The sequence below is a fragment of the Drosophila persimilis genome, unplaced genomic scaffold (assembly GCF_003286085.1).
Source record: "Drosophila persimilis strain 14011-0111.01,24,50 unplaced genomic scaffold, DperRS2 tig00000124-arrow-pilon, whole genome shotgun sequence".
Taxonomy (NCBI): Eukaryota; Metazoa; Arthropoda; class Insecta; order Diptera; family Drosophilidae; genus Drosophila; species Drosophila persimilis.
Window position 1 is genome coordinate 8,285,273 of NW_020825294.1, and position 132,703 is coordinate 8,417,975.

General features: G+C 44.5%; 28 protein-coding genes, 1 long non-coding RNA gene and 1 pseudogene across 37 annotated transcripts; 14 read left to right on the forward strand and 16 right to left on the reverse strand.

Annotated features, from left to right (window-relative positions):
• Positions 1–276: 276 nt before the first annotated feature.
• On the forward strand, positions 277–11,003 carry LOC6596371 (ATP-binding cassette sub-family G member 1). The gene is made up of 11 exons (XM_002021520.2): positions 277–630; positions 7,332–7,555; positions 8,343–8,632; positions 8,694–8,839; positions 8,967–9,205; positions 9,273–9,568; positions 9,629–9,797; positions 9,856–9,956; positions 10,021–10,176; positions 10,248–10,456; positions 10,519–11,003. Exons 2-11 carry the CDS (start codon positions 7,465–7,467, stop codon positions 10,655–10,657), a joined length of 1,836 nt encoding a protein of 611 aa, XP_002021556.1. The 5' UTR covers positions 277–630; positions 7,332–7,464; the 3' UTR covers positions 10,658–11,003.
• Positions 11,004–13,703: 2,700 nt separating this feature from the next.
• Positions 13,704–17,464, forward strand: LOC6596372 (hepatocyte growth factor-regulated tyrosine kinase substrate). Of its 3 annotated transcripts, none has more exons than XM_026987913.1 (5): positions 13,704–13,722; positions 14,619–14,703; positions 14,771–15,035; positions 15,327–15,722; positions 15,781–17,464. In XM_026987913.1, exons 1-5 carry the CDS (start codon positions 13,719–13,721, stop codon positions 17,272–17,274), a joined length of 2,244 nt encoding a protein of 747 aa, XP_026843714.1. In that variant the 5' UTR covers positions 13,704–13,718; the 3' UTR covers positions 17,275–17,464. The 3 variants fall into 3 exon arrangements, with proteins under 3 accessions (XP_026843714.1, XP_026843713.1, XP_026843712.1); XM_026987912.1 differs by lacking the exon at positions 13,704–13,722 and adding an exon at positions 14,362–14,441 and having other exon boundaries at positions 15,327–15,716; XM_026987911.1 differs by lacking the exon at positions 13,704–13,722 and adding an exon at positions 14,363–14,441.
• A 52-nt stretch (positions 17,465–17,516) lies between these two features.
• LOC6596373 (phosphoglycerate kinase) lies at positions 17,517–19,449 on the reverse strand. Its single transcript, XM_002021522.2, has 5 exons — positions 19,399–19,449; positions 19,240–19,329; positions 19,031–19,167; positions 18,867–18,975; positions 17,517–18,801 (listed from the first exon to the last, which is right to left on the reverse strand). The coding sequence occupies exons 1-5, from the start codon at positions 19,447–19,449 to the stop codon at positions 17,722–17,724; spliced, it is 1,467 nt and encodes a 488-aa protein (XP_002021558.2). The 3' UTR covers positions 17,517–17,721.
• Positions 19,450–20,247: 798 nt separating this feature from the next.
• LOC113565440 (pre-mRNA-splicing factor CWC25 homolog) lies at positions 20,248–22,020 on the forward strand. The gene is made up of 3 exons (XM_026987406.1): positions 20,248–20,265; positions 20,321–20,543; positions 20,606–22,020. The coding sequence occupies exons 1-3, from the start codon at positions 20,248–20,250 to the stop codon at positions 21,898–21,900; spliced, it is 1,536 nt and encodes a 511-aa protein (XP_026843207.1). The 3' UTR covers positions 21,901–22,020.
• On the reverse strand, positions 21,913–23,488 carry LOC6596374 (phosphoglycerate kinase). Its single transcript, XM_002021523.2, has 3 exons — positions 23,363–23,488; positions 22,344–23,288; positions 21,913–22,287 (listed from the first exon to the last, which is right to left on the reverse strand). Exons 1-3 carry the CDS (start codon positions 23,422–23,424, stop codon positions 22,047–22,049), a joined length of 1,248 nt encoding a protein of 415 aa, XP_002021559.1. The 5' UTR covers positions 23,425–23,488; the 3' UTR covers positions 21,913–22,046.
• Positions 23,489–28,060: 4,572 nt separating this feature from the next.
• LOC6596375 (bacchus) lies at positions 28,061–31,554 on the forward strand. The gene is made up of 3 exons (XM_002021524.2): positions 28,061–28,515; positions 31,228–31,384; positions 31,454–31,554. The coding sequence occupies exons 1-3, from the start codon at positions 28,270–28,272 to the stop codon at positions 31,501–31,503; spliced, it is 453 nt and encodes a 150-aa protein (XP_002021560.1). The 5' UTR covers positions 28,061–28,269; the 3' UTR covers positions 31,504–31,554.
• A 4,855-nt stretch (positions 31,555–36,409) lies between these two features.
• Positions 36,410–37,932, forward strand: LOC6596376. The gene is made up of 7 exons (XM_026987407.1): positions 36,410–36,446; positions 36,787–36,857; positions 36,947–36,982; positions 37,045–37,256; positions 37,431–37,584; positions 37,644–37,750; positions 37,843–37,932. Exons 1-7 carry the CDS (start codon positions 36,430–36,432, stop codon positions 37,930–37,932), a joined length of 687 nt encoding a protein of 228 aa, XP_026843208.1. The 5' UTR covers positions 36,410–36,429.
• A 329-nt stretch (positions 37,933–38,261) lies between these two features.
• On the reverse strand, positions 38,262–38,991 carry LOC6596377 (methyltransferase N6AMT1). Its single transcript, XM_002021526.2, has one exon. It carries the CDS (start codon positions 38,978–38,980, stop codon positions 38,300–38,302), a length of 681 nt encoding a protein of 226 aa, XP_002021562.1. The 5' UTR covers positions 38,981–38,991; the 3' UTR covers positions 38,262–38,299.
• LOC6596378 (SNAPIN protein homolog) lies at positions 38,972–39,429 on the reverse strand. The gene has a single exon (XM_002021527.2). The coding sequence runs from the start codon at positions 39,396–39,398 to the stop codon at positions 38,988–38,990; it is 411 nt and encodes a 136-aa protein (XP_002021563.1). The 5' UTR covers positions 39,399–39,429; the 3' UTR covers positions 38,972–38,987.
• Positions 39,430–39,694: 265 nt separating this feature from the next.
• Positions 39,695–43,210, forward strand: LOC6596490 (transportin-3). The gene is made up of 5 exons (XM_002021528.2): positions 39,695–39,882; positions 39,955–41,046; positions 41,119–41,285; positions 41,351–42,712; positions 42,768–43,210. The coding sequence occupies exons 1-5, from the start codon at positions 39,769–39,771 to the stop codon at positions 42,826–42,828; spliced, it is 2,796 nt and encodes a 931-aa protein (XP_002021564.1). The 5' UTR covers positions 39,695–39,768; the 3' UTR covers positions 42,829–43,210.
• A 10-nt stretch (positions 43,211–43,220) lies between these two features.
• Positions 43,221–44,976, reverse strand: LOC6596491 (sorting nexin-21). Its single transcript, XM_002021529.2, has 4 exons — positions 44,845–44,976; positions 44,637–44,777; positions 43,880–44,573; positions 43,221–43,820 (listed from the first exon to the last, which is right to left on the reverse strand). Coding segments are annotated over exons 1-4 (972 nt in total). The 5' UTR covers positions 44,846–44,976; the 3' UTR covers positions 43,221–43,684.
• Positions 44,977–45,344: 368 nt separating this feature from the next.
• LOC6596492 (gamma-secretase subunit Aph-1) lies at positions 45,345–46,329 on the forward strand. The gene is made up of 2 exons (XM_002021530.2): positions 45,345–45,831; positions 45,900–46,329. The coding sequence occupies exons 1-2, from the start codon at positions 45,436–45,438 to the stop codon at positions 46,221–46,223; spliced, it is 720 nt and encodes a 239-aa protein (XP_002021566.1). The 5' UTR covers positions 45,345–45,435; the 3' UTR covers positions 46,224–46,329.
• Positions 46,253–46,865, reverse strand: LOC6596493 (transcription initiation factor TFIID subunit 10b). The gene is made up of 2 exons (XM_002021531.2): positions 46,500–46,865; positions 46,253–46,445 (listed from the first exon to the last, which is right to left on the reverse strand). The coding sequence occupies exons 1-2, from the start codon at positions 46,863–46,865 to the stop codon at positions 46,350–46,352; spliced, it is 462 nt and encodes a 153-aa protein (XP_002021567.1). The 3' UTR covers positions 46,253–46,349.
• Positions 46,866–47,242: 377 nt separating this feature from the next.
• On the forward strand, positions 47,243–47,961 carry LOC6596494 (transcription initiation factor TFIID subunit 10). The gene is made up of 2 exons (XM_002021532.2): positions 47,243–47,514; positions 47,574–47,961. Exons 1-2 carry the CDS (start codon positions 47,272–47,274, stop codon positions 47,829–47,831), a joined length of 501 nt encoding a protein of 166 aa, XP_002021568.1. The 5' UTR covers positions 47,243–47,271; the 3' UTR covers positions 47,832–47,961.
• Positions 47,954–48,835, reverse strand: LOC6596495 (zinc finger protein 865). The gene is made up of 2 exons (XM_026987408.1): positions 48,479–48,835; positions 47,954–48,391 (listed from the first exon to the last, which is right to left on the reverse strand). Exons 1-2 carry the CDS (start codon positions 48,833–48,835, stop codon positions 47,954–47,956), a joined length of 795 nt encoding a protein of 264 aa, XP_026843209.1.
• A 671-nt stretch (positions 48,836–49,506) lies between these two features.
• LOC6596496 (HSPB1-associated protein 1) lies at positions 49,507–50,097 on the reverse strand. Its single transcript, XM_002021534.1, has 2 exons — positions 49,769–50,097; positions 49,507–49,735 (listed from the first exon to the last, which is right to left on the reverse strand). Exons 1-2 carry the CDS (start codon positions 50,095–50,097, stop codon positions 49,507–49,509), a joined length of 558 nt encoding a protein of 185 aa, XP_002021570.1.
• Positions 50,098–52,439: 2,342 nt separating this feature from the next.
• On the reverse strand, positions 52,440–53,064 carry LOC6596498 (annotated as a pseudogene).
• A 425-nt stretch (positions 53,065–53,489) lies between these two features.
• LOC6596499 (histidine triad nucleotide-binding protein 1) lies at positions 53,490–54,014 on the forward strand. Its single transcript, XM_002021537.2, has 2 exons — positions 53,490–53,656; positions 53,745–54,014. The coding sequence occupies exons 1-2, from the start codon at positions 53,546–53,548 to the stop codon at positions 54,012–54,014; spliced, it is 381 nt and encodes a 126-aa protein (XP_002021573.2). The 5' UTR covers positions 53,490–53,545.
• Positions 54,015–54,069: 55 nt separating this feature from the next.
• On the reverse strand, positions 54,070–54,910 carry LOC6596500 (rab-like protein 3). The gene is made up of 2 exons (XM_002021538.2): positions 54,802–54,910; positions 54,070–54,741 (listed from the first exon to the last, which is right to left on the reverse strand). The coding sequence occupies exons 1-2, from the start codon at positions 54,887–54,889 to the stop codon at positions 54,092–54,094; spliced, it is 738 nt and encodes a 245-aa protein (XP_002021574.2). The 5' UTR covers positions 54,890–54,910; the 3' UTR covers positions 54,070–54,091.
• Positions 54,911–55,858: 948 nt separating this feature from the next.
• LOC113565374 lies at positions 55,859–57,698 on the reverse strand. Its single transcript, XR_003408566.1, has 2 exons — positions 57,183–57,698; positions 55,859–57,123 (listed from the first exon to the last, which is right to left on the reverse strand). It is a non-coding gene; the product is annotated as an uncharacterized LOC113565374 (long non-coding RNA).
• Positions 57,699–58,673: 975 nt separating this feature from the next.
• Positions 58,674–78,768, reverse strand: LOC6596501 (synaptotagmin 1). 7 transcript variants are annotated; one of them, XR_003408564.1, is made up of 12 exons: positions 78,632–78,766; positions 77,212–77,529; positions 71,035–71,295; positions 70,710–70,969; positions 70,560–70,652; positions 69,920–70,114; positions 69,690–69,866; positions 64,369–64,477; positions 62,870–63,003; positions 60,209–60,446; positions 59,820–60,091; positions 58,674–59,756 (listed from the first exon to the last, which is right to left on the reverse strand). XR_003408564.1 is itself a non-coding variant. In XM_002021539.2 (11 exons), the coding sequence occupies exons 3-10, from the start codon at positions 71,273–71,275 to the stop codon at positions 60,240–60,242; spliced, it is 1,422 nt and encodes a 473-aa protein (XP_002021575.1). In that variant the 5' UTR covers positions 71,276–71,295; positions 77,212–77,529; positions 78,632–78,766; the 3' UTR covers positions 59,773–60,091; positions 60,209–60,239. The 7 variants fall into 7 exon arrangements, 1 of the variants encoding a protein (XP_002021575.1); XR_003408561.1 differs by having other exon boundaries at positions 58,675–59,756; positions 64,369–64,483; positions 78,735–78,768; XR_003408562.1 differs by having other exon boundaries at positions 58,675–59,756; positions 64,369–64,483; positions 71,035–71,292.
• Positions 78,769–96,961: 18,193 nt separating this feature from the next.
• On the reverse strand, positions 96,962–99,454 carry LOC6596503. The gene is made up of 3 exons (XM_002021541.2): positions 99,170–99,454; positions 99,005–99,107; positions 96,962–98,945 (listed from the first exon to the last, which is right to left on the reverse strand). Exons 1-3 carry the CDS (start codon positions 99,349–99,351, stop codon positions 97,599–97,601), a joined length of 1,632 nt encoding a protein of 543 aa, XP_002021577.1. The 5' UTR covers positions 99,352–99,454; the 3' UTR covers positions 96,962–97,598.
• Positions 99,455–100,302: 848 nt separating this feature from the next.
• On the reverse strand, positions 100,303–101,261 carry LOC6596504 (seminal metalloprotease 1). The gene is made up of 2 exons (XM_002021542.2): positions 101,027–101,261; positions 100,303–100,965 (listed from the first exon to the last, which is right to left on the reverse strand). Exons 1-2 carry the CDS (start codon positions 101,259–101,261, stop codon positions 100,418–100,420), a joined length of 783 nt encoding a protein of 260 aa, XP_002021578.1. The 3' UTR covers positions 100,303–100,417.
• A 1,229-nt stretch (positions 101,262–102,490) lies between these two features.
• Positions 102,491–103,396, reverse strand: LOC6596505 (seminal metalloprotease 1). The gene is made up of 2 exons (XM_002021543.2): positions 103,192–103,396; positions 102,491–103,127 (listed from the first exon to the last, which is right to left on the reverse strand). Exons 1-2 carry the CDS (start codon positions 103,394–103,396, stop codon positions 102,580–102,582), a joined length of 753 nt encoding a protein of 250 aa, XP_002021579.1. The 3' UTR covers positions 102,491–102,579.
• Positions 103,397–109,948: 6,552 nt separating this feature from the next.
• On the forward strand, positions 109,949–111,364 carry LOC6596506 (odorant receptor 35a). The gene is made up of 4 exons (XM_002021544.1): positions 109,949–110,830; positions 110,886–110,981; positions 111,049–111,231; positions 111,296–111,364. Exons 1-4 carry the CDS (start codon positions 109,949–109,951, stop codon positions 111,362–111,364), a joined length of 1,230 nt encoding a protein of 409 aa, XP_002021580.1.
• A 5,555-nt stretch (positions 111,365–116,919) lies between these two features.
• On the reverse strand, positions 116,920–117,864 carry LOC6596507 (nematocyst expressed protein 6). The gene is made up of 2 exons (XM_002021545.2): positions 117,663–117,864; positions 116,920–117,608 (listed from the first exon to the last, which is right to left on the reverse strand). The coding sequence occupies exons 1-2, from the start codon at positions 117,862–117,864 to the stop codon at positions 117,076–117,078; spliced, it is 735 nt and encodes a 244-aa protein (XP_002021581.1). The 3' UTR covers positions 116,920–117,075.
• A 1,162-nt stretch (positions 117,865–119,026) lies between these two features.
• LOC6596397 (seminal metalloprotease 1) lies at positions 119,027–119,941 on the forward strand. Its single transcript, XM_002021546.2, has 2 exons — positions 119,027–119,243; positions 119,301–119,941. Exons 1-2 carry the CDS (start codon positions 119,033–119,035, stop codon positions 119,840–119,842), a joined length of 753 nt encoding a protein of 250 aa, XP_002021582.1. The 5' UTR covers positions 119,027–119,032; the 3' UTR covers positions 119,843–119,941.
• Positions 119,942–120,927: 986 nt separating this feature from the next.
• On the forward strand, positions 120,928–121,805 carry LOC6596398 (seminal metalloprotease 1). Its single transcript, XM_002021547.2, has 2 exons — positions 120,928–121,141; positions 121,205–121,805. The coding sequence occupies exons 1-2, from the start codon at positions 120,928–120,930 to the stop codon at positions 121,750–121,752; spliced, it is 762 nt and encodes a 253-aa protein (XP_002021583.1). The 3' UTR covers positions 121,753–121,805.
• An 859-nt stretch (positions 121,806–122,664) lies between these two features.
• LOC6596399 (seminal metalloprotease 1) lies at positions 122,665–124,098 on the forward strand. The gene is made up of 2 exons (XM_002021548.2): positions 122,665–122,902; positions 122,952–124,098. Exons 1-2 carry the CDS (start codon positions 122,680–122,682, stop codon positions 123,572–123,574), a joined length of 846 nt encoding a protein of 281 aa, XP_002021584.1. The 5' UTR covers positions 122,665–122,679; the 3' UTR covers positions 123,575–124,098.
• Positions 124,099–126,098: 2,000 nt separating this feature from the next.
• On the forward strand, positions 126,099–126,973 carry LOC6596401 (seminal metalloprotease 1). Its single transcript, XM_002021550.2, has one exon. The coding sequence runs from the start codon at positions 126,117–126,119 to the stop codon at positions 126,903–126,905; it is 789 nt and encodes a 262-aa protein (XP_002021586.2). The 5' UTR covers positions 126,099–126,116; the 3' UTR covers positions 126,906–126,973.
• The last annotated feature ends 5,730 nt before the right edge of the window (positions 126,974–132,703 follow it).

Sequence of the window (132,703 nt, forward strand, 5' to 3'; positions counted from 1 at the left end):
ACATCTGTCTGCTCGAAGACCCTCTCGGCTTCTCGGAGACTGATTTTATTAATAAAATTAGATACAGTGGGCCCTACGAGCGGTCGCCCGGTCTCGGTCTCGGTGTCGTTCTCGGTCGCGTCGCTTGTCGGGGCCGTTTCCCGTTCCGTAGTCGTCGGTCGGCCGCTCTCCAATGCGATATATCTACGGTGGGGCTGGCACAAATGCTTTTCAAAAAATAAACTATTCGAGCGCTCTGCGCTGTACTTAGCCAGTCGCTGTCTGAAAGTCGCCTCAGTCTCGCGTCGCAATTCGAGCGATTCGGAAGCGTTTTCCCCCACGTCCAAGCAAAAGAAATACACAATATATGCTAGCACAAGCATATATATACAATCCCCGTATTTAAAATCAGAAACAAATGTATAAATTTGGTTCACAGACGCGCGTGTTGCAAATCAAAAATTGTGCATATTCCCAGAAATTATAAATAAATCTGAGTTTTTTTGTGGGAAACAATTAAGTGCCAACTGTGCGTTCCGTTGGCTGTGTTCTGGGAGTGTGGAAATCTTAAAAACAAAACAAAATAAAACGAAAAATCTTCAAATAAAAGATTGCTGAATTCGGTTTTATTCACGATCAAGTGCAAGTTGTGTGAGTCAGCGGAAAAAGCGGAACAAATTAACCACAAATCGCAAACGCAATTGCAATCGAGGCGATTCGAATCGAATCCAATCGAAGCAAGAAACCTATCGAATCGAAACCATTACAGAATTCAACACCGAATGCAAAATGCAAAATGCAAACCGATCCGAACCGAACTGAACTCTGATATAGTTTGATTTAATTTGTGTTCCAGCTGTGTTCTATTTTCCCTCTGTGTGTTTTTTGGCACGTTCCCTGGCTCTGCTCTGTTTTTCGGGGCCAGTTTCTGGGTCTGGTCTGTGTTTATTGTAATGAAATCATACAGAAAATAGAGCACGCACACACTGCTGCAGACATGTATTGTATTGTGTGGTGGGGGTACGAGTACATTAACAAATTCAGAAGAACACAATTTATTCTCGGCAGAGTCTTATAGATCAAAGTTCGGTTGAAGATTATTTTGGTGGATGATGCTCTTGCGAGTATCTGTATGGGATATATGGAAAACCTCACCGCGAACACACGAAATTTTCCCCATTGCGCATACGGCCTGTGTACTCCGAGATGGACTATCGCGGAGGGCAAATATTTGCCACATATTCGGAATGGTGTTCGTGGCCTTTTCCCTGGCGCCGTGATCAAATAAACTGGAGTATTTATTTACATTTTATTAGTCAGCGATTATGCCTTGCCAAATTGTGATGATATCACCCATCACCGCCCACCAGCGGGGACCACCACTGTTATTGTCACTCTTATGGCCAGAACGGGGCCAGAACTCGGACCACTTGGCCCTCGAAGTGGGTGTGCAAAAGTAACCATTTGTAATGCAATACCCTCCGCGGCCCAATCTAAGGCAAATACAAACGGAGCCAGTGACAGTGCCAGTGACAGTGCCAGTGCCAGTCCGGGAGCACTGGGTGCGGCTGGGCCAAAGCTCCAGTCTGACCCGCCTTATCATCTATTGGGGCATACAAATGACTTATCGGACCCATTATAATCGCTGGGGGAATGGGAGTGCATTAGAACCAAAAATTTACATGAGACGAACACGCTATCGTCTCAGTTTTCGGTTCGTTCGGCCTTGAGCTCCGAATATTCTAATCAGTGACATAGATGATCACAAATCACGAGTCACGAGCGAGCTCTAAACATAATTTGATTCCGTCCGACCTTGCCTCCACTTTACCCATCATGATATCTCTCGTCGGCGACTGAGCGCCTGTGACTGTGTTCGAGGGGCGGTGGGGGGGCACACGTTTTGATATCTTTAGTTCGGCAATAGGAGAATTCTATTTGTGGACCATAAAAGCATGAATGAGTGTCACTCAGAAACTGGCAATTGTCTAGAATTGCATACAAATTCGCCGTTCTATCTGGTCTCGGAAATAAAAGTTTTCTTTTTCAAAAGACTTATCAGAGTGTGACCCGCTTTGTCTATTTACGCCTTCCCTTTGTGTATGGTGACAAATGTGAAATTTTTTTCGATCTGGATTAACTGTGGAAAAGTTTTTATTGATGTACTTAGGCTATGGCGATTGCAGATTATAGAACTTTTTCTGACGCACTAAATTTCTGGACTTGGCTATCATTACATCGTAAATCAGCAAATCCTCCCACAAATTAATTATTTTCGTCAGAGAATTTATTGCCTAGTGCGAAAACACATTATATTAGAATATTTCAGTTACTATGCAAACTGCTATAGCCATACTCCTACGAATTTTATTGCCCATTCCGAATTCCGAAATTCGTTTTGAGAATTCCCGCAGTGCTCTAGCCATAATTATCTTATGTTCACATTCCGCCTTTACATACGTTCAGGAAGCGATTCGTAAATCCATTCTAAGAACTTGTTATTTCAGCTTAATTGTACGTCAACAAGCAGCAAGGTAGGGGAAAACGTCAGTGGGGACCGATAGCTCGAATACCCTGACAGTTTCAGAAACAAACCGCACGTGTTCCCCCTGCGATCAACATACTTCATGTATTCTGCTGCCGGCAGAAAGATTGTGAAGGGTTCATTGCCCATACTCTCGGCAATTTTGCAAGCTTTCAAGAAAACTGAAGAAAATAAGAATCGGATATTATATTATGCTGACAGAATCGGAGAGAACCTGACACTTCCTGACGCGTTGACAGGTGATAATTGCAGTGCCTTAGCGTCTTCTTAATGCAAACGTCCAACGTCGTGTCAAGACCGTTGGATGAATGAGCTAATACACATACATATACGGTTATGTTATGCAACCCGCTAATGGAATGCAAATCTTGGATGCTAAATCACTAAGGGGTTGATGGATAAATTTGTGCACGGCTATGGCATCAGACCTATGCGATTAATTATGTCTTTTTACAGCGTCCAGTGCCCAGTGCCCAGTGCCCAGTGGCAGTCCCCAGTGCCCACTGCAGTCGCAGTGCCCCAACAATATTAGACAATTGATCGCGTACACGTGCATCGGGTTCAGGAACTTTTTCCTATCTGCTCGTAAAACGTTCAATTCCATTCCCTTAGGCTATAAAGTGATTGACGAGCTATACATTTCTCCTGCTGGAAATGTATAAACATGTGCGAGACCGAGTTTGTTTATACGATTCGTATTGTTTATGCAAGACTGAGATTAGAGCGGACTACGACTGGAATTTGTTTACTCCTCCTAAAACGCAAGCTGTAGTATGTTTATTGTGTTAGATACTCGTATGACTTTTGAAATGTGGTTCTAAAAACAACTTTCCTTCAAGGACTGCAAGAAGTTTATTGTAGGATCCAAACCGCACGTGTATGTCCACATTTGGATCTAGAAAACCTCCGACGTAGGGAAACCTTGACAGTGATTAACATAATTGAATGTGTTAGATTATCATTACCTAATGACACACATTTCCAGTAATTTCCTCTAAAGATTAAATCAGTCAGGTTGTCGAGTTTTGCATTACTTACCCGTGTACGGTTGAGAGCGTGTCTTATCAGTTGAGTATTCTGTTTTTAATTAAATTATAATGTACATACATATAAATGTATTGGGATTATCAGACAGACTAGTACATTACTCATCCATTCCTCGTGGAACCAAAATCGCAACGAATTATGTGTTGAGACTCTGAGCGTGAACCATTCTACCCCATGGTGTCATACATACGCGTACATATGTGGATCCCATAGGTTCTACAGAATGGAATATATTTATTCTTGATACTGATGAAAAGTGGGCCACTGCGCGCACCTGCTTCTTCAAGGGAACAACTTGTGACGTAACTCAACAAGTACATGCACAAATGTTTGTACAAATATTCGAAAATTTGTTCAAAAAGTATACCCCAGAAAGATTCGTCAAGAGAAGTGACTCGATTCAGATGGGGAAAAGTCAAAGGCAATGCTATTACAATTTATTTTAATTGATAGCAAGTGGCATTCCAGAGTTCTGAGTTCCGAGCACAAGTGCTTGCTTTCCCAAGATACGAAAACACTTCACAATGTTGTTGTTGTTGTTGTCTGGTACGAGTATTTGGTATTTGTTATTGCTGTTTGTTGGATAGTCGGTTGCATTTGTAATTCATCGTCGAACCCGCAGGTCAGGCTTTGTGGGTCTTTGGCTCTTTGGCTCTTTGGCTCTCTGTGTAAAGGTAGCCGCAGACTTAATTGACATTATTTACAAAGCGGCGAAAGATAGCTGTGGGAACTCTGACAAGCCGCTCAATGGCCGGCAGCATATCGTTATAATGATAACCTCGGTCATAGAACTGTATAGAATGTGTATGAAATATTTATTCACCTCTTCCAATACCCTTTCAATCACAGAAAGTGTGCTTTTATTATGGAAGCTACTATTCTTTGTGTGCAGAATAGATCTTTCAGAGAGAGTTTTGAGGCCCCTAGATCAGCTCTCTCATGTCTCTTGTATCTATGGCCATGCCTTATAGTATTATATCATTCCACTCCTCTAGAATAGGATAGTCGCATAGTCGTACAGCCAACTTCTATACAAAAATCTTAAGCCCTTAATTCACGTAATCCTACTCGAATTCTAAAGCCCATTCAGTCGCGTAGGGAACCTGAGCCTGGCTCGGCCTCTGTCTCGGGAAGGAACTAACTGTATGTACGAGTACATTACGCAAGCGACGTGTAATGAGAGAATTAAAAACACAGAAAAGAGAAGTAAATGCATTGCCGCTCTGCCCATTCTGTCCGCCAGAAGCTATCCACTCTCCCTACCCCCTCCACCGCACTCCTCTTCAACACTCTATTCAGATTCGCTTTTTGCTGCCGATGCCAGCGCGATGGTGACGGCCGCGACCGACTCTCATTAAGCGCCGTTGAGCGCTGTTTACGCAGCTGCAGTACAGTGGATCCTATCAAAAAATCACCTAGCCTTTTCAAAGACATTACGGATATATGTTTGAGCGGAATTTGAAAATTCGAGTGATCTATTCCTTCAGTAGTGACTTTTAAAAGAATTTTCAGAGCCCGCTACAAACGGGGAATCTAAAGGAAAACTTGTGACAAATCTAGAATACCAACATCCTTAAGAGATATCCTTACTCTTACATAGAAAGTTCTTTTATTTAACAAATATATTTGGTCAAGTGAGGTTCGACTTTGAGAATTTTGACTGTAATGGTTCTTGTTTGCGTTGGTTCTATACAGTGACCACCGAAACGTTCTCTTTTTTTTTTGCCGTTTTCAGCTGTTTTTCTATGTTGCAATTTGTATGTTGCAATATTTTCCCCCCAGCGGATACCGCCTTTTCGGCCACACGGTCTGTTCTCAATCTCGACTACTTTTTGTTCTGTAGGTTTATTGGAGTATGTAGATTTTATCCCCTCGCGTGCTCTTGGAAAGTGTAGGGGGGCTGATTGGGCGGGAGTGTTTGATGAATCAGCCTGGCTAGGGAATTACTGGTCCATGAATGAATACAAAATTTCACTCTAACATTACGTGCATACTAAAAATTACAAAATTTCCCTGCGAATCTGCCTGCTTACTGATTTGATTTACATTCGAATCAGCTTGAAGGCAAAAAACGATCCCATCATTCTAAGAACTAACTTTGAGACACATACAACATCGACGATACAAATGATAATCACGCTGAAATATTTATTAGTTCTGTAATTATTTTAAAGATTGTTTTATGGCAGAATACTAATTAGTGGGTGAATGTTTAGAGATGACTGCGTTTTTCTTTCGTAGCTGACATTGTACTACGCATACTAATATTTATGTTACTTATTCAACAAATTTCCCCAAGAATATCCGAGATAATTACATTCTACTCAACCACAAATGTGTTACCAACTGACGAAATTGAGCATCACCTGTGCAACTGTTTTCCCTAGAAATGACTAATGGAAGATCTCTAAAACTTTATGGGAAAAATTCAAATTACTTAGAAATCGGGGAGATATTGAACCATGGAAAATGTACAGCGGAATTGCGACGAATGATAGGTATTTTCCGCTCGATCATGATCTTCTTAAAACATTTTCATCCATTATTTTGATGTGTGTTTTGTCTTGGCTGTCCTCGATATGGTCAAGGTCGTTGTTGGTCAACGCATATGGGTCGCACACTTTATGGCTTTTATTTAATAATTATTTGGATATCAATTCTTTGTTATTTTCGAAATATTTAATTGGCTGCCCCAAAAGAGCACGGCTCTGTTGCAGAATACCTTTATTACCGACGGTTCTTATTGACGCTTCAGGGGGTTCATCCGATTTACACGAAAAAACAGTTTCTTTTTAATATTTGTTTCAAGACGATACCGAATGAAGGTGGGACTGGACAGAGTTCTGTGGACTACCATCGGTAGAAAACGTTCCGTTTAATAGCACCTTCGGAGACGTCAATTAATTAGCGTGACTTAAACTTGAACTCGAACGCCGCTCCGTCGGTCGGCCGGTCGGTCGGCCGGTCGGTCCGTCGGTCAGCTCCGAGTGTTGACTCCGAAGCGGTGTACATTGCCAAATTTTACGAGTATTTGATATGCGAATGCGTATGATTTCTGTTGTTGCTTCTCAATATAATTCATTGTATGTGTGTGTGTGTGTGGTGTGCTATCGACGCCGCGGCGACGCCGACGCTCGTTTGTCTACTTAGCCAGAACCAAGCGGCCGCCTGCGGATTCTTCCGCAGTCATCAGTTGGCGGCTTGGGCGAGCGTCGGCGCAAGCGCATTGGCTAATTTGCAGATTGAAAACAGGACCCGGCCATTAAGCGATGTGACTAAAAAGAAATGCTCGAACATCTATTATAGAATGAAAATAAAAGCGAACGCAGAGTACTCTAGTGAAACGAGAAGGCGAGAAGTAGTATGTAGTGCCGGTTTAGTGACGCAGTTCTGTTTTGCTTTCAGCTTCGTCGCGCAGTTCCGTTTCGGGCTTTGCATTCGCAACTCGATTTCTTGTGCAAGAAGCTCATCTCGGCTCGGTTCGGTTCGGTTCGCTTCGGTTCAAGACGCGGTCTAATTGTGACTTTTGCAATCCCATGGAGTGCTGTGATTAAAGTCATTTTAATTTTAATACCCCCTTCCAATTAAACATTTAACTATTTGCCTTGAAACACACAAATTACGCTCCTGACCCCAGGCGCTTATACAAACATAAACCGAACCCCTGTTTGAAATGATATTTTTGTAATCCCTCACATGTGTACTAAGTGCAGACCGTCCTCGTAAAGTCTTAATGAATATCTTTTTCCATATCACACAGGTATTTGAAACTCTCCTCTGGGTTCGATACGAGCAAATGATGAGCCAAAACTGGCACAAAACAAGTCTATAATCTGAGCAAATCAACAAGGAACGTTCGTCAACAGGAAGCGGTATAAAGTAAAACATTCAAAATGGATAGCAGCAAATTGTTGAAGAACGTCTACGGCATCGACATTCGATTCGAAGATCTCGTCTACCAGGTCAACGTACCCAGACAGCACGGTAAGCATGCTCCTCCAAAAACGCACTACAATTGGAATTCGCATTGTGCCGGAGGGCCCTGCCCTCCTGGGAGCCACAGGTGTCGCAGCAGGTGCTGAGTCAAGTGGAGCCTTTTGTTTTATTATTCCCAGTCGTGCGTGTCGTATTCAAGACAATAAGTGCCGCACTGCGATCTCTTCGGTGATTGTGTCGGATTCCTGCTTTATTATAAGCATGTGCTTAGCTATGGTGTCATTTAATTGAGTTAATGATAACTGCGCGTTATATGGAATTTTCATGTGTTTAAGGTTTTATTTGTTCACTTTTCGTAACTTCTAGCCTGCTGACCTCGAAAGACATAACTTACTTGACTTACTTAACTGAATATTACTCGGTTTAAACGAGATTCATTTACATAAAATATGTAAGAATGGGTCCGACGATCTTACGCAAAGTTCAGCAGTTCAAAGAAGTTTAACCGCGGAATGCGTAGTTGTGTTGTGGAGTAAAAGTTCAAAGGTCTAGATGGGGGAAACGAACGTATGCAAATTTTGGTTATAGGTCTATAGGTGCAAAGGTCTAACGGAGAATGAATGATGGGTCAAGAAACAAGTCTAAGAAATATAGGCAGTAGAATTCCGAGTTTTAAAACCTACAGGGGCAAACTTCTCAAGACCTGCTCTTTGTAAGATGAGTGAAATGATTAAATACCTTTTTTGCCGCTTAGCTAGATCACGATAGGTTTCCCTTCAGTTTACTTTTCATGTAATTGTGTATATGTTGATTCCTCTTCTATTTGAATTTGCAGAAAAGAAGTCTGTACTGAAGGGCATAACAGGTACATTCAAATCTGGCGAGCTGACAGCCATCATGGGTCCCTCGGGGGCCGGAAAATCTAGTCTAATGAACATCCTGACGGGCCTAACAAAGTCCGGCGTCAGTGGGAAGATAGAGATCGGCAAGGCCCGGAAGCTGTGCGGCTACATAATGCAGGATGATCACTTCTTTCCCTACTTCACCGTTGAGGAGACGATGCTCATGGCGGCCACACTTAAAATCTCTAACAAATGCGTCAGTATGAAGGAGAAGCGGACACTGGTGAGTGGAACGACAATCGAGTGGGAGTTGATCTATTGACTAATCATCCGTTGATTTGCAGATTGATTATTTGCTAAACTCGCTGAAGCTGACAAAAACGAGGCAAACAAAGTGCTCCAATCTGAGTGGCGGCCAGAAGAAGCGTCTATCAATTGCCCTGGAGCTTATAGACAATCCAGCTGTTCTATTTTTAGACGAGCCCACAACGTAAGTATCGAACGAGTGAGAGGACCAGACCAGAGGCAGCATCTGCGATGCGGTCGAAAAGAGAAGAGAAACCAGAGAGCTAAACCAGTTGCTGACTGACATTCCACAACCTTGAACCATCCCACAGAGGCCTGGATAGTTCATCGTCCTTCGACACGATCCAACTGCTGCGAGGCCTGGCGAACGAGGGGCGCACCATTGTGTGCACGATCCACCAGCCTTCGACGAACATCTACAATCTGTTCAACCTGATCTACGTGCTCAGCGCCGGTCGATGCACCTACCAGGGCACGCCCCAGAACACCGTCATGTTTCTGAGCAGCGTAGGACTGGAGTGCCCGCCCTACCACAATCCCGCCGACTTCCGTGAGTGGCCAGTCCCAGTTCCCCCTTTCACCAATTAACACAACTCATTCATTTTGTCATATTCCAGTGCTGGAATGCGTCAATGGGGACTACGATGATCACACCGAGGATCTGGCGGAAAGCGCCAAGGACACCCGTTGGCGCTACGATCAGCAGCTGATGCAGGGCGAAACTGCGGAGCCGCCCAGCGAGTCACAACTGGCCAAGTTCAATGAGTCACAGTCGCCCGGGCATGTGCAGAAGGTCGAGATACAGAGCATGGACTCCTCCAAGGAGCTCACGCGCCACACATACCCGCCCGCGGAGTGGATGCGGCTGTGGCTGCTCATTGGACGCTGCCATCTGCAGTTCTTCAGGGATTGGGTAAGTTCACACTTCGAAGAGAGCTTTTGAGCCAATAAGTTTTATCTTCATTCCTTCCAGACTCTCACCTATCTGAAACTTGGGGTGCACATAATCTGCGCCGTATTGATCGGCTTATTCTTCGGCGACTCTGGCAGCAATGCCACCAAGCAAATCTCAAATGTGGGCATGATTATGATCCACTGCGTCTATCTCTGGTACACCACCATTATGCCGGGCATATTGAGATGTAAGTAGACTCAAAGTACGATCAATATTCGACTAACCGATTCGGCAAAACCCTCCAGATCCCTCCGAGATAGAGATCATCAAGAAGGAAACATTTAATAACTGGTACAAACTGCGAACCTATTACCTGGCCACCATTATCACTTCCACTCCAGTGCATGTAAGTTTTCAGATAGTACAATATACATTCTTTGTTCCAATATACAAACATTTTATGTTTTCAGATTATCTTTTCGACGGTATATATCACGATAGGATACCTCATGACAGAACAGCCCGTTGAGATGGATCGATTTGTTAAATATCTGCTCTCAGCCGTGGTGGTTACCATTTGCGCCGATGGCTTGGGCGTGTTCCTGGGCACGGTTCTGAATCCAGTTGTAAGTTGGGCAATCGAACCTTTAGGGGCACGAGTCACTCTTTTCAATGGGGATGTTTCAATGTTTTCCAGAATGGAACTTTCGTGGGTGCCGTGTCGACGTGCTTTATGCTGATGTTCTCCGGATTCCTCATTCTGCTGAACCACATTCCGGCAGCGATGCGGATCGTCGCTTCACTGTCGCCGCTACGGTATGCCTTGGAGAATATGGTCATCTCCCTTTATGGCAACCATCGGGAACAGTTGATCTGCCCACCCACGGAGTTCTACTGCCACTTCAAGTATGTCCAAATAAAATAAATTTATATGTTTATCAAATTTCAATGTAATCTTCTCCCTTCAGAAACGCCGTGACTGTGCTGCGCCAGTTTGGAATGGAGCAGGGCGACTTTGGCTACAACATCATGATGATTCTTGGCCAAATAACGCTGTTCAAGGTGTTGGCCTACTTCACGCTGAAGCACAAAATCAAAAGGATTTGAAGAATTTGAACTAGGAATTAATGTATGCTTGTAGTATTGGGCTGAATATGAATCGAATGTGATTTTACGTTACTTATCGCTTAGTTGCAAGTAAACCCAACCAACTCTCTTATATCGGCGTGTGATACTTTAACAAATGCAACGAACCCATTGCAATGCTAATGCTAACTGTTGCTGCAAACCCCCTAATCATAGCGAAGCATAGTTTTTATACTGTTTATGTATGTATGGCTTAACCACATCTGTATGTATGCATCTATCTTTATGTAAATGTAATTATCTGTCTAGTTAACCTAGATTTAAGCGAGACCTGTGTGAACAAACGAAATATATTGTACGAAAACGATTCCTCTCCTCTCCCAAAGTTCACTTATTTAAATAGGAAAGGAACAATCTATTTATTCTACAATGGGTAGATTGGTTCAATATGCGGGCCTATGCTAAAAAAACACAATACATACAACAAAAATCTGACGGTGGAACGCGATCTATCAAGAATTTACGTGAAACTATTTGACGGTACGACATGGTTTTCTTTAATGGAATTTTAGAGATTCATTTCCGCCCATACAAAATGTATGAATAAAATGTCCAAATTGACACAAATTGACAGGGGCCTAGGGAACATGTATCGAACATTTAAATTATTGATTAGTTAGGAACCAATTCGGAAAACACTTTCAGAGGCTGTAGGCTGCAGTCCTTTAGTCCTAAGTAGCCTTTCAAGGTTCAATATATTCAAATGAATATATAATGTGGCAGTCATAAAATTGCTGCAGAGTGCCTTTCGTGACAAAGATTTTGAATATGCCGCAAATTGCGCATATCGATTGTTCGATATTTATATAATCGATAGTTGGAAAACAATTAAATATTTTCCAGTCTAGTCTAATATCCCTCTAGTACCAGGCAACTAGTTCCGCACTGGTGCCGCACTAGCTACCATTCTCACCTCCCTGGTTCCAGATCGATTACCCGCAATGTATTTCAGCGGAGAATTTAACACATGCATGTCCTAGGGCGGAACCACCCCTGGTTCCCGCTCGATTACCCTTCGATTACCCGTAGCTAGTTGCTCAGGAGGTAGTTCCGAACTAGTTACCAGTAGAAAGCCAGCAACTAGTTCCCCACTCGACTACCCTTCGATTACCCGTAGCTAGTTGCTCAGGAGGTAGTTCCGAACTAGTTACCAGTAGAAAGCCAGCAACTAGTTCCCCACTCGACTACCCTTCGATTACCTGTAGCTAGCTCTGACCTAGTTACCAGTAACGAGTTCCGAACTGACTACTGGTAGTAGTCAATCTGGCAGTCTGGAATAATACAAAAATACAAACACAATGTCTTTCATTAAAACGAATAATTTTTAATTATATGATGCTTAGCCTACTCCTGGTTTTTGGCAAGACACTTCTTCTTAAACACCCTTTTCTTCATCAATTGCATTGCCTTCCGCACAGTGTTTTCGGGAGGCTCATCGCCAGGCGGAATACATTCTGTAATTAATATTTGTATTAATTTATATGAAAAATTTTTAAATCTCTAGAAGTGTAAATTGTATTTTACCTAGCAAAGCTGCAATTCTTTGTGGGTCCTAAGGCCTTCTTCCCTTGAACCCCATCGACGTTATAGGCTAGAACAATTTCCTCATTCAAAATAAAGTTTAAGCCGGTCAAAACGCCAGCTGGCTGGAGAATTGATTTCATTGCTGTTATCTGTAAGTGAAACATTAAAATATAAAGATAAGACAGAGAAAAAAGTCATAAAATGTATAGTTTAGATATACTTACATAAATGTCCCTATTTAATTTTTTTTTTCTTCCAGTTCTATAAGTTCTTCCTCACGTTTTATAGGGAACTGTCCCCGAATGGGATTCAATTCCCCCTTCTCCTTTACCAGCTGCTTTATTAAAACAGTTTGATCCGCTAAAATTTGGACCACTGCATTCAATTGATCTAAAAACAATGTTGTTAATTAATTTGATTATACAAATATTTTTCTGTTAATCTTTATTAGTCTTACCACGAATAACTGCATTCTCCTGTTTTAGAGTTTCTAAAAGTATTTGCACTTACCTGTTTATATTAATTTGATTTATTTATTAATTCTTTTCCACTTTTTTAATAAATGTTCACACAAAAGACTCTTCCAGCGATTAGATCTTGTACAGAAGTGAACAAAATCAATGCATAAAGCAAACGAGGAAAACAAATGCATTTTGTTTGTGTAAATTCTTGTCTCTTTCATTCCACGATCGCAACTACAGTAAAATATCACGATTAACTTACCATTTCGGTGCTCATTACATGTCGTGGCTCGGTAAAAACTAGCTGAGTGGGCACTGTAACTTCACGGAATTGCGGTTATTTGCCGCCTTCAAAAACAAACCGAAGGCGGCTTCGTTTTTCGGTTCTTTTTCGACTGGTCCGCGTTCGCTTCCCGCGTAACTAGTTGCAGAACTAGTACAGTGTAGTCGACGAAGACCTGGTCCGCGTTCGCTTCCCGCGTAACTAGTTGCGTAGCTAGTTGCGCGGTAAACAGCGCAGAACTAGTTCGAGAGGGGTCAATTGACCCCTTTGGTTCTACAGGGTATATATTGATATATCTATATATATTTATATTTGTGACCAACAAACAATGTTGCCATTTACTATGTATGTATTATACACTGCTCAGAATATTTTGACGTCGAAATCGAGTTGAAGGTATATTGACGGTAAATCGGTATAGAATGGTATATTTAGTCAATTTCATCAACCTATTAAATTAAATTTTTAAATCTCAATTTTCTCTATCTCAAATCGCTTGCAAAGATTATGTAAGCGATTTAATCCATAAATTACCTAAAATCTGCGTAGGCTTAGTATCAAATTTGTTTAGTTATAGAAAACTATATTTTGTTTGATTCTATCATTGAAATTCTCTGTGTTTTTGCGATTCCGCATATTTTATAGATCAAGAATTATTTGGATACTAGGTAATATTCGTATAATATTAAGAGAACTTTATGCGCGACTTATTTTAATTGGGCAACTCTTCCGATGTCGGGCCGAGCATGAGGAGATGGGTGAGCACAAGAATTGCATTCAACTTTTATGATTGCCTTGGGGACCACAGTAGTTGATAGAGACGTTTCTTTTATATACATTTTCGGTACAAAGAAATACACGTTTGAGATTTAAATTAAAATTTTCATTAGACTTAGTTTGCGGCCAGTTGAGATAATATACTGCTAATACATTAGATTTACTTTGAATATTTTGAATGCGTTGACTATGACATATAGCTTCACAAAATGTCTGATAGTAGAAAAAACACAGATAATAGGTAACATAGGGCTTCAATCTCTCGATTCTTCCTTCCCTGCATCATTTATTTCACTGTAATGCATTCATATCCTTGTCGAGAAATAAGATTTCTGGTCTTGGAAACAGAACTATTAAGCCATTGTAGACAAGGGGATATCAATATAGTCACCATCTCAGTAGAAAGATATCGTGAGCTTTTTTTAAGTACAGAGGAACTTACAACTTGTTTAAGAATAGGGGTTTCAGTGGGCTAATTTAGTTTTTTTCAACGGTATATTTTGAATATGAGACAGTATATTTCGGTATATTCCTGAGGGTCAGACCGTATATATGGACCGTATCCACTGTCAACAACAAAATATATAAAAAAACATAAAGATCGAGCCATTAAATAATAGGAAACACACAAGAAAAAGGAAAAGAAAAAGAAAATAAAGCACAAAAATCATGTTTCGATCGAGCTTTGAAAAGAATCTAGGTAAAAGGGAAAATAAAAGTAAAAAACGAGTTGAATAAAACCAGTAAAAATGACTCATCAGAAAAGCAAGAAAAGAAACAAAATTAACAATAAAAGGGAATGACCTAGCAGCGCAATTCAATTGTGACGATTGTGGGGCTAAGTGCGCAACGCCTGATATTTCTTTTTATGTTCCAGAGAGCGCCACGAGTCATCTGCGATTGGAGCCAGACTGGCCCTCCATCCTCCTCATCTGCGATGAAATCAACCAGAAGGATATCACGTATGCTGACACTACCATTGATATCGAGCTCTATATCTAGTCCTAATTGAGATTTCTCCTACTGCAGACCGAAGAATGCCTTCGCCGCGATCAAGAAGAAAATGAACTCTCCCAATCCGCACTCGGCCTGCTATTCGCTCCTGGTGCTGGAGAGCATTGTGAAGAACTGTGGCGCCCCCGTGCACGAGGAGGTGTTTACCAAGGAGAACTGCGAGATGTTCAGTAGCTTCCTGGAGACCACGCCCCACGAGAACGTGCGTCAGAAAATGCTGGAGCTGGTGCAGACCTGGGCCAATGCCTTCCGCTCGTCGGACAAATATCAATCCATCAAGGTACGACCGCGTCGGATGACTCATATCTTATCTTATCCGTTCACTTGATTTGCTTATACATGCGAAAACCAACCCAGAAGAGTGTCGAAACGTCGACTTGCAAGACTCTTCTTTTGTCCGATTCTTATAATTTAATTAGTGAGTAGCCTCTGTTAGTTGTTGCTTAAACGCAGTACAAAGTGGTCTGTCAATTCAAAATGAGCTGCGAGGAGGAACTTAGCTTGGAGGAAGAATCCGTAGTAGGCTCTTGAGCAGTTGAATCCCTCGCCAATAATAATTCTGACCTTGCAGGACACCATGACCATCCTAAAGGCCAAGGGCCACACGTTTCCCGAGATGAAGGAAGCCGATGCCATGTTCACGGCCGACACGGCGCCCAACTGGTCCGACGGCAAGGTCTGCCACCGATGCCGCGTAGAGTTTACCTTCACCAACCGCAAGCACCACTGCCGTAACTGCGGCCAGGTGTTTTGTGGCCAGTGCACGGCCAAGCAGTGCCCCCTGCCGAAGTACGGCATTGAGAAGGAGGTTCGTGTGTGCGATGGCTGCTTTGCGGCACTCCTGCGCCCAGCTGGGAGCGGCAGTGGTGGAGTTGGCGTTGCCGGTAGCAGCAAGCCTGGAGCACGTCCAGCGGATAGCGATTTGCCGGCGGAGTATTTGAACAGTTCCTTGTCGCAGCAGGTGCAGGTTTGTCAATCGAACAAATTGCACACAAAATATTCATGAAATAGCCTTTATCTTCCAGACGCCTGCTCGCAAAACCGAACAGGAGCTCAAGGAGGAGGAGGAGCTACAACTGGCCCTGGCCCTCAGCCAGTCCGAGGCCGAGCAACAGAAGCCGAAACAAACGACCCTGACATCAGCGGCAGCCGCTTACCGAATGCAACAACACTCGCCCAGTCCAGAGGCGCCGCCGGCCCCCAAGGAGTACCAACAGGAGGAGGCGTCAAACCCGGAATTAGCCAAATACTTGAACCGGAGCTACTGGGAGCAGCGTAAAATCAGCGAGTCCTCCTCCATGGCCAGCCCATCGGCTCCCAGTCCCATGCCTCCCACGCCACAGCCACAGCAGACTTTGCCCGTGCAGCCCAAGACCGCCGATGAGGTGCAGATCGATGAGTTTGCCGCCAATATGCGCACCCAGGTGGAGATCTTCGTAAACCGCATGAAGTCGAACTCGAGCCGTGGTCGCAGCATTTCGAACGACTCCTCTGTGCAGACCCTGTTCATGACTCTGACATCGCTGCACTCCCAGCAGCTGTCGTACATCAAGGAGAAGGACGACAAACGCATGTGGTACGAGCAGCTGCAGGATAAGCTGGCTCAGATCAAGGACTCGCGTGCCGCCTTGGACGTGCTGCGCCAGGAGCACGTGGAGAAGCTTCGGCGCATCGCCGAGGAGCAGGAGCGCCAGCGTCAGATGCAAATGGCTCAGAAGCTGGAGATTATGCGCAAGAAGAAGCAAGAATACCTTCAGTACCAACGCCAGTTGGCACTCCAACGCATTCAGGAGCAGGAGCGTGAGATGCAGCTGCGCCAAGAACAGCAAAAGGCCCAGTATCTCATGGGACAATCGGCCCCATTCCCATACCTCCCTGCATCCGGCGTAGCCCCGCATGGCTCCCCATCGCATCAACCGAACAGCGTCTATAATCCGTATGTAACTGCAGCTCCTGGCTATCCAGCTCCTGCACCCAATGGCCACGGACAGTTCCAGGGCATTCCGCCGGGCATGTACAACCCGGCCATTGCCCAGCCACCGACAAATGCAGCCCCAGGAATGATGATGCCTCCGCATCTGCAGCAGGCGATGCATCAGCCACAGCCAGCCAATGCCCAGCTCCACCATCCGGCCCCCCAACCTCAACAGCCTCAAATTGGCCACGTGATGCTCCAGCAGCAACAGTTAGTTCAGTCTCATCCACCGCTGGCCAATCAGGCTCCGCCCCAGGTACTACCCCAAGCACCGCCCCAGGCACAACATCAAGCACCGCCCCAGGCACAACATCAAGCACCGCCCCCGGCACAACATCAAGCACCGACACAGGCACTTCCCCAAGCTCCTCCCCAAGCACAAAATCAAGCACCTTCGCAGCCACTTCCTCAAGTCCCACCAGTCGCCGAGATCGCCAACAAACAAATTCAGGCCATTGCTGCTGCACCGGCTCCGCCACAGACTGAGCCGAAGCCTGTCAAAGCAGACGAGCCAGCCACAGCAGAGCTGATTAGCTTTGACTAAAACGGGAAAGCTTATCGTTTTGTATTATCCTCCAGAGTTGAACGAAATATACACCATATGGATCCTAAACCGATTGAATACTGGTCCAAATTTTACGAATACTGGTAGGCAATCCTATACGAGATCGAAAACTCATTTACCTAATTTTAACCCACTCATGTTATTCCAAAATAAACCGCACTGTATTGTAGCAGCCAGTTGTCTCTCAGTCCTGCGGGTGGACATCCATGCCACTCCATTTTACAGTTAACATTTAATAACAAAATAATTGGAAATTGAATACCAATTCTACAGAAAATCCACACAAATTACGTTGGCAAGAAAAAGCAACTGGGGGATCGCAAAAACAAAGTACGTACAGCCGGGAAAAAATAATATCAAATGCCGAACAGGCAGGTCAAAATAGATTGAGCCTGTTGTTACTGGTCATAGCTTCTGTCCTGCATTTTAGGCATCGGAGAGGGCTGCTACGCCAGGAAGAACCTTTCCCTCGAGCAGCTCGAGGGAAGCCCCACCACCCGTGGAGACGTGCGACACTTTGTCGGCCCCACCGAACTGCTTGCAGGCCGTGGCCGTATCTCCGCCGCCGACGATGGTGGTGGCTCCCCGTGTCGTGGCCCCGATGACCGCCTCCAACATGGCTCTGGTGCCATTGGCGAAGCGTTCATTCTCGAATAGGCCCGGTGGACCGTTCCAAACAATCGTCTTCGAAGCGCAAATGGCTCCGGCAAATATTTCAATGGATATCTTGCCAACATCAAGACCCATCATCTCCTTGGGAATACCCTGTTTTGCATCCACGGACTCGACTCTCTCCGGGTTCTTATCGATTTTGTTGGCGCACACAAAGTCCACGGGTAGGATTATATTGACCTTTTTCTCCTGCGCTTTTGCCATTATTTCGGGCACCATGGCGGCACCTTTCTCGTCGAACAACGACTTGCCAATCTCCATGGAGTTGAGGACTTTGAGAAATGTAAAGGACATCCCACCTGCCACAATCATGACAGAAACATTATTCAGTAGGTTGGTTATCAGGGGGATTTTGTCGGCGATCTTTGCGCCCCCCAGAATGGCCAGGAACGGCTTGACTGGTTCTTGAAGCGCCTTGGCAAAATATTCTAGCTCCTTGTCCATCAAAAACCCGGCGGCTCGCACTTTGTAGCCCTCGCCCATCATAGAACTGTGAGCCCGGTGAGCAGTGCCGAACGCATCGTTGACATAGATCTCGCCCAGCTTCGCCAACTTGGTCCGAAACTGCCTAACCTTCTCGGGATCAGTCTTGATCTTCTTTTTGTTCTTATCCTTGCTGCTGCCCGTCTCCTCGGCGTAAAAGCGAAGATTCTCCAGCAGCAGGACGCTACCCTCAGGAGGATTCTTCACCGCATCTAGGGTATTCTCCCCCACGCAGTCATCGAGAAAGCACACCGGCCTTCCCAACACCTTCTGCAGCTCCTTGGCCACCGGCTCGAGTGTGAATTTTTTGTTCTTTTTCCCATCCGGTCTACCCAAATGCGAAGCCAATACCTAATTTGGGTAATTGGAATCTCTAATGGACGAGCACAGGAGTGCATAGATGGAGATCTACTTACCAGACACTTGCACTTGTTGTCCAGGGCATATTTGATGCTGGGCAGAGCCGCGACTATGCGCTGATTGTTGGTTATTTTTCCATCCTTCATGGGAACATTAAAGTCCACCCTGTAACAGAGACCCCAGGTCATGAATGTGGGCATTTACTCTTTAGAATCCTTACCTCATGAAGACACGTTTGCCTGCCACATCAACGTTCTTCAGGCTCAACTTCTTTGCAGGTTTTCCAGCGTCTCCGCATTTTTGATTGCTGCCAAAAAGTCGACCAGATGCAAATTTAAGAAGACTGGCGGCTCTAACCTGACGTCCAAAACCAAACATTTTCTTGTTAATGTACTTTGAAATAAAACGAAAAGTATTCTATTGACTTACTTGACAGTAAAGGAGCCGAGCATCTCCAAAGTGGTATAGAAGTTGAATGGAATACAGACAGGCGGTCCAATCAGGATTGCCCCAATCCGCCTACGCCTAGCATTCGAGCACTGCTGTTGCCCAGACTGGCCAAACTCCCTGGTGATCCATCTCTTCCACCGACCTCTGCTCCTTCGATCTCATCTCCATGCGTGGAGCTCTTGGCCACATTTAGATTCTCATGGTTTGGACTATGCCGCTTATCGAATTGGCAGTCGAAGTCTTAGCTGTGCCAGTCAGCAAGGTAAGGGCGTGTTTGAATATACATAGAAGCATCGCCGCAACGCAATTTAAAAACACGAAATATTTCCACAAAGCAGAGGACTTATTCCAAGTTTTGGATAAGGGACTTCAGGAATTTGGGTTCAGCATGGAGAACATTATAGGATTTGCAGCATAGTGTCCAAGATTAAAAGTGCAAATGATTCGGTTCTTTTTGTAAAGTGTGTTTGCCACTCAGTAGCTCTCGCTTCAAGTTATGCATGTAAAATGCTACCAAGAAGTCTAGAGCAAACGATTAAGGATACATTCAATTACTTTTCTAAGAGCTCGAAGCGGCATAGAAAATTTAAGGCATTTCAAAAATTTCTAAATTCTCCCGAGCATCAAATACTCAATCACTATGACCTAAAACCTCTTTTTACGCAAAGTGCAATAAAAGCAAGTATTTAAAATAAGCCAATTAAGTAGAAAAATTATTCATGAATCGTATAAAACTATGTGGGCATGGCTAAATATGCTATATAGCAAAAAATATTCCACGGAATATCAAAAACGAGGAATATGTAAAAGTGGACTTGAATTCGCCAGTATATTTACGGTATGTTTTGAAAATGAGGCGGTATGTTTTGGTATATTTCTGACGGTCGGACGGTATATTTTATTGATAAATCCGCGGTCACACAGAGGGAAACACAACAATAGCTAAATTTTTTTTGTTTGCAGTAAAAACACAGATTCATTACAAAAATGGGTGGTGGTGATCTGGTAAGTAGTGCCCCTCTGTATGGAGCCTTCAAGAATAATCGGAATTCTCGCACAGAACTTGAAGAAATCATGGCATCCGCACACGATGAAAAACCAGGAGCGGGTTTGGAAAGCAGAGGAGCAGGCCAAGATGGAAGAGAGGAAGTTACAAGACCTACGGAAGGAAATCCACGAGGAGCGGGATCGGGAAGATCTTAGGCGCCTGGGCGAGAGTTCTGGTGTGCTGGCCAGCAGTGGAGGAGCCGCCGGCGAGGCAAAGCTAGAATGGATGTATAAAAGTGAGTTTGGGTTGCTGTCACATGAAAAGTAGCATCATTTATAGCCCTATACAACGTTACAGACAGCACGGAGCTAATCAACCGTGAAGAGTACCTGCTCGGCCGCAAGATCGACAAATCCTTTGAGACGCTGCAAGCCGAGGAGCGGCGGCAGGAACACGGCACTGTGGGCCTCAAACAGTCCATCAATCATGTCGAGCACGACTGTGTTCCTTTCTCCATACGGGCGTACCGCAACCTGCAATCCACAGAGCAAGTAGACATGCAGCGCAAGACTATGGAGGACCCACTGATGCTCATCAAGCAGCGCGAAATGGAATCGCGACGAAAGCTTCTGGAGAATCCAGTCAAATTGAAGGAAATCCATCGTATTCTTAAGACTGAGCAAGATCTGAAAGCCGCTAAGGAAAAGAAATCCAAAAAGAGTAAAAAATCAAAAAAGAAGAAACATAGCAAGAGGTCCAGCAACGAATCGAGCAGCAGCGAAAGCGACGAGGACTTGGACAGAAAGCTGGCACGTCAAGTCAGCAAGCTGAAGGGAGACGCTGGAAATGAGGACTTGAAACTAGACAAGCTATTGGACGCAAAGTATCGGACCATATCCAAGCAGTTGGACATTGCATCCAAGAGGAAGAAGAGCAAAAAGTCGAGACGCAAAAGCAGCGACAGTAGCAACGAAAGCAGCACCGATGAGAGGGCACGAAGAAGAGAGTCAGAGCACAGGAGAAGAGATGACCGCAATGGAAGCTCAAGGCTCAGGGAAAACCGCAGAGGCAACAGTCCAGAGGAACCGAGAGCAAATCGTGGTGGCAGCAGCAGCCACAGCTCGCGACGACAGCATCAGACAGAACGTCGAAGAAGCCCGGAAAGAGGGCCTCCACGTAGGGAACGAGATCAAAGAGACCGCAGCAGAGGACGCTCAGATCACAGCAGGAATCACACAGGTCGAAGAGATCGCAGCACGGATCACACAGGTCGAAGAGAACGCAGCAGGGACCGAAGTCCAATCCGTCGCCGCCACAGCCCCAGCCCGCCGCCGAAACGACCGTCACCCCCTAAGCGCAACGTCGGCAAGCCCAAGCTGAGCGAAGCCGACCGCGAGGCTCGTCTGCGAGAGATGATGGACAACGCCACATGGCGAGAGGCCGACCGCACCCAAGCCGTGCGGAAGCACCGCGAGGCATATGCCCGGGAAGAAGCGCAGAACAGGGAGCGTGACTTTGACAAGGAGTTCATCAACAAGGAGGTGAAGAAGGCCATTTCTAATCACAACTCGATTGGCGATCGCATACGGGCCAATCTCAACAACATACAGCGCACCTCCTCCGCCATGGATACGAACTTTGCACGAAAGTAGAAGCCACGGCCGTAAGCTAAATAGTATTCCTTTATTTCATGTGCATTTAGTTCTGCAACAAAATGATTCAACTTTGTGTCTGTGGGGCTTACAAGATAAACGACGCGATTAACATACATATTTCGGAGAGTGTGTTCCATTTGAGTTTAGGCGTTGGAGAGAGCGGCAACGCCGGGCAGTGTCTTGCCCTCCAGCAGCTCCAGGGAGGCACCGCCACCGGTGGAGACGTGCGAGACGAGAGCTTCAGTGTTCCATTTGGCGCAGCACGAGGCTGTGTCGCCGCCACCAATGATGGAGATCGTGCCGTTCTTAGTGGCGGCCACAACACCGTCCATGATGCCCTTGGTGCCATTGGCGAAGTTGGGGAACTCGAACACGCCGGGAGGTCTGTTTCACAGGTTTAAATTGGAACAGAGAACTGACACGATAACAGAAAAACTTACCCGTTCCAGACAATCAGCTTGGCGCGTGCCACAGGTGCCGCAAAGAGCTCACGAGTCTTGGGTCCCACATCCAGACCCATGTGTCCATCGGGAATGCCACTCTCAACGGTGGCCTCGCTAACGACTGCGTTCTCAGCGAACTTATCACCACAGACAAAGTCCACGGGCAAGTGCAGCTTGACGTTGTTCTTCTTGGCCTTTTCCACTAGGTTCTGGACTATCTTGGAACCCTCCTCGTCGAACAGGGAGCCGCCGATCTTCATGTTGTTGAGGACCTTAAGGAAGGTGAACGCCATTCCGCCGCCAATGATCATCTCATTGACTTTGTCGAGCAAGTTCTCGATCAGCTGGATCTTGTCGGCAACCTTGGCGCCACCTAGGATAGCCAGGAAGGGATTTGGGGGGTTGTCCAGGGCCTGAGAAAAGTACTTGAGCTCCTTGTTGAGCAACAAGCCAGCAGCACGCTTTTCGAAGCCATCGCCCATCATGGAGCTATGGGCACGATGGGCAGTGCCGAAAGCATCATTGACGTAGACATCGCCCAGCTTGGCCAGGCTGCTACGGAACTCTTTGACCTTAGCGGGATCGGCCTTTACCTTTCCGCCGCTGGCGTCCAGGCCCTTGCCCTCCTCCTCCACGTAGAAGCGCACGTTCTCGAGCAGAATGACAGAACCCGGCGCGGGGTCCTTGCAAGCGGCCTCCACCTCACTGCCCACACAGTCGCTGAGGAATTTAACATCCTGCCCGAGCAGCTTCTTCAGCTCGTCGGCCACGGGGGCCAGCGTGTACTTGATGTTCTTGTTGCCATCGGGACGACCCAGGTGGGACATCAGCACCACGGACTTGGCCTTCTTGGACAGGGCCAGCTTTACGCTGTCCAGAGCAGCCACAATGCGCTGGTTGCTCGTGATCTTTCCATCCTTGATGGGCACATTGAAGTCCACTCTGCAGGGGAAGAGAACGAAACGGAGGTTTATGCAACCCAGTTGCCAGACACAACACCATAGCTCCACAATTACCGCATCAACACCCGCTTGCCCTCCAAGTCCAGGTTCTCAATGCTCAGCTTATTAAAGGCCATTTTAATAATTTTTATGGTGTGTGCGAACAACTCCAACAAATTTTTTACCACTGGCCTGGCGAATGTTCTTCATTCACAGCTGCTGTGCGGCAATGTCAGAGCAAGGTCATTAGTGGGTCGGTTGATTAGGGTTGCATGTTGTGCCTGTAACGGCTCCATATCAGTCAGCTTTGCGCCGCAACAAAGGCTGCGCATGGCAAAGATACAGATACACTAATCAGAACGGTAAATTCATATATTCTTGTTAGACTAGGTTGTATCTGAATAGATAAAACAAATTCGTACTGAAATGCAGCTCTGACAAGTGGCGCCAATTGGTGCTGCAAAATGGTTTCCAACCAGTGCTGTAAATGAGCCTATTTCAAAGCTTCGAAAAATTTACTGGCTAGTAGAAATAAAGGCAGTGGGGAGCCAGTCTAAATCTAAATACATTACAAAGGAATGTGTATATTTACTGCAGCTGCTAATGCAGATCGTAAAAAGTGCAAATGTACATAAATCTGTGAAAATGCAACTCTGCCGTTTGGCTGCACAGTGTTGAGAAACACAACGGTTTTAGCGGCTAAATTTAAAAGAAGCTAAAGTCTATTTTTTGTATAATCTCCAAAGTTAAATTACAAATAATTGTAACGTCCATTTTATGACATGTGAAAAGTAGTAAAATATTCATCGCTGAATTTTATAATCTCATTATGCCTTGGTTGGGAATACCAATGTGTCCCAGAAAGATGAGCGTACATATGTAATTATTGTATAAATAAATGATTTTCACCCAAGCCCAGTAACGAATTCGAGCATCCATGAGAGTGTATTGTATGTACATTCATACATAAATGAATGGATTTGTGCTCTGGGCGATTGGCCATACAGTTTTATTTCGGCTGTTCAGAGACCGCAGCCATGTACAAACAGATGCCCCGGCGCGCACAGGCACGCTAACACACTCGCACAAACTGCCAATGATTCCAACATGGCTCTTCCCCAAATGATTCATTCATGCGCCGCTCACTCGCTGACACTCTCTGCCGCCGGTCTCTTCGGCGGACAGTTCAAGCAACAACCACCACGAGACATCACATCACCCACCGCCTCCTGCAAGACCACCACCAACACCCACCGAACATACACAGTGCAGCAAAATGCATGACGCAGATGGCAGCAACGGCGATGGGGTAAGAGAGTGGATGAGATAAAGAGGGGAGGACAGAAGAGGAAAGCATGGCGTGGGCCTATTCAAAGCATTTCAACCACAGCACTGCACCATCGGTGGAAGAATGTGCACGACGGGATGATATACCCTCTTGTTTCCCCATCAACCCATAAAAACGTCATAAGTGCAAGCCCACCACAGAGGACACTCTCACAATGGGCAGTGCGTCGTCCCCGACATTTCCCGTCCAGCTCCAGCCCCATCCTCAGGTACGAGTACGAGCAATATTGGAAATCGAAGACAATGTCACTGGTAAATTTAACTTTAATAATTGCGTGTGAAGTGCCCGTTGACGTAGGACAGCTGGGTATCGTACTAGTCGTCGCACTCGTGTGGAAACATTAGCACAAGCCAGCCAAACGCGACCCGAGACCGGAGATGAATGTCTCCCAGACCCGGCTCGGGCAACTCGGCCAAGCGAATCGCCTATCTATCATTCTAACAGCCGCTCAAAGCGAATTGTAAACCTGTTCCATGCTGTTCTCCAGAACGATTTCAGTTACCTAAAGTAAACGTTCATGACTCTTAGAGACTAGAACGACAATCGCTATGCGGTACAGTATGACCTACAAGTATGATATGATTCAGGTTCAAAAGCACGCACGATTATACCAATGTATGGATTGTAGTAAGTATCTTGGTATCTTGGATCCATTACAGACTATTAGCAGCCCAAGTTAAAAAAAAACTTCGTGCCATGGTACATGCTAGGGTGTCACTGGTGTACCAGCATGTACGAGTACGTATGCATGTACATATGTATCTAGATACACATGAGTGGTCAGGTATCGATTGTTTGCATTAAGATTTGTTCACACCTCTTTGCTACGGAAACTTTACGACGCATGTGTATGTACTTTTTATGAAGGAGATTCTGAACTAAGCAGGAATCTTGGGGTAGGTTATGGACGAACTTTGAGGCAACGGGATTTTTTATAACGAACACCGAATGGCAGATGTTGGCCTTCCTGGAAATAGGACCTTTCTAGAAAGGTCTATAATCAACTTCCTGCATGCCTTTCCATCCGCGATTAGCACCTGTGTTATCGCGAATGATCCTCCATTTTGAATCACGGACTAACCTTGGCATATTACCGGTCAAACAGTGCCCGTATCTTTACGGGATCCTCTTGAATCTAGATACAACAGCTTGTTGACCGCATGTACGAATGCGGCCCGCTTTTGTCCGTCAAAGGCCCCATCGCGGCTGATGAGAGCCACCGACTCATATGGTAACAATGCGCGAATGCTGCACGAACGGGGGAACAACGAACGCCATGCCGTGCCACTCCAATGGGGACTACTCGTAAGAGTTCAGGCCGCGGAGAGAAGAAAGCCTAACCGCACCGCGTGGCGGCTTGCAAAACGAAGACGCAAATCGGCTTATCGTCAGCATTCAGTCCTAAAGGCAGCCAAGAGTCAGAGCTGTTTGTCGCGGCTGCTGGCGGCGCTGCTGCTCAAATATGATAACTCAATGATGTCCCACGATTACAGGTGTTTACCACGAATGCCTTCAACGTGAGCGGGCGAACAGGTTCGCCGCTTTTAATTAGCGAGCTGACGGACGGCTGCTCTGCCGTCTCCCGTATTATTCAGATTACGAACTATAGCTACATACATATGTACACACATACATGTGTATTTATTGTTGCTTATGCACGAAAATAGCTGACAAACAAGAATGTTTCAAGCGAGAGCCCCGACTACCTGCTACTCAGTATACGTTTTTAAAAGTAATTCAGCAGAGAATAGGTTACATTTTACACCATTATCGGCGACAAATTGTGTTTGAATTCAATGGAAAATTACTTAAATGTTTTAAATCAATACTTACTTAATATATGTATGCCTTTGCCTTCAATCCCCATATACATACATAGATATGTATGTATGTTTCTAAACAAACGCAATATACCCTTGTTTTGTTTGGATATCAGGTGTAATGGCTGAGACACGGCAAATCGTACGGACCGAAATAAGAACGACTACAATGCCAATAGCTCATCAGCCAATTCCTGAACCAACATGGTTCGTGTAACGAACAGAGCCAGCAAATTGTCGAACCACAAATGCGGGATCAACGGGAGAAACGGCACATAAGAACAAACTAAGGGTGGACCATGTTCGAACATAAGCTGATAAGCGATGATGGGTTCAATGTAGCCATTTGAACCCAGAAAGTTATTGTGGTTATCCCACTACTCGCTGTGTAACGATCCCAGACTCTTCTCCAGCCAAGTCGTTGGTATACCCTGAGGTGGACGAATTAATAGGCCTAAAAAATAGACGTCTCCCTGAGCACCTTCTTCCTCCACTCACATTGCTAATCAATTGACCCCAATACGCGAGCATATTCCGGCCCACGCTGGTCCACTCTATAAATACAAGCACTGCTATCCGCCCAGTAGAAGGCGCTCTACACACATCTGCATCAACAGCACTGCAGCAACACTTCCCATGAGCAACAACAAGAAAGGGGAGCGACGGACAAACTGTCGGGCTCACGCACGCGTCGACTGGTGATTCCAACAGAACGTCGAAGCAACGGAACGACTGCACCACACCCCCAATCCATGCCGCCCTAGAGTTCGCCAACTACATCGGCCGGCAAATTTTCAAATTTAGCGCCAAACGTGCCGGCGACTGTACTCACGGAACCCAAGCAGATTTTGTATGGAATTAATCAAGAAACCCACTCATTTTGTCAATTCCGGATATAGTTTTGATCGTATCGACTTCGAAAAAATACCAAAATTAAGGGGACCATTAGCAGTATCCCCTCGATCTGTTTCAGATCCGATCTGAATAAAGGAATCTGAGAAATGGGCGAAAATATCGGGGCGCAACTTTTTGTGAAGAAGAAGCTGGCGGCAATTTGTAAACGCTGCCGCGCGAGCATGTTCATTCTTGTTCGAGCCTTCAACGGGTACATATCGTGGTCAGCAAAACAGAAAATACCCAGCAGTTAGCAGTAGTATCCTTCTTCCATGCAAGATAAATACTATCTGTTTTTCACAGTGGCCTCTGACTGATTTCCTCCTGCACTGCAAATACTCTATATAATACTTGATCCAAAATTATTGCAAAATATTTCAAAAATCTCTCGATTGCTTGGACGCAAACTCTGTTGTTGTTGCCTTCTCTCTACTTTGCTGCCGACTGCGGCTGTACAGATGCCGCAGAGGTTTTTCTTCAGTGTATTCCGAGGGAGAGAGGCAACACCAACCGACCGTGTGATAAGCCGGCCAGAAAGAAAGCAAGCGAGAGAGGACTAGAGAAAACGAGAGCGAGAGTGCCTAAGTGTGTGTGTGTGTGCGTGTGCGTGTGCGATTTGTATCTGTGTCGTGTCAACGCTTCTCTTCCGCTGCTTAAATACACTGGACGTACCACAAATCCAAACACTGTGTTTGTGTTCTCGTGCGGTGCGGTTCTCGTTTTCTCCCCTGACTATTTTGCGCTAATTTTTGTCAACAACCCACATTTTCCGAATACAGCAATAAAAAGAAATAAACGGAGTATACATACAAGGAGCATCAATCATTCAAATCATCCAGCTAAAGCCCATATAACCGTTAAGCGTTATATAAATTAAACAAATAAGTTTAAAAAAAAACTACAAAAAAACCAGAAACAAAATGTCTGCAGCCACAGAACAACAGAATAACGGTGATGTTGCCGTCGAGAAGGTGGCCGTCAAGGACGACGTCGCCGCGGTGAAGGACGATCTCAAAGCCAAGGCAGCCAGCGAGGATAAGGCAGCAGCAGATGCCGCTGGCGACGCGGTCGCCGATAACGGTACGGCAAAGGACGGCGAGGATGCTGCCGATGCCGCTGCCGCGCCCGCTAAGGAATCAGTGAAAGGCACCAAGAGGCCAGCAGAAGTAAGTACCCCTGTCCACCAGTGCGCTCCAGTTGCGGTGGGAAGAGGAAAAGAGGCGATCATCTTCATTGTACAGTTTCACGTTTTTGGTTTGTGCGTTTCCCAACACTTCTCCCCTCCTGTCGGTATCGCTATCGATCGCCTTATCGATTGATGTGATTTTTGTTTACGCGCTCGAATTCCTCGGTACAAAGTGATTCATTCGAACTCGTAAGTTCCACTTTTCGAATATTACAAAACGACGAAAAATTCTGGAAATAGATATACACACGTTTTCCGATTTCAAATGCTGCTTCTGAGAGCGGGATTGTTACGCTCAGAGAGCCTGTTCGCAAGCGCTTATATACCAACAAGGGAGAGAATACATGTATAGAGAGAGAGAGAGAGAGAGAGAGAGAGACAGTTGTTTACGATTAACCAAGATGATTGTCGGTCGGTAATCAAGAATTATTGTTGTTGGGTTCAAATCGAGGTTAGAGGGCCCATCCACACCACTCGACAACGCTATTGATGATGCAGTTGCGGTACAGTTCTGTTCTGGCTCAGATAGAGAAGTCCCGCTCCCGAGCGAGAGCGTGCGCTAATGTATTTTTAATAAACTTAACCAAATCAGATGAATACTAGAACAGGTCATTAACATTGACGTGGGCAAAGGAAAGACGCAAAAAGCTTAACCGAGAAAGAGAGCAGAGCAAAGATACATAGAGTAAGAGAGGTGTGTACATAGATAGCTTGTAAGCGGCCTTGCAACACCTACACTGCCTGTGAGTGTTTCTCTGCTGGGTTCAGAACAATAGATGCAATAACACTTCATTATTTGCATACTTGGCCTTATTTATCATCGGGGAAACTGCATTTCACTATTGCGTTTGCAAAAAATGTTGGCAACGCCGCAACAACAATAACAGTACTCTCTCTGTCTCTCTCTCAGCGAAAACATTGCCGGCCGGCGACTGTGTGCGCGCGGTATTCAAACTTCTTTTGTATCGTCTGTCACATTCCATTCTGTCATTCCCCCATTTGGGGCCATAATCGAAAAGCACATTTCTGATAAAAATAAAAGCCATGAGGTAGCACGCTAGTGAGAACTATAAATTGGCAAATGAAACGATTTGACTCGAACTCGAAACGAAAATGTACAGTAACGGGTTCTCTCTCGCTCTCTCATCGTTTATGCGTCTCGCTCTTTATCCACCGCTCTCTCGTAATTGGTTATGTATACACACATACACTCCCATGTGTAGGATGTTTGTGTTTGCGCTTACATTTATCTTTCACTTTTTCCCCTCTCCCTTTTATGCGTATTTATTTTGGTACATGGCGATGCGTACATAAAACAAGGCCTGTACAGGGTGTCAAACTGCCCTTTTGAGGTTATGTAATGGAGGTACACGGTGTTTGTTGGTTTCCTCTGAGGTTAGGTCTTTGCTGGGCAATACTCTCCTTTTAAATTAGTCATTACAGGGTATTACTAATTGCAATTTGGGCTTACCTAAATACAGATTAGAGTGACGTGCTTTGTTTTGGTAGAAGAATGTTAGACACGAGAATGGAAAACTATACAGGTAGAAACTGTCAATAAACACCATCAACAGTCAGTGGAAAATAATTTCCCACCAAATCCCTTTGAACTTACCCCCTCTACTTATATCCTTGATGACCCTGTTTTATTTCTTTTGTATTGCACATTTCTCAAGAGCTCAGTCTCGTGACTTATGTATGTTGTCCTTTCAAGAGTGGGAGGGGGGCTCATATTTTGCACACTTTTCCGCAGCTATCTTGTTTTCACATGTAACAGTCGGCTTCGCCTAGTAAATATACATATATACTACGGGTTTTTTTTTTAGATGGGTACCTCTTATGTACCGCTTATGGCCGCTTGTTGTTGGTTGGCTGCTGCTTAACAAACGTGAACCCACGCATACGACGCTGACAGAGACGCAGACGCAGGCGGCGACGCTAGCGCACTCTGCTTCAGCAGCTGTGGGTGTGTGTGTGTACGAGAGGCATTCATTCATGCAACTATGTCGTGACGCGTTCTCAGGTACAGTTCTGTCTCGTCAGCGCTCTCTCTGGCGGTCTTTCTCTCCCTCGCTCTCTCTGGCGGTCTTTTTCTCTCTCGCTCTCTCTCTCCCTCTCCTTTCTGTCCCTCACAGCTGCTGTGTGTCGAGCACACGCTTGGCTTGGCAGTCGTATCCCACGGATATGGATATGGATACATATGCTTATTGCCTTATTGTTTTTTTTTATGTATTACACACGCACGCACACCACAGAGAGAGGAGGAAGATACATACGAGTATGTAAAAGAGAGTGCACTTGTAATTTCATGCTCTTTTACTCGTTGCTCTGTCTCTCTCTCCCCTTTTTTCTCTCTCTCTCTCTATATATATGTATATATAACTTGCTTTGCCGTGTGCGTGCTTGCAGCGAATTACATTGGCGCGCGCATTTTTCAAATGTTTTTTACGGCGAAAATAACGATTTTCCCGCTGCTCTGCCAAAAGACTACAAAAATGAGAAGGGGAGCGAAGTGGTTTCCCGTTTTGTGGGCTGAAAATATACTTTTTATGGCCATGTATAGTGTGTGAAGGGGGAATTAGATGGAGCTTTTGCTTTGCCCTTGATCAAGGAGATGTGTGGGTTTGAGTTGGGCGCACAGGACCAGAATCCGATTCGGAATCGTTATGCTCATTTCTCTCTATTTTTCCAGGCCAAATCCGCCGAATCAAAGAAGGCCAAGAAGGCCGCCGACGGCGATTCCGACGAGGAGGAAGCTCTGGAAGAAATTATCGAGGGCGACAGTGAAATCGAGAGCGACGAATACGACATACCCTATGATGGTGAGGAGGATGACATTGAATGTGATGGTAGGTGTATATATAGACGGGATTTTTCCTCCGAATATTCGAACTAATCTTAAATTTCTTTTCGAACAGACGATGATGATGATAACGACGATGGCTCCGGCTCGGACGATCAGGCGTAATAATAATGTAGTCAAAAATACAACAAAACAAACAAACAATTTAAATTAATAATAAATAAAAGTTACAAGCAAAAACAAATAAGAAAGCAACCAGAAAATAAACAACAACAACCAACAAAGGAAAAAACACAAAAAAATTGAAAAAGTATATAATTTTTATGTTTAAGGAATAATTTTTATTTCTTACCTTATTTTAATTGTATTTTATGTGTACTTTTTTTATAAAAAAATACAAAACCACAAAAATTGTAATTGAGAAAGGTTCGTATATGTCGATCTATACGAAAAGAACGAAATGAAACGTAATCATCCCCACTATTTACAAATACGACACGAAATCCACAAAAAAAAAACTAAACCAAAATCTTTCTTTCCTTTATGTATAAGTCCTAATTTATAGAAGTTTATGCTTAAAAACAAATATACAAAGATTGAGCATGAAGAAGCGTAAATCTATACAGACACATACACACCCACACACAAACAAACAAAAACCACATAATAAAAAAAACTCATTATTAAAATTAGACGTTACATTTATGAAAGAATGAAAGAGACAAAAATACAAAATTGAAGAAACAGCAAATGCAATTAAATACAAAACAAATAAACATACAAATTGTATTTGAATAAATCGAGGCACTATTGAAAGCATATTTCGACACACTTCGACACTCAAGTTTTACGTATGGTTTCAAAATTTTTGCGCCCTCTGTGGCCCCTACATCATCCACACTTACACCGACATCGACGCAGCCCCCCACCCACAAGGGGGAGTGACGCGACTCGACTCGACTGTGTGGGTTTTTCGTTCTAGGGCGCGTTCGAGCAACGGGAAGATTGAGTTCTGTTCGGGGTCCCCAACCAAGGGAGCCTCGGAGAGGCTTCTTTTGTTTCGTTTCAGCATTTAGCTCTAAGCCATGACTAATCTTAAGTATTTATGTCAGTATTAAACGAGGGTTTACATTTTGTTGAGCAAATCGAATAATAACGATAAACCCAATTCATTTGTAAATTGTATAAACAAACTCGAGAATCGAAATATGGACAAGAATAAACTTTTAATGTTACATATACTCGTACGTATATCAATTAGTGAGGGCAGGCCAGCGCCTACCCAAGATACAATATATAAATGCAATAATACCAAGTTCTGAAAATATAACGACTGATATTTGACAAAGCAGTGCGCAGAGTTGGTCAATCAGAGTATGTACTCGTACTTATATGCCGCCAATACGATTCGACCCTCAACATACCCAACCAACCACCTACAAACACCCACTTTCCCCTAATAAAACCGACACAGACACCCACTGACCCAATTCCCACAGCGAGAGGCATTTGAGGGCTTTAAGCTTAAGTTGCGTACAACAGTTGAATTGAATATACAGAGGAATCAAACATATGCCGCTGAATACAATACCGATACCAATTTGATACCGATACCGATACCACAGACAATGAATATTGAAGAATCAAGCGTTTTTGTAAATACTTATTATATACCTACATAAACACATACCTATGTATCTGCATTAGATCTGAAAAAGCGAACATCAAGAATAAAATCAACAAGCAACCAGTAGTAGTGAAAGGCAGACAACAGAACCACTCAAAAAGGAAGAGAAGAAGAAGAATATAAAGCATTTTTGAACGATGAAATAAATTATTGTAATTACGTAAAAGAGAAAACCATATTCAAGCTTGTGCATCCCTCTATTGGCATTTCTCAGATGGCAATAAAAAGTTTGTTTCAATTGGGCAGGCGGATGGAAAAGAACCCCCTGTGGGTGTGCGGAAAAGAACCCCTAACTGGTATGTGTAGGGGTCGTTTGGGTAGGGACCGCTCATGGGTACATAATTCATTGATTCTGTCTTTACTCTCTCCTGGTGCACATGTGCGACCGATGGTGATTCTCATTCCTCTCATTTCCCTGGATTGCATACAGAGGGTTGACAATACTGGTTATCAAACCCTTTCCACATGCGGTGGCGGTGATATATGCAAGGGAAACAAATTTCTGCTGTTTCCGTGTAACAGATATTTTTGGTGCCAGCCTTAGATGTACAGATGTACATATGTAAGGCGAGGCCTTGTTTCGGACTTCACGTACATAAATCTATTACGTTATCTGCGATTATTGCAAAATTGTTAGCAGCCAATATTACGAGCTCTTGATAACTTACCGAGGATGTATTTGCGAATCCGACTTTCAAATTCTTGAGGCGTAGGAGAATGTGTTGGCTGAGAACGCATTGTGCAGAAAAAATGTTCCAGGTGGTCCAGCGACAACCGGCTAGTTATCACGTATTCCATGTCATACTTTTCTGCCACATAACATCTCAAAAAATCTAGCGACGAATTGCTAATCAAAATGCCCTCTTGGAAGGGCCAACGCTCTTCTTTCGACCCAGGTTTAATAGGGGTGGCCATCCAAGCCGACATTTGCTGTAGAACACTACACAGCATCCAGCTTGAGGTGGGTAATTTTGAGTTGAAGAGATCGAACCAGCTTTCCACCATCGTAACAAACTCTGCTGTTTCCTCGCCATTACCCACATGTAGGCCAAGTTCTAAGCAGCGCGTGATTACAACAGCAGTGGAGTTGGACAGAAGCTGTGTGGCCAATTCAATATTCTTTCTTTCTGGGCCGCTGACAATCAGGTGCTCCCGTGCCACCTTCCAAGTTAATGAAAGATCCGAATGAGAAAAATGATCCAGCGTTTCCTCAATGGCATTGGCACCAATTACTTTCTCGCCCCACATAAGTCCACAGTCGAGAAAGTGATATCTTAAGTCCTTTATGAGGTGGGGCACATCTGCAAACACGAAAACGTTCATATCTGATTGAACTGGATGCGGGAACCACGACTTCTCTAAAAGAAAAAAGGGAAACATCAGTACAAGTGTCTCACAAACCTTTCTTTTGGAATCTTACCAGGAGAGATCTTAAGCTCTGACCAGAGCTTACAGTTTTTTGGTCCCACGTCACACACCAATGCCACTACAGTGTATCCTGCTATGTATATCTTTCGGATGAGGACATTTATCATTTCTGCGGTCATGGACGTATTGTAATCAAAGTAGATTGGTTGCTTCCATGATTTTTTCAGGCCCTGTACCATCGCCACTTGGACATAGTTTTCTGGTGGCGGAACAGATCTTTCTGTCGACGTCGATTCGCGATCTGAAGCAACTTTCATCTTGTCAAAAGAGAGGACGCAAAGTTTATCCTTATCATCTATGTCCACAGAATTGGACAGAAGGTTGAGCACGAAATCCATTGTACCAGGCTGAATTTTAACTGTTTGCGAATAGTTTCTTAAAGTGCGCTCGTGGGGGAAAGGAAATCCCTTCTTGCAGAGGTGGCGATATGCTCGAGGTCCCACTGTGTGGAGGCAAACGGCGTAGGCAATGTCCTCCGGATTCCAACAGACTCGCTTGCCATCGTTCCGAAGCTGCCTGAGTTGCGAAGTCGTGAATAGTTTATCGAGGGACTTCATCATTGTATGCATTTGATGTACCTCCTGAGTGAGTCGTTTGTTTTCCCGCTGCAATTCTGTCACTTGCAATTTCAACCGTAAATTTTCTAGCATGATGCCGGATTCTATGACTTCTTTCCTACAAATTAATGGATTTTTAAATGGTAAACCAGTTATTCCCAGTACTTACTCTGTCTGAGAACTGAAATCTGTAGCATTGGATGCCGAAGAAGAGTTTACGTGCTCCGTGAATATGCCAACAAATTTTTCTGGAATGGCTTTGGCATTCAACCGGACACGTTTATTGCCGTTGTCACTCTCACTGGGATAATGAAAGTCACTGTCTTTGAAATGCTTTTCGCAGATCCTTGATGAATCAGATAGTACAACTCCAAGAGATTGTGTCCATTGTTTACGTTTGGTTTCATTTTTTGGCAATTTAAAAATTTTTTTGTTCGTCTTGGTTCGACAGATCCCGCAGTAGCCTGACATTTTTCGGTAGTCTAAAAAATGAACAAGAATGAAAATCTTAAGATACAACCGAATATCACAATCAAAGTGGTGTATTTATATGTTAGAAGGAAAGTCAACCAACGTCCCGTGGTGTTAAGAATTTGCAAACTAACCATCTCTGCTTTCCAGTTGCGCAGGGACCATTGCAGGCGGCAGATTATCGATTGTTTACTAGATAACATCACATAATTGTTAAGTCCTTGCTTTCCGAACCTAGTACGAGTCGTCTTACCTGAACACCTCCGATGATGGTAAAACTCGGAACACTTCCGAACAAGGATGTTTCAGTAGACTAAGTCATTGATACCATCACATATTGCACCGTTTCGATGGCAGCTATATAAATAGTTCGCCCGATTTGAATGCACTTTAGCTAAGCTATGAATAAACATGTAGCTACAGAAAGTTAAGTTTTGATCGAATTTGTTTGCAAACAATTCCCCCAATATAATAAAATCAAAATTTAAATATGAAATTAAATGAAGATTGATAACCTACTTCATGGGTACCCATTTCACTAGCTACTACATGTGTACCCATTTCACTAGCTACTACATGGGTACTCATTTCACTAGCTACTAGACGAGTACCCATATCACTAGTTCGGGGGTAAACGAAGTGGTGTCGCTGGTCCCCATGTCGTAGGACATTGCGGGTAAAAATGGAAATGATGAAAAGCATTGCTAAGGGTTAGTAAAGAAAGTACCCCTGGTCTGTTAGGGAGTGGTGATATCACCACCTCCGAACTAGTTCCCAGTACTGCTGGGAATGTTTTGGGCTCGCGCCCGAAAATTACACAGCTGTTCGATTGAATTATCGGTGTCGTCTACCAACACTAATTTATCGGTGCAACTCTTTGAAGTGTAGATTTTCAGTGAAGTCTAGTGCAATACCTTCTAATTTTTGGCGCAAACGGTCTCGAATAATATGTCAACAAACGATGGGTAAGCGGGATAGATAGCGCATACATTGTATGTATGTATGTAAATATGGTGAGAATTCACTTGTGACACTTTTCATGACTAAACTCATGACTCAGCTGACGCCGACGTCGGCAGAACCAAGTGAAAAAAATGCACAATATTGTTGACACTTGTAAGGAGGAAAGGTCAGCTTTGTTTATGTTTCGTGTTTTAATAATTAATTACAATTGTTCTTTGCAGGTTAGTGCTTAAATTGTTTAAACTAAAGTGAAATCAGGGCACGTTCTAGAGGGTAAACTATCCGGGAAATAAATTGAACGTACCAAAATGTCAGATCTGAAAGTAAAGAATATATTTTTAGGCGAGACCAGGCGATGGCTGAAGAAGAACCGCCTTTTAAAATCGGATGCATAAAGTTTGAAGCAGAGGATGGTAAGTAAAACTTGCGTATTAATGTAAATAATATATAATCATTTTTTAAGTGTAACTGCGCTATTGATAGAAATATATTTGTATTACAGACTCGACTGAAGAACGGATTATCAATGTTCTTAAAGGTAGGTAATCATACATATTTTATAGCTTGAAATTCGTATTCCTTACTAATATATTTATGTAGAAATTTCCGAAGAGAATAAAGAACTACGCGATCAAGTTGAGGTCCTGTCTAAAAAGCTCGATGTGATGGCGGACAAGCTGGCGGAGGCAACTGCTTTAATGAAGAACCATGTTCCAAATGAGACTGATGATATAAAATTCCCATTAAAATCAGTGATGGAGCTGGAGAGCCTCGACTCCATAATAACAACTACGGAGCTGTCGGATATGTATGTAAGTGGTAATCAAAAAAGAAAGGAATCTAGCTTTGATAACTCCCTGAAGTCATTTTATATGTAAGTCCGATCCGTACGGTTTCTAAGCTTGATCTTGTGTGGGTAAAAAATTAGAATATTGTAAAAGTTGTATGTATATTTCTTTTCACCTGAGCGACTTATATATTCACAGATCAGAAAGATATGGAGCTTAATTGCAAATGGGCCATTATCAAAAAGTATAAAAAACGTGATGGACGAGGGACTGATTTTTGTTTTTAATTTGGACGGAACAGCGGGCAAGATGGCCCTAAAGGGATATAACAGGTTTTACAGTGTCTTGGAAAGTAAGTCTAAGCTAACGCACAAAAAGGATTTATAACTTAATCCATATATTTAAATTCAGTGGCGACGCGGATGAAGAGCCCCGGCGACTGCCCCAAAAAGGCTCTACGAAAAGCAATACAAAATGTTAAAAATAATAGTATAAAAAAAAATTCTAGAGCCAGAAAGGTACACAAATTAAAATAAAACTAAAATAAAATAAAATTATTTTTTCAAAAAATTGGGATGATATAAAATTCATATTAAATTCAGTGATGGAGCTGGAGAACCTCGACTCCATAATAGCAACTACGGAGCTGTCGGAGCTGATGTCACTGATAAGCACGCCATTCTTGAACCATGAGAAGTAGGACTGAGGTCGCCAGGTAGATATGATTCCTGATACTTACTGCAGATGTACATAGATCGATCTCTCGCCAAACCATTCGCTTTGAGAGTGGAAAAACTAAGCGCGGCTGTGTCTGTCAATTATCTTAACATTGGATTTCCGTTCAGTCTGGTCTCCACAGCCATTCCAGAGAAATCGACTCTAGATGCCATTACATTTTGCAGAAGAGATTTCATCATCTGAATCATACCAGGATCATTTACTGTTGAAGTTGCCAGTGGAAATCTTTGCAGTCGTATCTTGTACAGCTACACCATAAATGGTTCTCAATAAAAACAGAACGAAAATGCAAACCTTTGAAGAACGAGAAAAATCGTTTATTGCTAAAGTCATGATGGCAACCTGGTTACTTTCAGTATGTACAGATATTCGCCGGGAATGCGTCGTTCCATGAACTTAACAGCCTTAAAACGCAGACTATCCAATCGTTTGATAATTTCGTTCGGTTTGTTCTCCCGCAGCAGCAGCAAATAGAGGACGCCAAGCGGCGAGAGAATGTCATCGAGTTGCTGTATTAGAGTGTCGGTAACACGACGGCCATCCTTGCCGCCGGCCCACGAGTAAACTAGATTGCGCTCCGTCGAAAGGTTGCTTTCTCCTGCCGACCCAGGCCCGAACATCTGACACTGCAACTCATCGTCGCTGGTCACAACGTAGGGAGGATTGAAAAGCAGCACGTCCACTAAACGCTTGCGAAGAACATCGGCCAAATTGCAGTTTACGCTGTCAACGCGTCCTCCATTGTGCCTTGCAGTGCGTCTGGTGGCGTCACAGGCCTTCGGATTTATGTCCGTGGCCAGGCAAAGGGAGGTGTTGGCGAGCTGCTTGGATAGGGCAGTAATGATGATCCCCGAGCCTGATCCAATCTCAACGCAAAGACGTGGCTGCAACCCATTCAAGAACGGCAAATCGGCTTCCAAGGCGTCGAGCAACAAAAACGAATCTTCGGCCGGCTCGTAGACGTGCTCGTAGTCCTGCGAGGTAAGATGGTCGAAGTGTGGCGTTTCCATGTCTTGCCTACGATATGTTGGTACTAAGCGCCGAGTCTAGAAGGGCCTGACGCCTCCGCTGCTCCTTCTCTATGAGCTTGTGCAGCCCCGTCAGCCGCTCTTGGCTCGTGCTCAGCACGTTGCTGATGATGGTCACCTTGTGCTTCACGTTGAGCAGCTCCTTCACCTTGTCTGCGAATTCGGGAATTTGATGCTGGGCTTTCTCGATGTCCCGCAGTTGGGCGGCGAGGGCGGCCAGCTGGCCACGCAGCTCCGTCTGCAGTTGTATGGTGGAAGCAACGCGTTCGTCCAACTTCTCGATGGTGGGCTTAAAGAGGTTGGTGATGCCCTCGGCCAAGATGTCGCGGGTGGGATTGGTGCAGAAGTTTTCTGTGTTCTCGTCCAAAGATGTTACAGTGCTATCAGAGTCTTTGTCCATGGCAAAATCTAATCGAGTTAAACAGGAAAGTCTTGCACTGGGGACAAATCTGGTGCAGTGTTGCAAAACGTCAAAGGCCTCTTGGAGGGTTGAAATAAACACGAAAAAGAATCAAATATTCAATAGCAGTCAAATACATTAGCTAATATCAACAGTAATATATTTTGTTATCATCTTGTAAATAAAATTCAATCTCGATACAGAAAATAGTAACACTAGACCAGTCAGAGCTTAGACTAACTTAGAAGAGACAGGACTCATGCACATCTCTAGCCAGCGATGTCGTTTCGATATATGGGTGCATCCCAGCCATCCATCGCTAATAAGTTATAATAATAGCAAAATATCACCGATTACAACAGCCGGTGAAATGGATACATACTCAGTGGACGTAGTATATCAAGCAATCAGTGCACTCTTTCAAGGCAATAACCCCAAGGAGCAGGAGAAGGCCAACAAATGGCTGCAGGAGTTCCAGAAGTCGGTGAGTGTCGGGCTGAGCCCCGATAGTGCCCGTGTCCAATGCGTTTAATTGATCTGGTATTTCCCTCTGAAGATATACTCGTGGACGATTGCGGACGAGTTGCTGCACCAGAAGCGGGATCTGCATGCCAACTACTTCGCGGCCCAGACGATGCGGAACAAGATACAGAACTCCTTCAGTGAGTTGCCTCCGCACACACACGAGTCCCTGCGGGACTCGCTGATCACCCACATCGGACAGATCGACGCGCAGACGGACATTGTAATTGTGACGCAGCTGAGTCTGGCTGTGGCCGACCTGGCCCTACTGATGGCCTCCTGGCAGGAGCCGATAAACGATCTACTAACGACACTGGCCCCGCATCCGGCGGCCATATGGCCACTCTTGGAGGTACTCAAGGTGCTGCCCGAGGAGATCGACTCACGCTATCTGCGCCTGGGCGCCAACCGCCGGGAGGAGGTCCACAAACAGCTAGATGCCAGTGCAGAGTGTGTTTTAAAGTTTTTGTGCATGTGCCTGCAACGAGACGACCTAGACCAGCAGCGCGTATGGAACGCAGCTCTGCGGACCTACAGTGCCTGGATGGTGATTCACGTCTTCCCCTTCTCCCACATCTGCAATAACACTCTAACCCAGCTTGCCTTTCGACTGCTCAACCAGCCCGAGACGGCTGGCAAGCTCCACGACAATGCCACGGAGTGCGTTTGTGCCCTGCTCTCCTGCATGACCACGCGCCATGATAGGGACAACGCAAACGACGCGCCCGTGGAGGCTCAAGTCTTCAGTGCCGTGTGCATGTTGGAGACCCCCTATCACCTGAGTGTGGCGCACGAGGACACGGACAAAACTATTAACTTCTGTCGCATCTTCACTTCACTCTGCGATGCCTTCTTCTATAAGATGCTGTCGGACCAGCAGACGCCGCACTACTCCATGAAAGGCTTAGATCTGGTGCTGCTATGTGTCGGACATTTCGACTACGAGGTGGCGGAGATCACCTTTCATTTGTGGTACAAGCTTAGCGAGGACCTTTTTCAGCGCTACGATGACAAGTTGACTGCGAAATTCAGGCCGCACATCGAGCGACTGATCAGCGCTCTCTACCGTCATTCGCAGATGGAAAGTGACCACGAAGGGCTCATCGAAGAGAACAATAATTTCTATGTGAGCTTAAAGAAGCATTCCTTATTCGCTTATACTGTTCAAATATCAATGCATATTTCTCTTCTCTTCCAGGACTTTCGGCGGAAGGTTTCAGACCTGATCAAGGATGTGGCTTTTATAGTTGGTTCAGGAGCGTGCTTCAAGCAAATGTTTATGATCCTCCAAGCGCCAGAAACGACTTGGGAGTCCACCGAAGCGGCGCTTTTCGTCATGCTGAATGTGGCCAAAAACATATTACCGTAAATTTTAACTCTCTTTAAACTCGTATTGTGTCCAGCTATCATTTGATAAACTTCCATTGCAGAGACGAGAACGATGTAATACCCAAGGTGGTGGAAGCAATCCTTAATATGTCGGAACAAACGCATATAGCAGTGCGTTACACAGCCATTCTCCTGATTGGAGAGCTTTGCGACTGGATTGAGAATCATTCGGAATCTCTGGAGGCAGTACTCAACTTTTTACTTTACGCGTTGCAGCAGAAGAATGGCTTGGCACCAGCGGCGGCTATAGCTTTGACCTCGATCTGTACCGCCTGCAGGCATAAGATGGTGTGCCACATCAGTGGCTTGGTGGAGATTGCTCGCAGCTTGGACAGCTTTCAGATCAACAACGATGTGGCCATTGGACTGCTTAAGGGTATTTCATTGATCTTGACGCAGCTGACGCGGGAACAGCTTCAATCTGCACTGAGAGAGATTGTGGGCTTTCAGCTGCAGCCGCTCGCACAGCTGCTGGAGTCCAGCACCGGAAGCGTGCAGAAGGGAGAGCGTGAGGATCCAGTGTATTGGATAGACAGAGCCTGTGCCATCATACGGCATACAAACCCCGATGTCCCTGACAATGTGGAGCACCCGACGGTGGCCATACTCAACGACGCCTGGCCGCTGATATCGCAGGTGATGAACAAGTTTCAAAATGACTTGCGCATCATGGAGAGAACCTGTCGGCTAATCCGCTATGGCATCAGGATGGTCAGAAAGCAGGCTATGCAGCTGGTGGAGCCGCTAATCAAGCAAATGGTTGTCCTCTATGCTGTACAACACCACAGCTGTTTCCTTTACGTAGGCTCCATACTAGTCGACGAGTTTGCCAAGTCGAGTGAGTGCATTACCGGCTTGTTGGAGATGCTACAGGCTTTCATCGAGCCCACCTTTGGTCTGCTGCAGATGGAGAATGGACTACGCAATAATCCCGACACTGTAGACGACTTCTTCCGTCTGGCCTCGCGCTACCTCGACTGCTGCCCGCTGCAGCTCATACAAAGCAGTCTCATCACCCCGATCTTCCAGTGTGCCCTGATCGCCTGCTCCCTGGACCACCGCGAGGCGAACTCCTCAGTGATGAAGTTTTTCATCAATCTACTCATCTGGGGACGCACCACGCACAGCAGGCATGCGGAGTGTCGACCCCTGGTCGTTGATCTGGCCAACCAACACGGGGGCGCCCTGGTCATGAACCTCATCCAGGCTTCCGTCTTCCAGCTGCATTCGTACATGCTGGCCGATGTCGCCGAGGTGCTCAATGAGCTGAAACAGGTGGTCACCAACGAGCAGATGCAGCCGTTCCTGGCCAACGCCCTGGAAGCTTTACCCAAGAAGAACAGTGGCGGCTATGTGACGGTCACGCAACAGCAATTGGATGAGTTCAGCAACACGGTCCTGAGGTGAGTCCACTTCCATTGATTCTCCAAACCAGTCCTAAAATATATTCTCTCAAAGGGCGGACACCACAAAGGCCATCTCCCAGGCGCTGAAAACATTTACGCGACTCTTTCGTTGAAACGAACCCAGAAACGAATCCAAAATGGGATCCGGGCTGTAGGAAAGCAATGGCAATGATGGTAATGAAGTGTACATTTCAAATGATGTATGTATATTAGGATGGGCGGTAGCGCAGTGCCAACTGCTGCAAACAATTTGTTGAAAACGCACTTACCCTTCTATCTTTATTATAGTTGAATCAATTATTTGACGTCTTAAGTTATAATTTATAAACTTTTAAAACAAAATTTGATAATTCTGAGTGCGGTCACGAGATCCTCACAACCCCTAGAATTAAGCATATTACTAATTAGTGCACTCTTAGAATTAAAGTTCTGCCCCCAATGACTCTAAAACTCTAAAACTCTAAAAACAAAGAAAAACCAACCGTAAAATACAAACCAAGCAAAGTTCAATGACAAAACGGTTGAGTATGGTATTTATTCACAATTCATTAAGGCTAGGCCAACGGCACAAACAAATAAATAATTATGGGAGCTGTGCGTTAAATGACATACATAGATATGATATTGTAATCGTTCGTATGAGGTGATACGAACGCGATATTCTGATACGAGGCCACCAGACTGGAAATGTCTCCTTCTACGGGTCACCAACATTTGGACGCCATTACAATTCCGATCTAGTGGTTAAACGGACTTGAAGCTCACACAACTCCTCTTGGGACAAAACAACAAAGATGGATGCACAAATACATATGTATGTACGTATATAAGACATTGACGTGCGAAAACTACGTTTTAGCGAATCATTTTACGCTTAACACTATTTGCACAAGTTGCCTAATTGCACTTTTCGCTTAGCAGATACGCTACGGAATGCCGATCATAATTTGGGCATAATCTAGTGGAGATTTAAATGGTTTCGGTTCGCGGATCGATCTTGTGTATAGCCTGCATGAGGCTGGCGGTTTGAGCCGTGTTGATGCCCTGCTTGGACATGTCCGTTAGCCGGTCGGTGATGGGTTTTTGGTCCTGCCCGCGCTGCCACCTGCAACGAGAAGTACAGTTTAGAGTGGGGCATATGATTTCGCAGCTTCTGGCACTTACCACAGATGAGCACAGGTGTGGAGCAGGGGAATATAGAGCGGCAGTAGATCAATATCGCTTACAGTCTCAAAGCGACCCAGGGCCAATAGAGCCCAGCGCTCGGCGGAGTGGTGGGGCACTGGAGAAGACGTGCAGGCTGCCACCAGGCGGCAGAGTATCAGAAGTACTGGGCGTGCGCGATTCATGTAGATCTTGTTCAGCAGACGAAAACAGTTCTCGAGTATGGGAATGGCGTTCTCGTGGCGACGCTCGTCCAAGAACTGGCATGCACGGGACAGCTCGTCGTTCTGCAGAAAGTGCAGAAAGTCGTCCGAATCGCGCAGTTTGGAGTGGCTGGCCACGAACGTAAGGAACTGCTCAAAGGCAGCGCTGCGTTCACCAATCAACTCGGACTTGAAGTTGCCCATGAGCACTTTGTTGGGGAAGTACATGTTCGCCATCTCAGCGGGGTGCTGGCGCTTCAGGCAAAGATACAGCTCACGAAAATCCGTATAGCGACGCTCGATCTTTGCTGGCTGGGCGTCTTCTTCGGTGCCGTCTTGGCGCACGGTGACCTCGTAGACCACATAACGCTTGATTTTCACATCCTCCCCGTCTGGGGGCATGATGTGGGCGAGCAGAATGTCAAACCGCAGCACAGTTCCTTCGCTGGGTGGCTCATACGTGGTGGACGATGTGGGGCGCTCCCAGAAACCTGCGGAAAACTTCATTTGTCAGACCGGACCCACTGCTTAGTGTGCACCAATTAGCGTCAAACCTTTTTGAAGTGTCCTATCTGTTACTTGCGACGGAATGTCTAGGGCCGCCGCCTCTATGGCTGGGCTGTCGAGCTCATCGGGACCAGGCCCCTCGAACGAGGGTTCATGGGGGAGAAGACGTTTCGCCATCACAGCATGCACTGAAGAAAGAAATCAAAGGTGAGCTCTCGTCTGCTACAGTTGTCTGCCAATTGCAGTTTTGCTTACTCTCAGAAATGGGAACAGAAGAGTATTGCCCGCAGCTGTGCTGGTGCGAATCGCTTCTGGTTATGGAATATTACTTAGACTGCATAGTGTGTGCGGGAGAATGCAGCTGTGATGATTGACTCAATATTGCAATGACTAATCCCGCCCCAAACAAAATGCTGGCAGAGAGCGGAGCGGAAAGTGGGCCGCCTTTGTCTTAGTGCCAGAGAAACGCTCATAGTCGACTACGAACGCACTCTAGGGCGTGGGAGGTTTGGTCAGAATGAGCTTAGGTCAGATCTTCTGTTTATGAAGCGCACCGAATGAGCTGCATATATTTGCAGGCATTACTTAATGATACATCATCATCAATCATCAAGCAATCGTTTTTTAGGATTCCTGAACATAATTCATCTAAAGTCGTATCAACCGTCATTGTGTAGGGTATGATAATATTACAGGCAGTCAAGTCCGGCAACCTCGGACGCAGTCTAGCCCTCTGGCAGCGCTTGGGAATAGTCTGTCTCTGCTTCCTCTTGCTGCCAAAAACCAAAACACCCACAGACGGGGAGAAAAATATTCAATACACACAAGTAAAGCAAATCAGAAAAGATGACTCTGCCCGAGTTCTTCGGCTGCACTTTTATTGCATTTGGTCCTCCATTCGCGCTGTTCGTCTTCACCATCGCCAATGATCCGCTGCGCATCATCATACTTATTGCAGCGGCATTTTTCTGGCTGCTGTCCCTGTTGCTCTCGTCGCTGCTGTGGTTTGCCATGATTCCGCTGCGCGATGTCCTGGCATTCGGGGTGTTCTTCTCGGTGGTCTTTCAGGAATGCTTCCGGTATATCATTTATCGCATTTTACGCAGCACGGAACAGGGCTTGCAAGCCGTGGCCGAGGACACCAGAGTGACGGACAACAAGCATATTCTGTCGTATGTCTCCGGCCTAGGATTCGGAATCATATCCGGAATGTTTGCGCTGGTCAATGTTCTGGCTGATATGGTGAGTATGACTGAGGTTTGCCCAAGAGACGGTGGCTTTAGTTTGCTAATGAACCTATATTTGAACAGAGCGGACCCGGAACCATGGGCCTCCAGAGTGGCACTGAGTTATTCTTTGTCACCTCAGCAGCTCAGGCACTGTCCATCATACTGCTGCACACCTTCTGGAGCGTGATCTTTTTCAACGCCTGCGACACGAACAACTATCTGCACATTGCCTACGTAGTGGGCAGCCATCTGTTCGTATCTCTCCTGACCCTCCTCAATGCCAGTGAGTTATACACGGCTACTTTGCTGACCAACTATATAATCACCATTCTCACGGGACTTCTGGCATTCCGAGTGGCGGGCGGAACCTCGCGCAGTTTCAAGAAATTCGTAACATGCCAATGAACAAAATTTTAGTATTAACCACTTAGATGTTAGTGTCTGGATATTTATAATTGAACAATAATCGTTTTGCCCGACTTTTGAATAAACTAAAAACTAGATGAGAGAATTTACAGAGTGTGCAGAGATCTACTGGCTATAGTCCATTTTGCGAACATTGATTCCGTAGTCGGCCAGCGCTGGTTGCAGATCTTCCATGGTCAATGTAAACTTGCGATCCTTGGCCTGTAAGGGACGGATATGTTTTAACTCAGTTCGTTAGAAAATTTCATCCGTTACCTTTGATCCGCCAGGTGTGTTGGTGGTTTGCAAATGCGTACGCGCTTTGGAGTGCTGCAGAGCATCGTCCATGATCTCCGACATGTATTTCTGAGCTGCAATGCTAATGAGACGCACAATCCGTTTGTCGTCCGCCTGGAATCCACCTAAATTCAAATAATGCGCTGTCACGGCATCGGGAATCAACGGCGTGTAGTCTTCCAGCTGCAACATGAAGTCGCTGAGATGGGCCGCGGTAGTAAGGCGGTCGCGGTCTGCGCTTCCTCCACCAGCAGCCATGCCTGCTCCGCCCTGTCCAGCTGAGGAGGCTCCTTGGTTTGAAGGGCCCGTCAGGCCGTAGATTATACCAAAATTGGATCCGACCATTATCAAGAAAAATATGTAAAAACAACACAAAACAACAGTGTGACTGACTCAATAGAAATATACCGAAACATACTGTCTCATTTAAAAAATATACCGTAAATATACTGACGAATTCAAGTTCATATTCCTCGTTTTTGATATTCCGTGGAATATTCTCTGCTATATAGCATATTTAGCCATGCCCACATAGTTTTATACGATTCATTAATAATTTTTCTACTTAATTGGCTTACTTTAAATAATTGCTTTTATTGGATTTCTAATAGATATGCCGAATATCAAGATCGAAGAATGTCAACGCAGTCACGGATGGTGGCGCTGCGGGTCTCGTTGTTTCACTCGTTTCTTCCACTCGGTTGTTCCAGCAGCAGCTGTTATTGTTACACACAAAAAATATCAACTTATTATGGCTTCAGATGGAGAGGATGTGAATCTAACACCTACAGAGTCCCTGGCAACCGACACGGAGGATGAGGAGCACCCGTTAAGCCCTCAGCAGCACTCTGATCAGGAAACGGATGAGGAAGACTTGGAAGTGGAGGAGGCGCCAGCCTCGTCCGAAGATGCTGATGTGGATGAGCTTCTCCGACAGCTAGAGGATTACACTCCTACGCTACCCGACGCCCTAACGGTCAACATACTCAAATCTGTACGTATTGAATGAAGGGTGCACTATACTATTTCTTGACCCTATTTTTGTGACTGCAGGCTGGGTTCTCAAAGGTGGACCCAGAGATTGTGCGTTTGGTGTCTGTATCGGCGCAAAAGTTCATATCGGATATCGCCAATGATGCACTGCAGCACTGCAAGACCCGCACCACCAACATTCAGCACTCCAGTGGACACAGCTCCAGCAAGGACAAGAAGAACCCCAAGGATCGCAAATACACATTGGCCATGGAAGATTTGGTTCCAGCTCTGGCTGACCACGGCATAACCATGCGGAAGCCCCAATACTTTGTTTAGTTTATTGTTCAAGCATTAAGCGAAGAGTTGTACTTTAATATATACTATCTACATTGAACCATTGGTTTCTTAGGAATAAGACGTACAAATACATACATACTAATAAATTCCCAACATTTTGATTAATATATATGAAAATGACGTTTCATATGCCGCTCCAGACTGGTGTTGTTGGCAAACACATTGAAGCACACGATGCAGGTGAACATGGGGCCACCGATGTGGATCTTCCCATGGCGTGTCAGGTCCTGCGACGTGGTGAAACCCTGTCCGCACACCTGACACATGAACGGCTTGCGTTCGCTGTGGTAGCGACGGTGCACGATCAGCTGATACCGAAACTGGAACATCTTGCCAAAAATGTCGCACACATGGGTCCCCGTCGCAATGGGCGTCCCGTCTGGGGCCAGCGCCACGGTCGACTGCCCGTCCACGCCATGAATGCCGCCCTCCATTTTAGGCATAAGCAACTCACCCGCCGTGGTTGTGGTGCCCCCGCTACCGCTGTTGCCGCTGCCACTGCTCGCCGTCGAACTGGTCGTGGTCACCGTAGCGCTGCCCTGCTGGCCGCCGGAGCTCGTCGCCACCGGCAGGCCGTTGCCTCCCGCCGCCGCTGCTGCTGCAGCAGCATTCGCTGATGCCATTACAGCCGCCACAGCGGCATTATTGGTGGATGCTGCAGCCGCTGCTGCCGCTGCACTCACGGCATGCGTCTGCGGTGGCAGGGGTGGTGGCGGCGGCAGTTGCCCGCCATGCGCCGCCGCCAGCTGATGATTGACCACATCGCCGTGGATCTTTCCAAAGACCTCGTGGTATGTAAACAGCTGGGAGATATCCTCAATGTTAGCCTTGTACATTTCTATGCCGTGCGGCGGTTTGCCATCCTCTTTGTTCTCAGATTTAGGCAAGGGCGGCGGTCCGCCGAGGGTGATGGTGGTTCCACCAGTGGTCACGACCGGGGCTACAACTGATGGCACCGAGCTGGCAGCGCTCACGTGCTGCATGCTTGTCCGGGACTCCGATGTTGAAAATCCTTCTCTTTGCTCCTCCTCCGTGTGGTATATTTTGTATTAAACAGTGTGTTCTTATAGTTGTGGATGGGACGGTGCTACTGGTTCTTGAATCTTTCTTGAATTGAGTTCTGTTGTTGTTGTTGCCTCCACCTCGGGTAGTGGCAGCGGTAGGTACAGTCATTCCCTAACAAAGTTTGATAATACATAATTTTGTTTTTTCGCCCCCATCCGCCAGACATTCCATCCAATCCAGCTGGCTCTGCTCCCAGCGCACCGGCTGCGGCAGCTGCTGCCAATATGCCGTATCCAGGCGAATGCTTTTCATTTGCAGATTGTCAGTATAGCCCCCCGCTATCCACAAGGACCACCACCTGGGCACTATGGCACCTATCCTGGCAGTTATGCTCCCCAACAGCAAGGCGGCTATCCCAACCAGAAGCCACCAGGATGGTAAACCGCATCCCACCCGTATTTATACCCACACTGTGGTTTAACCAAGGCCTCTTCGTTGAGTTCCGGATCGTAGAGAAGCGGCGATTGGTGGTCATGGCATTTAATGCTCTGTGTTTTGTTTCTGTTCCGGCTTTCGTTCGTTTGCTTACAATTGTATCATACATGTTGATGGCTTCTTGGATTTTAATCTCATATATGCAACAAAAATATCACGTATATAGTCTCCGAAAGAACTCTCGTTTCATGCCCGCAATGGTGCGTGGGGCACACATACTGCTGATGAGCAGTTCCAATGTGGAGCTGATCGGCAAACTCTCAGTAGCAGTTCTCGTCTCTGTTTGCAGCCGCTTCGAGTTGAACTCCAGCAAGAGCTTGTATTCCTCCTTGGGCATCACCTCCAGGTGCCGAACGGTGAGACGCACTCTAGCAAGGAGCTCCCTAAATTTGGATTGAGTCAAGTAATCGGTTTACCACAGCTTCCGTTTGTGCTCCTCGCTCTCGGCATTCTGTACGGCCTGCTGGAACTGGGCAAACAGTTCGCTGGGCGTCGAGGATATGTCCTCCAGTTGATTGGGATTCAGTAGATACTGCTTCGTCTGTTCACTTTCGCCCTTGACAAAGCTCTCGACAATGTGGTTGACCAGAAACTCGTCCAGGGCCAGGTCCATGTCGTCCTTGAGAGGCACCCAGTAGTTGAGACTGAGCGATGTCTCCGTCGCCTCCACATAGTGCCACCAGTGACGGGGCACGATGATCGCTATACTCCAGCAAGCGCGGCAGCTTATCCCGCGCAGGGGCATAGAAGTTGTCCAGACAGTATACGCTAGACTCCCCGCAGCCAAAAGAGATATGTAGACCTTGCAATGAGTACCTGCCACTAACTAAGGGGCACTGCACAGGCAAAAAAGCAGCCAGAATACGCATTGCCATTGCTGGGGGACCATATCCCCTCACATTGAACTATGAAAATCAGGACACTACGGCGATATACATATATATTTTAGGAATTTTGTAAGTTGAAAATAAAAAGTCTTATGTTGATAGAAATATTAATGAAATTAAACGAGGATTCTTCAGAAAAATCCATTTTTTTGGTTCTACTCCGTATTGTCTGGCACGTCGTCAAATTCAACCGGCAGTGTCTGGGACCATGAGGCCACCGATGTCTCCGGCGAAAATGGTTCATTGGTCGTTGGGGTCCAGATGAGCTTACGTCGTACATTAGCATGGTGCTTTTCTAGACGCTTCCTGTTGTTGTACCTGACATACATTCGGCTCCGATCGCTCACTTTGTAGTCGCTTTCCTGATCCCCGGGAAAAAGACTCAAGAGTTCTCTATCCAAATTCCGGCTTTTGCTTATCGACAGTGGAAATTCTTTCTTAACGAAATAGTCGGCGATGGTATTTATGGCAATTCTTCTTAGATTCGGAGTCAGAGGCTCCGGTCGGCCCACGCGCTTCAGCAGCGCCGTCGCCCCAACTTCCCTTAAAATGACGGCAGCCGTGTTGGTCGCAAAGGGCTGATTCACTTCATACACTGCACTGTAGCGGTTGGAGGAAGGTGCCGCCGTTATAGCCCCAAATACGCTGCTGGGCGCAAACGAGGGGGTATGCGCCTGGATTGGCCGGCACCCCACGGGCATCTTTGGCTTCCCAGTGTTTTCAGTCGGTGGAAAGGCGCAAAAGCTGAAAAGCGACGAAGTCGGAGCCGGTGCATCCTCACTAGGGGCATACTCCCAAGGTGCATCCTCACTAGGGGCATACTCCCAAGGTGCATCCTCATTAGGGGCATACTCCCAAAGTGCATCCTCATTAGGGGCATCCTCCGAAGGTGCATCCTCATTAGGGGCATCCTCATTAGGGGCATACTCCCAAAGTGCATCCTCATTAGGGGCATACTCCCAAAGTGCATCCTCATTAGGGGCATCCTCATTAGGGGCATCCTCCGAAGGTGCATCCTCATTAGGTCCATCCTCATTAGGGGCATCCTCACTGAAGGCATATCCATGGGGGGCATCCTCCACGACACTGCCTGCATTTGACGGCGTCTTCTGCTCCACTTTTGTCCCATTCACCATTGCGGCGTTCCCAGCTTGCTGCGCAGCCGACGAGGGCGACGAGGACGCCTTTCGCCTTGACCGTTTTCGGCCCACTGTGAGCCGCCTCGGGATTTGACCAGACGAACACCTACACTTTGACTGTCGCCATTTCCAACTAGACTGCGACCGCGTTCACTTAAGTCGGGTGTAAAATGAACTTGGAAGAGGTTTTCATACGCCACCCGCTGTTGGCTGCCCGTGGACGCGATGTGCGGCGAGCCATCAGATACGTGGAGCGGCAGTCCCACTTGATAGAGCTGAACTGTGGGCTTATCAACATGGTGTCAAACTTGCAATTTTTCGGGGAGCAGCCTTTTGTCCTCATTTTCGATGAGTTTCATTTCAGGCACGTACCCAACGTAAGTTCCCTTTTAACCGTCTCTTTATATCATATTAAGTAGTATATTTACAGGTGCTCCTCAGCCGCTGGAAGTCTTTGGCCATTGCAGCTGCAAATATGGACGGCACAAGATTCAAGTTTCTGTACCTGCAGGTGGTCCCTACAGACGTGCACGTTTTGGGCAGCAATGAGATATATGAAGGACTAAAAGTCGTAGTCACTTCAATTCTCAACCTGGGCTTGGCCCAAAATGTGTGCGGCGTAATATCGGACAGGTGCAGGGCCAATTTGAAGTCGCTGCAGTATGTCGCAAACTATTTCCCGGTCCTGTGGGACGAGGTCCATATGAAGAAGAAATTGGTCACGCGGTATAAAGATACGGTGGATAGATTAGGCAAAATCTACGGAAGCACCTTTGACCGAAACACATGGAAACAGAAGTTTTCAGAAATAACCAGCAGCACGCCCAATGAACTAGAGGAGTTTAATTCAAACGAAGTTTTAAACTTAAAAAAGCTATTGGCGCTGAACTTCGCGAAATCGTCTACACCTCTTAACTTGAGCAGAGTCAATAGCTCCGATCTCGAGCTGCGTGGATTCATCCTCACCTCCCATGTGTACGATATTCTTAAATTTATCCACGTTACAGATGCGGATAAATTCACCGACGTACGGGCTGCAATACAATATTTTTCCCGCGTGGTAGGCATTGTAACCGTTATATATAATTAGATATACATATATATATATAAATCAGGTGATTTTAAATACTAATGATGGGCGGACTATCCGAATCTTAAGGCTAATGTCCCTGTCCAGGACAGGGTTCTCGTCCCCGTTCTCGTCCGAAGGAAGCCTGGCCAGCCAGGGCATTGTAGTGCCGGCACGCAGGCAACCGACAATTTAGTTGGCATAGTCCAGATCCTTGGTGAAGAGAGCGGCGGCAAGGTCGTACTCCGAGTTGTTGGCACGTTCGATGACCCCGTCGAGCTTCTTGAATCGAATCAGCTGCTTGACGGGCCCGAATATCTTCTCGCGGGCAAAGTAGCCGGGAAGGCATTCGAGACGGCTACCGCCGGCCACCAGATTGGCGCCCTGCTGGATCATGCCAAGGATCTTATCCATCTGCTCCTGGTTGATCTGGGGATCCTCCACAAAGGTGCGAGAGCCGGCACAGCAGCACTGGCCCATGTTGAAGAAGAGGCCGAAATGGGCTGTCTCCACGGCGTAGTCCGGTCCGTGTCAGAGAGGATAATGTTGGGCGACTTGCCGCCCAACTCCAGGGTCGGATGCCAGTTGGATGAGCCACATTGACTGCTCAGCTGGCTTTAGGAAGATTGCCGGTGTTGCCGGTAGCCAGTGTGGGTCTTCTCTGTGGTCGGACTGTTGCTCCGGGTGGTCTGGGGGGGCCACAAAAGCGCCAACGGGCGCCGCTGGCCGTCCACGGGAAAATCTCCCCCCCCCACAAATCCAATTGAGATGGCACTGCTTCGATAGTCGCGACAGCTGATCGCTGGTGGTGGCAGTTTCTCAATATCGATTACGTTATTGATTAAAAAATTAATACCGATGGTTTTATATCGATGGTTTACACCGATGATTATAAATCTATCGATATATCAATATATCGATATATCGAGCAAATTGCACCAAAAAATCCCTAGTGCGTTGGTAATTGCCACCAGTTGGCAGTCCACAAAAAATCCCTAGTGCGTTGGTAATTGCCACCAGTTGGCAGTCCGCCCTTTGATGAATTTTGTTCGTGTTTTAAGTTGCAGTTCCCGGTCTTTTGCTACAACTTTCGCTAGAATGGCGAGCGAGGTAGATAAGGCGCAAACGGCTGCTCCAGGCGAAGACACAATTTTTGGCAAGATTTTACGAAAGGAGATACCATGCAACTTTATCCACGAGGATGACAAGGTAAGTTTGGGGACAAAGTTCAGACCTATTCCTATTCCTCTTACATAAATAATAATCGGCATTCATACATACACATGTACGTCCCTAGTGCGTGGCTTTCCATGATGTGGCTCCCCAGGCTCCCACTCATTTTCTTGTGATTCCAAGAAAACCAATTGCCCAGCTCTCCCTGGCGGAAGATGGCGATGGTGAACTGCTTGGTCACCTCATGCTCGTGGGCCGCAAGGTGGCCAAAGACCTCGGCCTGGAGAAGGGCTATCGCGTGGTCATCAACAATGGCCAACATGGAGCGCAGTCGGTGTACCATTTGCACTTGCATTTCCTCGGCGGTCGTCAATTGCAGTGGCCCCCTGGCTAAGAACCTCTCCCCATAGGCGATAAAATCTTCCAAATATATATATATATATTATGGCATACATATTTGACGTAAAGTATTCATTTGGAGTTACACATCTTAAAGTCGACGGCTCTGTTCAAGAATTGGCACACTTTTCCGTAGTTGCGGGTTTTTTCAGCCATTAAGTCTGGATTCAGGCAATTAAGGAATATCTCCTCAGCCCCCAATTGATGAGCAATGGTTCCAAAGCGTCGTAGTGGGCGCGTGCGCAGCGTATCCAACATGGTGCCCACGACTAGGATGGGCACATGATGACGGTCTAATATACGTTTGCGTTTTTTGTGCCGGTGCTGGCTTATCTCGATTAGTGGGCCGTATATCCAGTCGTGCAAATGATCCTGGGATTCCATGTCCTTCATATTATAAACCAAGACGATTCCGTCCATATTCTTGTACAAGGGATGTCTGTCCACTCGACTCTTGCTGACTGAGCTGTTCTTATCGTAGAACTCTACGAAATATATCACACTAGAAGCTGGTGGCGGTTCTCTGGGGAACATCCATTGGTTTGAGCGCTCCGAAGAGGAGGGCGACGTCCACTCTGGAGTGAGTGGCAGATGTCCCATGATGGGGTACTCGTGCAGACGCGCTTGGACGGTCCATTCTCTGTTGGCAACGGTTCTGGAGGAGCGTGTTGGCGTGATCGCGCTGCTAGCCAGTAAGTTGGTCAAACATGACTTTCCAACTCCTACAGATTTGTTTAACTGTTAAGCTGCTGTTATATGTATCTCAATTCATCGACTCTCACCTGGGTCACCCAGTATTAAAATGCGGACTGTACGCACTTCTGCCTCAAGCCGTTGCAATTCCTGCTCACAATTCTGGAATCGTGTCATTGTAGTCCAGTTTTATTTTTGTTTTAGCACGAGCTGTAATTGTGTCGTGAATGTATGGATCTGAAGTGCCGACCAGGAATTAAATAGTGCCCTGACCTACTTCGATTTCACTTAGCCAATGCATTTCTCAAAATGACACTTCACTGAATACTGCTCAGAGCCTGAATACTTATGAACGTACATATGCACATTCCCGAACGAAAGGGATTCCACTGGGATGCTAATGGAAGGGAACGGAAGGAAGCTCACTTCAAACAAAATGAAACACATTAAAATAAATTCCAGAGGAAATTATTTATGAAACAAAAAAGGGAACAATTAGAAAAACATTTTTGATATATGCACTTTCAAATCAGCTACGAGTTAGGGTCCTGTTTCGTACAAGTACACACAGACCACTGTTTAGTTCTTTAGTGGAATACCATACTAAAATCGCTCGAGGCGTCGCCGTTCGTGTGACTTCGAATCTCATTACTATAATATACGATATGCGAAGGGCTCTACTTATCAAAGACACATATTCCGGGTAGCACACAGACGGCTTCTAATAAGTCTTATTTATCATCGTCAGCATAAGCCGCATAGATAATAAGGATGTGTACGTGAGCTGTGGTTTTCCATCACAAGATTTGTCGATAAGAGGAGCGAAGAGGTATAGTAATCCTAATCCCATAACTAAATGTATTAGGTTTACCAAAGTATTGATTTGATAAGCCAAAAATGAAGCTGTAATATATTTCCCGAAGATTTTGTTGGCTTAATTTTCTCGCTCTATGACCGATTCCTTTGGCTTAAGCCTATGCACTGACTCCCAGAATGGGGGGCCCAATATACAGCTGTCCAGTGCGACGCGTTTTATAGCTAATGTGTCAGCAAAAAAAGACTGCAAGATCGGGAATGTAACCAGATACGATACCGAAGAGCTGAGAAAAGCTGGTGAAACGAAGTGGAATTAAAGGCCACTGTTAATAGTTTTCAAACATTTGTTTATTGTTTATAAACATTCCTCGTTTCATTTCACATATGTTAGTTCTTGAGTTTCGTGTGTGTGGGTTACATTGGTATTTGCAATGGATCGTGACACGGCGCGACTGCTGGAACCGTGTGTGATCGATCAGTCGATCTGCCGCTTACCGCTTACCCTATATAGGAGTGTGTGTATCTATATGGGGGGTGTGTCTGGGGGGGGCGTGTTGGCCTGTGTTAAATTCATTTGCCTTTGAAATAAAATGATATACTTGTCTTGCAATACAGTTGCATTATCGTATGTTTATATATGCAGTTTATTCAGTAATATTCATTCGTTCGACGCTTCCCGCAAAGCCTCAATTCAAGATTCGTTTGTATTAGCATTTAAAACATACATACATACATTACTATCATATATGGCTTCGCACGCATATGGTTTTGTTTTTGTTTTTATTTTTGTTTAGGTATTAGGTATTATTTGCCTTTGCCATATAGTAAATATAATTTATTTAAAATTCAAAAACATCTATAAACAGTTTATCATAAACAACAAAACTCCGGAAAGAGTCATAAAATGATATCCGCGAGTGGTATGGTGCTGAGTGAGTGTAGGTATTGTAGATTCTGAACTGAGAGATGGCTACTCCATCGCTACTCCCAGATGGAGTATGGATGCCGTTCGTATGCATGTATATTGTTTATTTATGTAATTATTTATATATCGTATGGTATCTTCATACTATGCGGTGCTCTTGATGGTTATGTATAAATGTCTAGGGTACTTCCCAGCTCGCCTAGGATACCGGGCATACCGGGCATACCGGGCATACCGGGCATACCTGGCATATAAAATGATTCTGCTCCTGGGATTGTACTCGAGTTGTATGTATGTATATGTATGTATACTCGTATATGCATATAATGCGCACGCTATGTGGCCAGATTAACTCATATCAACATCAAACATTGTCCTATATTTTAGGTGGCTTGTACCTTTAACGCATATTTCTATATCTTGTATTTGTCGCTATTCATTTCTCTACACAGACACCGACTGTCCAGAACCTCTCGATCGTGCGCCCTACACACATACATATACACATATGTATACGCATGCATAACACTATAGTGAATACCCTTTGTGATGACATCGATCTCTTCCAATCAAGATTTGTTTCAGGTTTCCGCCGTTTCAAATCTCGCACTGCTATACTGGTAGATCGGTTGTTCGGATGCTCTTCTCTGGTTTCTAAATGCATTTATGCCTGATTTATCGATAGAAATTACATACATACATATCTATAAAATAAAGATACATACATACATGGACTGCTACATTATCTTTATGGCTTCATCTTGCTTCCATCGTCTTTATGTTATTGTTACCTATTTAATATTATTTTTTGTTTTTGTTTTGTTTTGTTTGGCGTCATTTCGCCTTTCCTACTGATTTGTGCTTTTCGTGATGGCTTTGCGCTGCTTTTGAATGCTGCTTTGAAAACGTATCTTTCGAATATCTCTGCTTTCGACTTTAGGAAATAATAGTACAAGTACATATACATATACAGATACAGATATTGTTGTATAACTAACTTTATAATACATTTAAGTGTACGACTTGCTTTTTGGTCAGTTCGTGTGGTCAGTTTTACTGTGTGTCTGTGTGTGTATCTGTGTTTGCGTCTGTGTCTCTGTGTATGTATGTATGTATGTATGTACATCCGGATTTTAGAGGGGCTCACACTTACATTCTTCTCTCAAGGGGGTTCTGTGTGTGGCCCAGTGTAACGCTGTTTAACTAAAGATACTGAAACTGAAGGAAAACACAAATGAACTTTTCTGCTTTTGTCTGGTTTAATATTATATATATGTATGTATATATATATATATATATATATATAGGTGTATATATAATTTGTTTTATTCACTTTCTCAGTTTAAATTTAAATCAATAATCAACATCATTTCATATAATTTCATATAATTTGTTTAAATACGCAAGTATATATAGTTTGTTTCTCTTTGTTGTTGTTGTTGTTGTTGTTGTCTTTGTTTTTGTGATTAGGTTATGTTAATTTGTTGTTATTTAAGATTTATTTCGTGTCTTTGTGTCTTTGTTCTTGGGTTTTGAGATAATTTACAGTAACTATTTGGAAAAGCAAAGTACTTTATTTTGTTTAATTTTTGTATTGAAGAATGCTCGTAATTTCTTATAGATCTGTTTTTCCTGTCTTCCATCGAGCTTTGTCCCCCATTTCGAGTTCTTTTTCGACTTGTTTTTTTTTTGTTTTGTTTTTTTTTTTTTAATTTAGATGAATTATATTACATAAATATTTGTTATTTGCATTTGCATCTTGTGTGCACTCATATTTTGTATGCATCTCTGGCTGTTTCGGTGAACATAACTACAACTGTGTAGGTGTGTGTACAGGGGATACACCGATCCCTAACTACGCATTATCATTACCATTACATAATATACCATTTACAGGACAAAAAACATCTAATTTATTAGTGGAATTTCATTACTTTCAATATGGAAAAAATCAGAAAATTATGGCTCATCCTATTCTCTTTTCTCACTTTTAATTTTTCAATTTATACCCGACTTTCCCCTTGGAAACGCGCTGCCCTTGCCTCCTATTCAACTCTGAGACTGTTTCTATAGGAAGATAGAAGTTCTTTTTGCGGGCCATATTAAAAGATCCGATTTCTTAGTAGGCTTGTGCAGCAAGAGCACTATGTTATATAAGTATATATAAATGTATATTGTTTAGATGTCGTATATATATACTTGAATATAATATAAATAGTAATAACTATTATTGTTCTTAATATTTCTTTTTCTGTTTTAACATTTTGCCATAATCATTTAGTTAGTATGTATATTTTCATTAGGTCCTATAATGATTTCTAAATTATTGAGTGTGGTAGAGTCCAAAACGAAGAAATGTAGAAACCTCAAGACTTGAGTCGAAGGAGCAACAAAGGGATAGATTCTAGTCGAAAATAAATGAAGATTTTAATCAGGAGATCCACAAATAAAAAAGGTTAAAAGTTCGCGTTAGAAAATGAGTTTTCCCTAAAAAAAAACTGAGCCGTAATATAGTACTTCTTCTTACCTAACATTCTTTAATATAAATAAACACAAAACAAAGATTCCAATCTGATCCACGGTGCAAAATGTTCGATATTTTGTAAAGATTAAACTGATGATATATTCCATTGAAATCACGCTTTAAAGTTTAACTTTTGTTATTTGCTTTTGGTTTTGGGGCTTCCTCTCTACTTACGAATATACGTCTGATTTTGTTAGGTCTTCAAAACTCAGATCTGTGTATACATACATAACATTAGTCTATGCAAGGGTTACATAATATTTATATATGTATAATATATATAATTTATGATTCTGCTTTCCTTCCTCTGTTTCTGTTTCATATGTCTGTCATGTGTTGCTTCTTTGTCTATTATCCATATATGTTGATTTATACTTACACAGTTAAGTACATTCTCATAATTTAAACATAATAAATAATTTACATAACAGTTGTGATGCCTTTGTTTATGTTCATTAGTAATATTATTCGCTAGTAATCCTTCAACAGTTGAAAAGCAAAGTGAAAACTGGTTAGATTCCGACACTTTGTCGCTGGACTAATTTAAAATCGAATGAAACTTAACTTTTAAAATGATACCCCACAACTTCCGTTTTGTTTAATTAATTTATCCATACGTCCATACGCTGAGTATGTAGAACATTTCTGTATTCATTTTAGCGTTAATTTATTTGGAAAAATCGCAATCAGTGACAACAATAAGGTCCTGCGAGTAGTAGATCTGGAAATGAACACTCGCACGAATATATAACTGTGTCCAAGCCAAATCATTTCGGTTACTGGAAACATTTCATTAGTTTTATGTTTTCATTTCATTTTCCTGTTCAACCAATGAGATATACCTTATATTCCTAAAGTTATCATTAAATCGGCTTTGATTCCTGTGTGTATGTGTGTGTGTTGTTTTTTTTTTTGTATGTGTGGGTTAACTGCATAGATGAACAATTTGCTTTAACTACGATATTTCATTTGATTGTTGTTTGTCGTTCCGGGTGAGGATCAGGAGGATCTGTTAGATCAGTTAGAGCTGATGATGCATCGATTTCTATGCTTGACGGCTTTCTTATGTGGTTTCTTTGGTTATTTTCATACGTTTGATAGATGTGCTGTAAGTCTTTAATTGGAAAAAGTAGCTGTTCATTCTGATCAAGAGTAAATACTTTATGGGATTGGCAGCCCCTTTGGGCTGCCCTTTGTACAATGTTGTGTACAATGTGAATAGTCAGCCCACCTGCATTTGTCAGCCATGGCCATGTAGCGCTTTACTTCATGTTCTTCAGTATCTCGTCGGTCTCCTCGGGGTCCTTGAGTGTGTGCCACTGGGCAATGGGTCGACGCGGGGAGGCCAACATGTCCGACCAGTGGCGCAGCTCAGTTCCGGTTCCCATACAGCCGAGTATGCAGCGTCCTATGGGCTCAGAGGTACCAATACGATCGTAGTCCACAACGGTCACAACGAGACAGATTTTCTATATTCAAGTGTTAGCGGAAAGTGTTCAAGGGGAAAGTGTTCGCATTAGTATTGAGTAATTGGCTTTGAGCTGCTTCAACGGTCTCTTTTTCTGAGTGGGGTGGGGTTTTCGCTTTTGATTAGAAGAACTTTTTGTTATTTTCGATATACGTGTTCTGTTTGGTTTTGGTTGGTTGGGGCTGGGCTGGACTGGGGAGCAGTGGGATCTGTTGTTTGGTTAACAGGCAGACACTACAAAATGCTGTTTTGGGAAGCTATAGAAGTTATAGACAAAGGTCTTATCTACGTGGAGTATTGCTTGGCGGTTGAGTGCTGTATATTGTATATATAAGATATGGTGCAGGCTACTTCAGACTTTCAGAAGTTCTCTTGGGATCGTTGAGATCATTCGGTGGGCGATGCGATTCATCTTCGATCTTCATTCGATGACCTTGGGCTTGCACAAGCTTTGGGTTCTTTGGTTATTTTGTTTGTAAACACATCTAAAGGCTTTCAAGCATTACAAAAAGCTCCTTGAAACGGAAATGTTTGCTGTGGAGTATATACGAGTATTTTTTGTATATTTTCTTGTATGGTATTTTGGTGGGATGGTGAGGTATCAAGCAGAACATGCAAATGTCTAAAGCTAGGGATGAGCAGCATAAAACAACAAACAATTTGAAAACTCAAAACTAATTCCTAAAAGCTTTCGATCAGCGTAAGGTGAGAAGCAAATGAATCGGTTGTTTTGTCGATGATGATATCTGTTGGCAGATAAGAGTATACATATATCTCTTCTCTTTTCTTAAACCTCGGCGGGGACTAATGAACAAATTACTTTTCTTGAAACTCGATAGCATTTCATTAAAGCTGTGGCAAAAAGAAAAATGTTCATTAAATACGTGTAAACGAAAATGTATAATATTCAATCCCATTCGTCGTAGTTTTTCTTTTGTCAGCATGGGGGGTCCTACTTATAGAGGGGGAGATTTGATATTCTTGCACAAGCACACGTAACCGAAACAGAGTTCTCCCTCTTGACTTTGCTGTTCGATCGTTCCAAATTGTTTGGCAAGATGTGGTTTATGGTGGTATTTATTATGTTTTTTCTTTGGTTTTTATGGTGATGGATACGCTATACTTCTCTGTGGTGGCATTTGGTATTTATTGTGTATTCTGTATTTGTACTGTAGCTGTTGTGGTGCGATTGGTATTCGATATTCAAATCAGAAGACAGTGTCAAAATAATGTACCCACTTCGCTTCGTGTTTTCGTGGTGCATTATTGACGCCGCTGAGTTAGGGAGTTTGCGATAGTTTGTATTATGGAAAGAGTAGTTTAAGTAAGTATTCTTGTTTCTTGTTGTTCTTGGAGTGAGCGTAGTGTGTGGGTGGGCACGTGCACATTCTTGCTTGGCTGCTTGACTGCTTGAATGCTTAACTGCTAGACTGCTTGAATGCTTTACTGCTTAAAATGCTCGGCTGCTTGGCTGAGGGCGGCTCTGCACGAGTCGTGAGACCGAAGCGGGCACACTACTGCTTGCTCTCCATTCAACTGGACTGTGTGTCTAGGACTGTGTGTACGAGTTGGGCTGGGCGTCTATAATGCTTTTTTTTTGGAACAGACCTAGACCTAGGGCATGCCTGTATTTGCTATTATAATTATCCTTTACCAGATTGTCTTTCAAATACACATTTATCAACTAAAACAGAAACCCAATCGGCTGGTCTAAGCACATATCGAGGCTGATACAAATCTAACAAAAAAGTTGCTTTTTTTTTTAAATCATTTTACCAAACTACTCAAATTAAAGCATAACAACAAATTTTCAACCGGCTTCTTCTATTTTTTGTTGCTGGATTGATAATAATTTTGTTTTTTGTTTTTGTAATATTTACAACCGTAAGAAAAGCGTTTAAAAAATAAAAAAGCTTAGTAAATTTTGGTTTAAATTTTAAATTACAACATTGAACATTGAGTACGTTTTTGATAGGTCTTATAGAACACAAGGTTTTGGTTTGGTTTGGTTAAGTTTGTTTTGGGGGGAGTTTATAGATATCTTTATGGGTAATACGAAAGAATTGGCACTAAACGTGTTCGGTTTGTTTGTTTAGAGTTGGTGTTGTTGTCTTTTGGAATACAAGTATTCAATATATGGATATATCGTATATATATATATATATATAGTATATATAGTATAGGTAACAACAACGATTGCACGTAAGAGGCTAGTGTGTGTTGAGAGGGAGGTTGGGTTCTCAAAACTCGGTTGGTTTGGTTTGTATGATAGATAGTTCAGAAGAGGACAGCAGTAACAGTATAAGTAGTAGTAGTAGTAGGTAAGTTTGTATAGGTAGTTGTAGTAGAGTAGTAGTAGTAGTAGTAGTAGTAGTAGTAGTAGTTGTGGTTTTTTATAGGATAGTATAATACATTCTCGCATACTTGTATTTGTTCAAATGGTACTTCAAATGAGAACGACTCATTATAGTAAGGGTTGAGGGTGCATTTTTTGATACTTGTCTTCTTCTTTTTCAAACGTTTGCCATTTTGCATGATTGCAATTTTCACATATGGATCTATAATATAGGAAAGAATTGAAAGAAAGAAAAAGAAAACATTTTTTCGTTTTTATAACAAAGTAAAATTTTTGCAACAATTTGAGGAACACATTTTCTTGATTTCTTTATGGTTTTTGCTTTACACACACATATAAGAAATTTACGCAAAAAACTTGGGTTAATTATAATTATATACGTGTTATATATAGAATAGGTTTTTGGCAAATTTTTACTTTGCAAACACAAAACAAACATAAAACTAAAACGATAATACGAACTCGTACGAGAGGAACGAACCAAAGTAAAAACCCGTACACTATTCAGATTTCATAAACGATAATTGCTCGTCTCGTTGGATTGCAATTATAGTAGTAGAAGAATAATAACAGTTTTCCTTTCGTTCGTTCTCTTTGGAAATTAATTCACAAATTTAAAATCATTTACATACTGTATACTGTATACTGGTTTTTGTTTTTGAAACAGTAACTCTTGGAACTCAAGGCATACAAATGTGTTTAATTGTAAATTATATAAAAAGAATATTTGCTCTTTGAAAAATTTTGTTAGTAAGAATTTTGTTTGGAATCCGAATAATGTTCGAGCATTTGAAAACATACTGGAAAATGTTCTGTTGTTTGTAAAAGCCTAGAAGAACTTTAATTGTTTGGATATATTCAGCGGCAACGTTTTGTTTCTTCGGTGTGGAACCGAAACGGTGTCGAGTGTTAGGTTGAAAATATTGAATTCAAATTGTTAGATTACATGCAAAAGTGAAGCTAAAAGCAAGCGAGATTTTGACAGGTCTTTTCGGTTCGGAAAGAGCTTTAGTTGATTCGATTTTGGGTTCTATTTCGGTTTGCCAGGCATACAAGTAAGTAAAAACTGTGCGAGATTTCGGTATGGAAACGTTGCCGGGCGAAAATATATCCATTTGTATTGGTTTTTTGTATTGATTTGAGAGTAAATGAATTTAGTTGAATTTTAGCGTACGCGATTCAAGACAAATACGGGAAAATATGCAAGTCGAGAAAGTTGGCGCTATTTGATAGTTGAAAAGTTGACAAAATATTAGTTGGATTGGAATAAAATTGGTTGGACTCGGCTCTCAGAGCACTTTTTCTTTTTTCTTTTTTGTTTTTTTTTGTTGTTTTTTTTTTCTGCGAGCAAACGTTGCCTTGGCGTTTGCATTGCCTTGGACGTTTGAAAATCAAAGGAAAATGATTCAACTCAAAAGGAAAACCAAACGAGGTACAACTCCACACATCTAAGTAATTACACAAACAGATAACAACAAAAACGCTGCCAGAACCGCCGGGAGCCCAACAAAAACATCTTTGGCCCTGGCCCCAGTCCTGACAGCGCATCGGTAGCACTCCATATTACCAGACAGTCCGCCCACGTCCATCTTCTTCAGGTTCTTGGCCTCCAGTATGACGACGGTTAGCTTGCCAGCAGTCGGGACGTAGCGCAGCGAGAAGCAGATGTCTCCCAGCTTTTCCTGTTTGGCGAGATCCGAAGAAGAGTTAGGAGAAACGAGAGTGGGGTTGTGATTAGTAGGTTTCGCTACGGGGCCGGTACGGTTTGCAACAAGCAACATGTCACATAAAGACTAGAGGTACAGTTAAATACATATCCACACAAAAGTATAGTTTATATATAAGTTATATATGCGTTTCTATATTCGTTTGGGTCGGCACTATGGCAGGGTTCAAACAGAGGGTACTGCAGCTCTTAGATATTCTGCACTTAAAAGATTAAACTCATTTTAGATCCGTTTAGGATCGTAATACTTGGGTATTTGGATATACCCATGGAATATAGGAAGCATTGAAATTGTTGAGATATACACTTCGGAGTATACCAAAAAATATAAAATAGATTTATACAGTTACACAATATCAATATCAATTTATATATGTAATAACAACCAAGGATATCAGGTACAAAACATTAAGACAGTTCATAAACAAGAAAATCAGGATAAATCAAACACACTTCGGATTTGGGGGCGGGGTGAACAGTACAGTACAGTATATTATATTATATTATATTATATTATATTATATCATATTTATTTGATTGATTGGTAAGCAATTTGTACGTAAGGTTTACGAATAGTTCATGGTTATATCGACACAAAACGAAAACGCCACAAAAAATTACATTTAAAACATTTACTGCACGTCATAGTCATAGAGCTTCGATTCTGGTAAGTGTAAACGTAAACATATATCTATATACACGCGTGTACGAGTATACAGGGGTATCGAGAGAAGAGTATCGAGTATTGTATTGTATTGTATATCCAAAGGAAGAGTTAAGGAACCAAGGAAAATAATTCAACTGAAAGAAAACTAATTGATATTGTTCAAATGTTGAAGTTTCCTGTATTCTGGGTACCGAGTGTATTATGTATTGTTTATTTATAATCATACCAAAACTTACAGCTTTACTTTGAGTTATAGTCTAGTCAAGATCTAATCTTGGGGTTCTGGGTTCTTGAGTTTCGTATGTCGTTGTTCTCGTTTACGGTATTCGTCTAATAACACCCAGCTCAAAACCGACTGCACAAAATGCAAAAATATTTGGTTTCAAAAATGGTTTCTTAGACATTATTGGTATTAGATTAGGAGAAGATAGATAGAGAAGATAAAATAGTTTGAAGTCAAGCATAGTTGAACCGATCTTGTATGTACAATAGAAACTAATTTGAGGGGTTCTAATGGACCCGTTTCGGAGGCATATCCAAAAAAAGAGTGTAAATATATAGATATGTATATATTGTATGTATATAGAGAAATAGAGATGTGGATTCTTATGTACATGAAGGGGCATACCATACTCGCATATCGTACAAATGAAAGTTCTAGCTAGATTAGATTCAGAGTTCTACGAGTACGAGTATATAAACATAGTATGTATGACCATAGGCTGGTTCGAGCCGCTTGCAGTAGTGGTTCATGGTATTCATAATTTGGACTTTCGAAACACAAGCCAATGCCAATCGGATCTGCCAATTCCTCGTTCACCTCTCCAAGGGCCCAACTAGCCCGGGCAATGAAAATTCTAGTTGCTGGACTATATTAGGTATTTGTTTAGTTAGTTGTTTTAAGCTATACGGTAGTATATGTGGTTGTGTGTTTTATTTAAAAAAGTTTCAAGACAGAGACAGAAACAGAGAGCGAGCGAGCGAGACAGACAGAGAGCGAGCGAGCGAGCGTTATTGTGAAGTTATAGATTTTAGATCGGAGTCACTTACCGCAACTGTTTTAAATAGTTTGAGTCTTGGAATTGGAGTCATATTCTGATTATTATTCTTTTTTATTTTTGACTTGATCTGATTTAATTTGCTTTGGTATCTGGCATTTTCTCCAAATACGAGATACGAGTTGTTTAATTGTTGACTGTTGGGTGAATGTTCAATGGAAACGAAAATACGTATGTAATCAAAAATCGAAAGAAACCAAAAAGTACAACTGGAAAAACATTGTCGAGCATTTGTTGTTGAGGTATTTGACTGTCGAAGATCGAAGCTCTGCTTAAACATTACAGCACACAAACAAGTCAATACGAGTATGCAACCGAAAAAGATAATTTTGTTTTAATAATAATTACATTATACACATATCGGGCGAGACAGTGACAGAGAGCTAAGCACAAGAGTTTAAGGTTCAAAGAAGCGTATTATATGCATATTTTTGTTTTTTTATTGTCCTTCCTCAGAGGGAGCAATCAGCAATCAGCATTCAGGATCCTGATTCGATTTTGCTGGTCGAGTCGAACAGAATTTGAACACAAACACAACGAACAGAACTGGGAACACATTTATGACGACAACAACCAAAGCAAATAACGATAATAATGAGTTTTCTTCTCTCCATTCGTATACTTACATGTTTCAGGCCGATTCAGGTTTCGGATTGATTTGTCCATGGCATGAGTCAAAAATTTCGAGTTCAAGTTCGAGTTCGAGTACAGTTTGGAAATTTTCAAGTAATTTCAAATCGAATTTTGTGATAACAGGTTTTTTGATTTGGTTTTGTTTTTGGTTTGTTTGGTTTTTAGCGATACGTTCAAAAATAATTAAAGAGAAAAATGAAGAGCATATTAAAAATTTTTGAATTCCATATCCATCATAATTTTGATAAGTACGAGTAGTATTTCTTGTGGTATAAAAGTAAATGTTTTTCTTTTTTTTGTTTTTTTTGTATTTTCTGTAACCAATTGCTGGTCGCGTGTCCGTGTTCTGGGTTTGTATGTGTGTGTCTGGAGTATTCGATTCTAATACTTAGTGTGAATCATATAGTATATAAGTATTTAGTATTTAGTCGTAAGCAAAAGGAAAACATGCAGTAGGGTAGTAAATGGTTCAATAGGTATTTTGCAGTGTTGCTAAACTATTGTTGTACTGTTTTATATTTTATTAGATATATAGAGAAAAAGTTATAATTGCTGTCTCTGGGCAGTAAAGCTGGGGATTGTTTTCCTTGCACCGAGAATCGACTTTATGCGACAGTTTTCTATACACTTGCTGGATTTGTACACATTTTCGAACAAGATTAGCTTAAGAGCTAAAGAGTAATCCAGTAAGAGTATAGGCATGTCGGCTATCTTCGTTTTCTTATGAATTTTATTTTCCAGTCTGGCATTCACAGGCGAAAACTTTAAGCTTTTGCTGAAACTGTATCTGTGTTTCTGTGTTTGTGTGTGTGTGTGTGTATTATGTATCTGTATTTGCATTTGTGTGGGAGTGTATCTGTGTCCGATCTTTTCAAAGCATTCATATCATCACTATACCAATTCAATGAAATCAATGCAAATATTTTACAACATTTTAATTTAATTATTTATTTCGAAGATTCTTTTGTGCGTGTCTGTGTCTGCGTGTTAGATAGAGAAATAGAGGGTGTCTGAGTGAGTGTATTATGTTTGTATCTATGTAATAAAAGTTTGACGGACTTTATGCAAAGAACGGGGGGTGCAATAGTTGGTACTACTTTAAGAAAGATATGCAAAAGTTTCCAGTATTTTCGGCGTTAAATTGTTCCAATTAAAGTGCAAACAAAAATTAGTGTGTGATTAGTGTTTCAGAGATACTTTTTGAGATAGTTGGGCAGCGTGGCAATGGGCCCCGACAAAGGCAATAACATTTGGAAGAATGAAGGAAGATTGAGGGGGTTTCTGGTGGAGAAGAAGCCACGCTGATTTTTGCGTTTGTTTTTTTTTCTTATGCCACAGATTTTCTCAGCAAAATAATATTGCAGTGTGATTATTTGCATATATGGAAATGTGAAAACATTTATCAGAAAATGCCTTTCTATTCGTTAGTATTTCGTTGCAAACAAGACAGCTCAAACATAGACAAAATTGCTTATATCAATACAAAAATTCAACTACAATATTAATGATGCGAGAAAGAATGCAGACATAACAATATATCAGGATATATAAGTATGTATTGAATGTATATATATAGAGAGAGAGTTAGAGAGAGAGAGAAGAAGAACAATCGCTCAAGACGAAAGTGATTGATTAGGATGATCAGACAAAGAAGTTTGGAAGATATGCAGTAGTATTGTTAGAGTTTGCTTTGGATACAATGATTATTATAGACAGATTTCATGTACAAGAGCGACAGTTCAGAGAGCAGGTTATACAGAGGTTAGAGGGTTAGAGGGTTAGAGGGTTAGAGGTTGGAGGGTACAAATGATAAACTCAAATCAAGTATGCAAAAGTGTAACAGAGTTCTCTTTGGTTTGTTGTAAGATTTGTAATTATTGTATGTTTCGTATTTACCTTCTACAAAAGTTCAAGAAAACAAGAGATTATATGTTTCGAAAACAATTTTTGTTTTTTTGTTTTTTGTTTTGGATGGGGGATTGGAGAAAGAGAAATTTAGAGTTTTATTTTTTGCTGTAGTTGTAGAGTAGAGTAGAGTACAGAGTAGAGAGGGAAATCATAATGCTGTCAAAGAGTTGGTGGTTGGGGGGTTGGGGGGGTGGGTAGGGGAGGAGCAAATTCAGTTGTGATTTCCGAATTGGATTCTCCCCGTCTGTTTTCTGTGGATTTTTTGTTGTTGCATCGTTATATTATTCGTTTTTGATTCATGTTTTTATATTTGCATTTTGAACTGGGTGTGTTTCATGGGAGTTTCATAGGAGATTCGATAAACTTTTGCTTGTCTGTTCCGCGAAGAAGGAGTTTTCATTGTTTTGTTGATATTGTTTCTGTTCTGGAGAGTTTTCTTTGTAATTGTTTTTGTTCCATGTACTTTAACGAGGACGGGGGTCGGTTTGGAAATACTTGGATCGTCTTGGAGCGATTGATTGCTTTCTGCTGTACGAGTATTTATCGACTTATCGATTGTCGACTTCCGATTGAAATTGCAATGCAAATACGTATACACACAAAACACAATCGTCTTAAGAACAGAAGACTGCACTGCTTGCTCAGTCGTCGGTTTGGAGAGGACTTGCATAACTTAGAGAAAACAAATAACAGACCCAATAAATCATAAGACACAGATAACGGTTAACTTCGTTCTTTGGTTGGACAAAATCAAAAAAAAAACTTAGAGGCACACCGAGTGTTATACATAGACAGAGAGAGAGAGAGTTACAGATATTCTGGACAGATGTACGAGACGTGGCCTAGCCCCTCGACCTCGACTGCCCCGGCCTTGTGGCGGGCCCAGCTCTACATACCTGTCCGCCTTCACCCTCAACGCTGACGAGGTCGCGCCACTCCTCGATGGTCTGCGCCAGATCGATCGTGCACAGAGGGACCTTCACCTCGCCGATCTGGTCGTGCTTGGAGAAGCGATCGAAGTCGAAAATGGCAAACACGAGCGTTTTGTTCATGGCATCGGCGTAGGGTAAACTCTGGAATCGACCATTAAATACCATAGCCAAGAGTGGATGTGCTCCTTCCTTACCTTAAAGGTGAACGTCTCATTGAAGACCGGACTCAGCGTTTTGCGATGCACTTTGGTCTCGAACTTCTTCTTCTTGTCCGGCAGCAGGTAGACCTTGACATAGGGATCCGAAGTGCCGCCCATGTCCAGGGCGGGCAGCTCCTCGGCCTGTATGACCGTAACGGCCAAGCTATTCGAATTGAAGTCGTATTCCAGCTGCAAGATACAAAATCGAACAAAGGGGGCCACAACAGGGGATATTCGGATTTTGAGAGAGGAAGAACGAGATTATGTTAGTTCAAGATATTGGAATTTCGTGTTTATATATTTTGTACGAGTATGTGCAGTTTCAGTTTCAGATTTAGGCTTGTTCGCACTGAGAGATATATCCCAGATCGGAAATACATCTAACAGCTGCCAACAACTAACTAATTTTGGTCTAATCTAATGTTGTTCAGTGGGTGAGTTCGAGTGTGATTGAAACATAAGGGTATACTTGTGGGAAGCAAGAGTTATAAGAGTGAGTAGTGGTCCTTGTTCTTTGTGTGTGTTTCCCTGTGCACACATCTTACACCTATCTGAGTTTGGCTTTGGTTAGTTCTGTATTCTTTGGGATTAGTTAAGAGTGGTGTGCTCTGGGGGAATGAGCGGTAGGACCCACCTTGAAGTTGAGACGCCCCAGCTTCTGTTCGCTCTGCTTGTCCTCCTCGTCCTCTTCGGCATTTTCGGCGAGTTCCTCCATATCAGGCTGAACCTATGGCATACCAGAACCCAATAACTACTAATATTTGATGGCGGCTCAGATACTTACTTTCTCCTTGTAGGCCGATCCCAACAACTGTACCGATTTCATATCGACACCCTTCTTACCCTTACCATCTTTGGTTCTTCGCTTCTTCAGGAACCTCCGCACACAGAAGAATATAATACCAAAGACGACGAGGAATACGAGTATTATGATGGCCACCACGCCCCATGTCGGCAGGCCCGTGCGCTCCGCAATCGCCTCGGTGACCACTTCGCCGGCATGCTCAATCTTTTTGATGACCGGCAAGGAGGTGGTAGTTGATTCTGCAACACCACAACACAGTCCATATATGTATATCTCTGGCTCCTTTCGTTTCTCTGGTACTCACCCTGAGCCTCTGTGGTTGCGCTCCTTGTTGTTGTCTCCACCTGTGCGATTCGTTGACTTTCGGCGGCCGCTGCCGCTGCCTCTTCGGCGGCCGACTCCTGTTCCTGCTTCTCCAGCTCGCGGAACCGGGAGTGATGTGTTTCTTCCAGCTTCTGGTCCACGGAATCTAGTTCTGTTGCCGACTCGGGCGCTGGCTCTGCGTCCGGCTTGGCGTCCGCTTCCGATTTTGCATTTGGCGGCATTTTGTTGTGTTGTGATTCTGCTGGAAAAACAAACAAAAAATACAATATAATACCTATAATAATCTAGCCAGTAAATCCATATATTTCCTTTCCTTTCCAAGTATCTTCTGTGCCTCATACCACACTTAGACTCTTCGATCTTGCTTCTAATTTTATAATTACCTAATTTAAGGAGCCTAGACCATTTTTATTTAAATTCTTCTTACTTTAACCATCATTTGTTTAATGTGCGGTCAATTTCCATATTGTGCGAGCATCCGTTTTAAAAATAGCCGGAATGCCGACGATTTTGCCACAAAGAAATCCCACAAAAGTCATTACAAACTTTTCCTACACTGGCGGTGTCCTTGAAACACTAGAAATGCGCTGACGGCGTCTACGCGGTGCGGTGCGGTGGGGTGGGAGAAAGCTGGGATAGAACGCACCCAGCAAAAGTGCTTATCCCCAGCATGCCAAGGGCACGCACTCTGTCACACACAGCGATAAATGTATATGTATATATATATGTATCCGCAATAGCAACCCACATAAAAAGCTTACACTCGCGGGGGTCCTTATACACTTTGCTCTTATTTCTTTCTCTTTTTCCTTTGCTTGTTCCTTTCTAATTTTCCCGCCTTCTTTTCTAATTGAATTCATTAATATTAATCTGCCTTGTAGTCCCTCGTTTTGAATTTTTTCATATTTTATTCCTCGGTTCTTTGCTCCTTTTGGCCTTTCACTTACTTTAACAATTTGAGCCTACTTATGGATAAAGCGAATCTGCTTGAGTCGGGTCCTTTGCTATTGTTGTCTGACGTCCTTTGACCCTGAACTGCCATTGTTAGGGAGCTAAGCCGCGGACCCTCGGGTATTTGTGTTTCCACTTATTAAAAAATATACTCATATTTTCTTGATTGACAATAAGCTGTCACTGGTCTGGCTGCGCGAAATTGAGACTTTTGCTGACCCCTCGTACTCGCAAGTTGAATGACACTCGTCCTGGTCCTTGGGGGTTTGATGAACCCCATTAAAAATGTATGCAAAACCGCACTTTGTGCTTTTAGAATGGTTTTTTCTTCATAAAACGAATAGTTATGAATGTACGTAAAAGAAAAGATATTCGAATAGCTGGGATTCAGTATTAGGATCGATATAAAACAAGATATATGTATGGCAGTGGTGGAATGGAGAGGATACACTGGGACTGGGGGGAACTGGAGAATCTACAAATTTATATGTGTATGTAACTGAAGAGGGGAAAATGTATAGAATTACATCACTTAAGAACGGCTGGACAGGTTTGGACAATTTTGGGAATTTTATTTACTTCTCTTATGAAAAAAATCTCAATTAATATAGAGTTATTTGCTTGATTAATGCCTGCTTTTAGAAGACCTTAACATGGACAGTTAATATTGAGTTATTTGCTTGATTAATGCCTGCTTTTAGACGACCAAACCTTGGACGACGTGTCGACATAAATAGTTAGGATTTCCATTATAATCGAACGCATGAGGTAAATTAAAGAAGACTAGTCGGAAATGAAGACTTGAATGCTTTCGATTGAGATTCCGCAATCGCCTAGAGAGATCTGTAGTATGCCAACATTGCAATGGATTGAAGTTTCAATCGGAATCTATTCGTTTCTCTATGGAAATACAACGAGCGAAGGAACGAAAATCAGAATTTCCTTCAGATCTGTTTCGTTGGTGACGTGAAATGAGAGAACAACTGCAAAATCTTCTTCATGAGCATTATTAATATTGGATGCAATGCAAAATCCTTGTCAGAGCAGACAAAAGACCCTCTGGAATACAGTCGCAGTGATAATTGTGGGCGAGAATGTGGCATCACGCGATAGTGCTCTAGGGCCTCGGGATGGTGGACACTTGCAACGCGTGTACGAGACCCATCGGTCATGTGATGCACCCATTGGCGGGATGTCGTGGAGAATGATGGCTTCACTTCGATATTAAGATACGCAAACCAACGATAGTCATTAATTCTTTCATTCCAATACTATTTCAGGAGTCAATCAAACGAATATGAAGGTCAGTTCAATGAATTTGTATGTGCATCGATTGATTTAACAGTACTGCGTCGGACAAATCAGTCGAAGTTACGATCAGACGAATGATTGAAGGGAACATGGCAAACATCGGTTGTTTAATCATTCTCCCAGCTACTTATGCAGCTCTCGCCAGATGAATGAGTACGCTCAAGATGCGATGACGTACGTGCGAAGTTACGGACAATCCGGATTCATTTATCATTTATCATTCAGCCATCCGAAATGGTCCATACAGATAAAATCATATGTCAGTGTCTAATTATCACTCTATGGTTTATCTGAAGGTGTTACAACGTTCGCAGGGTCCGCTAGTATCGCTAACGATATAATACAATACTCAAAATTATGTTTCAAGCAATTGGATAAGGTTTAGATCCATCAAAGGTTAAACTGAAGACATGCAGTCTGTCAAAAAGAATTAGACCTTAAACTAACTAAAGAATGGCTCCGATATAACGTTTTTCGAGTAGTTAAGACGTCACCGATAATATAAAAAAAGTATAATAGGAAAATAAGCAACTTTTCTGCAGATTGTCCTCCTCGTAATCCTACTACCCGCACCTATTTCTGCCGGAACCTATGCACACCATTTTCCATCAAAGGATGCTGCTGTATTTTGAATAAATCACAAGACCTCGAGATGAATTATAATAGGCACTGCTGGAGGCTGCTGCGTCCACTGCACCTACATATTTTATTTTCTAGGAAAAGCAGCTTTAGTTTCCCCTAGAGCTCCTTGCGCCAGAGATAAATTATAATGGCCACCCACTTAGCCCCCCACTGGGAGAATAAAAGAGGAAGCCAACAACAAACTGGGATAAGAGCAATTTAGGAGCAAAGTGACTTCAAATTGCTGGCAACCGCGTGGCTGCTGCCTGTCGCCTGCTGCCGTTGCCCGACAATTGTTTACTTGGCAAATGACGTCAAAGGACACACATATACGAGTATATACCCTTGCTAAAGTCCCGTCACACACACACACACAGACAGCTGCACGTACTATACGAGATGAGAAAAACTCCGAGAGAGCTTCTTAAATGGAAAGGCCCGAGGACATCTTTGCCCATCCGACCCCATAAATACGCTTAAAATTCAACCACGGGTCCAAAAGTTGTGTTTATTTAACAAGAACTGCCCTCGAAGGCGCCGATATGGGCGCGACTAAACGCAATTTGCATAGAAAATATGCGAAATTATGCTGTTTGCGCTTGTTATATAATTTATGAAAATGTACTCTGAAGGGGGGCCCCAAGCAGGCTGCTCGAAAGAGATCCTGACCACGCCTTCAAGCAGTTCGCTTTTCCACAAATCAATACATTTAAAAGCAGCTTAAAGAAGTTTTCTCATGGGAATGCCGACTGGAAATCAAATAAGAGGAGGGAATGACAGCTGGGAGACTAGAAAGATTCACGGTGTCTGAAAATCGCACCAAGAAATGAACTTTAGATTCACTAAATGGCATTTTGTTCTGGAAAAACCCCTGAAAAGTGAAAGCCGGTGCACCAAAAATCTCAAGCTAAATAATGTCCTGCCATTAACCCAAATTTGCATGTTAATAAGCGCCAAAAGCCTATGTCGAGGAGCGGAAAAGAAGGCCAGCACTATCCCGGAACCAGCTCTGCGGAACAGGCCAGAAATTCTGTCAGTCTGCCAGTTCTCGTTCCACTCGCTGCCCACAGGTCAAATAGGTGTATAGTATATGAGTATGTATTATTTTTTGGTGCCAATTTGTCTGGGGCCCAAGCGGAAAACTACGCAGTCCAAGCGCCTCGTACGAGAGTCTCTTTTAGGGCCCCAACAGCTGCCTCTCGTCTCGCTCTTTGATGGTGTTGTAAGTCCTCGTTATGAGGACCTGTAAAAGAGCTTAAATATGCACTGAGAACTGATGGGCAAACATTTCCCATTTCGAAATTGGGTCATCAAAGCCAACCATTAAATGTGCAGTAGGCATAGGGAATTCTTATACAGACGAGTGTGTAGTACATATCTTACAGATGATGGGCCTTACAAGTCTTTTTTGATGGGGATGTTCTCAGAGGTAGAAGACGAGGATTTGCCTGCCAAGGAGCGCCATCTCAATCAATAGTTCAATCAAGGGGTCCAATGCGGTTTTAAATCGATTGGTTACAACTTTTTTTATTCTTTTCAAATTTGATGATCCCTGGAGGTAAGGTATCCAATCGTACCTCCCATAGCATGGTATATATGTCGTTATCCCAGCCAATTATTATATAGATTTTTTTTCTATTACTATGCATAATAATTTCTGCGCTTTGACCTTTCGCGGTTGTCTATAAATAGAATAGCTGTCTGCTCCAGCGATAGTGGGTGGAACAGACTCATGATAGATGGGAGAGAGGGTGATAGGGTTGTGGCAGTGAAAAAAGGAAAATATCAACAATTGTCTGTTCATTTACGAGTAGATTAGGGGCAAATTCGTTTAGCGATAAGATAATTTTTGCATCATCAAACATTCAGTAGATAAACGAGGCCAAAAGCCCATCAGATCGAAACACGGAAAGAGAGAGAGAGATACGTACAGGACATACGTAAATGCCAAGAGCTGACAATCAAGCTGTCAAAACAAATTAGAGAGCACTGACAGGCCAGCCATTACCTGCAATGGATAAACAAAAACAGGGAAGACCGCCCCCCCCACATGGAAAAAGGATTCAGATCTACTGGTAACATCTGTGGAACACACGCACAAAAGGCCAAAATGAACCAGAATCAAGCGGAAGGGGGCCCATGTTTCACGGCCCACGTCGCACGTCCCACGGCCCACGGCCCGAGCTTCTCTCGCCGTCGTTTGGATGAGCTTCGGAGCAGGAATCGGTTAAACTTTTTTGGCGAGAGAGCTCTCTCTTTGCCGCTTTCTCCGCCTCTCTTTGCCCTCTACTGCGCACATAACCCAGAGAAGGCAACAAAATAAAAACTCTGCACAAAAAATAGGGGAAAAAAATAGGAAGAAACCGAAACGAGACGGCGAAGAAGGACAAGACTGTGGCTGAGACATGAAGAATGCCCGAGGAGAAAAACCAATTTTCCACATCATTATGCTTTTCGCTTTCATTGAACAAACGCTTTTCCATTGATTGACCAAAAATTGCTTTCCAAAATTATATATTATAAGAGTATCAAAAACAGTACTCACTGCACTCACGGGGGAATATCTATGCAAGGGGTCAAAAGACTGGTAGGTGTCCCACTATGTCTGTCTTGGAGGGGGGGCTGGGGGCCCAACTTGATTATTGGCTATTATGTGCGGTTTCCATACTTCGCAGGAGCCTTTTTACCCCCCATGGCCTCCTCCATCTACATATCTGAAATTCCTGCTTCCTCTCCTTCCGTCTGTCTGTCTGTCTTTCAAAGCTAATTAGCCAAAGAGATGCTTAATCAAGTTTAGCCGGCATTAGACATAGATAAGAGGAACGTAATGAATAAGATACGAGTATCTTGTGTGGGCTTGAACGTGGGCAGAGGCTTTGGGCGGCAGGGGAAATGAATCTTCCATGGAAAATTCCCAACGCCAAGTACAAGAAGACAACTTGTTCATTATAATGTATACGGAATGTGGTCTTACATTTAATCTAGTTTTTCTACGGAAACCACTAATATCCAGCCATGTTGTTTTCATACAAATCCTAGGCTAATCTTGCCTGAAAAAACCACAAGGCCTAATCAAATTCAAGATAATACAATAAATCCAACACGAATGTGCATTTTCTTGGTTTAACTTTCTGTAAAATAGTAATTCCTCCTAGGGATATATGTAACTGCAGTCCTTACTCTCCTGTGAGTGGCAATCTACCAATTGCCAGATCTGCCCCCTCTGTATTATAGCTCTTACCCAATCCTTTCTTGTTTAATTTATTCGACCTACCTCCTAGTCAGACAGTGTTGCCGCTCTTTCCGATGATGCCTCTCCCCAATCAAAGTCTGGGCCTGCCTGCGCTTTGCCTTGGACTTAATGTGCCTGTTTATAGTCAGTTTTACTGGTTAGATGATGGGTTTTGAGCAGTGTCTAACGAAGTGTGACTCCGGGGCAAGGGCGGCAGCAGTGGCGACGACTGGGCAGGAAAGATGATGATGATGCGGGTCCTTCGGTGTGTGTGAGTTGCTCCTGCTGCTGCTCCTTGGTACGTGGCTAGCTTTGGCTAGGGGCCGCGGCTCGCTGGTCTCACATGAATTTTGTATAAGTCTGATTTGTATTTATCACGATTTGCATTGAATTTGCGAGTTTAATTTGTTAATTTATGACAATTTCGTGTATTTTGCACCAAACATTGCGAGAGCACCGGACCGAACAGTGAGCGAGAGCGAGAGAGCGAGATAAGGGAGAAATAGAGAGAGAGAGAGAGAGAGAGAAAGAGAGACAAAGTAAGTACGAGTGCGGGAGAGTAACGGTGCGAATACGTAATATCAAAATACAATGGTATGCGTAAATATTGATAGAGCGAATCTCGTATGCGACTGTGTGTGAGTGTGTGTGTGTGTGGGTGTGTGGGCGGGTGTGTATTTTGTCTCTTTGCTTAAAAGGTTACGTGTGTGGGTGCGTGTGCATGTAGGGGCAAAGAGAGAGCGAGAGAGAGCGAGGTTAAGTTGGCAAATACGCTTTTCCTTCAAAGACGACGTTGAAAGCAAATTCAGGATAGAGATTTTCTTAGAGCCGTAACGCCTGAGCTTTCCTCTTTTCTTTTTCTCTCGCACAGTCACACACACACACACACACACACACTTGAAATGGATAAAGAACGCTCTTCCTTTTCTTTTCCTTCCGTTCCTTTCGTTTCCTTAGTTTATTTAATAATTATTATTTATATTATACTCGAAAACGCTTTCCATTAAATGCGATTGTATTTCTTTTTCTTTTTTAATGTCATCTCTTTTTGCACTCAGACCACACTGCCACAGAAATCATGTGGAAAAATCAATAACCCAGCAAGTGGCTCACATGCGTTTTCACTTTCAACGATGCCCCATTCTGTGTTTCTCGATTTCTAATAAATTTTTTGCATTGCACATTGGATTTTTCAATTCGAATCTCCTTTAGACGGCTCCTACATTATTTTTGTCTCGTCCGTTTGCTCGTGGTTTTTGCCTAAACAGCACCGAAAAATTCTGATACACAAAAAATGTTCTCCTTTTTCGTCAGCGCGTGCAAACACACACACAGAGACACAGACACAGAGCAACGCACACACACACACACACGCGCTCGGAAACTTTTCGGGGCTTTCGATGGAATTTCCTTTTACATAACCGTCGAGAATCACTTGTCAGGGTTTTTGTTAGCTTTTTACCAATTATTCCATAGATTTGATTTGATTATTTCATCATTTATTTCGAATTATCGGTCGGATTTTGTAAGCGTTTCCCTTGTAGAATTTTCCTGTTCTCATTCACCTTCAGCCTAGCGCTTTGTACTGCTGCAGCCAACTTCCACGGTCGATGTTCATTCGCGTTTTGGCCCACACGTTCAAGGAACAGCGAGGAAAAAGCTGCTGGCCAAGCCACAGACACAGAGAGAGAGAGAGCGAACCGGTTGGGCATCGATTTTGGGTGCTCGGCCAGCGGGTGGTCGGGGCTCTGTGGCGGGAGCAGAACTTTTGGCGAGTGGAGACTTTGGAGGAGAAAGTTTGGGCAAGGTATTCGTCTTAGATCCCTTGCAGTCGGACTTTATTTTTGGTCAATGAAATTAACGAATACTCTTCTATGCCGCTCGATAGGCTACATTTTACAAGATTTTTTTGTGTTATAAAAAACATTCAAAAAGGAGTATCCTTAAGCATGTGACTTTGTATTTGATTCTTCCTTTATTTGTTATTTTTTTGCATAGCTACTAGTTTTTGCCTAAGCCCACGCAAAAGCCCTCTCATCCTCATCCTCGTCCTTCGATGAACATCTGACATGCGGCCACATGTTACGGCAAAAGCTCCCGCAAAGCTTCGAATCCTGCGCGTGGGGACTCTACGCTCTACAGTGCATGCGTACTGCCATGGAAATTTGTCAATGACCATATTATACAGGTTTCGGCCTGGCCCGGCAAGGACATTACAAGGGTCGTGGGGGGTTGACTGTGGAACCGAGTAAATGATAAGCTCACTCGCTACAAAGGAGCTTGGGCGGCCAGAGCGGCTGAATAAAGTTTAGTCGCTGAGCTTTTGCCTGCGAAAGCTTCGATAGTACCGCCAATGGCTGGGCAGGGGGAGCCAGAGTGCAGCACACCGCCCACAGTCCACTGTCCACAGTCCAGAGCCCACTGTCCACTGTCCACTGACTAAACATCTAAACAAAATCAAAATGCACGGCCAGCATCATTAATGGCCACTCTGCACTTCCGGTGCGCAATTACGCATGGCAAACACAAATCAAGAGCCGCAAGCCCAAATTGTGATATGAAAATCATGTCTGGCAGGCACGTGATCCTCCCCGAAGGATAAGCGTCAATTATAAATTGCGTAATCAAATAAATTTCCCAAAATTATTTAACTTATTTATAAGCCAAACACAAACCGAACTGCACGGCACTGAACCGGACCGGACCGGACCGGACACATTTTCAGGCAGAAACTTTTTGCCAAACAAAATGGCAGGACACTCAGACACGCGTGCACAAAATACTTGTACATCTATGCACAATATTTACATTTTATGAGCAGGACATTGCCGTTCTGTCAACAGAATTCAAATCAAATAAACTATAAATGTCCGTGGGACTGGGACACATCGCAGCTTCGGCTTGAGCCCTGGCCAAAGGAATTGATATTCCCTGGTCCTGCTCCTGTCCCTGCTCCTGCTCCTGTTTCTGCTGTGTTTGGGTTCGTGCTGAAATCGTTATCCTGTTACTTGTCATTAATTCGAACCTCTGTGCATATTGTTATTCCTGTCATTATTGTTGTGATTGTTGTTCCTGCTGTTCGTCGGGCCGTTAAATTAGCCAACCCGCTTATCAATTATGTATTTGAATTTAATTGGCCAACTAGCAGGCTCCTGGGACCCGCTGCCCATCCTAGACACTGATTGGATTGATTCTTACTTGCATTTTAATTTACAAAAATATAATACTTTATTTCAGCCTTCACAGCAAAGCCGCTGGAAGTCAGGACTTGTGCAATTATTTCAAAATAAATTAAAATAAGCTTTGAAGTGTCTTCTACGGGTATGTACATTAATTACAACTAATAACATTGCATATTTACAAAGCATGGTATATTTAATTTCATAACTCAATGTCCCAACTGGAACGAACAGGATTAAAATAATCTCTCTTAGGTTTCTTGTTTCGTAAGGTTTTTTGCCAGCTTTTATTATTCCATTTATATTATTTATATTCGAATTCAGAAGGGTTCAAGGGTCAATATATTCCCTATTTATTTAACTAATTAACAACTATCTGCTAATAATTGTTTAAGATACTAAAGAAACCAACTATAAATACAGGAGATTAGGAAAGAATTTATAAAATTTTTCTAAGCTTAGGGGATTGTAAATACTAAGTGCATTTATCTTAAGGGATAGTTCAGGGGATAAGGTATGCCAAATATAATTATAGTTTATATGGATTCGTATATATGGATATAAAGCTGTATGTAGATCTGATACCTTGGCTTTAGAACGTGTTGTAATCTAGGCCATAAGGTATGACAAAGGGAGTTAAGATTATGGTATATATGGATTCGTTTCTTAATGTTAGATATGATACCTTGATTTTTGGACTGTGTTGTAGATCATGCAGTCTTTGGAACATAAAGAATACGTATAATATTCCAAAGAAATTAATTACTAAATTAAATTAATAATTTAAATATATTAAAAATTAAAAGGGGTGTTTTTTCGGTAACTTATGAAATTTGTATAAGCTTCACAGCGAAAAACATGATCCTTATTGAGTCAAAGAAGCGTTCTTTCAAGTTAACACGTTTATAAAAGAAAAATACTTAAAATAGGAAAAGGTTTTGAGATTGTGTAGGAAGATGGAAAGACATACATATGTACATCTATCAATTCCGGATTAGAATTCCATGGAACCATCTAACTGACTGGGAACATTCAGCTCCACAGGCCACCTTTTCGTAGATCCTTCCATTCGCCTGGGACTCCAATGCTCTATTTGACCACCTGGCCTTCGAAAACTATGAAGCTATAGAGGCCCATTGTGGCCGAAGAGTACACAAATCAAGAGAACGTTACCAGGAACCGTAAAGGACTCGTATATAGACATTTGCAATGATTTTCCACCAATTAAACCGATAACTCTGAATACTCGTCGGTCGATTAAATATGTTAGCAAAAAATGGCTACAAATTAAATTGCCACTCCAGGATTGAGCCAGACTGCACTTGAATCAAATTGAATGGGCATGCGATTTGAAGACCAGCTCAAAACTTGATCTTGATGGTCTGCCTGGTCAGTTCTTTGTGTGTTGTGTGGCTGCAATTGAAATTTGTGTGATTTTGGTTATTTGTCGTGGTTATTTGGTTATTTTGGCCGCTGCAGGGCCCCCGATGCCAGTGTGATTTATTCATTAAATAATGTGCGGCGAGAGCCCAGGGCCCCAGGCCCACTTGGTCGCTCCCTGCTCCCTCATGCGTCATGATTTTCTACAAATAAATTGATTTCAGTTTTCAACATTAATTTAATAGTTGTTGTTATGGCCTGGCCGATTGGTTTGTCAGTTTTTATTGTTACGGCCACTGCCACGGCCATTGTTGCTGTTGCTTTTGCTTGGATCTGTTTCTGTTGCTGTTGCTGTTGATGGTTACATTTTGTAATTTCATTCCTCATGGATCCAGGGATCCGCGGATTCCGGCAATTGAGCATTATGCAATGCATTTGCATTTCCATTTCCATTTCCATATACGAGTGTACGAGTGTTCGAGTATTCAGGCAATCGTTTAATTGCAATTCAGGGGTTTTTCTTTTCTGATTTCTGATTTGGCTTTTAATATTTGCATTGTTTGCCACCAATTTGCAATTGCATTCTGCCATTCTGCCATTCTGCCATTCTGTTGTACTGCCATTCTGCCATTTGCATTTCTTTCCTCATTTGAACGGCTTGAATGCTGTCCTGTCCTCCCCGATCATAATCGTAAGCCGAGCAGCATTTTCATTTACGAATTTTACGATTTTCGTTGTTAATAAAGCATAATATGTTGACCAGAGAACTGCCACAGTCTGGTCCCTGGCTTTCATTCCAGTTTTGCTGCGGCTTCTGTGGAGACCGGCCCTCGGCTCCCCTCCCCAACCACAGAAAGCAATTTGCATTTGCACTTTCCGCATTTCGCATTTCGTATTGCGCTTGTTTATGGCCATTTTGGATACTGGGGGCTTGACGAGTCCTTAGTGAAATGGAGCGGGCGGGATTAGGGCTTTTAAGGGGCTTTTGGGGGCGAGCAAAAGAGCTGGGGAAAGGGTTAAAGAGTAATACAGATACTGATACGGATATGGATACGGATACTGATAAATTTTGGGTATTGTCTAATTGATTTGGAAACCCTTTGAGGTTTTGGCTGTCAAACTTTTCCACTGCCTTAACCGAATGCCTGGAGCCCCACAAAAGCCAAGAAACAATTTAATCAATCACTAGGGGGGGAGGAACAACAAAAATCTGGAACCTGTTTGACTTCCGAAAGTTCCATTGCGCAAATTGATAAATCCTTTAATGTTTCCCCGGAACACAAGAGCGAAGGGCCAAGGGCTCGGCAGGGGCCTGACACACACACACACATGTACTGCGCGGGGTGGGGAGGAGGAGGGGGGAAATCAACTTTCGATTTCGGCGAAATAAATCCACTTTACAGATTGAGACGTCGCTGGAGGAGCGACACACACGTGCGCGGTGAGAGGGACAGCCATATGCCCGACAGAGAGGGGTAGTACTCGTATGTTGTGCTCGAATAATTGAATTCATCAAAGTTAACTCGCACAATTGTTAACTGGTTGGAATGGAGGCACAGCCAGCATCTTCAATGCCTGAAGCTCCTCTGGGTGGCGGATCCAGCATTTGTTCGAGTTTAGTTCGGCAAACTTTGGGTGTGCGCGGCCTTTGATGATGGCACGGGAGTCGGCGCCTAAACTCGCTAAAAAGAATGGCGTCTAAAAAGATTTGCGAATTGACAAAGTGCAAGTAGGTCTTGGGGCACGAACACGGCAAATGAACGAAGGGGGGTGGAGGGGCCCCCTAAGGACACACAACGACAAACAACTTGAAAATCCATGTCAGTGTCACGTAGCAGCGTGTGCCACACACAAGAAGAACAATACGAGTGGCAACACCCGCCGCAACAACAAAGCAAGAGCAACCAAAGTGTGCTCAAGACAATACAGCAGCGGATACAGTCAATATGACAAATCTCGGATACACTAATAGATAGATAGATGGCAGGAATGTATCCGATAGGATGGTCCTGCAGGCGTCCCAGAATTAGGGACTAGTAGGCGATTATACCGACTGAAACGTGGTGCCCACAAACCTCATCCCTGAGCCCATGTACCCTCCTGCGGAGCTTATCCTCCACCTCTATTAAGGTCTCTAGCTTTATCCGCTGCCCCTGCCCGCCTTGCGATTTCATGGCCTTCATTGTTTTTGTCTGCTGATTGGTGTCTTTGTGTTTTGTTTTTTCTCTGTTGTGTATCCGACGCACCCGCTCATCACATCATCTCAGGCTTCATTGGCATCCCCTCGAAGATGCTCACATTGCTTATACGCCACGTTGCACGCTCCCTTGATTAAGTCGTTCGTTTGGCGTGTTTAATCAATTATGCGACGTTTGCATATTCGCAGAGCTCCTCGAGTTATTTTCGCTAATCACTGGATTACAATAAACATAAGCCGGTCCCCTCAGAGGTAATGTCCCGAGAGCGAGGCCCCTTGGCTTAAGGTGGTCTATGCAGCCCCCTGTTCAGGTCATTTTTCATTCTGATGAAAATATTGATTTCCATTCACTTCCGCCTTCCACTCTCCTCGTTCCACTACTGTGATGTTGATGTCTGTTTGTCAGTCTAACGATTGCTTCAATGGTTACCTAGAGGGGAGTGCCCGTGCCCTTGTCCATGCCACCCATCAATGGAAAAGAGAAACTTTCCCCCGATTACATTCGTTTGCCCATCGATTGGCTGGTCCCCGCAAAGATTTATGAGTTGTCCGCCTCGGAGTCGGGGCCAGGCAAATGAAATATCGCCAGTGGGCAAATATTTGCGATGCGGAAGGCGCGTGATTCGATTCTGGAGCCAAACGCAGCCAGGTGAGCTCCGCTCCACTGCTTCCGCTCGAAGCAAACCAAATCAAGGACCAGCCAGCCAGCCAGCCAGCCAGCCAGCCAGCCAGCCACTGCACCTGGGTGGCACAGCAGCACAGTGGTTCAAGGGGTATTTGTTATTCAATGGGTAACAATTGTGCTGCAGTAAAAGGTCTTACTTATATATGAAAGACAGGGAGTTACATTAGAAATATCACTATAAACCTATTCCTGTTTTTACACTGTAGATTGGTTCCTGAAAAACCTCGTAAAAACAGAATTAGGTGTAAATTCCAGAAGAATTTCAAATTGTTTCTTTTTGAATTGTTTTTAGGTCTTTAAGGTTAGAGAGAGAAGCCAGCCCCTTGAAGATCTGGTTAGATATGGAATATTTCCTTCATTCCGACAGGGACATCAGGGAGGTACGTTCAGGGACGTTCTTAAAAGAAAAATTCATAGAAAAAAAGGTATTTAAGATTTTAAAAGCTCTATTGAAATCTATATCTTTAATAGTTCTAAATCGTATAAATCTTGACAGAACTACTCCACCAACTATTGTAAATATTGTTGAAAGCCAAAGCCCTTCAGAAAGTTTCAATGAAATGGCATTGGAGCATATTTTTCGTGAGGATTATTTAGGAGAGCACTTGTAATGTCTTCTTGATGTTTTCCATCCGATCTAAAGGGATGGCCCGTTATTCCATCCAATCTAACCTTCTAATCGATAGTTGCACACATCGATATATTCATCTAGTGTTGCTAAAGTTTAATCGATAGATACTAGATTGTTCTTCTTGATAAATACCAATGAATCTAGGAATCGCTAGCCTTGATCTATTTCCTACAACTACCCTGATCTGCCAATGCAATTTCTGCCCCAAAAAGACCCACCTTGCACCACGGTGCATCGTTTAAATATTTACCATTGCTTAGCTGCTGGAATTGCGACTGCTGGATGACAAGTAATAAGGTCATCAAAACGCCAACGTTCGATGCGGTTTTGTCGACTGATTTATGAAGTTGTGTGGTCAGCATACAGCTCGGAGATGGTGGAGAGCCGAGGGACACGGGGGGCCAGCCCGGCATGACAACTCAATTGAGGACATCGAGCATACGCCACGTTGTTCGCAGCTACCTTTTTGGGGGGCAAGGCAAGGATGTGTCGCTTGGCCAGTCACAGATTTGCTTTGTGCCTGTGCCGGGAGCTTCCTCTTGTCGGTGGCTTTTTCGGGCAAGCGATTTATAAACGTTGCCAGCATAAATAAACCAACAGATGTTTTGGGGGAAAACCCATAAAGAACTGAACGGCAACATGTGCTCGGAGTCGAACTCGGACACGGACACGGCCTTCGTTTTTTCGCTCTTCTCGCTGTATTTATTTACTTTTTCTTTACTCTTTTATAAAATATTTTTTAATGCAGCCACAGTGTTGCCAATTTGTGCAGATTTATAGAGGCTGCCAACGTCATCGTCCTGGGAGTAGCCAACAAAAGCAAAAAAGGAAACAGCCAACCAACGGTGGTCGGGTCTGGTCTGTTGACAATCGCCACAGGAAGTGGGCAAGCAAAATGCAAGGATGGATCGTGCATTGTTGCTGGCCCAGCCTCGAAAGGGTCATAACTGATTGCTGCAAACACTTATGCGATGGGGCAAGGGGATGGGCAGAAACACACGTCGGTTGACTGGACAACACGCAGCGGCCAGACGGCCGGACGGCCAGCAGGAAGCAGGCCCCTGGGAGCACTCGAACGGAGGACAATGCCGCGCATCGAATGACCATTTGATGGGTGTTCTTGGCAACGACTCTTTGCACTGGGGTTACTCATGAGTGGCAAGGTGGAAAAATATATGGGTGTTTCTGAAAAGGAACATTTTGAACCGATTTTTAGCCCAAAATTATTCATTTATTAACTGTTGAGGGTTTTGCTAGCAAATTATAAGATCTTCGAATAGAAACCAGTCGCGGTACGTGAATACCCATACTGTGATGCGTTGATGGCTGGTCTGGGGGCAAATAAAGAATCGAGTTTGTCAATTTGAGGGGATAATAGATTTAGTATGTTATGCCTGGCATTTACAAAGCTGTCACTGGTTGTTGTCTCTCATGGTCCGGGCCTGCGGAGACTGCAATTGAATTGCTTTTCACCCTTCGCCTGGCCATCGTCGTCGTGGCAGGATGTGGTGCTGCTGCTGCTGTCGTCGTTGTGTAAGTGGGCGTGACTGTCTGCCAAATATGAGCACCGGAAATTAGCACACAACAGCCACGCCCTCGTGGGCGGTGGCGCAAATTGAATGGAGGGGACAAGCCCTAACCGTATAATTACTTTCGTCCCAGAAGTGGGACAGGCCCATTGCTTTTAGTGCCGCAGCGGCTGTCCATCTCCAATGACCCGGCCGGATCACCGGATCTAAATTAACAAAAGGACTCAAATTAAAGGCTAATCAGGCACTTGTCCACTTGACCCAAGTGCAGCCCTGGGCCGCGCCACAAATGGATTTATGATGCGTTGCACAGCAAACAAACCTGCAGCCACTCGAAAACTTCACACACATTTCAGCCAAGGCTCTCCATCTCCAAAGGGGGAGCTTTGCCAGCACAACTGCTATTCACTGGAGTTCAACTTCAGTTCAAAGTTTTACAATGATTCGGCTTCGGAATGCCTGTGGCGAGGAGAGGAAGCTCTTGCAAGGATATTTCCAGCGTGGGCAGGGGCATGCCACGATTATGTCAGCGTTTGATTGGCGTTCGTTGTTGAAAGGCGGAATGATTTTCCTAGGAGATGCTGGGGATTCTTTCGATCATCGAAGGCTCTTTACGATCTACAGAATTAGAGCCAAGGTGGAAGTCTTAACAGATCTTAAAAGACTCCAAGAAATATATCTGCAATAGATATAATTGAAATTACTAGCAAAGTGAAGGCCTTCGGCTTGAAGATCGACTAATTTTGGACCTTTTTTCGTTTAAAAATTCCTGAAAAATAATGAAATATAATTAAAAGAGCAGTTAAGGTCAGGATTGCATGCACATGGATTGACTGGTTCTTGACTGGTGAATCAGGAATCAGGGAGCTTCTACCAGTCCTGTGTACTTCTCGTCTAATGGGACCTTCGTATTTCTGTTAGGATTTCCCACAAGACTGCTAACGAATTCGGGAATAAAAGAGCTGTATTTTCTTTAAATATACCAATGATCAGGCCGCGCGTCATGCGGCAGTGCTCCTCGGTCGGTTGTGCGGGAGGAGGGCTGCATTTTGCCTGGGATGCGCGAGTAACGGCCTTCTTGATGGTTCAGTCATTGCATATCAACGTCCAAATCTAGAAAAGAAGCCCACAAAAAATATACCTACACCATTTATACAGGATCTTCTGGGCTTGGATATCTTTTGAGGCCTACTTGGTCGTATTTTGCGGTCTGTATCGCTGCCTCCTGGCGATATACCCGCTTGTTTCTGGAACTCTCGTCGGGCACAAGAAAAAATGGTCCCCCTCTCAGAAAGAAAAAAAATCGTAGCGGCACACAAACTTTCTTCACACACACACACACACACACAGCCTTGCACAAAGTAAGGGAAAAATCCGTGCCGGAGCCGGAGCTGGAGGCCGAGCAGATGCAACTTTGCTTGCTTTTGTGCTGCTGGCAACTTCGTTTGCGCCCATTTGAAATTCAGCAATGTGTGAGTGGACGGGAGAGAGTGCATGTGTGTGTGTGCGTGTGTGTGTGGGGCATACATTAGCATCTCTTGTGCCGTGTGTGCGGCTGCATACATTTAGGCGCGGACAAAGAAGAAATCCCGGGCAATGCAGTGCACAATTGCTTATGAAATTGAGCAAACAAAATTGCGGAATACTCGTACTGTAAATGGGAGCTAATGAGCCGAGACCCACTCAGGGGTTAATACGCAGTTCTGAAAGCCACCGCTCGAGCGCGTTCCTGTGCACGCCTTAACCCTCTACAGCCTGCAGCAGGAATGACTGATTGGGGAGCTGGCATAAAAAAAATATTGATAAGAAAATGAATATTATATGAAAATGTTTAACCGCCAAAAACGAGGAGTGTAAGACTAGAAGATGATATGCCTACTACAAGATACCCTTTAATAAGTTTCCTGTGCAATGAGAATAAAATTCACGATCATATATGGTATATACGAGGATCTTTATTATAGATATGACAGGTTTGTATGTGGAAAGTAGTTTCTGGTTGCTGCAGCTTCGACTTTTCCCCGGTTCCAGCCTGATGTTGGGGGTTCCACTCTGCCAGGAAGTCTGACAGTTCTCTACTGTTCCATGAATACAATATACCTTTGTTTTCTACGAGTAGCATGAGGTCTAAAAACGGCTCTGCCTTTATGGGACAACTCGCCATTCTTGAAGGAAACAAACTCATTAAAAGGTTTCTGGCCAGTCAGCCAGTCAGGCAGTCAACAACTTTGAGCCACAAAACAAGCCATTAAAAAATGTTTAGTACATTGACTGGGGCAGAGACAGCCACAGCTCCATCCCCTGGCCCCAGCCTCGGCCCCCAGAAACGGCAACAAACTGCCAAACAAGTTCGAAGGGCAAAAAGTGTAAAAAAAAAGCGTCCGCTCCGGCAACGGCAACAACAAAATTGAAGGCAAATGTTTAGTGGAAGTTTAGGAGAGTTACGGAAAAAAGTTGGCCAGAAAAAGTGTCCCCAGGGCGCATTTGGCACAACGAGAAAACGGGGGCGAGCTCCGCCCCCGCCCCCCACTCACCTGTCACGTGTAAAACGCCGCCAGCGGCAGTTCTGACCCGAGGAGAGTGTCCTTCAGCCCTGCCTGCCGGTGTGTCCTTCCGAGCCGTGTTCATGTAAATTGAAAACAGTCACCAAACGGCATTAAGAAGGCGAATGAGGCCCGAATGGGAGGGCTCTGTCTGTCTGTGTGTGTGTGTGTGTCCGTGCAGGCGAGGAAATGTACATTAAATTAAAAATTAACTGTCGCCAGGGATAAATTGTCGAACGACGCGACAGGCAACAGGCAATAATTGTTGCTTAAATGAAGTATCTTCGTGGGACAGAGTCGCAAAAGGTGGCTCATAAATGAGTGACGCACGAGTTTCAATCTGGAGAAAATCAATTCCAGGTATTTCCGTATCCAGTCGTATCAGGTGATCTAGGAATTAAAAGGAGAATTAAGATCTGTTACAGCATAAGTACCCATTTGTCATATTATATATTTGTATTACGCAAGCAAAACGCCTGAAATGATTTCCAATAAGAGCAGACATTTTGGGAATTAATTCAAGGTGAGGCATTAAAGGGAATGCCTAACCCTATCATTAACTTTTGATTCTCTTCTTCACTGCAATCCCACTTCTACTCACGAGCAATGGTAGAGCGAAAGGGTAGAAGAACTTAAGCAAAAATAATGTATTTATCTACATACATATATAGCAAATATACATACACTAATGCATGTGCATTAAGGTGGAAAAAATGAAATTGAGAGAGAGCGGTGCAAATGCGTTCATTCTATGCTCTCCCTCTACTCTTCCTAATTGTTCTCTCACCCACGCTCTCTTCAGCTACTTTTGCTTATGCTTGTCTCTGCTTCTTGGCTTCATCCTCTGCTAATGCAAAATGAGATCAATTGAGTAATTTTACCATTCGCTGCACCTGCACCGCGCACTGGAACTCTCTCACCAGATTCAACATCTCACACTCCCACGCTCTTTTGATTTCTGTTTGCAATAGCAAAGGAAGAAGACAATGAGCACTACCAAATTATGCAAGGCGCTCTCTTTACGGTTCTTATTTTGCCTAGTACAACAGCACACTTCGTTCTTCACTCTCTCTCACTTCAAACACGGCGTCAAAGCGCTCTCAGTAGTGCTGAGACCCGAAGAGGAGTTAGCGAAGAGTTAGCCAGTGATGGCCGGCCGCGCTTAGCAAAGGTGCGCTCTTAACTTTTCGCCCCCGCTTCAGTTCATTGCTCTCGCAACACGTGAAGTAAGAAGAGAGGATTAACTGGAATAGAATCGTGAACGCATAAAATATCAGCCACGCACTCCCCATTCCACCCACCCAGAGCAAAGACAATGAACAATAGACGATAGCAAAAACATCAAACGCACTCACATTGCAAAAGCAAAGGCGCTCTTAACTTTTTTTCTCAGCTTCGAGTCATTGCACTCTTTAAAAATAAGAGCAGAGAGGTAACGCGATGCAAATATTGCCGGCTTGAGATCCTCTCAACAATATATATTGCGATATTACAAGGCATAATGAGCTGTTCGCCCCCGCGTCACTCTTCAAATTAATAAACCTTTTCTTGCTGATGATCTCATTAATGCACAGCCCATCTCTCCCCACCCACCCGTCTAGAGCATAAGCTAAAGCAACTGCAAGCACACACGCACACACGGCAAAAGCAAAAAGAGAGCGCAAATGCTCTCACCTATTGCGTGAGTTACAACCGACCGAGTGTTCTGTCAAATTTGAGTGGGAGAGAGAGCAACTAGAAAGAAGATCAAAGAACAAACGAATTTGCGCCGCTCTTCTCTTACTTTCATTTTTTCACCTGGTCAAAGCGCGCGCTCGGAAGTCAGCTCCGCGTTTCAATCCGTGAAAATCGGGAAAATGGTGAAAAATCCATCGGGAAAAATGTGGTGCATGTGTGTGAAGTGTAGTTTAGTGTAGTGGTGCAGTAATCAGAGGTAAATCTGCAAAAAAATGTATTAATTCACGAAAATTTGTGGAATAAAAGGCGGGGGCGCAATAAGAGGCAGAAGGAGGCAAAATGGCGGCAAAAATTCAGCTCAACGAAGGAAAAGTGTGTGATATGCATGTGGATTTGATATACATATATGCAGTTAGCATAATTTTTTGTATTTTCTTGCATCAAAATCTGAAATATTTCAATGTTTTGTGGTCCCTTTCCCACTCGCATTCCTCGCGAGTAGTAGCGGGATGCTGAGAAGAAGAGAATAAAAAGTAAATGAGTGCTTTCGTTCCAAGCAGAAGTTTTGAGCTCCCAGCGCCGATGACGACGGAAAAAACGTATCATAGAAAAGATCGTGAAAAATAGCTGAAAATGTTCGGGAAATTGTATAAGATCCCGTGTGTTAAGTTTAACAAGGGTTTATAATGAAAATGTGCCATAAAAGTCTGGAAAGGAGGTGAAAAGTGTTGTGAGAAGCCGAAAAACTGATGAAAAGTGGTCGAAGTGGCAGGAAAATTCAAGGACACGAGTGTGGAGAGCCAAGGGATTGGGATATTTAAAAAAAAAGATGACAGCAAAAGTGAAAATGGAGTTGGAAAACACTTGAGCGTAAATCCCGGCACTATGGAATGATGTCGCCTTTGAGATTGAGTTTTTTTTCCGCCTCTCTTTCTGCGAGATTTTGAGCGAAGCGGAATGGTCAGCAGATTGTCGATTAAAACGAAAAGTGAGTCTGCACCTCACATCACGTGATATATTTACATAGCTCTATATTTTATTGAAATTATTATTTTTTCTTTTTACGGAGAAGGGGCGTCGGCTTGGGGAGGAATGCATTTAAAAATCCCTGCACCTTTGTTAATAGATCCTTCGGAAAACACACAAATAACCCAAATAAACAAAGGAATATTATATATTTTTACCAAACCTGTACCTGTACCAGTGCCTCTCGCCCCTGACTCGCCTGTGGTTTGTTGAAGGAGAACCTAATCAGGTTACCACAGACGACTAGCTCTTCAGATATGCTCTTAAAGATGCACCTCCTTTTCCATTCGGAGTACTCATTTTCATTCATACATGTATATTCATCGAGGGCAGTCGTGCAAATCTAGAAATAAACTTCAAAGCATTTAACATTTGCTCAGTGACCAAGAACGCCCCCCTCCATCCCCCGTCCCCGACTCTGTCCGCCTGGCGATGTAATCTACACAATGTCCTGGTCGAGTTTTAATTGCTATGACACTGCCAAGACACGGCTGACTGGATAATGGGAGGAAGGAGGATTGGGATTGGGATTGGGAGTGGGATTGGGAGTGGGAGGGGGTCAGGTCAGGGCTGGATAGAGTCCTTGGGCTTGGGCTTGCTGTCCGTTTGCTGTTGTCGTTTTCTAATTTGATAAAGATAAAAATCATTTTATAAATGGCGTCGCCCGGTACTGGCCGTCAAGTGAGCATGGCCCTGACAGACACGGAAGAGAGGACGATGGACCCTGGTCCCTGGTCCCTGGCTCGGGACACGCTCTCGCAGCTCGTTGGCTGCTCCTTAATTGAATGCTCATTTCAACAAGCTACGCTCCGGCTCTCTAGCGTCGCCGGCTTTAATTGCATTTTTATTTCATTTCCCAGCAATTATCGCAAGTTCGTGTGCAAATTTTATAAACTGAAGGAAGGAGGGCCAGAAGCGTCGTGGTGCTGCCACCTGCAACATCCTGAAGCCAAAAGGTCAATCGTGTCATGAGTGTACGAGTATCTGTATCCGCAAACCCGCAGCACGCCACCCGCCACCCGCCACTCGCCACTAGCCACCAGCCACCAGCCATGTGCAACTAGTACTACGAGTACCCGTACTCGTGCTCGCATGTGAGTGTGTGGTCCGATGTCCTGCAAACCGTAATTAAAGGCAGCCAGGACTTGTAGCCAGCTCCTTCGTTCGTTGCTGTTACTGATATTTATTGTCGTTGCTGCGCTTTCTGCTCTCTCTCTTTTATTGTCAGTGCAACTCCAAGTTGCCGTTGCCGTTGTCGTTGCTGTTGTTACTGCGAGTTGTTAGCAAAGCAATTAGCATGAGTTTGCTATTGCAACACACGGCCGGAGACGACACGGCGACCTCTGTTCTGGCACCTGCTGAAAGTTGTACCGTTACGTTACGGCTAACCAAAGCTGGAGGCAACTTCCCGATGCTGCAGCCAGCAAATAAGAATTTAATTTATTTACTCTGCAGCAGGCCAAGTGCCGGCTAATGGCCATGTAGCATTTAGCACTCGGCAAACAAATCAAATGTAAGTGAAACTTATGAAAGGTAACCCAATCCGTGGCAGGGAGCCTGTATCATGGCAGTATCTGAACGGTGCATTTAAAAAATTATTATGATTGTCTTCATAAGGGGCACGTTCTGATCCCCTGACTAGATACGAATCTGTTGGTAATGGTTTACAGGGGACTCTAGATATGAATTAGCCTTAAGTGTAGGCTCGTATATTGCTTACCCTGTTACTTGCTCTCTTTTATTGCATGTTGGATGGAACATGAAAACCTGTAAAGACCCGTGATCGTGAGCAGCGCTGCCACTGCACTGTTAGGCTGTTAACAGCGCTCTGACGCCAACTCGCTCTCTTTTCTGCTCCCACGGCGCTCATCGTTTGGTGGGCTGTAAGCTAGATTTTGATACGATCCCACCCCCGCTATAAGCACACCCTTTTCTTTCACTGTTAAGCTGTTAACAGCGATCTGTTGCGCTCTTACGATCCACAAGGCGCTCATCGTTTGGTGGACTGTAAGCTAGATTTTGATACGATCCCACCCCCACTACAATCTGCCGTTTTTCTTATGCCTTTGTAGATCTACCACAAAAATACATGAAGGTGAATATTTATTGGAAACACTGCACTCTGACCTCTCTTGGAACCTCTACGTTGGATAAAGACGTTTCAAACCGGCCTACAAAAACACTGAGGAATGGGCGCGGTATGTACATCAATACTGATTCCCGATGTGGAAAAGCGGCACTGAGACAAACCAAAATCTTATTGGAGATTTATAAATTAAAAGAAAAAAGAAATGCCTTCAAGTATGGCATTTGAAGCCCAACGTGTGATGCAGGGAGTGTCAAATGAGGATTCAGGTCATGTCTATGAATATATGAATATTAATTTGGGCCAATAATTAGCCCATTTATGGGGCACTATCTCACTTTATACGCCGATGACTTCTTGTTAGAGGCAGCCGAGCCTCTGGAGATTCCTCCATTGTTAGATTTTTTTGAGGGTTTTGTTGTTCAATGGTTGAAAGTACAAAGGGCGTGTAGGGGGCGTGGCCTTGAATGGCAGATCATTCAAGAGCATTCAGGTAGACTTTCTCCAAATAGATTATCGAAAAATGTCTGTTAGAGACTGCCACAACGAAAAACAAAAGCTTTGTCTTGGGTATCTTCCCGTTTCATTAGTTAGGCACAAGTTGAATACCTGGGAAAATGGCTAATTTAAAGCACATTAAAGCGGCATCTGTATGTGCCCAAGTTTGGGAGGAAACCTTGTTTTCCATGTCCTAAGCTCCGTTGAAAAGAAAAACCTCAATATGCATCGCTAAGTTCCTGTCCGTTTGATCTATTCTCAGCCATTTTTCACATTCAGTTTTCCCCGCTGCGATTCCCATTCAAAGTGCTGCTGCCATTTTCCCATTTTGCCGTTTTCCCAGCAACGGCTTCGATTTAGTACAACTTTCTCAGCCCCGGACCACAAAGACTAAGCCGTCTCATCACTCTCTTCTTGGGCGGTAACCTTCAACACCTTTTAAGCCGCTTGGCCTGTCCTTCGATACCCCGGGGGCCTCCCGTCCTCTGTCCCCTCACCGAAAAAAGCTGTTGCTTTGTCCTGGCCCTCTTCTATTGCGTTTTTTATTCACTCGATGGGGAGTTGCCATCCCGCAAAGGATTTCGCTTGGGTGCATTTCGAGCGCATGGATGGGGTTGGGGATGGGGGGAGTGTCTGGCATTTGGTTTGATTTTGGTGGCACCTTCCCCTAGCCCCCTTCATCGTAGATTATGCAAAAAGTTTTTCATTAATGTAGGATTTAGATATTTTTTCACGCTCTGTAACTGCTTTTCCTGCTCTCCTGCTGGTCCTGGTCCTGGTCCTGGCCCCCCACCCCCCCTGAGCTTTCCCGGTGCCCATTTTTTCGCACAGTTTCCCTCGTTTCGTTTTTCCCCATTCGACTATTCGACTATTCTCTTTGGCTTTTGGCTTTTTTCCTGCGTTCTGGTTGTTGACAACGCAACTTTGGTCCCAGGATACGGTAACTTTTGTGCACCATGCCGCACCGCACTGCCACGCACCGCAGTGCCGCACAGCGAGCGCCGAGCTCCAGCTCACTGCAATGAAAGTTGGCACCACCGCAAAACACAGATACACAGATACGTTCGGATGGATGGATAGACAGCTAGACAAACACTTAACAGCAGAACCCATGAAGACGCCACAAAGCGAATTTGCCTTCCCCAAATCCGAAAAGCCAAACAAAGAGTGGATTAAAACGGAAGTCTTCTGCGTTTCAAGCAAGTTTTTATAGTTTTTTTTCTCTAGGGTGGTGGGAAAATTGAGATATATCTAGGAATTGATATATTTTTTAACCTAGACGTAAATTTAAACCATTTGTCGTTTGAAAAATTGCAGAAAATAATGCCATAAAGTCGGGCTTGTAGAAATTAGCAAATCTTAAAGAAAATTTATGATTTCATAGGTTAAAAGTAGTTTTCTTTGGAAAAACGCGATGAAAAGGCTCTTAAAACGGCAGTAAACTGAAAACTTATGTCTGTGCCAATATTTAGGTCCAGCACTGTACGTAGATACTGTAGATATTTCTGTAGAATATGTGGCACCTTTTTCAAGAACCTTTCAAGAAGGGGGTTCATTTTTTATATAGATAATTTATAACAGGAAGTCTTCTCCTTAGCCTTCTCCTTACTCTTCTCTATAGTCTTCTCCATGATCTTCTTCATGCTCTTCTCCATGGTCTTCTCTATAGCCTTCTCCTTAGTCTTCTCTTTAGCCTTCTCCTTAGTCTTCTCAATAGTCTTCTCCTTAGTCTTCTCCTTGGCCTTATCCACAGTCTCCTCCTTAGTCTTCTCCACAGTCTCCGCCATAGCCTTCTCCATACTCTTCCCTCCAGGCACTCCCTACAGTGCCCTCAATTCGTGCCGCCCCATCGCCATCGCTGGCTCCTTGGCTGCCTTCCAATTAATTTATTAACGAGTTCCTTCATTTCTCTCAGTGAGCCGCCACATACAGTTTTTCTTTTATTTTTTTTTCTCCACATCCCCAAACATAACTTGGACTTTCTTTCCGCTCCTATATATACACACACATGTATACATATATATGTATGTGTATCCTTTTTTTTTCGTATCTGATTCTGGTTTTGGTGGTTGTTTCTTTGGAGACACTTTTGCCGCTTTGCAGTGCAAATTGTTGGGTTTTTCCAGTTCTATTCTTGTAGATTTTTTTGTGTGTGGTTTTTATTTTCTTTTTTCTCCTTTTTTTCGTTCTTTTGTGGTGTTTTCGATTTGTCCTGGCCCCTCAGCTCTCTGCTTCCGCGCTTCAGCATTTATTTGAGTGTGTAAACTTTTGCTACTTGCATTTTTTTGGGGATTTTCTGTGGCAATTTCACAGTTGGATCCCCCATTCCCCCATCCGCCAACCCCATTGCTAGCCCCCTGCCAACTTTGATAGTTTTGTCAAAAGTTTTTATTGCGATTTGTTGCAGCTGCAAGTCGAAGTCCTGTAAAAGTAATGCTCATCCCAAAAGAAAGGCAACAAAAATGAATGAAAATACTGGAATTCCCCAATTGATATTTTCTGTGTGAGATCTTTTGGAGGATTCAGGCAGAGGAATCGACGGGAAAAATGCTTTCAAGTGATTTTTATAGCAGATACAAGTTTTCATCATAAATGAGGCTTACAGCAGAGAGTACGAGAGCGATAATTGTATTCCCATAAATATATGTGCATATATCTTCATGTATTTGTTGTGTCTTTCATTGCTTAGTAGTATATATCGTTGTGTATGTGTATAAAGCTCCCGTAGCTGCTCTTTGAGTTCTCTCTTACAAGCTAAGGCCGCCCGAGAGCCGAGTGGTTCGTGTGGATCGTGTGGATCGTGATAACAGTGCCGGCCGCTGTCAGAGCGCGCTGCAGCTGGCTGTTAACTGAGCGCAACTGTTAACAGCCTGTTAACCTGGAGTGCTAACAGTGCGCTGTTGGGTTGCCCGGTTAAAGCTGTTCCCCTGCACAAATAGCATCCACTTTAAATATTTCTTAGCTAAATCGAATGTTTCTTCCTGACTTTTGGTTCACTTCACTTGTTATCACAATTGTCGATGACCACGACGTCCCCGTAGTTGGGCGGAGGCGTCTCAGGTCGCGCCGCTGCCTCATCCGTGTAGAAACGTGAGGTGCTCTCCGGCGGGGGGGTGGTGGGGCTAGCTGGCTCCCGATCGCGAATGCTGAAGAGGTTGCTGCGGCTGAGGCGGCGGATCAGGGTGGCTGTGTTCTGGTTGATGGTGCGGTAGTACTGAGAGCGGGCCGGCCGCCCAAAGATGCGGTTCACAAAGCTGTCCTGCGGCCCGTAGGGCTGGCGGACCACGGCACGCGACGATCGCTGGGGGTTGGAACGCCGGGGATTGCGAGACCGGTGCGGCGACCAGGTGTGAATAGTGGGCAGGGTCTCCTGCGAGGGATCTAGAGGCGTTTCCCCCTCCGGCGACTCCAGAGTGGACTTCTTCTTGCGCATCTCGCAGCAGCTCTTGAGGCACAGGGCGAAGGTGATGATGAAGATGACCATGCAGATGCCCGTGGCACCGCCCACAACAAAGGCCAGCTTGAGGTCGTCCGAGTCGTACTTGAGCGTCCGTTCGACCTCGTCTGGCAGCTGGGCGCCTCCGCCGGCCAGGAGCATGTGGCTTACGCGCTCCAGGCAGGTGCGGTAGTTCAGGCAGAGCTTCTCCCGACTGCCCTCGCAGACGTCGCTGAGGGAAGACAGCTCCTGCTCCTCCTCCTCGTCGCTGGTGCTCTCCTCGCTGGAGTCCAGCTCCCGCCACACGGCCAGCACGGACTGCGGCCCTTGGGTGGTGGGCTCCAGGTGCTCGAGGCGCTCGAACTTCATCGTCTGCCCCCCCTGCAGCTCCACCTCCTCCGGCGGCGGCAGAGCTGGCTCCTCATCCACGCAGTCGCTCATGAAGAGGGCCACGCCCCGCTGCCGCAGTCCGGTGGCCACTTTGCTCAAGGCGCGATCGCAGTTGAAGGGATTCTCCTCGAGGTTGAGGGAGGCGAGGTAGCGGGGGGCGTGGAACACCCCCGCGCTGAGCGTGAGCAGCAGATTCTGGGCCACGTCCAGCTGCCGCAGCTGGGGCAGGCCGCTGAGGAGCTCTGCCCCCAGCTGGTTGATCTGCGAGTTGCGCAGGTTGAGGGAGCGCAGCGAGGGGCTACGCAGCAGGGGGCCACTGCCCAGGGAGGCCAGCTTGTTGCCCTCCAGATTGAGGTGGATCAGCTGGGCATTGGACTCCAGCAGGTGCTCGTCGATCTGCTCCAGCCGGTTATAGGACAGATCCAGGTGTCGCAGACGCCGCAGCTCAGCAAAGCCATCGCCGTACAGCGTGTGGATGGCATTGTGGGCCAGAGAGAGGTTTACCAAGTGGACGGTACTCTAAGGGATAGTGGATATCAGTATTTATCGATCAATATCTGAAAAACCCTTCGACCTACCTGGAAGGAGTCATTGTCTATGCTGGTGATGTCATTGTAGCTCAGATCCAGCAACTCCACCGTTTTGGGCATTTCTATATTGGCGCTTATCAGTCGCCTCGCACTGCCGCCAAAGGGGGAAACTTTCGATAGAAAAGTAGATAGATAAAGGGGAAGACAACCCACCTGCAGACCGCCCGATTGCGCTGGAGATGGAGATCGCACCGACAGACCGTGGGGCAGTACATCTGCAGCTGGGTCTTGCTGCGGCACACCTGCAGCAGCACGCACAGCAGGAGGCCCACGTAGAGCAGGATCTGCTTAAGACCGAGCCACATCTTGGGTTTGATCACGCATTGCAGAGCCATATATAAAATGTGTATCTGTGATTGTTGGGAGGGGCCTTCCTCGGTCAGAGTTTCGTCATTATCGGCGCCCTGGGACTTGCAGGCTTACGGGAATGCTTTTGTTCACTGACTACGGGGGAAATGGCTTTCGGCCTACAATCGTGACTAACTGAGGCGCTGCCTTCCAGTGCTCGGGGGACTGGGTTCTGCCTGGGGCGGCCCTACACTTCCAGTCCGATAAGATAAGATAGGCTGCTTTGTTGGTATCTAATCTGCGGCTATTTTCGAGTCTTTTTGAGCGCAGCAGAGCGGAGAGTAGGTCGAGTCACATTTCCACGGCGGGGCTTTCGGTTGTTTGGAAAATGAATAGCCGCAGCTGGCAAGAGTGACTGATAACTGATAAGGGCTATGTTTTACTTTCACTTTAGGGCCTTGCAATGGGTACTACAGGGTGTATAGATTTGTTAGTAGACTACTTAGTTTTGTGGTTTTTTGGTACATTTTTGATCGTACGATTCCCTAGGGGAGGGCCCAAAGCAACTTATGGCCAGTCGACAATGGAAGAACTTTGATATTTAACTACTTGGAAGGCGGCAGTCTCATATTTCCGGGTTTTGGCAATGATTCTGTTCTTCTACGGATAAGAAAATGCCACCAGATCGATGTAGATCACAAATATCTGAGGCCATGCATAGGAGACTGAAGAAGTCCCTGTTTAAGCGAGGGAGAACGTTGTGGGTCATTGCTACGGCCGCGCCTCTACATCTACACATTGCACGACGAAAAGTGCGTGAGGGAGAGCCACTGGCTAGAATAATAAACCGATCTGAGCCAGATTTGGCAGTGTTGAAGACATTGTTGGGTCATTGTCTACGATTCTGCATTGTAGAATATCGGGTATAAAAATACCTTCAAGAGGAATGAGCGAAAGCCTATCACCTTGAACCCCAAATTTAGGAGTGAAAAGTGGGTTTTAGGGCATTGGAAACATATTTTTGGGTACGAAAGAATAGTCATTTATCAGAGAATCGATCAAAAAGCGTAGTTTTCAGCAAGGGCCTGGTACCTTCTTTAGTACTTTAGATATTCACTGCTGATTGGGGCACTTGTACATGGTGTTCAGGCGATTGATGTCCGTGTCACTCAACCGCAGGCGTTGGCCCATCAGGGACGCCTTGTCCGGCTCTAAAGCCACAATAGTGGGCTCTCCATTCTTGGAAAACGCGAACGGACCGTAGTGCAGAATGCTGCCGTAGTCGTAGGGCTGGTCGTAGTTGTCCAGCAGCATGTCGTCGCGTTTCCGAAAGGCGTTCTCGTGCCCCGCGACGATGTTCTCCTCCTCGATCCTCACGTAGTCGTCGCGGTCCGGGGAGTTGTGCTGGTGGTGGAAGCCCAGGGTGTGCAGCAGCTCGTGCTGAAGGACCCCGAGGCGAAGGCAGCCCTTGTCCGGCTGGTGGGGCGTGAGCTGAAGGAGTCGCCGGCCTGGGCCATAGCCCACCAGAGAGGTGCAACCCTTCTCCCTGGTGGTCACGAAAACGTAGTTCTTCTGCGGCTCATCGGCGCGGACAAAGCGAATGCAGCTGGAGAGCTCTATGAGCTTCATGGCCAGCTCTATGTGGGCCGCTTGGGCGGCATCTGCAATCACATCGAACGGAGCTCAATGAGAATCGATTCTCTGGGCATTTTGGAGTCTTACCAAAGGCCTCATCGATCTTGTACGGTACTGATCCATTAGGCCACCGCTGCGTTTCCTTTGGCAGGCCATTCCGCCCAAACTCCACTTCCAGGTCGCCCTCAAAGTAGCCAGCGGCCAGTTCGGGATCGGTTTCGGTCTCTTCGTCGGAGGTACTGTGGGTACTGTGGAGGGGTGCTCCGAAAACCCGAGAGCAGAGACTGCCCAGCAAGAGCAAGTGCATCAGCCAGGCGGGCATTGTCGACTAATGGGAAAATGGGTAGACGAGGCATTACAAAATCTACTTACGATTAATCGCAGCGATAAGATTTACAGCCAGTCTGACCAAGACCTAAATAGAACCCTTACAAAGGCCTTGGGAAAGAGCAGAAGCCAGTTGTGCTTTCCTCCAGCCGGCCAGCACTTTTAGGCCGGGATCTTCCAAAATTACGACCTTGGTCGGTATAAAATTCCATTGATACTTTGAATCCTGTTTATTGATAAATTATTGATAAACATTCCTGATTTGGCATCGACTATACTTCCAGCCAATTGCTAAAATAATCAATACGACTACTCGATAGTCGGTCCACCGGATTTTCCCCTTCGTTACGCTGTCCTTCCCCTGAGCTTGTTCGTCTTGAAGAAGTCCCTAATCTCCTCCAGGGTAAAGTGCTGCCAGTGGCTCTTCGGCTGGCTCTTCGGCTGGCTCTTCAGCTCTTTGGAATGCGATATCCTCCATCATTGATTCGTTCTATGATTGTGGATAATCCTTTCTCTCTCTGTGATCTATATCTCGTATTAAGACTCCCAAAAGTCGGGAAATATACGACTATGCCCCGTGGGTGAACCTCTAGCTCCCAGAGTATGAAATATGACATAGATCTGGTTTTACAGAAAGATGTAGAAACGATTAAAGCACTTTTTAGCCAAAAAAAAAGGTATACGCTGGTAGGGGTTCCCATATATTTTTACCCCACGAAAGTCGAGTAAGCGACATGGAGTGCAGGACACGATTATAGCTCTTTTCCAAAGCCAATCACCATCTACAAATAATTACCATTCGATAGGTTCTGCCTCAAATGACTTCCATCTCGAAATCTGTGTAGCCTAAAGGGCACGAGGATAAGTGCAATTATTGCAGCATATTTTGGGTTCGATAGGCGATAACTGTTTGAATTTAGAAACGATAAATCCAACAAAGAAACCGAAATCGCCTGGAAGAATTCCAAGTTCATTTTCGCATTTCCCGAAAGAGGTTTCCCCCTGCTAGATGGGCCACTGTGCTGTGAGGGGAAAAGACAGCAAGTATTTTAGGTGTCATGGGAATAAAAACCTATTTTTTGGAGCTCGCGATGTTCTAAGCACTTCAGATGAGGGCAAACCCTCCCTGGTTCTAGGGCCGAAGTTCATTCGTCACGAAACCAATCTCATCTGGCAGCTAATCCATCAATCCATTGGGTTTTGCTGAATTTATACCCATATCTCTAGCCTCTAGCCTCTATCTCGATCTGATAGCCCGTTTATTATCGGCACAACGTGAAAGGCTAGCGAAACGCCTGGAAACAAATGTATTTTCACAATTGAATGGGACACTTGTACATGGTGTTGAGGCGCTGTACATCGGTGGGGCTCATGGCCAGGCGTTGGCCCATCAGGGACTGTCCCTCCGGCCGCAGGGCCACGATGGTCGGCTCCCCGTTCACCGAGAAGGCCAATGAGCTGTAGTGCAGGATGCTGCCGTAGTCGTAGGGCTGGTCGTAGTCCCCGACATCGGTGTCCTCGTACTTGACAAAGTTCTTGGCGTGGCCCTCGGAGATGTTCTCCTCGACGATCTGCACGTAGTCGTCGCGATCCGGGGAGCACTGCTGGTGGTGGAAGCCCAGCGTGTGGAGCAGCTCGTGCTGGATGGTGCCCAGACGGAAGCAGCCCGTGTCCAGCACGGCGGGCTTTAGCTTGACAGTCCTTTCGCCGGGCTGGTAGCCCACCTTCGAGCTGCAGCCCGACGTGGAGGGAATCACGATCAGGTAGTTCTCCTCGGCCTCGTCGGCGGGCACGAAGCGGATGCACGAAGATAGCTCTATGATCCTCATTCCCAGCTCAATGTGGGCCACTTGGGGGGCATCTGCAAGCAGGGGGTGGCTGTCAAGGGATGTCTGCCAGCTTTGGAGGCTCTGTCCCTCTCTTACCGAACGCCTCGTCGATCCTGTAGGGGACTGTGGCGTTGGGCCAGCGCCGCGTTTCGCTCAGCTGTCCATTCCGCTCAAAGTCCACGTCCATGTCGCCCTGGAAGTAGCCAGCCGTCTGCTCGGGATCTTCCTCCCCAATCGGAGCCCCAAGGGCACTGGCTCCCAGGAGCCCCACCAGGGCCAAGTGGATCCAAGCGGCGCACATTCTTCACTAATCGACTGCTAATATTCCACTAATCGCTGGGCAAAGAATTATAATCGGGTACTTCAGCGTTCGATTGGAGATAAGGGCTAACAGAATTAGCCGCTCTGAAGTTATTTTGGGGCTCGATGCGGAGCACATTGTGGGGAAGGGGGGTGCCCTCCTCCCCCCACCCCCACTCCAGGCTACTTAACAGCCCAGCTGGGGCTTCCGTTCGCTGGCCAAAACCCAGTCCTAGGGCCTTCCGCCTTTCGCTTTAATTTATGGCCCTGCCAAAGGCGCCTTCTGTCAGTCACAATGGGGCGTGGCCCAACCCCCCGCCCCCCCATCGAATGATCACCGCAATGTGCAACTTTTTCGCACACATTCGCAGCTCTGGAGCTCTGGAGCTCTCGAGCGTCGGAAATAGTTAACTTTTATATGCATTTCAAATCAGAAAGTTTTGCATTCAAACTTTATTAAAATTACGCTACGGCCCCCTGCCAACCCCCCGCCCTGCCTTTGGATATTTTTTCAATTTCAATTGTTGGCCCGAAATGTTGGTTGTTGGCCATCTTCAGGGCCACTGTCGTGGGTTACCCAGGGGGTTGCTTCCGCTTCTTTGTTTCCAGAAGCATTTGGGAACAAATCTGTGATCTAGCGGGTTGTAGGCTCTTGGAACAGACATAAACGGAGGTCCTTTTGGGGCTATAAGGCGGTATAAACCCATCGGATCCGAGACTCTAGGGGAAATAGATGCTGGGATGGTGTTTTATTGGGTAGATGGTTCCCAGTTCCAAAGGGATTCAGGGTTTCTTCCAAGTTTCAAAGGGTAGATCCCCCATGGTCTCCCCCTGGGAAGGGTACATCTGTCTCCCCCCCTGGGGAAGGGTATTCCAGCTTCTTCCAAGTGCCAGACAGCTTTCCTTTCTCTGGCTTTTTGGTCGCACATTTGCATTGTTGTTGTGACTGCTGGCGCCCTTTTTGTGGTATCTCCGCCCCTCCCCCTCTCTGGGCGCCCGCACTAATGACCGACATTGCTTCCTAATTACAAAAGTTTTGCATGCACTCGCACTCGTCGCTGCAATCGCCACGGAGGAGGGCACCAAAAAAAAAAGAAAGAAAGAAAACATTGGAGTTTATTTTATTTCCTTTAGTAAATGTTTGAGCGCTTAAAGTTGGGCTTTTCATTCGGTTTTTAGTGGCACCAACTAACGACTCCATTATGGGGAAGCGCGGCTCGAAGCCGCAATACACATGTTTCGGGGGTCAAGAGAGCGGCAGCCAACAAAAATGTGCCGTCCCGGCTGGGGCTCAGTGCATTCCCGTTACACATATGTCATGTGACACATGGCAGCTCCGCAACACGACCGGGACGGGGTCCAGGAGGGGTCCAGGCCTAGGCCCCGACTGTCGCCCACTTCTCGTTCTGGCCCTGGTCCGCACTTAATGATAAACAATGCTTGCGGTCAGTTTAACATGCCGCGCTATTACCCTGCCACTCTGGCACTCTGCCACTCTTTCGTGGCGCCACCTCCCCCACCGCCCACATAACGAGAGGACAATTTACACGCTGAAACCGAACGACGAGGCAGAGGTCGCTCCAGGGCGGGGTCTTGACTTCTGGATACTCCTTAGAACTGGAAGGGACTGAGATGATAAGGGATTCTAATTGTTCTATATGGTGTAGCATATACACTGCTCATCATTGGATTTAATTTTGAATTACAACTTTTTATTTTTAAAGAATTGACAAAAAGTTGATATGCTAAAAACTGGGTTAATATCTAACGATTCTTCATATATGTTATTCAAAAAGTATACAAATTTAGCAAAATAAAGTTTCTTAATGCTGTCTTAAATTATGTTCTTTTTTCTTGATCACTAGAAAAGACGCACTAGAAGTAATTTATTTTTTAAAGGAAAAGTAAATTATATTAAAATTTAGTTTTTATACATTGTGATTCTTACATTAGAATCTTATTAGAAAAATAATACAAATAATTTTAGTCATCCGTACCGTAATGTATAGCACCTATAATACGATCCAGTACAGTAGTCTCTGGCTGCATTGGGTGTTTCCCTGCATTTTTGACTTGGAACTAATTTGAGCGTTTAGGGGACTGTTTCTTTCAAGATTTTGATACGCGTAGTGGTGGAGGATAACTGATTTAGATCACAAATTTCAGATGAAAAAGGGCTTCCGGAAAAAGGATTCCGGCTCAAGCCAAAGAAAACGGTAAAATTAAATTTTCCTCAAATCTCTATGCAATTTAGCATACAACAAAAAAAATAATAATAGCAATATTCATTAAAGTAGATTAAGGAAAACAATTTTATTAAAATAACTCGAATTTCCGTTCATAAAAAAATCGACACTCATATTGAAAAATTTATAATTTTGGATGTGGTCGCCAATGGACATTCAAATAATTCTCAAAAATGTCAAAAATGTGTCCTTGTAATGAGAAAGAAATTTGGGTCATGGTAAGTTATTTGCAAAGGACGAAAGATCGAAAATAAAAGTAGCGAAGGAAGTTTTTTACTTTTATTTTTTATGTTATTTGGGAGATTGAATATTAATTACTTTATTATCTTTATTTCTCCAAAAACGACTGCCTATTTTTGATGAGACATTTAGAATGATAGAGCGTCCATCGATCTCCATCCTTTTCTCAGTGGCCGTATATTCGGTATTCTTCTAGAGTGGCCGTAGACTTGGGAATTATTAATATAAGCTAGCGATGTAGTAGGTTATATTGGGACTGCCGGATGGACTGATAGGGGTTGTCCTACCACATATTTAATTATAGGATTACATCGGGAAAACAAGCAGTGTCTTGAGAGACTTAAATGAGACATTTCGTGTGTCTAGAAAGAGTTCGTAGAGGCTTGGCTCTTGGCCACTCTTTGTTCGAATCGAAGGCCGCTTTCTATCCCTCTTTCTCTCTCTCAATCGCCATCTCCATCTCTATCTCTATCTTATGTCACCTGTTGTTAAAGTTTAGTCTTAAATAAATTATTAATAATAAAGAAAAAAGCAAAAAGAAATAAATAATAATAATAAATATAATAATAATAAATATATAATAGTAAATATTATTAATAATAATAATAAATATATAATAAATAATATATAATAATAAAATATATAAAAATAAAATATATAAAAATAAGATATATTTAGTAAAATCTCTTTTAGATCCATTTTGATACTTTCCGAAACCCTGAAACCTGCCAACTCCGTGGATGGCTTCCACTTGGATACTCCCTTAACTCTTTCGTGTCCCAGCATACCCCGACTAACCCAATGCCCTCTAGTGGCTGCAACTAGCGACAAGCGAAGGCTAAGGAGAAGCAGCAGCAAAAACAGCACATGCTTAAAAGAGCAGTAAATGAGAATTTATCCACTTGCTGGCCAGCGCGTGCCCCTGTCCCTGGTCCTGGCTCCACACAGACACACACACACACACACGTTACCAACACAAACAGACAAAGCGACAGATAGGTGGCAGGAGGGGGCGGACAGAAGAGAGAGAGAGGAATACACGCACATCGTAAAGTTTTAATCGGATGTTGTCCAGCTTTACATGACGCCATCTACTGGCTTAGAGTGCAATATCCTGTGGCACGCGATAACATCGGGCAAAAGAGTTGGTGGCCAGGAAGGGGCGGGAGGGGGAGGCGGAGTCCTTGTTTATGTGAAGCGCCCGGGCAAAACGCTTGTGGCCCTCTGCTTTTTGACGGCATTTGGCATGGGATGCCCACGCACAGCCCCCCCACAGCCCTAGACCCAGCAGCCGACAGCCAACAATTCCATCTACGTGGAACAAAGAACAGTTACAGATGCCGGCTCTATGCCAAGGCTAAAGCAGCAACAGCCGCTACAAAGGCTTAAAAAGCGCTCAACAAGGGGTGAGGGGGGTGGGGAGGGGGGAGAAAAAACAACCAAAGAGGAGAACAAGCAAAGCGGAATGGCCAAAAGGTTTCATTCGGGGATGTCGAAGCATTTATGCTCTTTAGACTTTGAACAAAAATAAATTGGAGTACAGGAAGAGGTCAATAGAACGCAGGAGAAGGTAACCCAAAGCGAATATCAAGGGGGGTTTCCCCCAGCTAGACGGAATAGAGCACTGGTAATAAGATCTTTATATAGAAAGCTTCGTTGTGCGGAAGATCTTAATAGAGAATCATTTCATAGCGACCTTAAAAGACCTTATAGACCTAAAAATATAGACCTTAAAAAACTCTTTAGTCGGGTACTTATCCTTGGTTCTGTTAGGCCTGGAGCTATATCGTATAATGACCAAAAGAATGTTCAAAAACTACCATAAAAGATCGATTGTGTGGGACTATTTCAGTACTCCCCAAGCTCGGGCCTCTATGGGTATTATGAGCCATAAAAACCCGCTTCAGTGTGTTCCGCTTTCCTCTAGAAGGACTCCTCGCATCTTTGACTCCAGCGATCAGCAAAACAGCTCCATCTTGCCGCCGAATGTGCAGTGAAATGTCCTCTTCCTGTTGTGGGTCTGGGCCTGGTCGGCCACACGCTCCGCGCGCTCTTGGCTGGACAGGAAGTCCAGAACGGAGCCCGCCAAGCAGCCAGGCGACCGACCACCAACCACCGACCACCGACGAACGTCGTTGTCATTGTCGTGACAGGAAATTAAGATGAATGTGGCGAGCAAACTGCAGTTTCTACACCCGCCAGACCAGGCCCGGGCCCGGCGTTGGGTCGGTGGTTCTCCTCTGTTGTGTGTCGTTTTTCTATTCGGTTAGACAGGGGAGGGACGACTGGCTGGCTGACTGGCTGCCTCTTAAAATATTCATAACACAAACTGTTGCTACTATCTCCACAGACCACAGACGACGCGATAGAGGAGCCCCGACTTGATGGGAGGAGAGACAAATGGCAGAAATCCTGCCAAAAGCTGCGAAAGTTGCGCGTTTGAATTAATTGATTTTTATGAATTTGTTAAGTGAGTTTTTTATGCCCCAGAAGCCCCAAAAAGGAGTTGCAGGAGTTGTAGGAGAGGAGTGCAGGTTGGACACTATATCATGGGCTGGACTGGGAGGGTGTGGTGTCCAGGGCTCTCGGAGTGCAAAAATATGTTTGATAATTACAATAAACTCGGTGATTAGGGCAAGGGACTAGGGTGGACTTGCGAGAAGAGAAGGAGAACAGGAAAAGTATGGGTTATACCCAGGAAAGTATTAGTTATGAAGTACCCTTGGTATTGAGGCATAGACTTAAGGCTTTAGTGTATAGAATAGTATATAGTGAATAGTAGACCTTTAATTGATTTTTTGTACTGTCCAGTATGATTCTGTGGAGGATTCCTGTATGCTTGGACTGGGAGTCCTACAATGCCAGCCCGGGTATGCCTTTTGCTCTGTTTGGATACAGCTCTGTACCGCATCTAAGATCCGACTGGTGTTACAATCATTCTGCTGTTAATTTAGGAGCGGGTACTTAGCTTGAGGCCCCTTGTCCTACCGAAGAGTCTATTGCAGGCAAAGAATGCTCGTGACTATGGTCGTTCATGGGATGGAGTTCCAGGCTAGTCCACTGTTCAGACTGAAGAGAAGTCCAGAAAAGAGTGGTGACTACACCTCCTTGTGGGTCTCCTCCTCTGGCGGTCATCGAGGTCATTATTCCACCCAGATGTACAAATGAGATCTCGCTTTCTAGCATTCCCAGAATCCCTCTGCTGATTGATGGGTGATTTTTCTACCAGGGCAATATTTATCGTTTCCTACCTATCTGTTTCAGAGCTCAGGGTCTATTCGATTGTAGTCGTAAGGAAGTGTAAGACTTTCCAGTTTGATTATCAAAGGGGATTCTTGCGAAGAGAATATTGCTAGGGATGCACCTCTCTTATAAGGTGGCCTATGATTTGCTACTTTGTTTTCGGCAGAAATCGGTCTACCTGCCTTAGATCACAGCTCTACTACGTTCAATCGGGTCATATTTAATCAACTAAGGTTTCCACAATTCCTGTCTCTTTCGCACAGAGCACACACAACCTCTCTCTCTCTCTCTAGCTAGTTTGAACGCTCTTTCGATTACTCGCTCCTTGATCCTCCCTCTTCATAACTCAAATCTGCGTTCCCATTCGAACATTCCCTCTCTCCGCATTAGTGGTACTCCCGTTAAAGCCTTTCCCACACTCATTCGTTTACAGCGAAAGATAATACCCATTCCAGGGAGCTCTAAGAGATGAATTCTTGATCTATGAATATTTTATAATAATTACTTAACAAAGACTTTCCTTTCGGGAAAACTTTTCAATTGTTTGTTTGCTTTTGTTGACATCCACAAACCTGCGTTCACAGCCGGTAATTGTTCTTCCTGCCCCAAAATATCCAAGAACAAGCCATTAAATCCTAAATGAGGCAATATTAATGTGAAACTTTCAAATGTTCCGAGGGATAATGGCCATTAATTGAGCCATTGCACGCATGGGAGAGTTCCTTTGAAAGTTGGGGCGGGGCGGGGGGAACACTCCCATCGGTAATCCTTGATGTTGGGGTGTATATAAGACGGAGCTGTTGGGAGGTGGAAGCCAGTCCATTATGGTTCGTTACGTGCCGCGATTGGCCGATGGCCAGAGGGTGAGGCTGGCCTGGCCGTTGGCTCTGTTCCGCCTGAATCACATCTTCTGGCCGCTGGATCCCAGCACCGGCAAGTGGGGCCGGTACCTGGACCGGGTCCTGGCCGTGCTGGGCTGCCTGATCTTTGTGCAGCACAACGATGCGGAGCTGCGGTACCTGCGCGCGGAGGCGTCCAACCTGAACATGGACGCCTTTCTGACGGGCATGCCCACCTACCTGATACTGGTGGAGGCCCAGTTCCGCAGTCTGCACGTCCTGCTGCACTTCGAGGAGCTGCAGCGGTTCCTGCAGCGCTTCTACACCACGATTTACATCGATCCCCGGGCGGAGCCGGACATGTTCCGCCGCGTGGACGGGCAAATGCTCGTCAATCGCCTGGTCTCGGCCATGTACGGAGCCGTCATCTCGGGCTACCTCATCTCGCCGGTCCTGTCGGTCATCAACAGGCGCAAGGACTTTCTGTACTCGATGGTGTTTCCCTTCGACACGGAGCCCCTGGCCGTGTTCGTGCCCCTGCTGCTGAGCAACGTCTGGGTGGGCATCGTCATCGATTCGATGATGTTTGGGGAGACAAGTTTGCTCTGCGAATTGATTGTTCACCTCAACGGGCGCTACCTCCTGCTCAAAAGGGATTTGGAGGAGTCCATTCAGAGGATTTTGGCGGAGCGACGGCGTCCCCAAATGGCCAGACAGTTGAAGGAGCTGATCATCGCAACGCTGCGCCAGAACGTGGCGCTGAATCAGTTTGGGGAGCAGCTGGAGGCCCAGTACACGGTGAGAGTGTTCATCATGTTCGCCTTTGCAGCGGGCCTGCTCTGTGCGCTGTCCTTCAAGGCCTACACGGTGGGTGGGCACAAACCAGATTAGAGTGGAGTTTACCATGTTCTACCCCCCACAGAACCCCATGGCCAACTATATCTATGCGATTTGGTTTGGGGCCAAGACTGTCGAGCTGCTGTCGCTGGGCCAGCTGGGCTCTAGCCTGGCCTACACGGTGAGCATTCCATTCCACATTTAAACCCCTCGGTGATCTGTGCCTTGATACTCCTCCCAACCGACAGACGGACTCCCTCGGCTCCATGTACTATCACACGCACTGGGAGCAGGTCCTCGAGCAGTCCAGCAATCCCCTGGAGACCCTGCGCCTGCTGCGGCTCATCCAACTGGCCATCGAGATGAACAGCCGGCCCTTCTACGTGACGGGTCTGAAGTACTTTCGCGTCAGCCTCCAGGCGGGCCTGAAGGTGCGTGCCATCGCCATAGCGGCATTCATTGCGTTTCATTATCCCCCCCATTTCCCCCTCGCAGATACTGCAGGCCTCCTTCTCCTACTTCACGTTCCTCACCTCGATGCAGCGTCGACAAATGAGCAATTAAATAATTCACAATTTTTAATGGAGCTCCCGGCTCCCGGCTGGCGCCTCTAGTCCGTCGCTACAAATGATTGCATATTAAAAGTCAATTATTGGTGAATTAATTTTAATTAAATTAAATTGATAAAAGGCGCTGGCTCATACGCATCATTGACTTTTGCTTCTTTGGCTCTCTCTCTGTGTGTGTGTGTGTGTGTGTGTGGGGACGGGGGGCGCCCCTGGGAGCATGCAATAAAATATTCATGATTTCTGTGCAGCAAAAACTTGCAAAAAGTTAATAAAACTTTTGCCTGCGCCTCCGTCTGGGCATCCGCTTGTGCCTCCGTCTGTGCCTCCGTCTGGGCCTCCTCCTCTCCCTCTGCCTCTTTGGGTAATGAAATTAGAATACCCTTCAAGAAAAAATCCCCAAATTTTCAGCATTCCCTGTTTTTGCATCTCTTCAAATGATCAGCGGCCATTAAGTTCGGATTAGAGACAGAATCAGAGTCGGATTCGGAGTCGCAGTCTCGTCGTGGGCCATAAATCTTCAACTTCTGTGCGGCTCCTCCGCCATGTTTCAATTTCCTTTTGGCAGGAACATTTTTGGTAAATTAATCCATTAAAGTTCCGCCATGAAAATGCACAAAACTTTTCGCATAAAAACACTGTGCATCTCTCTCTCCCTCTCCCTCTTCCTCTCTATCGCATTGCCATAACTCCATCGGAGCAGGAAGTCGAACTTCGACAGGCGTCGCCTCGCCTCGCCTCGCGCTCATTGATAATTAGACTCCGACTCCGACGGTGGGGCTGCGAGCCGCCCCATTAGCCAATTTGTACTTCATTAGCGGCTTGTTGTTCCCACCGAGTCATTGGCAATGGCTAATGAGTTCTTATATACCCCTGACTGGATGTGAGCCAAAGGGCCATCTAAGGCCAGCATTTGAGGCACGGATCTGAGCAAAACCGAACCCGTGTGTGGAGGAACTAATTTGAATGATTAAAGCAGTAAATATATGTGGGGTTTTTAGGCCAGTTATGGGGGTTTGTGGGGTATTATAGTATTGGTATATGGTATATGGCATATAGTAGAGTATAGTATTTCAAAGTAGGGATTTGGCTGTGGTTTAAGCCACTAGACTCATTTTAAGGCCCTCAATACCTATAGCCTCATACTTTGTTAATACCTTTAACTTTGTTTTAACTAATTTTTGGCTTTATATAATAATAATAAATAAATAATAATAAAAATACATAAATAATAATAATAAAAATAAATAAATAATAATATTAAAAAGAAATAAATAATAATATTAAAGAAAATAATAATGATAAATATAATTATTATAAATTCTTTAATAACACTACTCAACAAACATTTTTTTTTTAAGATTTTGGGCTATTTTTTTTTTGTATTTTTTTGTATGGACCAGCATATTATTGAGCAGTATTTTTAGGTATAAAAAGCGGAAATTTTAGATTTGGTCAAACGGCTGCAACTTAAAATTTTATCCATAGATTTTTAACAGCAATACCTCAAAAGACTCGGACATTATGTACCTCTATCAAAAATATACAAAACTCCCAGGGAAAAATCTATTTGTACTTTTAGCGAGTTTTCAAAGTCCAAATTTCGTTCAAAAATACCACCAAAATTTGCAATATAAAAAACTAAAATTTTCTATACATGCTTATGTAAAAAAATACTATGTACTACTAAGCTAGTATTTAGCTGGCACTTGGTATACTTTACCATTAAAACCGATACCCGTCTTCGGATCTCGCACGATTTTGGACCGATTTGGAGACTGTGGCTCCAGTTACAGCTCGACTGGGGCTTCTGATATGTTAATACGCACTGACTGGCAGCTCTTTATGATACTGTAGTGCTTAATTAGAACCGACAGACACAGCGTCTGCCCTGCACTCGCAGGATCTGCCCTTATCGGTCCCTCGGGCTTTGCTGAACTTTCGAGCTAACCGCTGAAAAATTTTATATATTTATGCTCGTGTTGCCAACTGAAGCTAAAAGCAAATGCACAAACGGAAGGGATGTGAGGAGAGGGGGGGCTAAGGGGGGAATGTAGCGAATGTAGGAAAAGTTTTTAGCTTGTAATTATCATTAGCGATATTGTGTCTAAACTTTTGAAGCCGCGTATGAAGCAACACAAGGGGAATGGCATGGAATGGAACGGGGTGGAATGGGCTGGACGAGAGCTTTTCACACCCCGAGAACTTTAACTTGGTTCAACTTTGATTTGAATGCCTCGACGGGGGGGCGGGGGCGGGGCAGGGGTTTTGGTGCTAAATCAATTACACAAAAAGAAAGAAACTTGTTAATTGACAGATAAAGGAGGAGCACTTCCTTTATTCGTTTCGTGTCATGCCACATACTCGACGGGGCACGCCTAATTAATTTTAAATGCACTTTAAAAGTCTCCTCCCACGGGCAGGACTGGGCCACGGCTTTAAGCCAACTTTCGCCCTGTCCGCAAAAAGTGAAAATGGACTAGACCAAAAAAGGCGCTAAGGAAGAAATACCTGGAAGAGAGCTCATTCATGTGTGACTGCATTTGTCAGTGCCTGGCTGTGGCTCCTGTCGCTGTCTCTTGGCCCGGTCTGAGCCGGGCCGTGCCGTGCCGTGCCGTGAGTTGTGTGTGTAATTATGTCTGAGATTATGCCCACAGTCATGGCGGTGCTTCTTCTGCTACAGCTGTCTGTCTTTAATATGGCACCGCAGCCCTCATCCTGTGGCATGTCCCATGCCATCGCCTTGCCACCCCTCCCCCCTGTCGACAACGTCAAAAGTTTCTGTGGCTGTGGCTGTGTCCCTGCCCTGCCCTGCCTCACTCCCCGTCTCCCCGAATCGCTGATGTGTTGGCATTTGCTTTTGCTTTTACTCGCTGGCTGCTTTAAGTGGAGGTCTTGAGATATTTTTCAGGGCTTGCCTTCGCCACGCCGTTCGTATGCAGTGCTTCTTCTGCCACACACTGACAGAAAACACTAGACTAAATTGTAGATAAGAAGGGTAATTCTAAACATAGATTTAAATATACATAGAACGATAAACAAGGAAGTTTCAAGATCAAAAACAGTCGAACTTCTCTATTACGAACTTCCGTGTACTAAAGTTTTCTATATAAAGACTTTATTTATTTTATATTACGAATTAACCGTATAATTAATTACCCTCCAGATTCGCTATATAAAAGTTTAACTGTATTTTGATAATATGCATATGTCGAAGCCTGGTTAGCGTTTGAGCGGCTTGATTTTCCTCAACCAGTTTATCCATAAATGTCCGATATAGCACCGCAAGTCGCAAGCGTTTCGCAGGACATCTTTCTGCATCCAAATAATCCAATTCAGACTTAATTCCGCTCTTCACATGTGATCTTCTCGCTCTCACTTATCTTTCCTTTTCAACCATCTCTCCTTCTTCTATTCCACAACAACACCAACACTAAGCAACATGTATCGAAGCAGCTTTCGTTCCAGATAATGTTTATTGAATATCGTTTGCCTATTTCATAGATAAATAGCAACATTATTTCTGCATCACCGACACATATGTATACACATATATGTACTGTACATTGCTGCCCAATGAGCATATATTTATATATACACATGTACTTCAAGATATACAGTGGCGGACAGTGAAATGTGGACACTCATGTAGATTCATCGCAGTAGATTCGCGATATATAATATAATAATAATATAATAATAATAAAATAATAATATAAAATAATAATAATAAAGAAAAAAAATATATAAAGCTAAAATATATTTATAATTCGCAATATAATATATAAATATATAAAATTACAATTACATATATAATATTAATTAATTAATTATTAATATTAATATTTCTATATGCAATATAAACCATTAATTAATTAATAATGAATTAATTATTAATATTAATATTTTTATATGCAAATATTAACCATTGATATTCTTTGTTTTTTTTTTAGATGGTTTCTCTATATATACTTATCTTCAAACTAAAAAAAATTAAGTTCAATGCTTTCGGTGAGTAAATATTTTTTAAATATTTGAAATTAAATTCTTAGTTTGTTTTATTGCTGTAAAAGTGATTAGCAGCAGTGTATAAAATGTATTCACTTTCGGTTTTATCTGTATATTTTAATTTGATATATTTATATATTATTTTTATTTAGATTTTATCTGTTCTATATTTTATTTATTATTTTATTTATATAATATATTAGCTTTATTTGGGAATATATGTATGTATTTATTCAAGCCAGCTTGCTTCGTTGCAGTGTACTCCTGCTTAAGTATTCTCATATTCCTGTTGTTGTTGTTGTTGTTGCTGCTGGTGGGAATTCGGCTTTTGCCTTGGCTCGTAAAGTCGCAGGAAGTTATTATCCTAAAAACTTTACCCCTGAGGGCAATACAAACAAAGGCGTAGCAGGGCAACAAAGCGCAGCATTCATGTCTGACTATGAAATGGCTATGGCTGCACTCGCCCAGACCCCGCCTCCCCCCCCCACCACACACACACACATGCGTCTGCTCTTCTATGCATGAAAACAGAATGTCATAAAATTAGAACGATCATAAGCAGGGGCGGGGGGCGGGGAGACAGGCCAAGGCACCAAAGAAAGGACCAAGGAAAGGAAACGAAAAGAAAAGCTAGCCGAGGCAGCTGACTTTTTTACTGCTCTTGGCGAAAAGTTGATGGCCAGGCGTCCTAGTGCCCGCCTTAACCCATTAAATCCTCTTTATTATTCCAGCAATATTTTCATAAAATAAAAACCAAAGAAATCCCCAAGACAGTCTCGCTGGAAAGAGTGATAATCGCGCTGGGCTGCCGGGAAGCTGGGCCAAAGCTTTAATTGAGTTGAGTGCCGAAGCGGGAAAGGATGGGCAGGGACAAAGGCTCCCAAAGCATTTCAGGGGGGGCAGATATACATATATACCACATCAAAGACTCCTCTAAAGATCACAAGATCAAGCAAAAAACGTTCTATTTTACTAGGGAATAGCCTAAGGAGAGACCCCAAAACAGAAGCTATTCCCCATAAAGCCCTTTCGCACTTTCCATTCACTTTCTTTAAGCAGATATTCGATCAGGGCCCGCTTAATGTCCCCGAGCGCGGCCGCTAATGCAGTCCTACTTGCCACAAGCCGCTCAGATAAGGTGGATGTCGCTGCAGGCCCCAGGAACCGCTCCCTGGCCGTCCCTGGCCCTCCCTGGCAGACGATATTAGCCCATCTTTAGATGCAGCTAAAAAACTAAATGCATTGCTTGCATAAATTAAATGTTTACGACTTCCGTTCGGTGTTTGCAGGTAGCCCCCAGCTCTGGCCGGGTGGGGCTCTGTGCCATTAAAAAACCAAATATATGTACGACTACATGCGGGTCCTTGTGTGGCAGATAGTTGGTCCTGGGATTACGAGCCATGGCTGAGGAAGCTCTCGACTGGCTGGTAGCTGGCTGGCTGGCTGGCTGGCTGGCTTGTTGGTTAGTTGCCCAGCGCGCTAATTTTTAATTACGACCACTAAATATTCAATTTTTAGTTGCTGGCAAAGGTAAAGGCAAAGGCAAACACTTCCTCTAGCACGGCTAGAGCTCTTTTTGTTTTGTGGATTAACGGCGCCCGCAGGAGGCCGGGGAGGAGGAGATTCTTGTTTCCTGTCAAGTGCCACAACTCGTTGGAATTGCAAATGTGGCGATTACTTGGAGAAGGGATGCGGTTGCCCTTAGTTTCCTCTGCAGTACATGCGGTTTAGCTTCCGCACATCCTTTGCGCTCAGGCCCTTGGCCTGGCCAATCCGCACGCCCCTCCGAAGCGGCACTATCGTCGGCAGGCCGTTCCTGGAGAATGCGTACTCCCCGTAATGCATGAGGCTTTCGTAGTCGTAGCCCAGGCCAAAGTCTGTCATTTGTGGGTCCTGGCCGATCCCGAGCAGTCGGAAGTTGTGCTCGTAGCCGGGCTTGAGGTTCTCCGGGTGGATCTTCACGTACTGATCGCGCCGCGGGTCGCAGTGCGTGTGGAACAGCCCCAGGGCGTGGAGTATCTCGTGCTGAATCGTGCCGCTGGTCATGCACCGCTCGCCGAGGTTGAGGAGCTGCTGCTGCCTGCCCAGGAAGCCCACGTACGACCAGCAGCCGGCCTCCTTCCGCTGTATGACCACCTGCGGCTCCTGGGCATTCCGAGTCCTGCGAAATCGCACACAGGTTTGGGAGGCTATCGTCGCCATGGCCTTTTCGATTAGATCGGTGTCCCGGGGGGCTGCAAAGCAAGGAGTCCTACAGGATGTGTCAGGAAGCACGCTGGGATACATACACAGGCCTTCACCGAAGCTGTAGACGAGGGAGCCACCCTGCCAGTAGTATCCCGACCAGGAGAGAGCTATGCGAGCGCCTCCATTCAGATACTGGATCTGCTCTGCGGTGAGTCGCATGTCATCCTCCTCGAATGTGCTCGCAGGACGGGCATGGACTCCTTGGAGGCCAATAGCGAGAAGCAATCCCAAAGTCACAAGCATTTTCGAACTGGCGCCTGACTTTCCAATATCTGGGTTTTTATAGGGATTGGGAATGGAGTGAGGTAATAGGGTACAGATAACCGCAGCACGACTTTTTATTTAATTTCATTTAGGGGCCAAAAGACTCGCGGGCCATTGACTGGGGAACTCCAAGATTTCGTGGGGCACCTAAACCCCTGTACCTGAACCCCTGCGGAATTCCGAGTCATGTGTGAAAGACCGATAAGCTTCTAGCAGTTCCACGACCCATAGATCTTTCTCGCTTGCGTTTCGTTGCGAAGGAAGCTCCATATTTGAGGCAGAATATTGCAGAATAAACGCCTCTCGATTTCAATTGATACCCAGGGCACACCACGTGGAGGCCATCGCGATCCCATGGGTTCACTCTAGACCTCTAGGACTTTGATTGATTCTGACAAATGGCATGGAAATTTCTTTAAAGAAAAGTCTGGACACTTGAGTTGAGTTTGGTTGTAAATTGGAACTAAATTTTATTCTTGAAATCTTGCTCTAATATGATCGCTAAAACCATGGAAAGAGGTGGCACAATCGTGTTACTTTGAGACTATATTGGATTAGGGTCTATCCAGTTGTGTTTTGCCGCCGGGTGTAGAGATCTACGCTCACACCCGAGCGGGGTTTAAATTGTCTAGTTAAGGGACTTTTATCTATTAAACTTAGAGATGGGGTGTACATTAATGTGTTTATGTTTGGACAGGTATCTGCTTCTCAAAAGAAGAGGCTTTCATAGAAGCAGGACAGACAGAAAGTAGAGAGGATAGTAGGACAGTATCTCCAAATATCTCCATACATACCATCATATATCTGAATAAACCACAAATATAACCATTTATATCTTGCCAAAGATTGCTTTCGTCGAAACTTTCTCTCCAAACTCCCCTCCTCAAAGGGCAGAAGGGTATATGCTACTCCTGGCTTGCCTTATCAGTCATGCCTCCGAACAAGTAGCACCATTCGTAAGTCACCAGATAAGAGCAATAATTGGAGCTGCCCGCCCACGTGTATTCGATAAACCTAGCGATTAGATACCCACCTTGCAGTCACCTTTGGTCGCGCCGTCATAAATGCCATATAGATTAAGCCCTTGTCGAAGACCTTTGCGGAAGGCTGTCAGGCCAGTAGTAGATTTGGAAGTTTAGTAGAAGACATGCACGGCCCACTAATACTTTCCCTGGTGCTGTTGCTGTCCAGGAGCATTCGGGGGGCATCCGTAGAGCGCCTGGAGACAGATCCCGAGCTGACGGGCGGCTACATTGAGGGGGATATGGTGCCAGACGGGGCGCAGAGGAACATTTGGCGCAATGAAACCTACCGCTGGCCCAATCGCATTGTCTACTACCACATCAATAGCTACATTGGTAAGATGCAGAAGGTCCTACGAGATACCATGGCTAACTAAAGCGATCCCCGCACAGATCAAGAGCACCGGAACCAGATTGTGAGGGCCATACAGAAGATCGAGTCCGTCTCGTGCCTCACCTTCCGTGAGGCCAGCACCGATCAGAAGTACTACGTGAACGTGACGTCGGAAGAGGGCGGCTGCTACTCGTACATTGGCCACCTCGATCGCGTCCAGCAGCTGAATCTGCAGCCCTACGAAGTGGGCACCGGCTGCTTCCGGCTCTACACCATCGTGCACGAGTTCCTGCACGCCCTGGGCTTCTTCCACCAGCAGAGCGCCGCCAACCGGGACGAGTACGTGCGGATCGTCGAGGAGAACATCACCGAGGGCATGGAGTTCAACTTCGACAAGTACAGCGCGGAGATGGTCAACGACTTCGACGCGGAGTACGACTACGGCAGCGTCATGCACTACGGCCCTCTGGCCTTCTCCAAGAACAACGAGAGCACCATAGTGCCGCTGCAGGAGGGCATGCAAGAGGTCATAGGCCAGCGCCTGCAGCTGAGCCAGACGGACATCGATAAGCTGAACGCCATGTACAGGTGTCCCAAATGAGATGGAGCCGAGGCCGGGATTGGGGCGGAGGCTGGTTGCCTTTCATATTCCGCTAACGATGATAAATGTACGTCTCCTCCCGCACGGAATTGCAATCTGTTTATTGTGTTGACAAATTCAATTAAGTGTCTGAACGTCGCTGTCAAGCCTTAGGCGCGAAAATGGAGCTCAGTAAACGATTGTGATTGGGGTGGGGGGCTGGCAGGGGTGCAAAGGGGGTGGGGATGTAATTTTCGGCCTGAATGAAAGCGATATTAAGGCAGCACCTCCGAGAAGATGGATGGATCCCAGGAGCAGACTGGAACGGGCTTAAGCGATTCTACTCTATGGTAATTTTTGGTGGGAAGCAGGAGGCCTCCTTCTGTGTGTTAGAAAGCTCTTATGGCCTTTAGGCATTCCGAAGAAGACTCGATGTTCTTGGATAGTTCTTGGTTCGGCAAAGGGACTGGGACACTGCTAGAACCTTCCCTTATAGATCTGTCTCATGGCACCATCTCGGGATATGTTATGGGGCATCACCTCTCGGGATTATGGACTCCCTAAACTCTTTTGGGGCGGATGTACTTTGCGGTACCCTCTAGACCCCCCCGTACTTTTCGGCCTCGCCGCTTAGCCTTCATTATAGTCCCCTCTGCCATATCCTATACCCCAAAATATCTCTTATATATCTATGGTCTTTAATACTTATTTCTACATCAATCATTCTCCTATATTTATCGCTAGTTTTTGGTATTATCCCAATCCATTAGAAGCATAAATAAAGCCTACCTAAAAGTATGCCTCAAACCCCGAAAAAAAACCCATAAAATCTTTTATGTATCTGCAGAAATCGAGGACTAACGACCCACAGAAAACAACAACTAGTGAAATGGAAATACCTTAAATACCTGGAAGATTGCGTATCTAAGCCCATATTTTGCGGTCCACATCCAACGATTAGATAGCTCTTAGCGGTCACTTCGGGCTGTAAAAACTTTATGTCGGCGAACACCACACCATAAATTAGCCATTACCCATAAAGACTACTTCGAAGCCTTGTCGGGGGCCAGCGGCAATAGTTTCGTGGCACTCGTCAAGCCAGCAATATGAAGGGTCTGGCTCTAGCTTTTCTGCTGCTCCTGGCCGGCAGCTGCATGGCTGCCCCGGCGCCCAGGGAGCGAACGGAAACCGATCCCGAGCTAAGCGCAGGCTACCTGGAGGGGGACATGGTACCCAGTCCTGGGGCCCGGAACGGACTGCGCAACGAGACGTACCGCTGGCCAGATCGCATCGTCTACTACTACATCAATAGGGATATCGGTGAGGCCTCCCAGAGGGGTGTACTAGCAGAATACTGAACAGAAATTCGAATCTCCAAATTAGATACCGATCATCGGAACCACATACTGCGCGGCATTCGGATCCTCGAGCTGAACTCCTGCCTGGTGTTCAAGGAGGCCACCACCGACCAGGAATACTACGTGAACGTCACCTCCGAGGCGGGTGGCTGCTACTCGTACGTGGGCCATCGGAACCGGGTCCAGCAGCTGAATCTGCAAAACTATGCCCTGGACACGGGCTGCTTCCGGCTCGGCACCATCGTGCACGAGTTCCTGCACGCCCTGGGCTTCTACCACCAGCAGAGCACTTGGGATCGCGACGACTACGTGCGCATCGCCGAAGAGAACATTATCGAGGGCACGGAGAACAACTTCAACAAGTACGACAGCGACACCATCGAGGACTACGGCGAGCCGTACGACTACGCCAGTGTCCTGCACTACACGGCCTATGCCTTCTCCAAGAACGGAGAGATGACCATCGTACCCCTGCAGGAGGGCGCCGAGGAGGTGATGGGACAGCGTCTGCAAATGTCCCAGTCGGATATCAACAAACTAAATGTCATGTACAAGTGCCCCAGACAGGTCTAAGCAGGAGTCAAAGCAGGCTCCTCTTTGAGAGAAATTAAAGATCTGATAAATAATACTCGTATGTCAACGGGAAGTTCCTGATCTCCCAGTGCAAGTCTAGATCTGGTTAGTAGATATGATATCCAAAGGGAAGGGTAAATCGTACGATTTTCCAGGTTCCCGGTTTATGCATCGTAAGACTCCTCCTTGTCGATGGCAGACAACATTTATTCAAGACCTTACTAACATTAAAAAAAAGTAGGCCTCTTCATTGGACGAGTGATTTTTTCAAGTTTGGAACTAAAAGAAGGTCGCACTGGGCCAAATCTGGAGAAAACGGTGGATGAGGCAGCAGTTCGTAGTGCAATTCGACCTATTTGGCCGTGGCGATAGCGGAGGTGTGAGCCAGTGTGTTGTCATGGTGGTAGAGCACTTTTTTCTGCGCCAAATGGCGAATCGGACCAATAATGCCCCTTCTCCAGGTAGTCGATGTAGAATGGTGGCCATCACCTCTTCTGTCTTCGTCTTCTGCGGAGCACGTTCGCCGGTTAAAGACCACTGTTTCGAGTGTTCCTTGGTCTCTGGCGTGTACCAGTGGATCCATGTTTTATGTAAGCATGTCCCAAGGACATAAAAACACAGTGAAACCGGCTTAAGTGTGCCTCTGTCTAAGCCTCTGCCAATCTACGACTGTGTCATAGCAAACGAGAGAGGAGAGAGAGGAACTACTCGTTGAAGAAACAACGAGTAGCAAGTGGGCATGGCGGCCTGCAGTCGCTGTCGGTCTGCTATTAGAGCCCTGCAGTTGAACCCCAATTGAAATCGGGGAAATGTGCATGGAGCATGCATGGAAAGGTGTAAGACGCATGAGCATGACGAATAAAGTAATGAAGGGCGAGTGTCAAGTGTGGAAGTGGCTTTCGCTACAGTTTGAGTTTTGGCCCCGAGATGAACACGTTCGCCCTGGCGCTGACTTTGCTGCTGGCCAAAATCTCTTGGAGCTTCTACCTAGGGAACTGGCGAGCAGATCCCGAACTCCTGCCGAGTCGTTTCCAGGGCGACATCTTGAGGAGACCCGGAAAAACGAACTGGTGGAGAAATGTGATAACAAACGAAAGCTATCACTGGCCAAACCGCACTGTCCTGTACTTTATCGAAGAGGGAACATTTGGTAAGCCAACAGGATGTCTCAGTAATGATATATAATGCTTTCTGCGTAGACAAACCCCACCTGCAGTATGTGGAGCGGGCAATGCGCATCATAGAGAACGGATCCTGCGTGAAATTCAAGAAAGCCTCCAGGGATGACAAATATTTTGTCAATATAACATCGCACGATACCGGCTGCTATTGCGAGATAATCGGCTGGAGAAACGATCGGATAAAGGTGAATCTGCAGCTGGATTCTTTGGACTCGGGCTGCTTTCGCATGGGCTCCCTCAAGCACGAGCTCCTGCATGTGCTGGGCTTCGAGCACCAGCACGTGGCCCAGGACCGCGACGAATACGTGCAGATCATGTGGGAAAACATACATCCGGACCATGAAATCAACTTCTGGAACAACGAGACCGAGATCGGCTGGAACAACTACGGCGAGACCTACGACTACGGCAGCGTGATGCACTACATGGAAAATGCCTTCGCCAAAGACGCATCGAAGCCGACGATTGTGGCCCTCAAGAAGGGGGCCTCCAAAATGGGTCAGCGCCGGGGAATGAGCAAAACAGATCTTCGCAAACTGAACAAAATGTACCAGTGTCCGGGCTACGAAACCACGGAGCCTACTGAAGAACCTGACGTGGAAAATATAACTTCAAGTGCTCAATATACCTCTGAAGACTAATCGCCCCTACAGTCCATTTTATTCAGCAGTTTGTTATTACATTTCCCTGTTTTTTATGGTAATATATGTGATTGGGATTAGCCGTGAACCACGTACGGCCGTTTCGGAGCGGAGATATCTAATGTTATGTACAGAATTAAAATTTCATGGCCCACACTCTGCTGAAGGCATGGCAAATTGGATCTCTTCCAGAGGGATTGGTGGGACCGAACGGACTCGAGTCGGCCACAATAGTCGTCCGACCAGCCGCCCAACCAGTCAAGCCATGAATTTGACCTACGTGCTACTGGCCCTTGGCCTGTTCCTCCTTGAGGAAGCTGCGGCCGTGTGCTGTCCGGCCTTGCCCATCTGCGGGGACGGCCAAATGGTGGTGGGGGCCTATTGCGGTGTCGGCGGGTGCAACGTCTTCGGCTGCAATTGCTCCGGTGGATGCAGGAAAAAATCGGATTAGGCATAAAAAACCGGAAAGATGTTATCATTGGTCTAAATTGCCCCAAACAATAAAGCTAATCCTTCCGTTCTAAGTAGAGCTCTCATCAAGGGATAGTCTGTGCAGGACATTGGTTCTATGGGTGGTATTGGTGGGAGCTCCTATATGGCCTGATGGAGAGTTCATGATCGAGTTTTGGATCGAATAATCTTAGCGTGGAAATTACAATTCTCAACAGCAACAGAACCATGAAATATTTCCCAACTTCCTTCTTTTTCTCGTGGATACATACGGTGCCGGACGCAAGTGTTGGCACAGCAAAAACCATTCCATCGCGATTTTCAAGAGAAGAATAGTTTCGTTCGATAAATGAATCAATTTTCTATAAGATCGGCTAATTTTTATAAGCGTGACCTTATTGCATTACTGACTTATTGATAGGCATTGAGGGAAAATAGATTATTAAACAGAAACACACTGATATTACAATAAAATATTAGATTTTTAAATAATTTCTATGAAGAATATATAAAAAAATAAGAGTAAAAAATTAAATAATTATAAAAAATAAAATAATGATATATGTGTAAGATATAAAATAAACAAAGATAATAATAAATAATAATAATATAAAAAAGATATAAATATAAATTAAAACAATTTTTATCATTTTTTGTTTTTAGCGTTATTTTTTAAATGTTTTTTTATATATATTTTTTTATGTTTAATATTTTTAAAACATCGTAATTTTTCTGTGCCTGTTTTATAAGTTTCTCTAACAGTAACAGCAAACCACATATATAATTTGTATCAGATATATTTTTTTATAATTAAAAATACAAAATACAATCGTAATTATAAAAAAAAAAATGAAAAAAAATTACGTCCAATATTAAATCAAAATATAAATAGCTGAAAAATTAGCATTTAAAAATTGTTAAGAAATATATTTCATTTAAATAAGAAATATATTTAATTTAAATAAGAAATTGTTTAATTTAAATATGAAATATGTATATTTAGATCAAATATTTTCATATTAATCGCAAAATATAAATGAAAACACATCCTTTTAAATATTTCCACGCTCGAGGCACATGCAAATATAATGGTATAAATATTTAAATCTAAGCGACAATATTCGGAGCTCAGGGGTTTTTCTCTGTGTACTCTGAGAGGTACCATTGTTTCTTGGAGTTGCATATCAAACAATATCTAAGACTAGTTAAATGTGTGAATTTTCCAATTGAGACATCTTTCCATGGGTAGCCACAATATATGCTTGTATCTGCTCTTCCGTATCCGTGTATCCCTGAATCGATCAGTAGTAGAACGCCGCCCAAAAGTATACAGCCCCCCTAAACGAGTACTTGCTCAGCTTTCTAACAGTTCTGGCCATTGTTGGATTGTGGCCAAGGGTGATCCCGCAATCGACTTTTATTTTTACAGACTAGAATGGCTTCTGATAGTGCCTGCATTCGAGATAGCTCGGGGAAACGTCGCTGACGAGAGCCGGATAGTACTGCCTGATAATGCTGAGAGGCTCGGAATGGCAGTCCACGGAAGGGAGCCCCGATAAGGCCCAAACACCGAAAAGACAACGACGATCACTCGTGTTAGGCGGAACGATTACCCGTGTATTGGCTGTACGGACGTAATCGGACATGTTTTACGGGTATGTACACAGCTGACGGTACGAGCATTCAGGCAAATTACTCATCAGGGAAGCGGCGGTTTTAATTAATTTTTTGTCAGATTCCGTCAGCCACTCGAAGTTTCAATCAGTTGGTGGTTTCGCCTTTGATTTGGGGTCTTTATTTATACTCCATGGAGCTTGAATGAATTGCCGCAGCCGATGGGGCAACCTGTTACGTAGGAGATGCGTATCGGACACAGTATTTACATGACTAATGCCGAGTGCCTATTGGGCGCCTGCCCGGGGCATGACAACTGCCGTAAACCCTGATCTAATTGGCCGGCATTGGTTGTGATTATCAATTTGCGAAATACTTTTTGCCAGTTTGTATCTAATCTTTGTCGTGGCGATCGTACTTATGTGCTGCGGCTCCACGGCCCGGCCGTTAGTTTACGCTGAGAAACATAGCTGGAAAGATGTCGAGGCTTGGCCTAATCGTAGTGCTACTTGTGTCCGTGAGGCTTGGCCAGGGCAAGCCATTGCCCCTGCCGGCTGGAGTGTACGATCCGGAGGAGGCAGGTGGTTTCGCCGGCGGAGATATGGTGCTGACGGAGGAGCAGCAAGCGGACCTGCTGCATGGTCCCAAGGCACGCAATGGCCTCGTGAATACGGCCCGGAGGTGGCCCAACAATGTGGTGGTCTACAAAATATCAGAGGACTTTGTTGCCACCCACAGGGAGGCGATACTGAAGGGCATCGAGACCCTGGAGGAGAACTCCTGCGTGAAGTTCAGGGAGGCCACCGACCAGGACACGGCCTACCTCACGATAACCGCCAATGTGGGAGGCTGCTACACGGATGTGGGCTATCGCGCAGAACCGCAGGAAATGAACCTGGAGATCTACCCGATCGGGCAGGGCTGCTTCCGGCCCGGCACTATCCTGCACGAGTTCATGCACGCCCTGGGCTTCTACCACGAGCAGAGCTCGGCGCTGCGCGACGACTACGTGGACGTGGTCTACGACAACATCGTGCCCGGCAAGGAGTTCAACTTCCAGAAGTACTCCGAGTCGCTGGTTACTGACTTCGACGTGGGCTACGACTACGACAGCTGCCTGCACTACCGGCCCGGCGCCTTCTCCATCAACGGCGAGGACACCATCGTTCCGCTGGACCCCGGCGCCGTGATAGGCCAGCGCCTGGGCCTGAGCCCCAAGGATATTGACAAGATCAACATCATGTACAAGTGCCCCATTCTGCTGTGATCCCGAACGGGGGGAGGACTCTGTACGAAGTACATTGTGATATGTAATTCACCGGCTGAGGCGATTGGATTGGTTTTATGATCCACGCTGTCATTGTCATTGTGCCATTGTATTTATAGAAATCTTAATTAAAGCTATAACTCTTTATGCCATAACCCCGCCGGCCCGCCGGCCAGTGGCTGATTATTTCTCGTTTCTTATCGCAGGTGTGCGAAATCCCAAACTATCAGTGGAATGCACCCTCAGTGGAACCCAAAGTTTCCGTTTGGAAACCGCAGGGCCCTGGCGTGCCACTAATGCGATTTATATGCGAGGCATCTGGAGCTTCCTCCATGTTTGGCTAGCGGTTCGGTACGGCAGAGGCCTAGGACCCAGCCAGGAGCCAGCACCCAGGAGCCAGGAGCCAGGAGCAGGCACTCAATTCTCACATTTTGACAGCGCTTGTTCGACCATAAATTCGATTCTCGTGCCGACGACATGTTTCCCCCCTCCTCCTGCCAAACCCCTGCTCGAACATTTGGCAATGTCTTCCTGTGCGCATTGTTTCATTCGAAATTAAGAAAAGGCTTCCATCACCCAGACACAGGGCCCGACCATGTTTGCCAAAATTAGCATAGACCGGAGAGAGGCACAGAGGGCCAAGAGAGGGCCCGAAGGAGGCCTGGAAAGTGGCTGGTGATCGATGTGATGCCATGCAGATGGGGCCCCAAAAATTCGAAAGCGAAACCCCCCAATATAGCTCTGGTCTAGGGCTATTTATAATCCCTCCGTTTTTATTACCCCAATGAACAGCGTTTTTCTAATCAAAGTTTAACTGATCGCCCCCGAAAAAGAAAGTGATCTAATGGCCGCAATCCGCAATCGTTCTAGGTTCCAGGTTTTGGTATCATTTTATGATTAAAAGTGGTTAATGTGGTTTTATGGCTCCAATGAGCGGCAATTACAATTCAACGACGTTGCAACGGGAGGAAAGGGGCACGAACCTTTTGAAAAGTCAACAAGAATTTTGCACGCGGAACATTTGTAGCCCATAATCCAAATAAATACAAAGTTTGCCCATAACTTTGATCCCTTGGGGGAGAGATGTGCCGAAAGAGCGTTGAAGATTTTAGATTCCGATTTGGAAAGCAACAGGAAGAGGAGTATCTACCGGATTGCGTCCCCATTGAAGATACTTGGAATTGGTTTGGCACGAGTAAGATTAGGCGGAGGGAGAGATTAAGGAGGGGATTAAGTAGGCAGACTATTACTGGATATAGTAAAAACAAATAGTTAAAAAATATTTTAAAAAAGGGTTAAAAACATATTAAAAAAATATTATAAATAGATTTCAAAATACTACAAATAAAAAATAAAAAAATATTAAAAAAGGAAAAAAAGAGTGAAAAACATTTTACAAAATATAAGAAATGGTCAAACAAATAGTAAAAAGGGTTAAAAAAATGTTATACATAGATTAAAAAAATAGTACAAAATAGAACAAAAAAAATAGTAAAATAGGGTTAAAAAATAGTAAAGAAAAAATGTTAAAAAATAGTAAAAAATGATTACAGAAATATTATAAATAGATTAATAAAATAGTACAAATGGTTAAAAAAAAAACAGTACAAAAAGTATTAAAATGGGGAAAAATAGTGAAAAACAGTAAAAAAAATTATACTCCAAAATAGTACAAAAAAATAGTAAAAAATAGTAAAAAAAAATATAGAGAAAATATGAAAAAATAGTGAAAAATAGTAAAAAATTTTAAAGAATAGTAAAAATTTCCCTAGGAAATAACACCTTCCAAAATAATAATAGCAAACCACTCCCTGTCTCCGCTTCTCAATCAATAATACAAACCGTAGAAACGTTATCTGGTATAATATATATTTTGATATATAATTCGAAGCACAACTCGTGTTTTTTTGATAAGGTTAAGAGTGCGACTAAGCCAGAAGAACCATCGTTGTTTATTATTTACTTGCAGGCGAGCAAATACCTCTTTATCGATGTCAAACAGATCCGGCACTTTGTATCGTTGCATCGTTTTCTTGGAATTGTCCGATTTAAAGCTACAAAATTTGCATGGGAATTTAACAAAATGATGGAACTACAGAAGGAATACTGAATAAGGTGGGGAAGGGCTATAATAATATATCCTAATCAATCAATTTTTAAATAATATGTAGTACTTGTGCAAAAATCTCTTATCGTGGGGGCTTTTCAATGCCATCTACCGCCCTTCCAGGTTGTAGTCCCAGCTGGTGCTCCTCTTAGTCCCTACATTCCTCCTCCTACTTTTCCTCTAACAGATGATACAGAGTGGTGTTGTCGGGCTCCTTACTGGATTAAAAAAGACGTATAATAATCGCATAATCGGTGAGAAATGTCTCTCCTGCTCCCAGTCTAATGCGACATTTCGTTGGACACTCCGCACGTTTATTGGTGGGCAATGGCCAGTACTCGATAGGCCTTCCCGCAGGCATATATCATACAGGCTTTAATTGGCATTGAACGATCTATGATCGTGCAAAAAACCCAGTGACAGGAATGTCTGGCACTATGGGCCAGAACTGAGTCATTCAAGTGCCCAATCAAGGCCTACATTTTCGAAATATTTACAGCTTTAAAGTTTATGTCTTCTTTTTTATGGGTAGTCTGGGGCTTGGGGGAAGAACATATTTCACAATTCTGAACACAATTCTTGACTCATAGAAATTTCACAATTATTTTTATGATCGTTTTTTGCCCGATGAAAGCTGAAAAGTATGCAAGTTTTTGGGGAAAAGCTATACCCATCCACCTAGAAGCAAGCCACCGCAAACCATAAATAAGGAGAGCACTTTTCTATTGCATTGCATTCTAAATGCAAATCAGCTCCGCAAACAATTCCGGTGTCGGTGTCGTTGATCTTTGAGGGATTCGGCGTATTGGCGCTTGCCAAAAATAACTCATGCGAAAAAGAGAAACAGAAAAACCCCGAAACCGCATGAAATATGAAACGAATTGTGGCAATTTCCCCAATGGCAGAAACGCATATGTGACCGGGTCCGGGTCCGAGACAGGAGGAGCCGTGGCTGCAGGAGCCGGCGCTGCCTGGGGGCCAAGGCGATTTATTGCTGACGAATGCGTATTCAATTTTAAGGCATCCGAAAAGATGATTTATACATTTAATTTTATTCTGCGTGCCAAGGCAGCCGCTTAGCGGATATGGGAAATCACTTGCAAGGACCCCATTGCCGGTTCCGGACTTGCATCTCATCCTCGTCCCCCCCCTGTCCCCCCAGTCGCTTTTTACGATTCATGTTTGGGGCCACAATTTCTCATCGTTCATATTTATGGCTATGACGTCGTAAAAAATTATGCTTTAATTTGATTATGGCGTTCAAAAGCGTTGTTTGTGCTCTCTTGTCGCCTTGTCGGCTCACGCTGCGTATACGCAATCTGCCTCCTTGAAAATGCGTTAAAACTTATGGGTTATGGGGGGCGCACGCATGAGCGTGTCGCAGTCGTGATTGACTTTTTCGGGCACTTTGTCGCTAAGCTGATCAAAGCTGTCTTGCAGTTGGGGAGGGGCCGCCACTGGTCACGAAGGGGTGGTTTCTGGCATCCCCTCAACATGTCTCTTTCGAGATTGAGTTCTTTTCTGCCATTTCATAACTTTCAAACATCCCCCAGTTCCACAATTTTGATACACAATCCTGAATAAGCTTAACGAGATTTTCTTTAAGGCAATTCCAATGGGAGAACTCTATAATATTGGAGTATATTTATCGTTTCGTAAAGACCTAAATTATTCTTAGATTTTTTATACATATTTGTGTTCAAACTGTTTTAAGAACTGCCCAAAAAAGGAGGGATTACGGAGCGGCACTGGTTCCCAGGATCAATCGAACTGCTCATTACTCTATGGGTTCTTTTTATCAAGGGGCCTCCTTCTAGCGGACTGGCCTGTGTCGGTCTCTGTTCCTGAACATCTAGGCCGTGGTCCGGTAGAGTTGTGATTACTGTGGGTTTGTTGGCCTCTTTCAAGTGGACGGCACTGTATTCTGATCGGCGTTGTCTGCTTTCAAAAAGCTTTCTTCTGACCCACACTTTTAGGAGATTTTTTAAGTGAATTTTGCACTAGATGATGAAACGTTTAAATATGTCAAGAAGTCCCTGGGTTGTAGTTCGCTTTTGATGTCCCTAAAAGATAGAAAATACAAGTGTTCGTTGGGTTTTTTTTATTTGATTTGATAGCATTTTGGTATAAAAGATGGGTTTAATCGAGTTTTAGTTCTCATAATGTTAGTTTTCAGCCATGTGGTCGCGAAGTGGACTCTGGCTTCATATAGTAGAATGGAAAATCTTTGAAATGGAACAGAATATTCTAAAGCGATAAATTTATTATAAAAGATGATTTATGTAGGTTTCTATCCAGTATTTATACAATAAATAATATTAAGTGCCGGTAGCGAATGTACGATTTTTCCATGTGTTTTGATTACTTCATCACCTCACATTATTCCATAAATAATTTCATATTTTCTTAACGAACATATTAGTTGATTTTAAGAGAGACGTTGAGGAACAACTTTTATCAAGAATCATCTTTCTTATAGGAGAAAATAGTAAAGGGAAACAAGACTATACAAATACCGAAAAATACCGAAAAAATACCAAAAATACCAATAAATACCGAAAAATACCGAAAATACCAAAAAAATCGATCTTTTGTTTATTTTAATAGGTTTTCAGATGGAAGTTAACGAAATTATGTACCAATCGTTTAAATTAGATGATTTTGAGTCAAAAGTATATGGAAATGTGTTTTTACTGGTTTTTAATTTTTGGACTCCCTTGAAATTTACACGGAAATGTTTTGTGATAAAAATAAATTAGACAATAAAAATAAAAATAAATAAAAAATCCCATTATTAAAGATTCCGATATGTGACTTCGATGTGTTACACTTTATAATAGGTTATAAAAATCTACCGATGCATTTGAATTTCCGCCAATAATCGCAGGATTATTACACACTGTTCGTAGGGATAGTCTAGAGCATGGAGGACTAAAGGCCATGCTAAAGGACAAAAACGGCACTAATCTGTAAGCTGTAGATAAATAATTTCATAGCTTATATTTAGCAGGCAGATATATAGCAAAAAAAAAGTTTAACGAATCCAAATTTTACATTATTCCAGAAATGAATACGAATTGAGAGCCGTGAGATCAGCTTCTGTCCCTTTTGTGGCTATTCCGATGCCATAATTTGAGCAGCTCCCCATCAAATTTCCATGCCTTTCCATTTCCCACCCCATCTATATATTTCTATTGTCGTTTCATGGCCGTTTGGCCCCCTGCCCATGCCATTAACGGGTCTATTATCCGTTCCGAAAACCTGATAGGAACAAACGATTGCGCTAAGCTACTTAGCAGCGACTCAATCAAACGGCAACTAATTAATTTGCATTTGCATTTCTTTGGCATCCTTTTGGGCCATCAACCCGCGTCGCCCCCCGCCGTAATCCACTAGTTTTGGGGCCCACATGCCGCCACATGCACGCACACGCACACGTACACGCACACATAACTGTTATTCTGGAATGGCCGCCTTTTGTGTGAACATTAAAATCTTAATTTGAATATGTAACCGCTTGTCTATGCCACTTTTAATCCCCATTTGGCACACTCCCCACCTGGGGGCTGGTGGGGCACCCGACACAACTCGTAGTCCGTGTTGTCCGCCGGGGTGGCAGGCAGCATCATGTTCATTTAAAAAGGTAATTTCGGCACTGAGCTTATTATGCTCATTAAGTCATCAGAGGCGG

Excerpts from the sequence above, each read along its gene's own strand:
- LOC6596377 (XM_002021526.2), bottom strand. The coding sequence starts at position 38,980 with ATGGAAACGCCACACTTCGACCATCTTACCTCGCAGGACTACGAGCAC.
- LOC6596493 (XM_002021531.2), bottom strand. The coding sequence starts at position 46,865 with ATGGTCGGATCCAATTTTGGTATAATCTACGGCCTGACGGGCCCTTCA. Across the intron at positions 46,446-46,499 it reads ACACACCTGGCGGATCAAAG|GCCAAGGATCGCAAGTTTAC; the intron begins GTAACGGATGAA and ends CGTCCCTTACAG.
- LOC6596496 (XM_002021534.1), bottom strand. The coding sequence starts at position 50,097 with ATGCCCCTGCGCGGGATAAGCTGCCGCGCTTGCTGGAGTATAGCGATC. Across the intron at positions 49,736-49,768 it reads GAGCACAAACGGAAGCTGTG|GGAGCTCCTTGCTAGAGTGC; the intron begins GTAAACCGATTA and ends ATCCAAATTTAG.
- LOC6596504 (XM_002021542.2), bottom strand. The coding sequence starts at position 101,261 with ATGCCCGCCTGGCTGATGCACTTGCTCTTGCTGGGCAGTCTCTGCTCT. Across the intron at positions 100,966-101,026 it reads CAAGATCGATGAGGCCTTTG|ATGCCGCCCAAGCGGCCCAC; the intron begins GTAAGACTCCAA and ends ATGTGATTGCAG.
- LOC6596373 (XM_002021522.2), bottom strand. The coding sequence starts at position 19,449 with ATGTGGCCAAGAGCTCCACGCATGGAGATGAGATCGAAGGAGCAGAGG. Across the intron at positions 19,330-19,398 it reads GATCGAAGGAGCAGAGGTCG|GCGGATTGGGGCAATCCTGA; the intron begins GTGGAAGAGATG and ends TGCTAGGCGTAG. Across the intron at positions 18,802-18,866 it reads ACAACAAGTGCAAGTGTCTG|GTATTGGCTTCGCATTTGGG; the intron begins GTAAGTAGATCT and ends TACCCAAATTAG.
- LOC6596376 (XM_026987407.1), top strand. Across the intron at positions 36,983-37,044 it reads GATTATCAATGTTCTTAAAG|AAATTTCCGAAGAGAATAAA; the intron begins GTAGGTAATCAT and ends ATATTTATGTAG. Across the intron at positions 37,257-37,430 it reads CGGAGCTGTCGGATATGTAT|ATCAGAAAGATATGGAGCTT; the intron begins GTAAGTGGTAAT and ends ATATATTCACAG.
- LOC6596492 (XM_002021530.2), top strand. The coding sequence starts at position 45,436 with ATGACTCTGCCCGAGTTCTTCGGCTGCACTTTTATTGCATTTGGTCCT. Across the intron at positions 45,832-45,899 it reads TCAATGTTCTGGCTGATATG|AGCGGACCCGGAACCATGGG; the intron begins GTGAGTATGACT and ends ATATTTGAACAG.
- LOC6596500 (XM_002021538.2), bottom strand. The coding sequence starts at position 54,889 with ATGACACGATTCCAGAATTGTGAGCAGGAATTGCAACGGCTTGAGGCA. Across the intron at positions 54,742-54,801 it reads TTTAATACTGGGTGACCCAG|GAGTTGGAAAGTCATGTTTG; the intron begins GTGAGAGTCGAT and ends ACAAATCTGTAG.
- LOC6596494 (XM_002021532.2), top strand. The coding sequence starts at position 47,272 with ATGGCTTCAGATGGAGAGGATGTGAATCTAACACCTACAGAGTCCCTG. Across the intron at positions 47,515-47,573 it reads CGGTCAACATACTCAAATCT|GCTGGGTTCTCAAAGGTGGA; the intron begins GTACGTATTGAA and ends TTGTGACTGCAG.
- LOC6596397 (XM_002021546.2), top strand. The coding sequence starts at position 119,033 with ATGCACGGCCCACTAATACTTTCCCTGGTGCTGTTGCTGTCCAGGAGC. Across the intron at positions 119,244-119,300 it reads CCACATCAATAGCTACATTG|ATCAAGAGCACCGGAACCAG; the intron begins GTAAGATGCAGA and ends ATCCCCGCACAG.
- LOC6596399 (XM_002021548.2), top strand. The coding sequence starts at position 122,680 with ATGAACACGTTCGCCCTGGCGCTGACTTTGCTGCTGGCCAAAATCTCT. Across the intron at positions 122,903-122,951 it reads TATCGAAGAGGGAACATTTG|ACAAACCCCACCTGCAGTAT; the intron begins GTAAGCCAACAG and ends CTTTCTGCGTAG.
- LOC6596401 (XM_002021550.2), top strand. The coding sequence starts at position 126,117 with ATGTCGAGGCTTGGCCTAATCGTAGTGCTACTTGTGTCCGTGAGGCTT.
- LOC6596506 (XM_002021544.1), top strand. The coding sequence starts at position 109,949 with ATGGTTCGTTACGTGCCGCGATTGGCCGATGGCCAGAGGGTGAGGCTG. Across the intron at positions 110,831-110,885 it reads TGTCCTTCAAGGCCTACACG|AACCCCATGGCCAACTATAT; the intron begins GTGGGTGGGCAC and ends TACCCCCCACAG. Across the intron at positions 110,982-111,048 it reads GCTCTAGCCTGGCCTACACG|ACGGACTCCCTCGGCTCCAT; the intron begins GTGAGCATTCCA and ends CCCAACCGACAG.
- LOC6596371 (XM_002021520.2), top strand. The coding sequence starts at position 7,465 with ATGGATAGCAGCAAATTGTTGAAGAACGTCTACGGCATCGACATTCGA. Across the intron at positions 8,633-8,693 it reads TGAAGGAGAAGCGGACACTG|ATTGATTATTTGCTAAACTC; the intron begins GTGAGTGGAACG and ends GTTGATTTGCAG. Across the intron at positions 10,177-10,247 it reads GCACGGTTCTGAATCCAGTT|AATGGAACTTTCGTGGGTGC; the intron begins GTAAGTTGGGCA and ends AATGTTTTCCAG.
- LOC6596507 (XM_002021545.2), bottom strand. The coding sequence starts at position 117,864 with ATGCTTGTGACTTTGGGATTGCTTCTCGCTATTGGCCTCCAAGGAGTC. Across the intron at positions 117,609-117,662 it reads CAGCTTCGGTGAAGGCCTGT|CCCCCCGGGACACCGATCTA; the intron begins GTATGTATCCCA and ends CTTGCTTTGCAG.
- LOC6596501 (XM_002021539.2), bottom strand. The coding sequence starts at position 71,275 with ATGCCGCCAAATGCAAAATCGGAAGCGGACGCCAAGCCGGACGCAGAG. Across the intron at positions 70,653-70,709 it reads GATCGGCCTACAAGGAGAAA|GTTCAGCCTGATATGGAGGA; the intron begins GTAAGTATCTGA and ends GGTATGCCATAG. Across the intron at positions 64,484-69,689 it reads TTGAGGGTGAAGGCGGACAG|GAAAAGCTGGGAGACATCTG; the intron begins GTATGTAGAGCT and ends CTCGCCAAACAG.
- LOC6596378 (XM_002021527.2), bottom strand. The coding sequence starts at position 39,398 with ATGGACAAAGACTCTGATAGCACTGTAACATCTTTGGACGAGAACACA.
- LOC6596491 (XM_002021529.2), bottom strand. Across the intron at positions 44,574-44,636 it reads AGATAGGACACTTCAAAAAG|GTTTCTGGGAGCGCCCCACA; the intron begins GTTTGACGCTAA and ends AGTTTTCCGCAG. Across the intron at positions 43,821-43,879 it reads CACACCTGTGCTCATCTGTG|GTGGCAGCGCGGGCAGGACC; the intron begins GTAAGTGCCAGA and ends TTCTCGTTGCAG.
- LOC6596374 (XM_002021523.2), bottom strand. The coding sequence starts at position 23,424 with ATGGCCTTTAATAAGCTGAGCATTGAGAACCTGGACTTGGAGGGCAAG. Across the intron at positions 23,289-23,362 it reads GGCAAGCGGGTGTTGATGCG|AGTGGACTTCAATGTGCCCA; the intron begins GTAATTGTGGAG and ends CTTCCCCTGCAG. Across the intron at positions 22,288-22,343 it reads AAGCTGATTGTCTGGAACGG|ACCTCCCGGCGTGTTCGAGT; the intron begins GTAAGTTTTTCT and ends CCTGTGAAACAG.
- LOC113565440 (XM_026987406.1), top strand. Across the intron at positions 20,544-20,605 it reads GCTAGAATGGATGTATAAAA|ACAGCACGGAGCTAATCAAC; the intron begins GTGAGTTTGGGT and ends ACAACGTTACAG.
- LOC6596490 (XM_002021528.2), top strand. The coding sequence starts at position 39,769 with ATGGATACATACTCAGTGGACGTAGTATATCAAGCAATCAGTGCACTC. Across the intron at positions 39,883-39,954 it reads TGCAGGAGTTCCAGAAGTCG|ATATACTCGTGGACGATTGC; the intron begins GTGAGTGTCGGG and ends TTCCCTCTGAAG. Across the intron at positions 41,286-41,350 it reads GTGGCCAAAAACATATTACC|AGACGAGAACGATGTAATAC; the intron begins GTAAATTTTAAC and ends CTTCCATTGCAG.
- LOC6596372 (XM_026987911.1), top strand. The coding sequence starts at position 14,411 with ATGTTTCGATCGAGCTTTGAAAAGAATCTAG. Across the intron at positions 14,442-14,618 it reads GAGCTTTGAAAAGAATCTAG|AGAGCGCCACGAGTCATCTG; the intron begins GTAAAAGGGAAA and ends TTTATGTTCCAG. Across the intron at positions 14,704-14,770 it reads ATCAACCAGAAGGATATCAC|ACCGAAGAATGCCTTCGCCG; the intron begins GTATGCTGACAC and ends CTCCTACTGCAG.
- LOC6596375 (XM_002021524.2), top strand. The coding sequence starts at position 28,270 with ATGTCTGCAGCCACAGAACAACAGAATAACGGTGATGTTGCCGTCGAG. Across the intron at positions 28,516-31,227 it reads GCACCAAGAGGCCAGCAGAA|GCCAAATCCGCCGAATCAAA; the intron begins GTAAGTACCCCT and ends CTATTTTTCCAG. Across the intron at positions 31,385-31,453 it reads GGATGACATTGAATGTGATG|ACGATGATGATGATAACGAC; the intron begins GTAGGTGTATAT and ends CTTTTCGAACAG.
- LOC6596398 (XM_002021547.2), top strand. The coding sequence starts at position 120,928 with ATGAAGGGTCTGGCTCTAGCTTTTCTGCTGCTCCTGGCCGGCAGCTGC. Across the intron at positions 121,142-121,204 it reads CTACATCAATAGGGATATCG|ATACCGATCATCGGAACCAC; the intron begins GTGAGGCCTCCC and ends TCTCCAAATTAG.
- LOC6596495 (XM_026987408.1), bottom strand. The coding sequence starts at position 48,835 with ATGCAGCACGTGAGCGCTGCCAGCTCGGTGCCATCAGTTGTAGCCCCG. Across the intron at positions 48,392-48,478 it reads ATAATGCCGCTGTGGCGGCT|GGCAGCGCTACGGTGACCAC; the intron begins GTAATGGCATCA and ends GGCGGCCAGCAG.
- LOC6596503 (XM_002021541.2), bottom strand. The coding sequence starts at position 99,351 with ATGGCTCTGCAATGCGTGATCAAACCCAAGATGTGGCTCGGTCTTAAG. Across the intron at positions 99,108-99,169 it reads CGCAATCGGGCGGTCTGCAG|TGCGAGGCGACTGATAAGCG; the intron begins GTGGGTTGTCTT and ends CTTTGGCGGCAG. Across the intron at positions 98,946-99,004 it reads TAGACAATGACTCCTTCCAG|AGTACCGTCCACTTGGTAAA; the intron begins GTAGGTCGAAGG and ends ACTATCCCTTAG.
- LOC6596505 (XM_002021543.2), bottom strand. The coding sequence starts at position 103,396 with ATGTGCGCCGCTTGGATCCACTTGGCCCTGGTGGGGCTCCTGGGAGCC. Across the intron at positions 103,128-103,191 it reads CAGGATCGACGAGGCGTTCG|ATGCCCCCCAAGTGGCCCAC; the intron begins GTAAGAGAGGGA and ends CCCTGCTTGCAG.
- LOC6596499 (XM_002021537.2), top strand. The coding sequence starts at position 53,546 with ATGGCGAGCGAGGTAGATAAGGCGCAAACGGCTGCTCCAGGCGAAGAC. Across the intron at positions 53,657-53,744 it reads TTATCCACGAGGATGACAAG|TGCGTGGCTTTCCATGATGT; the intron begins GTAAGTTTGGGG and ends GTACGTCCCTAG.